The sequence below is a fragment of the Larimichthys crocea genome, unplaced genomic scaffold (assembly GCF_000972845.2).
Source record: "Larimichthys crocea isolate SSNF unplaced genomic scaffold, L_crocea_2.0 scaffold342, whole genome shotgun sequence".
NCBI classification, from domain to species: Eukaryota; Metazoa; Chordata; class Actinopteri; family Sciaenidae; genus Larimichthys; species Larimichthys crocea.
The window spans coordinates 1-100,942 of NW_020854529.1; the positions used below are offsets into that span (position 1 = coordinate 1).

The 100,942-nt window shown below is 39.1% G+C and overlaps 1 protein-coding gene across 14 annotated transcripts; it reads right to left on the minus strand.

Moving 5' to 3' along the window:
* Positions 1-1,698: 1,698 nt before the first annotated feature.
* On the minus strand, positions 1,699-94,888 carry LOC104939034 (collagen alpha-1(XIII) chain). 14 transcript variants are annotated; one of them, XM_027276337.1, is made up of 21 exons: positions 94,175-94,888; positions 87,139-87,208; positions 46,990-46,997; positions 42,914-42,940; positions 38,482-38,517; positions 36,455-36,481; positions 18,035-18,085; positions 15,937-15,972; positions 15,051-15,077; positions 14,757-14,783; positions 13,287-13,313; positions 13,160-13,186; positions 12,460-12,486; positions 11,157-11,228; positions 6,933-7,022; positions 6,230-6,271; positions 6,101-6,118; positions 5,540-5,566; positions 5,118-5,162; positions 3,146-3,163; positions 1,701-2,029 (listed from the first exon to the last, which is right to left on the minus strand). In XM_027276337.1, the coding sequence occupies exons 1-21, from the start codon at positions 94,484-94,486 to the stop codon at positions 1,976-1,978; spliced, it is 1,068 nt and encodes a 355-aa protein (XP_027132138.1). In that variant the 5' UTR covers positions 94,487-94,888; the 3' UTR covers positions 1,701-1,975. The 14 variants fall into 14 exon arrangements, with proteins under 14 accessions (XP_027132143.1, XP_027132138.1, XP_027132137.1 ...); XM_027276336.1 differs by having other exon boundaries at positions 6,933-7,025; XM_027276339.1 differs by lacking the exon at positions 11,157-11,228 and adding an exon at positions 9,375-9,437 and having other exon boundaries at positions 1,702-2,029.
* Between the last annotated feature and the right edge of the window lie 6,054 nt (positions 94,889-100,942).

Sequence of the window (100,942 nt, forward strand, 5' to 3'; positions counted from 1 at the left end):
GTCGTGCGCCTTGCACGCACACTCCAAAATAAGTGTGGGTCTAAAACTATCGTGCGGCCTTCGCCGCCACTCACTAATAATAAATAATATAATAAGCGCGGTCGTAAACATATTTTGTTGGCCTTGCTTACGCACACTCAATAAGGAAGACAGTGTGGGAGCCCCTTTGGGCACCACACCAATAAGCGCGGTGGATCAACATCTGTGTGCCGCCTTGCACGCACACTCCAATAACTATAATAAGCGCGGTGGATAGTGTTGCCCTTGCAGGCACACTACTCATAAACAAGTGTGGGAGGCCTTTGGCACCAACCAATAAAGATAAAAAGTGTGGGAGGCCTTTTGGCACCCACCACATAAGATTTGGATAAACAATAGTGTGGGAGCCCTTTGGGCACCCACACCACATAAGCGCGGTGGATAACTATCTGTGTGCGCCTTGCCGAACACCAATAATAATAATAAGCGCGGTGGATTATACTAAGTGTGCGCTGCACGACACATCAATAATAATATAGTGCGGTGGATAACATATAGTGTGCGCCTTGCACGCACCCTCAATAAGAATGACGCGGTGGATACCATATAGTGTGCGCCTGCACGCACACTCAATAATAAGTGTGGTGTATAACATATGTGTTGCGCCTTGCCACGCACACTCAATAATGAATAATAATATAATAGCGCGGTGGCATAACATATAGTGGCGCTTGCACGCCCACACTCAATAAGAAGAAGCCCGAGAGGTTTTAAAGAGTGTGCTCCTTCAGGCACACTCAATAAAGATTTGGATAACAATAGTGTGGGAGCCCTTTGGGCACCCACACCAATGAAGATTTGGATAACAATAGTGTGGGAGGCCTTTGGGCACCCACACCAATAAAGATTTGGATAACAATAGTGTGGGAGCCCTTTGGGCACCCACACCAATAAGCGCGGTGGATAACATATAGTGTGCGCCCACTCAATAAAAGCCTTTCCAGGTTGTTTCCTGTGGCTATTACTGAAACTGTAGCTATTACTAAAACTACATTTTCCTCGAGGTTTTCTTCCTCTTTCTTCTGTCTGTCCATTCGTGAGACTTAATGGAGAAAACACACACGGCAGTCACTGCTACGTCAGAAACAAGAGAAATAAGTTCACATATTGGTTAAGAGATTAGGAGACATGAGACCTCTGACAGCCAAGGCTTGTTCAAGAACTAAGCCTGGTTCCAGGCCACTGCAAACATCTCGAAATTGTTTAGCAGGAACAAACAGCTCTGATGTTCATTGGCAGCATATTGATAGCAGTTTTGTCCTGTTTGAGAAACACTCAAACAATCAGATCTCCAATTAAGAATGGGGACATTACAGGAAGCTAGACATGAGTCTCATCAATGAAACATAGCAACAACAAAAATGCCATAAAAGCTTGAAAGAGAGTGATGCAGATGCACAGGTTTTTATAAGTCAACTGCAGACTAAATTATAAATCAACATATATTATCGTTGATGTAAAAAACAAACAAACAAAAAACCTGGTGGAAAAAATTTAACTGTTAAATTGTGTACTAAATAAGATCAGGTAACATTACTCACTTAGTTTAAAAATAATAAATATGAAATAAAATATAAAATGTAAATTCATATAAAGCACAATTTTATTTACAGTGTAGTATTTGTACTACAATGCTATGGCTGTTACTATTACTGTTACTACTGTTCATAGAACATGGTATGAAAATTATGAAAATATGTTTCATAGGATATGAGGATATGTTTGTATGTATTAGCTGAGTGTACTCTGAATGAAAGTGGGGGAAAATTGATAGAAAACATTTCTAAATTAAAAAGGCTAAAAACCAGCAAAACAGCATGACATCTCACCACTCAAATGTTTCTATGAGATAAATAGGATCTAAATCTAATAAGAGTAGAACCAAATAGGCCAGATGAATAGACCTCAACATGCCATACACACGCACATTTAAGTCTTACACTACCTTCTCTCCTCTCTCTCCTGGGAAACCCCTCTTCCCTTCATCCCCCTACACAGTGGATGGAAACATCAGGTCAGAGAAGCAGCGGGGCAGTTAAAGCAAACACGTCAAAGGACGACAAGGAATCAGGGGGAAAAGTGAGTACTGCTTCTTGATGTGGACAGGAAAAGATCTAAATGTTAAGGGACCTTCTATCATGTTAGTCCCTGGATGGATTTGACAAGTGATTGCCTTGAAAAACAATTAAAGAGTTGCCAGTTCAGTGGTGATTTCTGATCCAGACAAAGCAAATTAGGCAACTCAATGTTAACCCCCTTTAACTAACATTGAGACTTTATTCTGGATACAGATCCAGGCTTAATGATCATGTTTTCAGTAAAGGGCATGTAGTTATATATCAATTAATCTGTCAATTCACAAAATATGGGCTAAAAATGTAGGGCTAACATAACCCTACCCCGAATGCCCCTGGTCTAGTGTAAGCCCTTTCTTTGATGAATGAACTTGTCTATGTGAGCAAGACGATTTTGCTTGAACAAACTGGGTAGGAGGCACTGATATTTTATAATATTTCCTATCCTATAAGAATTGACATACTAGATAGAAACAAGCAACGCTATGTTATTACATCCACATGAGTCTGAAACAAAAGCTAGACCAAAAACAGAACTGGATACTGATCACACCAGGGTGAAAACCTGGAGGTCTTGGTCTAGGTGTGCAGCATATTTTCTATAACTAATAGTTTTGAGTTAAAAAAAAAAAAAAAAAAGATTACAAGTCACTAACTAGTTTTTCTGTAGCTTTTCTCAAAATAGAGACCCACTTTTCTTGCAGATCTTGCATTCAAGACTAATGATTACAATTTCTAAAATCTTGGCTTTGGCTCTGAAAAGAACATAGTAAAGAGCCTGCAACCTTTTCTGGTAGCTGTTCCTGATATTTTCTAACAAAAATGAAATAGGTAAGGGGTGTTGTTTAGCTCAGTTGGTAGAGCAGCCGCCCCATGAACAAAGGCTTAGTCCTTGCCGCAGCAGCCCAGGGTTCAAATCTGACCTGTGGCTCTTTCCCGCTTGTCATTCCCCATCTCTCTCTCCATACATTCCTGTCATACTTCAGCTGTCTTTATACAATAAAGCTTAAAAGGGCCAAAATATATCTTACCTTAATTCCTTGGTCTCCCTGAGAAGCAAAGCAGAGAGAAACATTGTAAATGTAACAATTGATAAAACTATAGCAGTCCACTAGATGGAGTACAAGATCCTCTAAAAGCATTACAATTAGCAGGGATGACTATGCCTAAAGCCTCAGCATGGATGTGCAGATCAGAAGTAGTTTGTATATCATCTAGTTATCTAACCCTATTGTGCCACCTCCAGGAAAAAATACCCGATAACAGTGCCTGCGAAGGCCTTTCCTCTGTCCTCATAGTGAACTTCAACACAGTAGCCCGGTATGCTCATAAAGCTCTTGGCAGAGAGCAGAAACAGGATTCTGGGCTGATTTCATAGGAAAACAAAACGAGATGGAAGAATAGTTGAAGCTGAAGTTTACAAGGCAATAATTTGTACAGAGGTTCACAACGACAAGGCTGTTCCAGTGGTCCCCGCCTCAGAAAAGCTGCAGTATAAACTGGACACTGTGTTTGACCTTTACAGTCACCGTGAAAAAGCAATTGCTTTCACAGGAAGTCATGTAGACATGTAAAGTTTGATGATACCCAGGTGACTGACATAATTTGCTTAGCTCTGAGGACTTTAGTGGAAGAGCAAGAGTAAACCTTTTTATCAAGTTTGCTATAAATGGCATAATTCTGTCAAAAATCTTTTTTTTTATATTTATAATGTCAAGTGACTGCAAAAATGTCACAAAATATGTCTCTAGGAAACGTGTCATTTACCTTAAACCCTCTTCAAATCATTTATTGTTGCTTTCTTCCTTCATTTATTCCAGTTTTACTTGTAAATCAAATTTGAACTTAGAAACATAGTCACACACAGGCACGCTCCAACCATGGTATTCCATCTATAGCCTGCCACAAATAGCTTCTTTTAATCCCCCAAACCCTTTTCACATTTTTGGCATCTTTCCTTTAGTCATCTCTAATGCCTCAAAATTCTAGTCCCTAATAATACCATAAAATGTCTTAGATTAATGAAGAAAACTTGCTGAGTACATGTACGTGTATGTCTGTCTGTCTGTCTGTCCTCTAGAGGAAGTCTGTTAAGCCATGGCAAAGTGGAGAAGGACAAGCACGTAGAGAGTGTAGCGGGCATAGCTGACTTTGCCTTCCACACAGCTTCAGAGCCAAGTTTAAATCCATGATCACTAGTGTGTGCCTGTATATGCTTTATTAGTCCCTGTTTATTCAGTACTAAGTACTATTATGCAATAACTGAACACTTTCCATTGAATAAATGTCAAAACCAGAAATGTGGCAGCAGATGCTCCCTGCATCATTTTGTGAGGTCAGGGTATTTTTTTATGATATCAGTTCAAAACAACTTCCAAAGCTGCATTTAATAACTTGTTCGTAAAAACTTGTTTTTACCATTTCATTTAAATGAAACAAATGTGATGCTTGCTAGGAGGGCCAGATAATGACTAAGCTAGGGCACAGCTATACAAGACTCCATGCAGGAATTGAGTCAAACCTTAAGCTCGATCTAATATGAGGGTTTATCAGTTGGAGATAGAGAAATGAAGTTGGTGTCCTTCTTAGAACGGAGTCCCTTTTTTGTTTTATGGATACTGTTTCCCTGCTGAGTTTGACTGTAAGTAAATTATACTTAAAATGTTATTATGAAGTTATTACAGTTATTTGAATATGTTCTGTTTCATCACTTTAATCTTTTGTCTTGTTTGGAGCCGTGGGGTATGTGTCAAGCACTCCTTCGTACTCCTTACCTTGGTATTAGAGTGTTAACTCTAACACTCTAATACAATTTTTTAAAGGTTTTTGCTCTTGAATTATTGCAGGGTAATCATTTTGCAAAAGAATCACTTCATAGTCAGTTTGGAGGAAGAGGGATCATAACACATAGCACATGGATGTTGTTAGAGTTTAAGAAATCTATCTAAATTAAATTTTAACTCTTTGTCTGTGAAGCGAAATGAAAAAGTAGACAGTGAATACCTTTGGGCCCTCAGGACCTGGTGAGCCAACATCCCCTCGATCACCCTGAGACAGAAAGACAAATATTAGCACCGATCCACAGAAAGTTGACTAACAGCATCTAGATTGTGAGTGGACTACTTTCTTTTTAAAATATCAGTTTACTGCATAGAGATAGAGGTGAACTTCTAACAATAATAAAGTATGCTTCTCAGCCAAAGAATGAATCCTTTCTGCATTGATCCCTACAGGTACTAAAAAGAATATGATGGATAAAAATTCACCATTACTGGGGAAAATAAATGATTTCTTTATGTTCACAATAAAAAACAAAAAAACAAACAAACACCAATTCCTCAATGGACAATGTAATATTACTATTACTGGACAATGTACAGTCATTTCAAGCCTCTTTCAAACATGACATACAGTAGAAAGCTCACCTTGTGTCCCGGCACACCTGGCTCACCCTGGAGAGAAGCATGTCGAAAACAAAGTACTTTGCCACCCATTGTAACAAATTGAATATGTCAGATGTACAGAAAACCAGGTGGCCGAGGCTAGATTTAGGGGCTACAAAGTCAAGAGACTCTTTTGGACTGAGCTTCAGTCCTGCTCAAATATTACTGCACATGATAATGCTTACCACAGCTTATGAGAGATATAGCTTATTTACAACATGTTTAGAGACTGATTCACTAACACTGACCACAATCTACATTCCTCCTTCTAAGTAATTCATGACAATTAAAGCATCATGTGAAGATCTACTCATCCACGGAATGTGTAATGTTGTGTAGGTGGGCTTAGTCTGAATGTCTGAGCAGCTGCACAGAAACCAAGTGGAAACATCTTGACCTGATCCCGGTTGCTTGTTTAATTTGGACCTGAGTGTGTTTGTGTGTTATAACACACCCTTGAGTCGTCACAGTGTGTGTCCACAGTGATGCTAATCAGGTTTTTCAGAACTGTAATTCTTTGAACAGTAAAAGAAATTTGCTTACCTTCAGTCCTGGTAAAAGCTGCAGAAAGAATGTAAAAAGTAAATCAGAAGAAGGTTAATGTCACCAGCCAATGTCATCAATGAGAAAACTCTGGAACAATAAAGATGAATTTTCTGAACCAAAGCTTACTCTTGGGTCTTTTCCTGGTTTGCCTGGTTCACCAGGCTTACCCTGTGTTGAAAGAGAAAAGACTTCTTTACATACAATCTAGTATACCTGTCACATGCCATTTTTATTTGCAACTATGTATTTTACATGCACATACTGTACATTGTGCAGCAATCACCAGTGATCAATTGTGCATAGGCCTAGTTAATGTAAAACAAGCCTAATGTCTCAGCCAAACTGTATTTTGTAGTAAAGTACAGGTATGACAAGATAGCAGTGGCTACATTTGAAGTACTGTAATGGAACCATGATTTTTTTTTATTTTACCTGAAATTTTTTCATTAAAGCCTTGTTAGGAAATATTTGGATTACAGTATGTCCACTGAAATGCTTAGTGGCTTTCAATTAATTTGAAACTGAGACAGGAAGGGTTGGGCTTGTATTACCAGCATACTGCAGTAACTAAAATTTAATAGGACAGCAGGAGACAGATCAGAAAACAAGCAGACTTTGGACTAAAACTGATCAAATGCACTTATTAAACAGAGGAGAACACACACATTGAATGGCCACTGATCCAAACAAATAGGCTGATCCTTTGTTGAATTGATAACAGATTAAGTTAACATCAGTTTATACTGATTGTGCAAAAACTGAAATGTTTTGTATGGTGATTAATGAATGTGTAAAAAATATGAATTCTGGGTGAACTCCTAGGACTCACTGGTGGACCACTGGCTCCATTCAGGCCTGGGGTCCCTGGGAGTCCGGGTGGCCCTGGAAGTCCCGGGGGTCCCTGCACTCCAGGTTCGCCCTGCTGAGAGACCTTGAGTTACATTTTGCCCTGCTGGAGCAGATCTTGCCACACAGGCCATGCCAACACAACAACCTCACACTACACCGCAAATAACTGCAGGAGGGGGCAGAGAGGAAGTTTAGCTGGGGAGCAAGGCAAGCAGTCATAATGCTAAAGCACAAAGATTTGTCCATGAACTTGATCTCTTATTAAGGGTAAAATATTTCAAATTCCAGGTTCACTTATTAGTTCTTCTGGAGCCGTCTCTGGTCATCTGCTAACTTTGAGCCCTTCTCTATACATGGGATCAAAGTGAGCAGAGTAACCCTTGGCCCGGGGTAAGGAACTGACTAACTGAACATGCAATATCAGCTGTCTGTGTACATGCAGACCCAATCACATGTGGTCAAAGTCACTGACCAGGAGTCAGTGAACAGCCAGCTAGATCAAACAGGGGTTTGATTACATGCTTATTAGTAAGTGTATGTTAACACTAGAATATTTTGCCACAGATGTGGTTATTATGCTGTTTCTTCTCAGTGACTACTTTTGTTTGGAGAACAAGGTACAGGGAAATGAGGGACACTGATGATTTTTTTTTGTTTCTGGATCACTATTTTTTTCAGGATTCCTATGCAGTACATTACTTATTTGCACACATGGTCTGACTTAGAAGTTCTTAACACAAAGTCTTGGCTTCAGTCACACACTGTTACTGTAGGAGAACACACATGTACAGTAGCTCAGAAACACAGAGTGCTGCCAAGCTTCTATTCTGTGATAATGGAGAACATCCATCCACATTAGACATTCAATTTTATGGTTTTCTATAGTGCAAAATGTGTCCAGATATGATTTATGGCTCTGGGCAGGTAAGGTTTTCCCAGGTGTTATACATACACACACTGTTATACTGATAATAACATGTGATATTCTACACAATTGGACAGCATTCAGAACTTTATAGAAAAGGAAATCTGCTATATTTTTCTTTATCACAACGGAAATCCCATTATTTAAGATAGTCAGCCTTAATTGGCTGATATTTGATTTATCATGGGAGCAATATGAAATCTGTACAGTATGTTAGTCCATGTGTTCAATTTCTGACAGCAGATATGCTTATCGCTAAACAAGGTATTGTGTCCAGGCACAGAGAAGACTGAACACCAGGGATAAAGAAGATGGAGCAGATGCCAATAAAGCTAACCTGTGCCAGCACATTGAGGCTGCCTCACACACATCCTTGAAACATGCAAACATCATTTGGTAACATGCTTTATTGTACCGAGTATATTTATGAATTTCATTACATTCAAAAGAAAATTATTCATTTAAAATTGTATCTAAACACTGCAGCAGTGATTTCGGTGTCTATTCTATACCCATATTGTTATCTAAGGCATAATTTGCATTTATTTTGCACAGCCCAATATCCCTTGAGAAAAATGTTCAAATGTTCAACTCGTGTGTCTAAGGCAATAACTGGATGGGCTGGATGACCAACTTTCATGTGAGGGAGTGGAGTTTGTATCCCATAATTCACCAGCAATAAATGTTAGTGTTTTTTGTTTGTTTGGCTTTTTTAACAGTAATTACCACCTCACCATTACTCTTATCTTAACCAACTGTTTTAGTTGGCTATCCTTAATTACTTTAATACAATAGTAGAATGACAAAAAACCAAACAAAAAAAAACAAACAAACTAGTATTTGATGTAAATCAAGATTTTGGAGAATTATCGATTGTTGTGTGTTTGTCATATTAGTCATATTGAACAAATATTACATCTGAAATATTCACTTCCAACTTAAATTAGTTTTGTATCTCTTACATATCTGCACATGGTAGAATAGCATATTTTAAGTTGGTTGATAATGTCACCAATTTCACCAATTCTTTGAGTTTGAAAGATGAGGCAGGTAGGGACCAACAAATAAATGCCATAATGGTGCATTGTGGGAAATGTAGGATCCAGCACTTTATATGAATTTGCAGAAGAAATTACTTTATGAATAGACTAGAACTGTAAAATAATAATAATAATAATTTCAAGTTTTAATTATCGTTAATTTTATCTCAGATTAAAGAAAGCTTTACATGAATGATTGATTCTGTGGATAGCTTGAAAGCTGAAAAAAAAAACAACAACAGCTTTTTCATTTGATTTACTGTCATGTATTTTTTGACAGAGAGGACCTTTAAATACATAAAGTGAACATCAACATTTAAAAGTAGCAGCAGCCCAAAGCTGGTTAACTGGAGCATGATGGCAGGAAAAAGTTCGAGAGATTTTGGCAACAGATGGCGGCGGCTAGCATGACAGATGCGAAGGGAAGGGGGCAGGTAGAGGGCAGAGAGAATTGTACCTTGAGGCGTTTTAGAATTAGAGGGCTTATTGAGGGCATGTTGCGCACGGTGATGGGCAACATCTGCCGGGGGCAGTCACAAAGCACAGGTGGCCAGCGGTGCAAAAAGGTCGCAGGGTAAAGGTCACCAGGAGGCCAGAGAAAGGAAACAAGGCAGAACCAGAAGAATGAGGGGAGAAAATAGGGATGGGATATGGAGGAAAAAGAGAAATATAACATGAGAGTGGAAAGCAAGGAAATGGGAAGGCAAAGAGAGAAAAAGGAAACAAGGCTGAAGAAAGGAAAGTCAAAAAGAGGCACCAGCACAGCAAACTATGGGCCTGGAGTGGTAAAGGGGGTAGTTGATGTACTGTGATGCTTCTTTATTTCAAACTTTAAACAATAAAGTGTAAAATTATTCAAATTTCTTAGACACTGTCAGAGTCGGTTAGTTCCTTATCAGTCAAACATCCCCTATTCAGGATTTATGTGCATCAATGTCCCCATTGAAAGCAAACCAGGCCCCTAGATTGCAGCTGAGCAGAGGTGGGTGCCAGTCTTGCCACAAAGAGAGTACAGCAGTACAGTTGCAGTGCACATCCAGACTTACTGTGGCCAACTGTCCAACACAGGGCTGTACAATACGCCGTTTCTGTTGAGATGACCAGCATGATCAGATACAAGTTTAGGAGAGGGCGGTACAGGTGAACCCGTTGATAATTACTGTACATTTCCCAACTGACACAAGCAGAACCAGCAGCAATCAACTTGCCTTCTTTCACTATAGGGTACATATTTCCACAAATTTTATTATGCAAAAGTTTAAGGTAGAGACAATCTTTACCCAGTACTAAAACTCAAAAGAAGTATTCACCACTATTTCTGACTTTAACAAATTTGTCATGCTAAATCAGTTTTGGAATGTACATTGTGTGATCAGTCACAGTATTTCTAAGTAGATCAGTTGAAAGCCAAAAATAATAATCCTATTTGTATGGAAATATATGCCGCATGTTATAAGTAAATATAAGTAGGGGTATACATGTAGTAAAAGTAGGCAAGTGTGCTGCTTTGTCTCTCACCATTTCCAGCTATCCACCACATCTGGAAACAGGTTTATATGTCGCTGCCAATATTAAAGTTAAATCAATTAATTTAAATGTAATTTTCCAACTGTGTTAAAGTTAAGTCTAATTCTCATTTTCAAATTTAGGTGACATGATTAAAGTAATGAACTTGTGTACTTTGTAGCATTCTGTCTGCTGTTCTCATGACCTCAAACAGAATCTATATTACATTGTATAAAAAGTTACATTGTTCTGTATTCTACTGTAAATGTTGCTAATAGCAATTGCACTTTTGTTGGTGTTTTATAGTTTTGTCCTATCAAAAGTTCTTTAGTGTGGCTCATTACAAAATATATTTCAAATTTAACTCTAATCAAATCTAATTAGAATTTACTTTTCATTTGTATCTTGTAAATGGCCATTGAAACTGGAAAACTAAATATTCTTCTTCTTCATTCACCATGTGCACACACAAAATTCAATTAATTGATTAAATTTTAATATTGGCATCCAGTACTTCGGTAGAGTGTATGATTCACTCTAATCCCAGTAACAATTAAATGTGAGACTATCTGCATTAGCAACCTTGTTACCACAGTGATCTTTTTTTTTCTTTCGGGTGGAGAGCAGAGGGTTAAGGAGTGCCATGGCTCTAGCACTGCCTCTCTTTGCGGCACGACTTAGTGACACCCCAGCTGAGGGTTATCTACCAGGGTGTTTGGAGGCACCCACAAACCTTCAACATCAGAGCCTGACTGGAGCGCAAGGCTGCCAGGGTTTTCAGTGGAAGATCCTGCACAAAGAGCCCCTGCACACCAGGGAAGTGGTCATTTCAGATAGTGCTGGGGTAATGGCGACAACAAGCCATTATCCAGCCACACAAATTTAAGTCATGGCTTGAGAAGTCTGACTTTCAAAAATGACTCAACATGACTTATTTTCTTTCAGAGAGTAAGAAGATCAGTTTGAGTCAGGATATGGTTAACCTATCTTAGCAATAAAGACTGGCTGCAGGGAAAAACAGATGCATGTGAACACAAATGTAAAATAGGAATAGTAATGGTAATTTTTAATTTGAATGTATTGGGGCTATCGCTTGACAAACCTGCACTATATCGAGAAATAAACTATGGTTTGTCGAGGGATAGTTACTAAACAAATCAACCATTAAAAATATTGTCATTTTTAATTTTTTATTGCTGTACAAGTTAAACAAAAAGAGTTGCAGTCTGCTTTATATTATATTATATAGGTTTATCTGTTCTCTTTGAAGAAAACCAGGATCTAATCATGCTGAGTTACGTGAACCACCTCATGATTTAAAATGAGATTGATATAAATCTTGTCACAATCAAAGCAAATAAACTACTTTCTGTACAACAGATCTGCTTCTGAAATACACAATACACAAGAAATATTACAGTGACACCATATGTCTCTGGGGCCTGGAGTGTGAGCTAGGAATGGGGCTCCCATCCCATTCGGGGAGCTCTGGAAGTATATGAAAAATTTAACCGGCATGCAACTTGAACTTGAACTAGAAAACCTACTTTGATCATCTTAGCAGGAGCAGTTTAATAACTGAAAGGTTGATTTACACTGGGAATGGACTTAGCTATATGAAAAATCCCCCTTTACACAGGAGACTGTTACTCTTGGCACCCCCTCACACATACTCTTATCAAAACTGACTGTATGATCGAGCAGGCCGTCAGTAATTGCCTTATTTTCTCTCAACCTTCAAAACCCTGGAGACGGTGGCCAAAAAACTGCAGAGCTCTGCATGTGTTATCGTTATGATACAGTACTGTACCGCAGTCGTTTCTCACATTACAAAACTATAGATACAAAGGGTGATAATATTGCACACTGTAGGATGGACAACAACAGGTTCAGTGCATGGCATAATTATATTTACAGTATATTGCAATATAAAAGGCAGATTCAAATAATACTTTTCCAAAACATTGATGATAAAGTGGCAACTTTCTGTAATACATTAATGAGAAAGAATTAGTTTCACAATAATGTTTTCTTACCCTGTGTGTGTAGTCTCCACATATGCCCTTGAGAGAAAGAAAAATGTTTTTACATTAATAAGTTATAATCACTTTCAGATGAAAGGGGAAGCCCATTGATTTTACACATGGAAATTATATTACTTGTCATGGGTAGTGCAGTTTAGCCTGTGGACACACCTTAATGTGTTCTGTGGTGGTCTATAACAGCTTTGTTTTGTGAGAAAACAACACAAAACATGATGTCATAGTGATGCCACTAGGGTAATTTCATCTTGTGCGAGGAGACTAGAAATTTACAAAGTCTTTACGAAGACTTTACAAAGCCTGAGTTACAAACTGTGGGCATTAAAGGACCAATGTGTAGGATTTAGTGGCTACTAGAAACTACTGTGGCCATGAAACACATGAAAGAGTGAATGTTTGGTTAGTTTATTTCTGGGCTACTGTAAAAAAAAAAAAAACATTTGCAATGCAAAATTTAGATAAAAATGCTTTTCCAAAAACATTCAACATGGCAGACTCATGGCAGGATACCTGCAGCACTTGTAGATACAAAGGTCTCATTCTAAAATAATAAAAATATAGCAAGTCTTATTTTTAGGTGATTTCACACTAATGAAAACATAGGTACACTGGAACTTTAAGTTTAAAACACTTAAACAAGCAGGTTAAAAAAAAGAAGTTGGATCTTGCATTATATGGAATACAGGATGCTCACTTTCTCCCCTTTGGGTCCAGGGTCGCCCTAGAAAACAAAACAACACAAGTGAATGAGATATATGACTGGTTTGAAATGAGCAGGTTCTTCTTCATCTGAGGATTGATATCAGCATTTAGAAACTTACTGGGAGTCCTTTAGGGCCACGCTGACCCTGAAACAACAACACAGTCAGTCTTGAATGTGATTGAGGCGTACGTTTGCAAAGTAACTAAGATTTAAAAAAAAACAAAAATGGAAAACAAAGTACTCCAACTAACATGAGTGAAATGAGTAAAACTGTCAAGGTAACAATCAAACTAACGAATTAGCGTTTGCGACAACTTGTCCCGCGTGTACCCCGCCTCTTGCCATAAGTCAGCTGGGATAGGCTCCACCCTACCATGACCCTGATGAGGTTAAGCGATTACAGAAAATGGATGGATGGATAGTTTCCAATTATTGGTGTTGGCAAAGGCAACTTCCCATCAGTCATCACTCAAGAAGGGGGTCTAGTAGGACACATCCAGTGCACCCCATAGGCTCAGCAGCTCAAAGTCTCTTTGTGAAGACAACAGCATTTACCACTCAAAGCCTTTTTCAGTAGTCCCTGACATTTCTTTGGAAGGGGACTAAGAAACAGGAGCTCATTACAATGCCATTAATCAACATTAAACATTATTGCTTAATTCAACAGTGAGGTTTTTCCCAACCCTAAAATTGAGAGCTGGCTTAACATTGATACTGTTACAAAATCTTACTGAATGTGTGGTATGGTTAAGAATACAGAAAGATCATTATTATAGCGAATAAACTTTGCCTAGTGTTAGGCAACTAAAATACTTTAATAGTAAAATAAAATACTCTAAAAACCCTAAAACTAAACTCAAAAAAACTTTAGAGAAAGATGTTAAATAAAATGAGAAATGTCTTTGTAACGAGCTTGAAGCCATCATGAACTTAGAAAATGCTACATTCATGCTTCATCCATCACCCTGACCTTTATTTTCTATGCTAAAGGACATAAAAAACACACTTCTTTCTGCCCAGAAACTAAACACTGAACATAAAGTTAAATAGCCTGTGGAAGCTGAAAGTCCACATAGTTGATTGAGCTCTGTAACAGTCAAAAGATAAGTTGTAGAGTAAGTTGTTTTCAGATCATTAAGCTCTGAACAAAACTGAAATGGATGATTTTAAAAATGCTGTCCTGCTCTACCTGCAATATGTTCATTGTAAGGCATGGCTAATAAAGAATTCAATGATTTAAGGATAATAAATTAACAATTAATAGTTAATATAGAAGAAAATGCATAAGGCATGTTCTAAAGCCTTGGACCAATTTTTAGTTAGTAACATCTAACCCTGACTGAAAGTCGGACAGCACCCATCCTTCTTGACCTTCCTCCTACTGCATTCAACCCATTGTAACCTCATTCACGACTATGTTTTCCTTATGACACCAAATGTTCAGTGCAATTATGATTATATGTTCTTTGGCTTGTTGGTATAAAACTTGTGTAGCATGCACAAAATCGATATCCAATGCTCTATGGCCTCAATTAAGTGTTTGATTGGTGGAAATTGAATTATAGTACAACTGATGAAAAATGCTTACCATGTCTCCCTTCACTCCATTTTGTCCCTGTGTGAACATTCAAACAGTAAGTGCAAGTTGGAAAATAAGTGAATTAATCAAAACATATCTCCACTTAAAAAAAACTCCTTAGAAATATCCATAGCATGTTAAACCCCACCCTATCCCCATAATAATAGTCATGACACTAAGAGATTTTATTGCAATAATGACATAATCACTTTTAGCTGAATTATGCTCATTGTCACAGAAAAGCACTGAAGTACTCAATTACTCTGTTATTTCACTTTTTGACAGGAACTTGGGGAAACTCACAGGCTTGCCATCCAACCCAATTGGACCCTAGGATGAAGGAAGAGAAGGAGATGTTTGAGCACATCTGGAAATTTCTCCACCAGGAAAAGATTATAATAATTGGCATCAGTGGCCGGGGCAGGCTTGTCACAGAACTTGGAAATATCTGTCTTTTAGAACTCCATGTTGGAAAAACTTCTTGACAATTTTTTCAGTGTAAAAAAAAGACTATTGAATATTTGTGCCCGTGCCTGAGTGACTGTGAAATGGTTTTCCAGGTCTGTGTATGACAGTCCTCGATTAACTATGTTACAATGTCTTTTCTTTTCATTGTATCCTTGTTTGTTTTTGTCCAAGTCGCTTCACTAGTGTGAAAATCTGGATAGTAACACATTTTTTTTATTAATTTATAATCAAAAGTTATAATAAAATATAATATATAAAAATATTGTTCAGATCTATATGATATACAGTATGTGCAGCAAAATAAAAGTGAAAATGATTTCTATTAATTTTCAAATAATTTAGTATGATGCGTCGCTTAACTTCAGTGGACAAAAAAATGTACTTAAATTGTATTTTGAATATTAAATAAAGAATAAATATTTAGTCATTGGCCATTCAGCATGTGACAGTGTTAATTAAGAACAGTTCATGAACTGAATGCAGATTTACATAGATAAATTAACCAGTCATTAGCATATTACCTAGAACTCAGCTCTTAGTGTATTTACAATCTCCTATCACTATATAGTCAAGAGTAATTTACCAACAAGTAGATCACTATTTGATAATTAGATGTCATGATATATTCCTTACTCATTCCTTGATATTAATAATCATTTTGTGTACTGTAAACTGTAAATTAAAATAAAAAAAATTCACACAAATCATGGTCATGACTTACTGGAAATCCTGGAAACCCTCTTGTTCCAGGTTGTCCCTAAAGAGAAACAGAAAAACAATCAAGGTGTTTGTTGTACCTTTTAAAGACATAAAATAAATCAACTGGAAGTAGATGAGTGAAAGTAAATATAGTTCCCTTCTTGGATCCCCTTGACACAAGCAGTGATAGTAAAGACTACATCAACTATGTGTAAGTGAACTCTCTCTGCACATGAGAAAATTAAATGCTGAAATTGGACACTACAAAGAAAATAAGAGTTTTAATTAATTCTAATTAAGATGTACGACTAGGGAGAGAAGGTAAATGAGCTCAATGTGTGTGTCAAAAATGATTAGGCAGCATACTCTTATGGTGACCTGCTTCTTGGACTGGTACAAGACAAATAATACCCCCAGGAAAAGGGATGAATGGAAAATAAAGGAGTAGGGGAAGGTGATTACAAGGAAGAGGTAAATGACTAATGAAACAGTAGTTACAGGGAATTCTGTCCCTAGGGAGAAAGAAGAAAAAGCGCAACATATGATTTTATAATTTGCCAAAAAAAAAAATCTTAATCTTAATCTCTTAAATCCTTAAACTCCAACTGTGGTTAAAAGTTCTCAAAGAAAAGAGAGTGGGAGTTGATTTTCTTTTTTTTGTCAGTTAAGGTTTTTCTTCTTCCACAAATTAGTTTTCACACTCAATTTTTAAGCCAACTTGAAAGGAGGGCCTAGAAATGCTCAGAAAGAAATAAAAAACCTCCATCTCTCACAAAGACCATGAGATGCAGTTGAAAGGTCTAGAAAAAGTTAGTAAGTGGGCAACACAAATAATTTCTAAAAGTGCTCAGAAAAATGGAAAAGAGGTCAGCTGATGAAGACCATGAGGTGTGGTTAAAAGCTCCAGAATGATTGCTTTAGCTAAATACAATTTCCAAGGTCAAGAATAACCTTTCACACTCACCAGCTTACAATTGGAAATGCAATTTTATCTAAATTTTGCATTGCAAACAAGCATTATCTATATAGTGTCATGAGATAACTTTTGTTATGATATGGTGCTATATAAATAAAGATGAATTATTTTCCTTAAAACAGTTTGTTGCATGTGCTTACAAAGTCATGTGTGCATGTACTATAATACATGTCTAAATATCTGAAATATGACTTCTTCCCAGCCCATAGTCAAGCTGTGAAGTTGAAAACAATTCTTGCAGTGGAAAATATCTCCATACTCATTCGCTTAACCTGATGAAATGATGTGGAAGTCGAGGCACCTGATTCACTTAAGCTGTTGTTTAATTGCCTTCTCCCCCTCTCTGAAACTCCATTGTTCCATCTAAAGTCAAAGTCTCTCATGTCAACATACCTGCTGTGGTAAACGGAAGCTTCTAAGTTTTTGTGACTGACTCGCTTTCTTAATTCATGAATTGGCTCTCACTGAATGGAGCTTCCTCCACAGCCTGTTATTCATCAAGCATGCCTATTACTATCCAGGAAGAGCTGGCACGAAGAGGTACAGATTATAATAACCATCAATTAACAAAACAGATGTGCACTTGAGTTGGCTGGTCTGATGCTGTCTTTACAAGTTGTATATTATGCATATTTTAGCCTCACAAGTTGTATATTATGCAACTAAAACAAAAAGTATTTGATAAAACACTAAACTGAGAATTTGGGGTATAAAAGATGGTGTCTGGAGAACTTACATCAATCCCAGTTGGACCAGGATGGAGTTTCTCACTTTACTTCCTGATAAAACAAGCATGATAAATGACCCAGTTTATGGCCAAATCACAGGTCGAATCCTCCTGGAACATGCTGTTGTTTCTGCACAATATGTAAATCTACATGGTTATTCTATCATTTGTGGTTCTTTCATCCAGTCTGATTAAGATTGGGTTTGGCTAGCCTGACATAAACCTGAGCCCAGTTACCTACAAACACCTTGCAAGAGTACATTTTTGTCTCAACAGAACTGAAAAGTCTGTTTGTGTCTAATGAACCTGATGCATTAAGCGGCCACTGATCTACTAAAACAGTAGCTAATATGATTATATGAGCACTGATTAAAGAGAAGAGTTTTATTGGGTGTATGGTGAGATGAAATCACTTACAGGAGGTCCTCTAGGTCCAATGATAGAAAGACCTGGCTCTCCTGGTGCTCCCTATAGACAGAAAGAAAGACAAGATGAAAACCATGAAAAACATAGGACAGAGAGAGGATTATGTTTACTTCCTCAGTCACCTCTACATATATTATTAGAGAAATTAAGCATATTGATTTTAAATCAAAGTCAAGTCAAATCAAGTTTATATTGTCACACAATGATTCACAGCACAACGTAAAGTGTAATTCTTAGATGCCTTAGGTGAAAATATCTGACAAATAGATAAGAACAAGGTAAATCTAACAATAAAATCTAAACATCTATTAAAAAGATGCAAAAAAATCATCAAACAGTGAAACAATATAACCATCATTATACTGTACAACATTCCGACTACGTTATTCGATTGTACAAGAGGCGTTCAGTGAGTGCCGATATAGAGCACAGCATGGGACCTTAACTACATCCAACTCCACTTCGGTTTTATAAATTCATTTGATTAATGGTTGTTAGCTATCTTAGATCACAACAAAAATAACATTTGATTTAAATTATGAATGGTCATCAGAAGAGGGAGGAAAAGAAGCCTGAAGCACAAACCTCCAGATGTGCTCATATGACATCAGCCGACCGAGACAAATTAGAGTCTAAGTCTGTGACTATGTCCGACCGAATAACACCCAATTACTGATATTCAGTACAAAATCATTCCCTCACTCATGTGACATTGCTTTAGTAAATTCAGAAAAAATATTGAGGATGATTGATGACTACACTGAATGTAAATAGCTATACTAGCAGCAAGTCCATCAACTGGCATCTATTCAACATTCAGTCTACTCGTTAGTTGGTGAACTGCCCTAGATATCAGACTGCTAGGAGTTTAAAATATGCCATAAACAGGATTATATCATACAAGAGATTAAAAGACTATCTTGAGCTCTCTAACATGTGTCTCTATAATCTGTCTTTCACGAGCCAAATTTAAGTTAGTACTGTCTAAAATACCACCCCTCTAAGAGTTTATTAAAGAGACATATTTGCATTATGAATGCCTAACTTTTTTCTGGCAGTCTACACACAAGCAGAACAACGATATAAAATAGTATAACATAGCTAACAGCCTTCTGTTTTGGACTCAATGACTTGAATTCATGTGTCAAAATTCAACTCTATGCAAAAGATTTGCATGGATTTACTTTGCTTGTGTGAGGAAATCTCTCAATGCAATCATTTAGAATTTTGCTTAAATTTTAGCTGTTCTGCGACCCTGCATCCTCACATTGGGACATTAGATTTTGGCTTCCCTGCACCAGAATTCTTTATTTTGCTCAACGTAGACCTGTTCTCATTCAGGAACATTTACTGAGTGATCAGAGAAGCACAATACACACAAAAAAATGAGAAGACAAGATGGCGGCCATATCAGCAACATACAAGTACATACAACATTGTATGTACAACATAGAAAGACAAGGTACTAATCCTCATCCGATTTTACAGTTGAAACTTGTTTCTATGCTTATAAGTGTCTATAGCTTGAAATGGCATACACATTTGACAAATTCTAACAATAGTAACAAGCTACAACACAGCTTAACTTGAAGTACACATGTGGACATTGGGACTTTGTTCATGCAAACTGCACCTGTGAAAAAGTAAGGAAACAGCTAGTGAAGATATGGGAAGAAACAATTAATTAGCTATTGCTTGTAGTTCAAATTAGTCTACATTGATTTTTATTATTATGTAATTCATTGTAGGGAGCATTACTCTGTCAAGAGCAGAGCAGTGTTAATTTCGTCAGACAAGCTGAGACTAAATATGTTCGTCAACGAGCCTTTTTCCCTTGACGAAGACGAGACGATGACAAGATGATACAATGTTCTAAAAACACTGACGAAAAATGTGCCAATGTGGATTTTTGTTGACGAACACTGCACCTGTGGCTTGAAAACAAACAGCATGCAGGAGAAACATGGTGTACGGACAGCGCAATCTAGAGCATGAAACGGACCTTAGAAGTCAGGCCCGACCCGGCCCGGGCCTGGTAGAATTCGACCCGAGCCCAGCTGGGCCTGTTTTGATTAACAGCTTTGTAGAGCCCGAACCCGTTTGCAGCCGGCGTTATTAAAATGTGCGCATATGGCATAACAGTCAAGAATGAGTCTAGCCTCCCCATTTGTGCTAAACACTAACAGTGATGGACTTAATTTTAACATTTTAGTAGATGCAACTGGCATAAAATCAATTTATTTATATTGAAATTTGACAATTGCATGTAAAAGATGACAGAACATGTCATAATAGGGTGTACCTGCTATTACCTGCCATTTCTTAAAAAATGAAATCAAGTGCATATTAAGTGTGTATTGAAACAACAGACAAGACACTTAGCAAAGTTGCATTGAAGATGAATTCATTCAATTCAATTCAATTCAATCAAGACATGTAATCAATATGTTAGCTGTGGAACACAAGTGAACTGGAATTAATAAACAAAAAAATATTCCTAAAATAAATAGTGTTACGGGTGCCGCTGGCTGCCGTTTACTATTTATTGTGTTCCCCAGGCAAAACCGACTGTGTAATCCCCTGTCGAGGATTGGTCCCCGGTGTTGGAGCTAAAACCGCCTTTCTGAGCGCTGTCCCCTCTCGGCTGGTTGATGTGGCTGTGGTTTGCCCAATCGGAGTCTACCATCAATCCCAGATCCAGTTTAAATAGACTGGGTGTTCTTAGTTTATGGAGGCTTTGTGTGTTTTGTGTTATTTAGAAGCTCGCCTCATATTTTGTGATTTGTGAAGGTTGGTGCAGTAACTTCTGGGATTGGGCATGGTTTGGTTTGATTTAGTGACTGATTACTCATGAAGAGATTTTTTGTTAGATTCATTAGATTTAGGGGTGCTGATTTCAATTTTTTTTTGGTTATTGATAAAAGTAGTTAGATAAGTGAGGTTTTTGTTTCTGGCTTTGTTCAAAGTGACTTAGTATAGAATAGGCTCTGTTAGAGTTCTCCTTTTGTTATTTATTTTTTCTTTTAAACAACACTCGTGCACCCTTTTTGTTCCATTTTTCCTCACCACCTTTTGTTAAAGTAAGAAAATAAACTGACAAACCTGGGACAAGTGTCATTTTTCGTATTATTTCTTATCCCTTTCTATGTTACGGCTCACCAAACGAGCCGGGTCGTAACAACAGAAAAAGACTAAAATGTTTTGACTAAAACTGGACTAAAATACCCTGTGTTTTTTAAAATTTTGAGACTTTTAGTCGACTAAAATATGACTATATAACAAAAATAATTTGTGAAAGACTAAAAGTGACTAATACTAAGAATGAACTTTGGAAGACTAAGACTAAATTGAAAAATGAGTGACAAAATTAAAACTGGAGCAGAGACATTGCTTAATGCAATTATAGGTGTCAGATGTGGAGGATTAGTCAGATGTAGATGACCCAGAAGATATTCCACCCTAGCAGAGCAGTGATGACGATAGTGAACCACCGAATGTGCAGACAGACAGATGTCAAGAAAAGTTTTGATGTTGAGGCAGGAGATATTGAGAGTCATGCTGTGGGATCCAAAGGACAAGGGACTAAACGTCAATGTAGTAATCCTGGAGTGGTACAACCAGGTCACGAGGAGCCAAGACCTGATTTTGATGCATGCTACCAAGTGACCATGAGAGAGCAATGAAGAGGCGTCTCAGCATCAGTTACTACGGGAGATGGGAAGGTGTGTGTTGTGAGGTGGTATGACAACAAACCGGTTTTGATGCTTTCCGTTGTTCGTGCTGAAGAGCCATTAGACACCTGCCAGCGATGGTGCAAGAAAGAAAAGCAATACTTGACCAGCATGGCACCTTCAACCTGAAAAGCTGAATGTGTTGGCGAGAAAAATGCTGCTCTGGGAAATCGTGTGCCCAATACAAGAGATTCAATGTGTTCTGCTGCTTGCAAATTGAATGCAACTGTAGAGAATTTCAGAGTTACAAGCAAATGGAAAAGGAATACCCATGGGAGAAAATCCATATCAGTGTTAGGAATGTGGAGAAAGTCCATGGTGCTGTACAAACAGTCTTTGGATTTGGTGCAAAATAATTGATTTGCCCTGTGACAGTGGCAATATTAATATTAAGGCCAGACTGGCCCAACTCAGGTTTCAAGGACTCCTTTATTAGCATCTCTCCTCCTGAAGGTAAACCCTATCAAAAGGACATGCATCAAAAACAAATGTGTTTCTAAATACTTCTGAACACCAAGGAAGGAAGCCAAGGATTTGTCTTCTCACGCTTGGTTTGATAGCAGATGTATCACGATTGGCCAAAAGGCATAGGTAATTATGGAAAAAGAGGGTTCAAGTCATCTAGGGATGTTTTCATTTACTTCTTGGTTTTCTACAGCATCCGTAGAGTCAACAAGTGAAAATCTACAGCTACACTGTGCAGAGATGTCCTTAGTTGTAAGAAGTCAAGGTAACAAGGCAAAGTTAGAATGACAATTAAAACCAGAGGCCCGTTGCACAAAAGTAGGATTAAGACATCCAGGATAAGTGACTGAGCTGAGCTCAATGAATCCAAAACAAGAGCATCCAGGCTTAATTGGTTGCACAAACACCAAGCCAGGATGAGCAGACACGGATTCATCAAGCCAGGTGAAACCTATCCTGGATAAGTGCGCACTCAGATAGACCCCGCCATCAATTCACTGATTCGCCATGGCAAGTAGAGCGGCTTACTTTTCCCCGCCGGAGGCAGAAATCGTCATGGAGGCATACGAGGACGTAAAAGACATTTTTTTTAAAAAAACACCGCCACAGTGATAAAGCAAAGAGAAAAAGCATGGCAAAGTATTGCTGACCACCTAGCCTGTTCTAGAGGGGTAGTAAAGTATTATGAGCTCTTTTAGATACGATGGTGCCTGACCATGAAGAGCTTTGTAAGTAAGGAGAAGAATTTTAAATTCTATTCTAGATTTAATAGGTATCCAATGCAAGGAAGCCAAAATGGGAGAGATGTGATCTCTGATCTTGGTTCCTGTCAGAACACGTGCAGCAGCATTCTGAATTAACTGCAAAGTCCTAAGAGACTTATTAGAGCAGCCTGATAACAAAGAGTTACAATAGTCCAGCCTTGAAGTAACAAATGTGTGGACTAGTTTTTCTGCATCCGCCTGAGAGACGATGCGTCTGATTTTAGCGATGTTACGTAAGTGGAAGAATGCAGTCCTCGAAATTCGTTTTATGTGGACGTTAAAGGACAAATCCTAATCAAAGACAACTCCAAAATTCTTTACAGTGGAGCTGGAGGCCAGGGTGATCCCATCTAAAGTAACTAAGTCTCTAGAAAGAGAGTTTCTGAGGTGTTTGGGTCCAATTACAAGAACTTCAGTTTTGTCTGAATTTAACATCAAAAAATTGTAGGTCATCCAACTTTTTATATCCTTAAGGCATGCTTGGAGTTTAGTTAACTGATTGGTTGCATCAGGCTTGATCGATAAATATAATTGGATGTCGTCAGCATAACAATGAAAATTGATAGAGTGACTCCTAATAATGTTCCCTAAAGGAAGCATATATAAACTCAATAGAAGTGGTCCAAGTACAGAACCTTGTGGGACTCCATGACAAACTTTGGTCTGCATGGAGGATTCATCATTGACGTGAACAAACTGAGATTGATCTAAAAAATACGACTTAAACCAGCTTAGGGCGGTTCCTTTGATGCCAATTTGATGTTCCAGTCTCTGTAAAAGAATTTGATGGTCAATGGTGTCAAATGCAGCACTAAGATCTAACAGGACAAGTACAGAGATGAGTCCTTTGTCTGATGCCATTAGGAGGTCATTTGTAACTTTGACTAATGCGGTCTCTGTGCTATGATGCACTCTAAATCCTGACTGAAAATCCTCAAATAGACTATTGTTATGGAGAAAGTCACACAGCTGATTAGCTACAGCTTTCTCAAGTATCTTAGACAGAAAGGGAAGGTTTGATATCGGTCTGTAGTTGGCTAAGACCTCTGGGTCTAGAGTGGGCTTTTTAAGAAGAGGTTTAATTACAGCTACCTTAAAGGACTGTGGTACATATCCTGATAATAAAGACAGATTAATCATATCCAATAACGAATTACTAACTAGAGGTAAAACATCCTTAAGCAGCCTGGTTGGGATGGAGTCTAAGAGACAGGTTGACGGCTTAGCTGCAGAAAGGATTAAAGTTATTTGATGAAGGTCGATGGGAGAAAAACAGTCTAAATACATATCAGGTTTTACAGCTGTTTCAAAACTTGCTGTATCAGAATGCAGATCAATGCCTGTTGAGGGCAAGAGGTGATGGATTTTGTCTCTAATAGTTATAATCTTATCATTAAAGAAGCTTATGAAGTCATTGCTACTTAGACCTAAAGGAATAGATGGTTCAGTAGAGCTGTGATTCTCTGTTAGCCTGGCTACAGTGCTGAAGAGAAACCTGGGGTTGTTCTTATTCTCCTCTATTAATGAAGAGTAGTAGGCTGCTCTGGCATTACGGAGAGCCTTCCTGTATGTTTTGAGATTATCTTGCCAGACTAGATGAGATTCTTCCAGTTTAGTGGCACGCCATTTGCGTTCAGATTTACGTGCCTCTTGCTTTAATTTACGAGTCTGCTGGCTATACCATGGTGCTAGCCTTCTTTGTTTAATTATCTTCTTTTTCAGAGGTGCAATAGAGTCTAGAGTTGTCCGTAATGAGCCTGTAATACTATCAACAAGATGGTCTATTTGTGAGTGGCTAAAGGAAGTAGACAAGTCCTCTTTTACAGTTAGACATGGCATTGAATTCAATGCTGAAGGAATCACTTCCTTAAATTTGGCTACAGCACTATCAGATAAACATCTGCTGTAGAAGCTTCTACACAAAGGCTTATAGTCCAGTAGTATGAACTCAAAGGTTATTAAAAAATGGTCAGACAGAAGAGGATTCTGTGGGAAGACTATTATATTATCAATTTCAATGCCATATGAAAGAACAAGATCAAGAGTGTGGTTCAGACAATGAGTCGGTTTATTTACACTTTGACAAAAGCCAATTGAGTCTAATAGAGAGATAAACGCAGTACTAAGACTATCATTGTGGTTGTCCACATGAATGTTAAAATCACCTACAATAATTACTTTATCTGTTTTAAGGCTCAAGCCTGATGCAAATTCTGCTAATTCAGATAAAAATTCAGAATAAGGACCTGGAGCTCCTGTCACACCGTGGTGATGTCAAGCTGGGTTTTTGTCATGTCTTGTCATTTCCTGTTTTATTTTGAAAGTTAACTCTCCTCTCGTTTCAGGTCACTTGCCCTTCCTCATGTGTCACCAGTCTGATTGTCTTCCCCGCCCTGATTGTTTCCACCTGTTCCCCATTTCCCTCATGTGTATATATAGTCTGTGTTTCCCCTTGTCCCGTGCCGAAGTGTCTTCGTTCCTCAGGACGTTTCATACAATATATTCAAAGGTTCATTCCATATATTCAAGGTTTCATTCCATATTCAGATTTCATTCATATATCAGATTTCATTCATGTATATTCAAGGTTTCAATCAATATATTCAGACCATTCAATTAATTCAAGGTTTAATTTCCTGAACGACATGCCATAATATATAATATATATATATATTACACACAATACACAACACACACACACACCACACACATACATATATAATAAAAATAGACAGCTAAATATATAAAGTAAACAGTAGACAGTAAACAATAAACTCTTCACAGTAAATAGTAACATACACCGAGGACTGTGTATGGCACAGCTGATATATGGGGTCATTGTGATTGCTTTAGCAACCGAAATGTAATCCCCCGCGATGACGTAGTCAGTGAGGGCCCGACTGAAAACGCCCCTAAGCAGTCTGTGAAAACCAGCTGCAATGCCTCATTTGTCCACGGGGAGGAGCAGTGATGTTCCGCTCTCACCGTAGACCGTCTAAACTAAGACACATCTGAACAGATACGCTGGGGTGAGCGGGTGACCCGATCAGCTGAGACAGAGCACAATAATGGATGTGGCTAGTGGTGCAAAGGATCATCATGATCCGTTCATATCGCCCCCCACAGCACCAAGTATTCCGCGGATCGGTTGATGGGAAAAACAACAAACTAACCCTTAAAAAAGTTACAAAAAACGGTTCGGACGTCTCGGGGCTGCCAGGCCTGTCTGTCAGACCTGCAGATACAAGCGAGGGTTTATTTTTTTAATTAACAGTTTATTTGGAGGGGAGGGCTTGGTTTTGTAGAGCGGCAGAGACGAGGCGTTTTTCTCTAAAAGTCGGTGTACTCCACGGCAGCGGTGCCCTCCATTTGCAAAAAGAATTGAAGAATAACAACAGCAATAATACCTCCTATTGAATATTTATCAAAGTTTGATCGTTGTGAGACGCCATTTAAAAAGGGAGTTTCTCGTGTTTTTTAAATGCCGCTTCCACCTGGACAGCTGCCTTTGTTTACTCCGGGAACAGCTGATCGTGCTAAAGAACACGCTGCACCATACATTAGGACATACTTTGGGTCTGATCATCGCTTCTTCCAGGACAATGATCCAAAACACACAGCTGCTGGAGCATACATGGCGTCCGAGGGGATCAACTGGGTGAAAACTCCACCAGAGTCACCGGACTTGAATCCCATTGAGCTGTCTGGCATTCCAGAAAGACTTTATTCGCAAGGAGGCAAAGCCAGGCCACAGAAGGCTCGTCAAGGCCATACAGATGTTTTGGCAAACAGAGTCACTGTGGCCTTTTGCAACAGACTTATCTCTAGACTTTCAAAAGTTGTGCGGTGTATTATTAAATGAGGGGGGACATAGTGGAAAATAAACAGTGGTGTCCAGTAGAATAGAAACATAACCATATACTGCAACTTTATTAAAACCAAACATACTTGATTTCATACTTGATTCACTCGTAATTCTTTCCATTTACTGTGTGTGTGTATATATATATATATATATATAATATATATATATATTAGTATTATTGTATTATTATTAGAAATGTTATTATACGTTTGTTTTGTTGATTTTGCATGCGTGCTTTTGCACTTAAATACATAAAATTGCAAAAAAAGATTCTTGTTTCAAGAATTTCCATTTAGCCATAATAATATCCACGAAGCGCCAGTAAAACACAGTAAAGACGTCACATCCATGATTGTCTGTCCGGCATTTCCGCTCTGATTTGTGTGACACGTGGGGGGAAAAAGGCCCATCAAGTGCAAACAAAAGGTTGATACCTACATAACAAAGGGCTTCCAAAGGGCTGTTAATCACCAGGTATCTCCCTTTTTAAATGGCGTCTCACAACGATCAAACTGGGATCAAATATTCAATAGGAGGTATTATTGCTGTTGTTTTTCTTCAATTCTTTTTGCAAATTTTTAAGGGTTAGTTTGTTATTTGCATGCAGATGAGCGAGAGAGAGTGCGCGACACAAGAGAAGAGACGCTTCAGTAATTATGTAAAGACTAGTGGTGGCCAATATAACTGTAGATTAATGCGCCAATGCCGGCCCGGCATTAGCGCGATCAGCTGTTCCCGGAGTAAACAAAGGCAGCTGTCCAGGTGGAAGCGGCATTTAAAAAACACGAGAAAAACTCAAAAACTTTAAAAACAACATTGCTAGAGAGATCAGGACTCCACAGAGTTACAGCGAAGAAAACAAAAATGAACAAAAGAGAAAAAAAGTCAAAAAGCTACCTCAAAGGCTGGACAGTTTTGAGAATAGATTAATGGTGATATTTTTTTATCGCCTGATAAGAGTCTCACTTTAACGCAGCACGTTAACACAGCACGCATAACGGCCCACCACTAGTAAAGACAGAACAGACTAGATGTTGTTGATTTGGTGAATGCTGACATGTTAGATATAAACACCTTAAATTTAATTTCAATTCATGAACACGCTCAAATCATACGGCTACTGATATTTATACAGTAGTCAAACCAGCTGCATTTCCCAATCTGTGATCTGTGACACTGGGAGACCAATAAGCCCATTACTGTAAGCGCAAACACAGGGTTTGAGCAACGAGAATGCAACGAGGTGTGTAAGCTACATCATCTCCAGGTAGAACAACTGTAAATAAGTTCTGTGGAGAGAAGCGCCATCTCCTGGTCATACCTGTAATCACATGAATGGGTGGAGTTACAGTAAAAAATAGACACGCCCAGGAGAAGGAGGGGAGTCTCTCCTTTCCCGGGACTTTGCAGGGAGCCGGCTGGAAGTCAGCTGGAAGACGGCTGCCATTCAGCTGGCGTTCAGCTTGAACGGGAACTTTTAAGTTGCTACTACGGCAATATGCATATTTTGGCTCTATATGCAATAAACTCAATGTAACCCCCCTAATTTAAGTCAAGTTGCATTGATGAACTTAATACAAACCCCTAATAAAACTGCAGCAGATAGAGTAACATCAAGTACAGATTTTGATTTTTTGTTCCTGTACGTGCTATGTTGGCAGATACTGCAGTTTTACCATCTCTGTTGCACACACTTTTGCAATTCATGAACCAAGTGGGAGATATAACAACCGAAAGTGAAATTTGTCTTGCATGTGATCTCCAACTTGAGGCCAATATCAATCTCTTCTCTCCCAGTCGGCAGCTCATATTTATGGTAACTCAACATGAACAAAGAGCTAGGATTTAACTGTTGCACAACGCACAACTAGCAATATTTAACTCAGTATATACTCTGTTCATTTTGAGAATCTCCTCATGTTCTCTGCAGTGGCCTCTAAAATGTCTCCCCACTTTCTATGGGGAGTCTTAAATTAGAACTTTCAGACGCTTATGTGACAAATCGTTACTATTGTGTTTCATGGTGTAAAGAGTTCAGGTAATACAACCAGGGTGGGAAACCATTCACATAAGTGACTCACAATCTGTTTGAAAATACAGTCATGATATAAATCACATACTACCTGTACACACAATGCACTGCTCTGGTTTCTAACCACCAACACCACCACCACACTAACTCGCATTTTAGGAAGGACTGAAATGACAGCCGATTTATGTTTTCTTTTTTTGCTAAGACTCTACTTTATTTGTTACAGTATATCGAGCTCCGGGTCCTCGAATTTTATCGGAATTGCAGAATGCATCAGACTTGATCCTTAAAACAGATAAAGTAATATTGTAGGTGATTAACATTCATGTAGACAACCACAATGAAGTCTTAGTACTGTGTTTATCCTTTGTTAGACTCAATTGGCTTTGTCAAAGTGTAAATAAACCAACTCATTGTCTGAACCACACTCTTGATCTTGTTCTTTCATATGGCATTGAAATTGATAATCAATAGTCTTTCCACAGAATCCTCTTCTGTCGACAATTTTTTAATAACCTTTGAGTTCATACTACTGGACTATAAGCCTTTGTGTAGAAACTTCTACAGCAGATGTTTATCTGATAGTGCTGTAGCCAAATTTAAGGAAGTGATTCCTTCAGCATTGAATTCAATGCCATGTCTAACTGTAAACAGAGGACTTGTCTGCTCCTTTAGCCCCTCACAAATAGACCATCTTGTTGATAGTATTACAGGCTCATTACGGACAACTCTAGACTCTATTGCACCTCTGAAAAAGAAGACAAAAACAAAGAAGGCTAGCACCATGGTATAGCCAGCAGACTCGTAAATTAAAGCAAGAGGCACGTAAATCTGAACGCAAATGGCGTGCCACTAAACTGGAAGAATCTCATCTAGTCTGGCAAGATAATCTCAAAACATACAGGAAGGCTCTCCGTAATGCCAGAGCAGCCTACTACTCTTTATTAAGAGAGGAGAATAAGAACAACCCCAGATTTCCTTCAGCACTGTAGCCAGGCTAACAGAGAACACAGCTCTACTGAACCACTATTCCTTTAGGTCTAAGTAGAATGACTTCATGAGCTTCTTTAATGATAAGATTATAACCTATAGAGACAAAATGAATCACCTCTTCCTTGCCTAACAGACATTGATCTGCATTCTGATACAGCAAGTTTGGAAACAGCTGTAAAACCTGTTATGTATTTAGACTGTTTTTCTCCCATCGACCTTCATCAAATAACTAATCGAACCAGGCTGCTCAAGGATGTTTTACCTCAAGTTAGTCATTCTTTATTGGATACGATTAATCTGTCTTTATTATCAGGATATGTACCACATCCTTTAAGGTAGCTGTAATTAAACCTCTCTTAAAAAGCCCACTCTAGACCCGAGAGGTCTTAGCCAACTACAGACCGATATCAAACCTCCTTTTCTGTCTAAGATACTGAGAAAGCTGTAGCTAATCAGCTGTTGACTTTCTCCATAACAATAGTCATATTTGAGGATTTTTCCTCCTAATGGCACCAGACAAAGGACTCATCTCTCTGTACTTGTCCCTGTTAGATCTAGTGCTGCATTTGACACCATTGACCATCAAATTCTTACAGAGACTGAACATCAAATTGGACAATCAAAGGAATCGTATTTCTTAGATCGACTCAGTTTGTTCACGTCAATGATGAATCCTCCATGCATACCAAAGTTTGTCATGTAGTCCCCACAGGTTCTGTACTCGGACCACTTCTATTTAGTTTATATATGCTTCCTTTAGGGAACATTATTAGGAATTACTCTATCAATTTTCATTGTTATGCGACGACACCCAATTATTTATCGATCAAGCCTGAGGCAACCAATCTTTTAACTAAACTCCAAGCATGCTTAAGGATATAAAAAGTTGGATGACCTACAATTTTTTTTATGTTAAATTCAGACAAAACTGAAGTTCTTGTAATTGGACCCAAACACCTCAGAAACTCTCTTTCTAGAGACTTAGTTATATTAGATGGGGATTTGATTGTTCTGTCTCACTGAAACCTGGCAGCAGGAGGATGAATATGTTAGCTTAAATGAATCCACTCCTCCGAGTCATTAATACCATGTTCCTCGAAGTACTGGTCGAGGTGGTGGAGTTGGGAGCCATATGGACTCAAGTCTATTAATAAATCCTAAACCTAAACTAAATTATAATCATGGGAAGCCTTGTTCTTAGCCTCACTCACCCAACCTGGAAAACTTCGCAGCCAATTTATTTGTACAGTATATCGAGCTCCTGTCAAACCGTGGTGATGTCAAGCTGGGTTTTTGTTATGTCTGTCATTTCCTGTTTTATTTTGAAAGTTAACTCTCCTCTCGTTTGAGGTCACTTGCCCTTCCTCATGTTTCACCAGTCTGATTGTCTTCCCCCGCCCTGATTGTTTCCACCTGTTCCCCATTTCCCTCATGTGTATATATAGTCTGTGTTGCGGAATTGGCAGGTTTGGAAGGAACTTTAATTGTTTCCAAGCTGCTGAACACAGTCTACGAAAATTACAACAAAAATGGCTACTTTGTCCAGCACTCTAACTATAACAAATAACTCGTGCTACACTCATGAAGATGACAACACTAAACTAGAAAGAAAAGCGCTTCACCAAAATGGGAAGGAATAAATTAAGAAGATTTTCAACCAAAAACACTCACTCAAAATGAGGAGGAACCAGAACTATCTATAGCTACGACCTATTCTCCTAAACTGGCTAGAAAACAAAAAACGATCCCGGAGAATGAAAAACTTAATCAAAAGAAAAGACAATCAAACAAAAACGATCCCGTAGGACGAAAACAGGTTACAAAATACTATCATACTACAACTTAAGGCTATGAAACTACAAAACAGGAAACGTGAACAAGTCTTGAAGACAAGGGAGGGCTTGGGTGCATCGACGGAACGAACGAAGACACTTCGGCACGGGACAAGGGGAAACACAGACTATATATACACATGAGGGAAATGGGGAACAGGTGGAAACAATCAGGGCGGGGAAGACAATCAGACTGGTGACACATGAGGAAGGGCAAGTGACCTGAAACGAGAGGAGAGTTAACTTTCAAAATAAAACAGGAAATGACAAGACATGACAAAAACCCAGCTTGACATCACCACGGTGTGACAGGAGCTCCAGGTCCTTATTCTGAATTTTTATCTGAATTAACTGACGTTCAGACTTCAAAATCCTCCCGATACCCCTGCCTAATACCCTGCCCGTACTTCTGACAAAGAAGTTAGCTCAATTTCTAACCGTGGCAGGCCTACAACAGGCCAGGCAGCTGCTTATTGGGCCAACCTGAGCATGCCCTCCACCTCTCAGGAGTGCCCCAATACAGTAAGGCATGATCTCATTATGCCTTTGTCTGTCTGTCGCAGTCGCTGTGTGTGAGTAACGTGCCCAAAGCTGACCCTGCTTGGTCTCTATGTGGATGATTCTTATTGTATCTAAACAATAAGAACTGACTAAGAACGGACTGACTCGTTGTCACTCACTTTTAGCTATAGCATCCACACGTTACACAAGATGCCGTGAAGTCTGACAAAGTTTCATTCCATATATTCAGACTTCATTCAATATATTCAAAGGTTTAATTTCCTGGCATGCCGTAGTGTGTGTGTGTGTGTGTTGTGTATATTATATGTGATGAAGTCTGAATATATGGAGAATGAAACCTTGATATATTGAATGAGTCTGAATATATGGATGAAACCTTGAATATATTGAATATTAAAAACTCCCACAATGTCAGACTTCGTTGGCATGCCTGCAGCCATCTTGTTGTGACACTCTGTAAAAGCGAGTTGCAGCGATATTAAGCAATGAGGACATAATAAATACACTGGCGAATGCGTGCCGAAATCCTCCCGAAAAAGTTCGCTCAATTTTTAACCGTGGCAGGCCTACAACAGGCATAAAGTTTCGCCATAATCTCATTATGCATTTGTCTGCATCTTGTCCGCTGTGTGAGTAACGTGCCCAAAGCTGACAATGTGTCATGGATCATAAAATACTTTCAATACTAGACTAAATATTCACCCTGCATTGGTCTATGAATGTGGGTGATTCCTATTGTATCTAAACAATATATGAAGAGCTTCTCTTTCTTTCAGTTCATGAAATCCCTGTAGCCGCAGCAGTTCCTCCAGTCCCGAAGGGAGCGAACTTCCTTCCACGAAGAAAAACCCCTGACCAATACCGTTTTTCTTCGTGCTTTGCGGTAACGTATTGTGTCACTTCCGGTATCGGTGTTGTTGCCACGGTGCTCTCTGCTCTGCTCACCTGAACAGATTTCCGTATATTTCTCACATCAGCGGCTATCTACTTATCTCTGCACTACTCTTTGACTTGTTCTGTCTGTGCACAAACAGGTCTCTTAACTCTAGTAACCACAATCTGATAGTTTCACCAGTTTCTGTTAGCCACACTAACTAGCCTAGCTATAGCAATGGCGTCTCTCTCCTCTCCTCCTCTCTCCTCTCTCCTCTCCTGCTCTCTCCTCTCCTGCTCTCTCCTGTCCCGTGTGCCACATGTTCAGTTACTCCTCCTTTAGTGATAACGGTACTTGTAATAAATGTAGTTTATTTGTTGCTTTGGAGGTGAGGGTCAATGAGTTAGAGGCACGGTACCGCACCACCGAAGAGTCAGTAGCTCAGATAGTTAGCCAGTCCCCTGTAGCCGGTGCGTACAGCCCCCAGGTAGTTCAGTTAGCCGTCCCCCGGTAGTTCCCGAGCAGCCGGGAGGCTGGGTGACTGTCCGAAGGAGGCATAGCCCCAAACTGAAGCCCACGGTACACCACCAACTGCTCCACGTTTCAAACAGATTTTCCCCGCTCAGCGACACACCCGCTGAGGGCATTGTGCAGCTCCATAGTCCGAAACGTGAAGTTAGCGACACCGGGGACCATAGTTAAATGCATCCCGGGGGCCAGGCGGGCGACATCGAATCTTCTTTGAAATGCTGGCTAAGGTAAGCGTAATACAGTAAGATTGTTATTCACGTCAGCGGTAATGACACCCGGTTACGCCAATCGGAGGTCACTAAAATGAATGTTTCATCAGTGTGTGAATACGCCAAAACGATGTCGGACTCTCCGTAGTTTTCTCTGTCCCCTCCCCAATGTGACCATGATTGACATGTTTAGCGCCATGTCGTCATTTCACCGCTGGCTGTCGAGGTGGTGTCCAGCAAACGATGTGGGCTTCATAGATAATTGGACACCTTTCTGGGGAAAACCTGGTCTGATTAGGAGAGACGGCATCCATCCCACTTTGGATGGCAGCAGCTCTCATATCTAGAAATATGGCCAAGTTTATTAGCTGACCAAAACCATGTCGACAACCCGAGTTGAGACCAGGAAGCAGAGCTGCAGTCTTACACGTTCTCTGCGCTCCATTAGAGCAGTGGGCCCACCCAGTCCTTTAGTTAGAGACTGTGTCTGTCCCCGTCCACCCAGTCCTTTAGTATAGAGACTGTGTCTGTCCCCCGTCCACCTACATTTTTAAAGATAAAAACAAATAGAAGAGGGTTCATCATAAAAACTTAATAAAAATTAAATCAACATCTCCAACAGTCCAAAATAAGAGAATTAAATGTGGACTCTTAAATATCAGGTCTTTGTCATCTAAATCTGTCTTAGGTCAATGAATTAATATCTGATTATGATATTGATTGTTTCGTCTCACTGAAACCTGGCAGCAGGAGGATGAATATGTTAGCTTAAATGAATCCACTCCTCCGAGTCATTATAATACTCATGTTCCTGAAGTATGGTCGAGGTGGTGGAGTTGGGGCCATATTTGACTCAAGTCTATTATAAATCCTAAACCTAAACTAAATTATAATTCATGTGAAAGCCTTGTTCTTAGCCTCACTCACCCAACCTGGAAAACTTCGCAGCCAATTTTATTTGTTACAGTATATCGAGCTCCTGTCACACCGTGGTGATGTCAAGCTGGGTTTTTGTTATGTCTTGTCATTTCCTGTTTTATTTTGAAAGTTAACTCTCCTCTCGTTTGAGGTCACTTGCCCTTCCTCATGTGTCACCAGTCTGATTGTCTTCCCCGCCCTGATTTTTCCACCTGTTCCCCATTTCCCTCATGTGTTATATAGTCTGTGTTGCGGAATTGGCAGTTTGGAAGGAACTTTAATTGTTTCCAAGCTGCTGAACACAGTCTACGAAAATTACAACAAAATGGCTACTTTGTCCCGCACTCTAACTATAAACTAAATAACTCTGCTACACTCCCTGAAGATGACAACACTAAATAGAGAAGAAAGCGCTTCACCAAAAATGGGAAGGAATAAATAGAAGATTTTCAACCAAAAACACTCACTCAAAATGAGGAGGAACCAGAACTATCTATAGCTACGACCTATTCTCCTAAACTGGCTAGAAAACAAAAAAACGATCCCGGAGATGAAAAACTTAATCAAAAGAAAAGACAATCAAACAGAAACGTCCCGTAGGACGAAAACAGGTTACAAAATACTATCTATACTACAACTTAAGGCTATGAAACTTACAAAACAGGAAACGTGAACAAGTCTTGAGACAAGGATGGCTTGGGTGCATCGACGGAACCCTATTAAATCTAGAATAGAATTTAAAATTCTTCTCCTTACTTACAAAGCTCTTCATGGTCAGGCACCATCGTATCTAAAAGAGCTCATAATACCTTACTACCCCTCTAGAACACTGCGCATTCAGGACGCTGGGTTCCTTGTGGTTCCTATAGTTTCCAAAAGTAGATTTCACTTTCACTCTTTCTTTCTTTCTTTCTTTCTTTCTTTTTCTTTCTTTCTCTTTCTTTCTCTCTCTCTCTTCTCTCTCTCTCCTCTTCTCTTCTCTCTCTCTCTCTCTCTCTCTCTCTCTCTCTCTCTCTCTCTCTCCCCATCTGTGGACATGTCTCATTAATGCATGTTACTAACCAAACTTCCCCGGAGTTTCTGTGCTCTGTCGTCCAGCAGGTTCTCGTGGATCGTGGCTGCTGCTGTGATCCTGCACGACGTCCACTACGCATATTATTACTGTCATTATTACTACCATATCTGCTACTGTGGTCATTTTATCATTCATTGTAATTCATTGTCATTTTATCAGTCATTGTAATTGTACAATATGTTTGTGTTGATTTGTCCTGTACATGTGACATCCATTGCACGTCTGTCCGTCCTGGGAGAGGGATCCCTCCTCTGTGGCTCTTCCTGAGGTTTCTTCCACATTTTTTCCGTGTTAAAGGGTTTTTGTGGGCAAGTTTTTCCTCACTCGAACCGAGGGTCTAAGGACAGAGGGTGTCACTCCCTGTACAGATTGTAAAGCCCTCTGAGGCAAATGTATTTTGTGACTTTGGGCTATACAAATAAAATTGATTTGATTTGATTTACTTGCGCTAATTTAAGCAGACTTGGTTGACCATAGATGACCAAAGTGACAAAGGACAAACCAAAAGCAGAAAATCATAGGATAAAGTTTGTCTTTGACTGGTGCTTCCAGTGCTACTTTTAAATTGCATACTGCTATGGCACATACTCCTAAACTTACCTTATCCCCTGCTTGTCCCTTTAAGCCCTGGGATCAGTCACAGCAGACACAGTCGCATGCAAAAAGTTGTGAAAAGGAGAGACACAAGAAAGAGAGGAACCAGTTTTAGAGACATGGAGAGGGTTCGGGTCATGCATCATCCTTAGGACTAGTGGGGAGGTGATGAAAAAGCTATGGAAAGCTTTATGTCTAAGTTGAGTGGAGCTAAGTGAAAGCTAAGGCCTCAGTGTGCTTTAAACAAACTGCTTGTTAGATCAGCTAACACTGAAACATTCTTTCTAACAGTGGAATCAGGGTTCCAACTAATATTAGGCAGTTTTTTTTATTATTCATAATTTTCATCACAAGTGCAACATTAGTTACTTTCAAAGAAAGAATGTGCAGAAAAGGGAAGGAAATAGGTAAGGGCGCATTAAAGTGTGAGGGAGAAAAATATAAAACAAAACAAAGGGTATAGCCTCTCTAACTGTACTGCCTAATCCTTTCAGTTTTCCTTTTTAAGGCAGTTGAGGTTAGGGTGCAGAGTTACCGACACACGTTTTAATAAGCACGCGCGGAGACAACGCTCATCCAAGTCATTTATTGAACATAAATCTCCGATTGACTTTCAAAACTTATAAAACAAAATTAAACGAGTAACTTAACAAGCAAGGTCCAAAAACATTTCGGCACGAGTGTGTGGTCGGAAAACTTTAACACTCCGCCCATAACAACTCCAAAACATTCATTGATAAAATTAAATAGCCACCTGTCTGTGGGAGGCGCATTACAGACGTCACCATCAGGTTGAAATAAAATAAACATTTCTCACCTTTATAAATTTTAAACTAGGATGGCTTAGATAATTTCCTTCATAATAATTTCTTTTATAAATAAAAAATACCACAATTAACTGAAACCAAGTTTATATATTTTCTAACCTATTCACTAACCTTCCCCATAGTGCCCCAACCACCTGACCCATATATATCCATCAATGGAGACCAAATTCAAAATTTGTTGCTGAAGTTCTACAACTAGACTTGATTTGGGACCTAGCAGACGATGCCGAACATATGTTGTCTCTTCAGTTTTTCTCCAGAAAACTGAGTTTGTTTGGTGATTGCTCCCTTAATTGGTTAGTAGTTGGTACAACTATGTTCATGTAAAGCATACTGAGACCTTAATGATTGCTGTGTGGTAAAGAGCTACATGGAACCTGAGAAGAAATACAGCAAGTGCAACATCAAGATGGACTTTTCTAACACACAACCAAATAAGGGTTAAATAATGTCACTTCACTTCCTCTGAAAGGGGTCTGAGTGAAACATATCTCTATTCGGAGGGTAGAGTTAGACTGACCTGTCAGTTCGCCAATACTTTTTATTTAATGAGACATAAACAGGTCAATGTAACTTATTACATATTTCAGAAATGTTTGTGGTTCATAAATATATCTGGTGTTAAATCTCAATAAAGCTCAAATTCTATGAAATATGTCCACATCCAAAAGAAATGTTCAAAACTACTCAAATGAATTGTGTGGTAACCCTTTGAATCACATAATGTTAACTCTACAGTAATTAAATACCAAAGTGAAAGTGATTTTGTAATAAGTGGTTATATTTCTAACTACAGCCTGGATGGACTGAGAGAAAAATCAAGCACAAACTGTCTTAAAAAACACAGCAACATGTAATGACTATATAATGTACACACGAATAGAGCCCCAGTATCACACGGTATGCATGTTCGTCATCGCTATGTTTAAGATGATTCTCCACCATCAAGACTTTACACATGTGGAGTAGATACAACACACTACCAATGTCTGGGGAGAGGGAGATATAAATCAACAGCCTTCACAAACCCACTCAGAGCTGAAGTCTAATCACCTAAAATAAGTTAAATCACCAGTGGGATGGACAATAGGTGTGCAGGGGCACTGTTTTCCTTAGAGCTGATATGTTGCTTTAGTCATTGGCCATGTCATAATGATTGTAATCACTATCATATATGTGCTTGATTTACAAACTGAAGTCACTCACCATTCTTCCAGGAATTCCCATACTTCCTTTGTCACCCTATTGACCAATGCAAATTCAGAAGGAATAGAGGTCATTAAGATGGTTAGATTGAAGACTGAAGTGAACTCTTAAAGGGATACTATGACATAGAGACTTAACATTTCTTTCCTGTGATACATAATAAGAACATCAGTTGCTAGACATCACTCTCATTGCTTTGTTAGCACTGTTAAATTGATCACTGGACCCAACGGATGCCGCTACTGATAAAGAGACACTAATACTAAGTATGCAGAGTTTGCAAAAGCTTCTAATGCAATGGTATCCATTTAAGGGATGGAATCATTAATGATGAGAGGGCTTAGTCACTTAACCCCATGCCATGCCTAATGTTAAGAATAGAAACAAGCATTGCACCATACTGTGATGGAAGGAAAAACAAACAAAAAACACTTCACGCAGCTATGCCTAACCCAAGATAATCCTGATAATTTGAGATGTTATAATAATCCAGCATCTTTATTCACACGTCATACCGTATCATACACTTCTCTGTGTTTCAATCCTCTTTCAAACCTTTCTTTCAACTTCAATCCTTTTTAATACATCTCCCCTTGCCTTTGATATTATAGACTGCAACATCTTATTACTAACAGTTCAAGTTCTACAGCAGCTTTCTGACAATGTGTAAAGATATCACAAGTCAGAATAAACACCTTTTACGAACAGGAGTTAAGCTATGTGAATCCTGGTTTAGTCCCCTTGTGGTTACCTTACTTTGCTGCTGTCAAATAATACTGATTTAGATTTCTGTGAGGATTTATCTTGCCAGTTGTTGTGTAAATAACATTTATTTTATGTCTATCTGTCCTGCTGCCTGTCTTCCTGAGGGTTCTCGCTTTAATTACCCATGAAGGGTAATTTTTACTTCTTTTTTTTCTCATCTGAAGTTTTAGTCATTAATTTAATCTGAGATTCCACATGGGGCATTTTTCACAACAGCTCTGTTTGAACTGACTGTCTGGTGGTTGCATCAGATGTTGGAACGACTCATGTTGATGTCTGAATTAAATGGGAACTGCAAATTTTCTTCCTGAATAACAAACCTGTTTGCCTAAGGGCTGGTGTTAGCTGCTAGGACATGTCACAGAATGTTATAACAACCATTAGTGTTAATGAAGATAAAGGTGATGCCTGATTTTCACATTTCAGTCAAAATAAGACCACCCCTCATCTCATCTTAGCAGTCTGAATCTGAAGCAGTTTTCATTCCTAGTACATGTGCTGATATATGTGATAATATGTGCCATATTTTGTAAATACTATCAGGCTACCCCCCTGATTTAAGTGATTTAAGCCCCCCCCCCAACCCACCCCGACCCAGCCACGCACCCAGCTAGCCAGCCAGCCAGCCAGCCACCCACCCACACACCTATGTCACAAGTAGTTGTGATACAGTTTTGCAGTTAAAGGCACATATCTAATTCATTTCATTCTTAAATTGCAAGTCAGTAGCCAAGGAGTTAGTATTTGGTTATAAAGACTTATACATTATGTAAAACACAATGATTTTCAATTCTAACAGATCATCTTTCCACAAAAGAAAACCACATCCTCTTTCCCTCATTTAGTCAGACTGCTGGTAATTTCATTTCCTGCTGTTTGATGGGTGTAATCAATCATAAATCCTAAAAGGAATCTCTTCCTCAAAGGAAGAAATGGGGGCTTTACTGGTCGTAGAGGGCCAACGGTAGGGATGGCCACCTGTTGTCATGATAGGAACCATGTTGGTTTGACATGCTGAGGATGCAAATTTAACAGAGAGAGAAGGGTAAAGGCAAATTCAGACAGGATCCTGCACTGTGGTGAAAACACAGGTTTTTCCACTCATTTGGGTGGGAGTATTCTATTTTGGCTGTGGTGGTGTGGGCCACCAGCATCCCGGCCAAAAAACGCAGCGACTTGAGTTGAGTTGGATCTAACTTTTAAGAAAAACACATCCTGACATCACGCTGTGGCCGCCAATCAGACACAAAGAAGTTTCAATTGTTTTATGTCTGATTGAGAAAGAGACACAGAGAAAGGGAGAGAGCGAGCAAGCTTTGCTCAAAAGACATGGACAGTGAATGAGAGGATGAGCTGCTTATTCAGCAAAATAAAATCTCCTGATTGTTTCACAACGATTACTGTGCAACCCAATTTGCCACAGTGCCCGAACCTGTCTGAATGCCACCTTAGACTAAAGAGGAAAGAGAGCTAGAGATGACAAAACAGAAGCAGATTTGTTTAGAGAGATTAAATAAGCATCACATTCGAGGTGGAGTAGAAATAAGGACAAACTAAACTAAAACAGCCAAGAGGCCATGGCAAAATCCAGCCAATAGCTTGTGGTGTTATGACTAGATAGGGGTTATGGGTAGATTAGGGTTTAAAAGCTATAAGCACTCAGTTCCAGTGCTGTACTGACATCTGCCATGTTGAATGTATCTGGATGGTTTAATGGATGGTAAAGCACCAATGGTTCAGGTGATGCCTGACTACCAAGTGTTCTTCTAATCTAAACCTAGTGTGAACTCTTGCTTCTGGAGACAATGTCTCCCCAGTCTAATATTATGTCATGTTATGAGCGTTTAATGTTAAGAAAAATTTGTGTGTTCTGTCTGTTTGCCTTCCTGCAACCCTGATGCTAGTTGTGTGCTCAATGGTCATGTCTTCACCTGACCCAGGCCTGCATACATGGATAATACTGCTGCATTTATTGTTCTTTTAGGCTTGTTCATCCATCTCTCTGCATACTTTGATGCAACTAATTTACATTTTTGTGTTCTGTGAATGGCATGTATGTGTGGTGTATATTCACCTTTCTCAATTCAACTGTAATATTTGTTTCATGTTTTTCACTGTCGATCCAGAACAGAAAAGCAACAAAAAAAATTTGCATTTATCTTAGAATTACTGATAAGCTATGATAAAATATATTCAGGTAGATTACACCTAACCCCTAACCCTTTTACATAAAAAAAAGTACTACAATAAATCAAATGCACTATTTTTTGTGCTAACTACAAAACAAATTACTGTGGCTGTCAAAATGGTATAAAGTATTACACAATTTGATAACCCACTATAGGCTATCTGTCATATACCAACCAGACTGAGTAAGGCTGTGCCAGAAAAACACCAGACTTTTAATCAAAATGAGCTACAGACAAATTATGACCAAATAAAATTATCTTTTTATTTGTAGGAAAAAAATCTTAGGTGTTTGTGTTCTCTTATAAAAAAGTGCAACTTACATGGTCATCTTAAACAACAAAATACATAAAAAATATCTCCTTTCTTTAGAAACAATCTCACAGTAAACTGGTGTTAACTGGTGTAATGTGCAGTTTTGCTCTCGAGTGGTGTAACGTTACTTTGCTTCTCACTGTGGTGGCGGCTAATATGCTGCTGCATGTTGCTCATGTTGCCGCTATATGTTAGCCTCTTACAATATTAGTCTCTTGCAATATTTACATGCTGTTTTGGTTTTGTCTGTCCATTTCTCATGGTTGTATTTGTGTAAATAGGGAATCCAAAATGCTCCACACAGGTGATTTAAAACTGCTCTTCTCTATTTCAAAGCTATTTTCTACTGTCGGCATGTCTTTCCTCGTTCTGTGCTCCGTACCTACGTAGTGACGTAAGTCACGTGACTTGACGTCTGACGCTGAACAAATGAATCACCAACCAGTGACTTTTTTTTTTAAGATAACGTAACCTATTTATAATAAAAAAGAAAAAGAAAAAGAAAAAGAACATATCCTACTAGAATTGTGACTAATTTTTTCTGTCAACTGGTGCGAATCGTCACGCATTGGTACCAATTTTTAATTGTGTCACGATGCATCGTTACATCCCTACCCGAGTGTATTTCATTTAACAAGGATGCATACTATTATTGATAAATTCAACTTTTACATCAAGCTGCATAGTTTTGTTGTGATATGAGAGAAGCATGTTAGAAACTAGCATGCTTACTGCTAGTTTCTAGCATGCTTACTAGCATGCTTACTGCTAGTTACTACTAGATAACTCAGTAAACTGATTCGGTACCTTAACACAGCAATATGTATGTAATGTTTGCCGCAGATAAAATTCTACTCATCATCTAGTCATGTCATCCTAGATCGGGTAAGACCATTAGCATTTGTTCTTTCAGAAGTTGTACACTCTCACTTTAATCAATGTAGCAAGTGTGTTTCCTCCAAAGCAAATTTACTATAGGATTACTATAGCTAAATATACTTCTATATAATTTCACTGTATCTATGATAATTAAAGCTCATTAGAAAATCCAAATAAAGATTACAGCAGCTCAGTAGAGGGCATGTGGAGAGGTCAGTACTGCAGTGATCACTATTTACACATACAAAGACTATATGGAGACACACAAAGTTAAAAAGACAGTTACCGGAAAGCCTGCTCGTCCAGGAGGACCCTGAAAAAGGGTGAGAGAAAATTGGTACAAAAAGGAAAGGAGTACATTTCATGTGGATAGTCCACATAGTTAAAAGATACCTACACTGAACCAGCCCAGAAGAAAATGTAAACTGTAGGTATTATAATGCATATGAATATGTTTTATTTTGGCCTTTTCAGCTTATTGACTCCACACAGAAAGAACACTGGCGATGCACTGACATGCTTCTTTAAATTCTGGTCAACATTCAGTGAATTATATTTTAACACAACAAGATGTTTCTGAACATAAGAACACCACAAAGACTCATGCAAAGATTGTTTTTTGAAGCATGCATGCTTTATATTAAGTCTTTACATTTCTGCGTAACAAACCCTATTTCACTCCTAACTGACCTACCACTAACCACCTTACTTGAATAACCTTGGTAATGCAGATATGAGAACATGTAGCATAGTGGCCTGAATCAAGAATGAAACATAAGGAGCTAGAACACAGTGGCTTTCAGTCATGTTCAGGTTCTGAGAACAAGAAAAAAAGTCAAGTGTCTTTTGCTTTTATTGGCCGAGTGGGACACAAAACAATGCTTCTTGTGTGAGCAGCTATTAGGTAAAGGATGGAATGCTAATTGGTTGGAAGTCAAAACAGGAACTCTTGACATTTTCCAAAAAGCATTGACGTATTGCTGAAGAGGATGATAACCGCCTGCTCTTGAATTGCTGGCATGTCATCAGTATTCTTCAATGAGGAGTCCAGTGGGAGCATTGCACTTCCCAGAGAGTGTGTGCATGACGTGTGCGTGTGCGTGGGTGACTGCAGGCTTATAGCAGTAGAGAGGAAGTCACTCATCTCACATCAGTAATCCTGGATGGAACGGACATCATACAATTGTCTGAGCTCTAGCTCATTAGCTTTGATGAATGAATATAAATGTCTATCAAACACTGTTTTGTTGTAAATTTAATGGTTTGGTGACAAAGTTATGTTAAGTTCAAATGTGGCTCTAAAAATTTTGTATTTTTATTTTTGCAGATTTTTGTCAATAAATCACTAATTATGCTACTTTCAGTGGAGTTTGTAGCTAGAAGGAGCAAAAGCAATACACACAAGCATGGTTTAACTAACTGTGAGGCCATAGAGTAAAAATTAACGTCATATCTAAGGTTCTACTTTGTCTTTTTCTTTGAGCAGTGTTAAGCATTTATGAATACAAAACTAAAAACTTTCTCCACAATTTTCACATTAAAGGTCTTGCGGTCTTTTCTTGATAAATGGTGTTTAAAGTGGAAAAACCAGGAAGTTGATGAGTGTTGTTAATGATAACTTAACATCAATCAGTAGTAAGCAATGAAAAAAAAGGGAATTAGAGTATAGTTTTAGAGCAACCTTTCAATTCTGTGGGTGGTAAATGTTTGATAGATATTCAGTGGAGCCTTCTTTTAATACTGTTCTGTGGTCTTTTCTAATTATGTTGTAGCTCTGTGCCTTTCAAATGTTTATTTGTCTTTGCTGTAAAGTTTATTGCATTACAGATTAATGTCACCTTTAGTGTTATGTGTCACTATGTTGTAGCTGGATCTAAGTTCTATACCACATACAAATGCTTTATATAGTACATGCTTAGTGTATGAGAAATCAATGTACTTGTAGTTCGGAAAGTACTGAAGAATGTTAAAAAACTGCAACTTTGGAATGTCATTTAAACTTCGCAGAGAGAAAGAAAGAAAATAATTGGGACAGACAGTGTGTGGACAAGCTACGCTTTGGTGCCTGCTTGTTAGCTACTCAGTCTTTAGGGGCTGTCTGCAGGGGTCAGAGGTCACCCACTGCCGGAAGGAACCCTTCACTTGAATTACACAGTAACCCTATAAAACATGTGGCTCCCATTTGGCAAAGTGCTGCTGAATGAATGGGAAGATGAGGAGGGGGTGGTGGGACAGGGATATATTTGGCCACTGCACGTTATATATATGGTCCCCTAGGTTCCTTCATCCACCAAATATGAAGGAAGTTGGGATACAGCATTGGAGAGAGGATTTATTTTACACATAACTTGTGTTGCCCTACAACTGAACTTCAACATACACAACAAAAATCAGAATAAAGGCCATCTCCCTTTGTGCAGCTACATTGAATACTTTAAACATCATGATAAATTGTGCTTTTGACAGGCAGCTTGTGAAGGACCCCTGTTGGCATCTTGCTCAGATTAATCAGAGTCAAGGGTGTTAGATGCACAGAACCAAACTCCTGTGATGTGACCTGTGAACAGTTATATCTAATTTTTTCAAAAGGATACCAGGAAGCCAGTTTTACTTCACAGTTGTGTTAGGTTACATAGTTTTAAGAAAATAAGCCCCAGAGAGAATATCTTAGCTGTGTGATGGACAAGCGACCAGTGACACTTTGTCTCAAGCATCTGTGTAGTGCCAGATGGGATGGGAACCATTCCCTAGTGAACCTTAGGAGTAATACATGTACAACCATGAATGGTTGGATACTGTTTTCATATATACATAGTACTTATTAGAGAAGTAGACCTTTGTAAAGAAGGCAAACCAAATTTTTTTTAAATTTTCAAATGGGGCAGCTGTGGCTCAGGAGGTAGAGTGGGTCGCTTTGAGTGTTTAGGAGACAAGAAAGGCGCTATATAAGTGCAGTCCATTTACCATTTACTCCAAGGACAGATAAGTTGGCTAGTTAACGTCAATAAGGCCTTATAAACATCTAATAGTAATCTCATACTGGCTAGTAGTTGCTAATTGCTTTATCTTTAAAACATAAACTAAGAGGAAGGGTCCTTTGGCCTGGAATTGATTAATTGCAATAGAAAGAACTACAGCACTACGCTCCGTCAGAGTATCATTTGGTCTACAAAAGAAATAACACCTGGATGGCAGACAGTCCTTTCTCGTGTGACTGTGCAATTAAGGTAAAACTCTATTGACCGTTCTTGTTTGATCCTCATTCGTACACTACAATGTACACTTTAAGGTGCACTCTAAATCCTTTACTCTGTCGGGCTTTTCTGCCAATTTCATAACAAATTTGTTGAATGGATGCATCTATTGCAGGAATGTGAAGTAACAGTAACATCAATAATTACACATTTTTGAATTTTTGCAAAAATAACTTTTAAAAAATCTACACCAGAAATATTCTATACATAAAACATCTGCTTTTTCTTTTTTCTTCTCCAGATCCTCAGCTTATTTTCTCGTAGTTCATGTCTTCATTTTACTGGAAGATTTTTGTATGCTTTGCTTTTAAAAGAAACTTTCAGCTCCTGTTAAGATAGACGTTTAGTGAAGAACAGTGGAAAATATGCCTCACTGTATGACATCATTCACCTTAAAACTTCCTATGTATGAACTATCACTCAAATTTTCCAGGGAGGGATATTTGGCATAAGTGATTATAAAACTGAAATGGATGTACAAAAGTCAAACTCATAGTGGACAGATGTTTGGAGCAGTGTTCCAATACCTTTGTGCCATTGACGCACAGGAGACAAGTAGCCTGTTGAACCAAAGGTTCGATTTTAAGTATTTGAATGCATTTAAAAAAAAAAAAAAAAGTGATTTATGTATTGTGTATACCAGTTGCATGTGGCTGAGGCCTATACCAGCACTAACTTGCAAAAGGTGGGATACACCTTGGACAGGTCACTTGTGCGTCACAAGACTGACAGAACGGCATTTACAGTCATATTCACAACTACAGGCAATTTGGAGTCACTTATTTAGGAGGAAACCCATGCAGACAAGGGGAGAACATGCACAATCCACACAGAAAAACCCAACTGGCCAGCAGAAGGTTACAGTGATAACCACTGCTAAATACCACTCATTAAATACTGAAATACATTATTTGTAAGAATTGTGTGGACTGTTTGAAGCAGAAAATGTATCCATATAAAAGCAATTCACTGATTATCACTGCATCCAGACACACTGTATATTGTCATGGGATATGTTAGCAGACTTTCATCTACCTAACACCAAAGCACAAAAATGATCAGTTACTTTACCACATAACAGGTCACACAAGGTGTCTGGTCTACTTACTGGAGGTCCTGTAAGACGAGAAAGAGAGAGAAAGAGAGAAAATATTTAGATTTATAGTTCATCAGAGCACATATTATGTACAGACAGTCTGAATGCCTGAAATGTCCTGAGTATGATTGGTTCATGGCGAAAATGGTAGTAAATAATGTGAATTGCCTGAGGTCTGTTGTTACTATAATGTTTTAAAATCCCCCAAGCAGCTTCTTTGTTATTTTATTATTACAAGACACTGGGCGTTATTCCTGTGAATAGGCTAGGCCTTAAACACAACATGTTCAATCACAGTAGTTTAAACCTTAGTATTACTTTTAGGGGTCTTGATCATCATGCATCTGAAATGCTCCATTTGTGGTCCACTGGAACTACCACAAAGAGCTCTGAAACTTCAAAACATTTCACTACCCTGGCTGGTAGTGTTGGAAATAGTCTGCCAATGAATCAATCATGCTGGGACTGATGGAAGGAAAGAGAAAAAAATAAGGAGATGCCAGATGATGCAACATCATCTGTAGACTGTGCTGTGGATGAACAGAGGAGTAGCATCGCGACTTGAAGAATTTCCACCACACCCAGTCCATATTAATAGAAGGCACTTGGCCTGCGGTACAAGACCTTTTCCATTCAGGCATACAATCCAACTCCCAGTAAGAACCAGGGTTACACAGATACATGACTTTGCCTGTGTCTGTAGCTCATATAAGCTTTCATGAGAAAATGTCTAAAATAAATCATTGTCAGTGAATAAGGATTAAATGATTAGACATTCTTTTGAATGAGAGTCCATGAGAATCAATTAGTACTAAGTTGTTATTTCTATTTCCTTGCATGTTTTTTGTTTTTATCTTGATTCGCTTCCATGAGGAGTTGTAGTGCTCCATTATGGTCTAAATCAGTGGTACCCAACTTTTTTCACTGAATACCTCCTTGTGCACCCTCATATAGTTATTGGGAAGCTAATGATAGAAACTCTTTGATATAACAACTTTAAATGTATAGTAAAGTTCAGTAGAATACAACTATGTGGTCGTGCTTTTTGAGGAAATTAAAAGTATTGAATTGATAATGAATTAAAACAGTTATTCTCAGCCTCAGCAAAACATCTCTGGATAGGCTACAAGATGTCCATTATCATCATCATCATCTCAATCTGTCCATGCTGCTTATACTATATATATCCTATAGCATATTCATATTTATATCTGCACTATATTTATATATCCTGTTCATATGTACATACTCTGCACTTCACTACTTTTGCACTTATGGTTAGATGGTAAACTTCAAGTCTATCGATCTTATTACAGATTCATGCCTAATAATAGTAATAAGAAATACACCATTTTTCCACTTGGCGAAAAGAAACATTGGTGTCTGATCAAAAATCAGCTTTTTGGTATAACAAACCTAATAAGAGATTTAAGAGTCCCACAGACAAGATTTCCACAATATTTCCAAAACTATCAGAATAGAAACAGTATTGGTATTACTTTCAGTACAACCCTTCTATTGTGAGAAACCGTGTCAAAATTTGATCATGTTGTTATTTCAAATTGTAACAGGCTAAAAAAACTAATCAAAAACATATGGGCAGGACAGATGGTCAGGTCCAGCCTGTGACTTGCACTCAGTCCCATTGTTATGCATTGGCACACAGACTTAAAAGACTTTTAACTTTTAAGTCTTAAAAAAAAAAAAAAAAACACACAGCAAGTGGTCCTACCAGCAGCCATTTATAGTGTAACTGGCAGCCTTATATAGCCTACTTCTGATACCATCCTTAAAATACACTATACTATCAAATCGGTCTGTATTTTCTAACTGTGCTGAACATTACTAAAGAAACTATTAAACTCCCAAGAACTGATTAAAGTGCTCTCCCACTACACCAATTAGCTCATGGCATGGTCCGTAAACTTTAAATAGTGCTCAGCTAGCCTAGGGACTCTTTTCACTTGAACACCCTGAAGAGAAGACAACAGGTATTTTATGCATTTCATTTATAATACTGCACAGTCATGTCAGATTTTACCAAATACATTTAGTTGCACAATACCACAAAGAGCAGCTTTGTTCAGGCAACCAAACTAGACAAACTAACTGAATATTTCTCTTCCAGGCCTGGTCTCCACTCATTCCCTGCTGAGGGCAACACAGAACCTGTACACACACATTGTTAACACAATAGTTACAAATTTACAATAAAACATTCACTCCTTTGGTTTGTGCCTCGTTCTTTAATATATTAACTCACTGTGAAATCAAATTCATATTGCTACCAAAAGTAAGTAATGAAGATGACCTTTATTACACCCGTAAAAAAAGACCTTTCACAAAAACCAATATGCTTCTTCTTGACCTTCTCACAACCACAGTTATAGAGCCTGGAGTCACCCGACAAACTCAGTTACTGCTGAATTCATACAGGGGTCAGTGAAGATGTTGTTACGTCAATCACATCAGGATGGGGGAAAATCCCTAGTGACAAATCCTTAAAAATGCTTTATCTTCCAAACATGTTTGTTTTATCTGCTCCTCAAACTTGTCTATATCTGTCACACCGCAGTGAAGTCAAGCTGGGTTTTTGTTCTGTCTCATCATTTCCTGTTTTATTTTGAAATTTACCTGCCCTCTCGTTTCAGATCACTTGCCCTTGTGTGTCACCTGTTGCCGTGATTCCTGATTGTCTCCACCTGTTCCCCATTACCCATCTGTGTGTGTCTATATAGGTTCTGTGTCTCCCTTTGTCCTGTGCCAAAGTGTTTCGTCAAAATGTTTTGCAGCCTTTTGATTTTCCTCCTTGAGAGTGATTTAGATTTTGATCATTTTCATAACCGATAGAGTTTTTCATCCTTTGGAGTGTTTTTTGTTTACTTGGCTTCTCCTGTCACTGCTATGCAGATGACACTCCGTTCTATCTGTCATTTCCTTCTTACAACCCTTCAGTCTCTGCATGGGTTTCTCTACATGAATGAAGGCACACCACCTCCAGCTGAACCTCTCAAAAACTGTCCAAACCTACTTTAAGCCATGACATCAAAATCAAAATTGGTTCCCCATGTCGCGCCCCCACCATGATAGCGAGAAACTTAGGAGTCATGATTGAGGACCAACTAACCCTAAATTTAATCATGCTGCCTCCGTTACCTGGTCAATACCCACGCTATGCACTTCTGGAACCATTTCAGATGATTCAGAACACAGCACTGCACCTGGTATTAAATCAACCTAAACTGTCATAGACTTAGACTTCATGTCCTCTGAGAGGCGATTTGTGGAATGTAGTCCCAAAAGAAACCAATCAGATGAATGAAAACACCTTAAGATCATCTGCAGCAACCATCATAAATGTTATCACAGACTGATCAGGCATGTAAAGTGCAGGTCAATATCTGTATACCAACAACTGTCATTAAAATAAATAGTAGGCTACAATATCGTATTTAATTAAGTTATTGTCATGTGTATAAATGAGTCTAAGAGAAGGGAGTGGTAGATAATGGAATGCATCCATACAGACATTGTCGTCTTTCTGAGTCTGCTCAGTCAGGTACATGTCAACCTGCTGTTCCCAAATGTTCTACCACAGGCCATCACAATTTTACCTAATTCTTACCTGTGAGTGAGTGTGGTGGGCAGGTGGCTGCCATCTTTAGACTATCTCTGTCCCAGCATAAGGATCCAGAAATGAGCTTTGGAATTTCAGTTCTGAAAATATCCAGATCCAAAAACACCATATCCTCCTCATCATCCCCTGCACTCTCTTAGATTCCTTGCATCTCCAGTTGCCCTTGTAAACACAGAGGCTTCTGTTTGGTGAGTGGCACATTGGAAATGTATTAGACAACACTAGAAGATGTTTAAGAGACACAAGAGCGTCCCTATGGCCTGCTTCACAGACTAATGTTGCATTCACATGAAATCAGATGATATATGACAAACCAGATTTTAGTGGATGAGAGCAGGACTGTAAAATAAAGCAAGGCCAGCGGAGAACACTGACAATGGTAACTATATTACCAACCAAAGTTAAAGTAAGTCTACCACAATGGAATTCACAACCAGATGTTACGTAGCTCTGTCACACAAAAAGAAAAGATGGACTCTTATCAGTTTGCTGCAACAACACCAGGAATTATATGATAGGAGCTTAAAATCATGCAGCATAAGAATTTAGGGTTGATTGATGAACTGAGTATTCAGGCTAATGCAGACAATATGTGGAACACTTAATTCTAAGTTAAATGTCACAAATCTATTAACTGTGATGGCTTTAATGAACTAAACAAACAGAGTATAAATTTGGTGTTACATGTTTATGAGATAAGATAGACTTTAATGATATCACACCACTTGTCACATTCATGATGATAAATTATTCACAAGTAAGAGAAATGTAGAATTAGTAATTAAGTTACACTGAGGAAAGTCATGAAGTCATGGGGTTGGAATGAAGGACCTGTGGTAGAGTTCCGTCTTACATGGGGGGAGTACCAGTCTGTTGCTGAAGGAGCTGCTTAAGCCCACCACAGTCTCATGCAGGGGATGAGAGAAGTTCATGATGGGTGTCAGCCTTGCTAACATTCTCCTCTCCTCTACTTCCTCTATGAAGTCTAGGGGGCAGTCCTAGACAGAGCTGGCCCTCTTGACCAGTTTGTTCAGTCTTTTCCTGTCTCTCTCTCTGTCCTTCCCCCACCCAACAGACGACTGCATAGAAGATTGCAGAGGGTGGAAGGTAAGCAGAGTCAAATCTGTTGAAGAACAAATTTAGCTTGTTTGCTCATTCTCTGTCTGCAAATACTAAACTCTTCCTCAGCTCATCTTTGTCCCCAGAACTCAAAAGGCCTCTTTTTCCATTCCGTAGGACATTTAGCTGTTTGAGAAACACTGTACCTTCCTGGTAGTCACAGTGTTCTCTGTACAGAAATTGATGTAGTCTGTGATACAGCTGGTCAAACAGTCAATGTCCACCCAGTGTGTTCTGTCGAGCACTTCCCAGTTAGTGGTTTAAAACAGTCTCTCACTGGCCTCCTCACACCATTTCTGCACATAGTTTTTGGTTGGAGGCTGTTCATTCACTACAGCCATGTACACCAGAGGCAGATGGATGAGGCCGTGATCTGAGCATCCAAATGGGGGGCGAGGTGAAAAAGTGTATGCATCCTTTGCATTCACTAAATCCAATGTTTTATTTTTTGAGGTGCTGCATTTCACATACTGGGTGAAATGAGGAGCAGGAACTGTTGGTGTGATGTCTGCATCTGTGACATTGCATTGTGAAGGGGCTTACAGGCCACTAAAGCATCAGCCAAGGGACAGTTTTGCAATGAAATGCGAAAGAATTTAGTCTTTCAAAGACTAAATTCTTTATAAGGTTTAGATTTAGATACTGCATATCTCACTGTTACTTGGTTTTTATTTTACTGGTTCTATTTAACTGTTATTTATACGTGTGTGTATATAGTGTGTTTATATGGTTGTATAGGTGTATATTGTTAAAGTTTTGTTTTATTGCTATTGTTTTCTTACTATCTCACTTACCGTTTGGGAGCTGCGGTAACAAAAACAATTTCCCTGCAGGGATTAATAAAGTATTTCTGATTCTGACTTCTGATTCTGAAAACTTCCTTGGCAGGTAATATGGCCGAATGCCAACAGCTCAATGTCTCTTGTGCAGAGGTGCTTCTTATTCACAAACATCGCTAATCCTCCGCCCTTCCTTTTACTACTCTCTTTTGGTCTCTGGTCCGCTCTCACAAGTTAAAAGCCATCCTAAGTTACCAGAGAGGCCAAAGTGAGTTCACTTAGCCACGTCTCTGTGAGGAACATGATGCTACACTCTCGATACTCCCTTTGTAGCCTGGTTAATGTCGTTAGTTCCCCATGATAACCAACAGTATGGATAGTTTGTACTGCCTTTCCAACTCCTGGTGCTTAGACCCAGCTCTGCATCCTGGTCCTCCTCAATGTGATAGGGATCACTGGTCCTTTAGCTGTTTGAGCGTAAACAAGAGAGCCTTGTTCCAATGGGTCACCTGGGGCCTCATGTACAAAGCTTGGGTACGCACAAAAAAGTGGCGTACGTCCTTTTCCACGCTCACGTTCACATTCAGATGTATCCAACGTGAAATGATCGTAGAAATGTGCGTGCCCAACGCCAATTTCATAGCTGTCGTACGCACGTTTCTACAGCTGTTGTTCCTTTGGCGACACTTAGAGGTGAAGCTGGGAAACTGTTAATGTGAAAACAAGTAGTCATCAGAGTGATGTGCACATAAGAGACACACTTATGAACAATTAACACCCACGTGTTTGCAGTTATATGGGTGGATATAAAAGCATGCGTAAGTTATATGGGTGGATATAAAAGCATGCGTAATGTGATGAAGGAAATGATAACAATGGCAGCGTTAGCGTTGTTAGAGGACCTTGCAAATGGTGCAATCCGACGTGAGCAAGTATTTAAGGAACACAAGGATTTACTTGCAAACCATGATAATTGGCTCATAAGCCGATTTCGGTTACCAAGGCCAGTGTTACTGGAGTTGTGCGCAGAGCTGCGGCTGGCCCAAGAGCGCAACAGGGGCCGGCGAGTAGCCCGGGGTTGTGCTGACTATGCTGGGGTTCCTGGCAACAGTGGCATTCCAGCGGGAGCTGGCTGATGGGTCAGGAGTGTGACAGTCAACCCTGAGCTGAGCCATGCCAGCTGTGTGGGACAGAATCATCCCAATGTCATCCTGGTACATCAGATTTCCGTACAATGCTGTTGAACAGGCCAACATTAAAGCGCAATTTGCATTAAGAGTCATGGGTATAAGTTAATTTTGCTTTAAAGGTGTTTTAAGTGACAGTCCCACCTTCAGTCCAAGACTTTTGTGAACCTCATACCAAATTTTAATCAGATGTCTCAATATAGGGTTATCTGTCCTGTTGTTTACAGTTCCAGAATTATGCTTAGAAATTAAGTCATTATGGACCTTCTCTTTCAGAGTGTGTAATCCAATTTGTGTCCAAGAAGGGGCGTCACTGCCCTCAAAAAAGGATGAAATGAACCTCATCTGGGCTGCCAAGTAGTAGTTTTTAAAACTTGGTAGTCGAAGTCCCCCCCGAGCCATAGTCCCATGTTAGCTTCCCCATGGATATCCGAGGTACTTTACAATTCCATAAAAAATGTCTGAAATATCTATTGAGAGCTTTGAAAAACGATTGTGGCAATGCAATGGGCAGGGATTGAAACAGGTATTGCAATCTCGGTTGTACATTCATTTTAATACAATTAACTCTTCCAATTAAGGTGAGAGGCAAGCCCATCCACCTACATCTTCAATCTTACTGAGCAGTGGGAGGTAATTTAATTTGTACAGGTTTTTGAGGTTGTTATCGACAAATATCCCAAGGTACTTTATACCATCCATAGGCAATCTAAATGGACTTGTGCGCTGGAGTTTGGAATGATCAAAATTTGTAAATGTAATAATTTCACTTTTTCCAAATTCACCTTATAACCTGAAATATTACTATAAGTATTTAATACAGTTTGTAATTTGGAAAGAGAGTTTCCAGGTCCTTTAAGTACAAAATAACATCGTCTGCCAGAAGATTAATTTTATGAACTGTCTGACCTACCTGAAGCCCTTTATATGAGGATCTTGTCTAATTGCTTCAGCTAAAGGGCCGACTGACAAGTCAAAAAGTGCTGGAGACAAAGGGCATCCCTGTCAACTTGATCTGCTTAAAGGGAATGTAGATGAAATCTGTCTGTTGGTGCTGACTTTTGCCTGAGGGTTATGGTATAGAGTTTGAACCCAACTAATAAATGATGAGCCGAACCCAAACTTGGCTAACACTTTAAATAAATACGGCCACTCTAGCCTATCAAAGGCTTTCTCGACATCTAAAGCCACAGCTATGCTAGGTTCCATTTCAGATTTCGTTAAATGGATAATATTAAAGAGCCTACATAGATTATTAGCTGAGGAACGCTAAAATAAAGCCACACTGGTCTGGGTTTATTAGCTGTGGCAGGTATTGGCCAAGTCTGTTAGCCAGGGCCTTGGAAATAATTTTATAATCTGTATTGATAATGAAATTGGCCGATATGAAGAGCATTTCAACGGATCTCTTTTTTTTGTAAATTACGGTAATTATGGCTGTAGAGAATGATTCAGGGAGTGTTCGAGTCTTAGAGGCCAAGTTGACGACATCCATGAGAAGTGGGAGGAGTAAATCCTTAAATTCCCTGTAAAATTCTGGAGGAAACCCATCTTCTCCTGGTGATTTGTTTGCTTGTAATGAGCCCAGAGCTTTTTCAATTTCTTTTTGCGTAAAGGGCAGATCAAGACTTTTTTGATCTTCCTGGCCAAGTTTGGGCAGTTCAATCATGGACAAAAATTCATCAATGTTACTTAGACTTTCTGGAGATTCTGATGTGTATATATTTGTGTAGAACTGTTTGAATGCATCATTAATTTCTGTTGGGTTATTTGATACAGAACCTGTTTCAGTTTTAATTGAATTAATCGTCCTAGAGCTTTCCTCCTTTCTCAGTTGCCAAGACAGAATTTTGTGCGCCTTCTATAGTATAGTATTGTATCTAAGCTTTTTATTTACCAATAACTGGTGTACTTCTCTAGACCTTGATTGTTGAAACTCCTTTTCCAATTTTAAAATGTCTGCTTCCAATTCTTCTATTTCTGCCATGTATTTCTTTTTGATACCTTTGGTATAAGAGATTAAAAAAGCTTTTAGTGTGTCCCATAATATTAAACTATTGGGAGAAGAAGCACAGCTTGTCTCACAGAACAGCCCAACCTGATCTCTTATAAATTTGCAGAAATCTGGCTTTTGAAGGAGAGTAGGGTTCAGACGCCACCTATACATACAGTATTAGTAGTTTTTTCAGGCATATAAATGGATAGGGTCAGAGGTGAGTGATCTGATAGTGTTCTAGACAAGTACTCAGATTCTACTGCTCTGTGAATCAACTGCGTCGACAACAGAAAAAAAAATCAATACAAGTAAAAGAGTTGTGGCGACCAGAATAAAAAGAATAATCTCGGGTTTGAGGTTGCATTTGTCTCCACACATCAGTTAAGTTTAGTTCTTTCATGAATTCCATGGTGATTTTGGCTGCTTTAGAGTTGGATGCTGATAGAGCTGACTTACGCCTTCAAGAATATGTCTTGAACAAATGTCTCATCATCATAATTGGGTGCATAAGAATTTAAGAGAGTCCAGTGTTCTGAGTAAATCTGACAATTCACTAAAACATATCTCCCCAATGTATCAACAACGGTTTCTGCAATTGTTACAGGGGTGTATTTATTTATTAAGATGGCCACTCCCCTGCTTTTAGAGTTAAAGGATGATGATATTACATGCCTTATCCAATCCCTTTTCAAAGTGGTATGCTCCAGGGGTGTCAGATGGGTTTCCTATATAAAGGCAATGTCTATCTTCAGTTTTTTCAAATGTGTTAGGACTCTCTTCCATTTAACAGGTCCATTTAACCCATTCACATTAAAACTCACAAATTTCACCACCCTGTTTATCAATAGCAAATACTTTTACAGAGATATTGCCCCTTCCACAAGATAAAGGTGCCCTTTACAACCAAGTAGTGTAAAGTAAAGCACTGACCGAAAGACAGGAAAAAAAAGAAGAACATCCCTCCTCTCCCACCCTGCCTTGTGCCTCCCCGAACCTGGCACATAGCATCCCGTATTCATCTCAAACGGAGCTACCGGGCAAATAACTAGAGTATGTTACCACTAACCCCCTCCCTGCGACATTATAGTAACATGAACTATATGATACCGCAATATAAAGCAATTAAAGCAATGAGAACATAAACAGTACCAGAACCTCAGGCTGTGTGGATATGGCAGCAGTTCACAGTGGACCATTGTAATATAGTGTAAATAAAACAATATGCAAAGAGGTCCCAGTGCAGCGAGCAGCTGAACAGCTGCATTGAACAAATAGTTGCCTCACTTCAGCGCAACCGTGAAGTGTATGGATCTACTCCCCTTCTCATACGTTTTTCCTTTTCCAGGGACTTCGCCACCTCCTTCAGGTCCGCGAAGATCCTGGCCGCTCCCCTGTCTCGGGGGTAAACAAAGCCTGGCTGGGTATCGCAGAGTGTGTTTTATTCCTTCATCGCGCAGAGCCTGTTGCACTTCTCTGAAGGCGCAGCGCTGAGCCATGACCTCGCTGGTGTAATCCGGGAAGATGAGGACCTTGCCTCCCTTGTACTCCATGGACTGTTGTCTGCCAAGGCGAAGAATCAAATTCTTCTCCTGAAAATTATGGATACGCGCCAGGATGGTAAGTGGTTTGGCGCCGGCGACCGGCTTCGGCTGGAGGGAGCCGGTCAACTTTGACTGGATGCGGAAAAAGTTTGTCGCCGAGCAGTTTAGGGATTAGTCTGGAGACGAATTCAGTGGGTTTACCTTCCTCCTCGCCCTCTTGTATCCCCACAATTTTAATGTTGTGCCTCCGAGAGCGGGCCTCCAGGTCAGAGTGTTGCGTCCCGTCAACTCAGTTCTTTAGCTTCAAGCGCTAGCATGCGGATGTCAAGGTCGCTTGCTCCTGGTTAACCACACGGGCTTGCAGTTCGGCCTGGGTGTCTGCGAGTGACTGAAACTTAGCCTCAAAGGCATGAAAACATTAATTAATGCAGCGCAGGACTGACTCTGACACCTCTTTGCACAGTTCCTTACACATATGATAAGTTTTATCTGGAGGCATGTCCGACCTGGTGGGAGAATCGCTAGCAGGGCTGCAGCTACCCATGGTACTAGCTCCCGGTCCGGTAGCATGGCTGTAGGTGGATTTGGCTTTGTTAGAGACGTTTGGCTTCGGCATTTTGGATTTTCAGTTTGATAGAGTTCTTAGGGAGATTCTTTGCTAAAACCATAGGGGAATTAATTAAACCAATAAATCAATATTAGGTTCAGATTCAGACAGACATTCTTGCTCCTCATCCCCATATTTTAACTACAGAACTATACAAGACAGCTCAACCATTCCCATGGTGCACTTATAGCTTTGTTGCCCTGTAAAACATGAAGTCATAGTTTTAATGTTGCCTGTGATTTCTTTGGCTCCATGCTCCGCACCTGATGTCATACTATGCGAAAATGTCAAATGTGAAGAAAAAGGGTACACTAATGTGAAAATATGCTTTTTATATTGCTGAAAAGTCACTTTTCACTTAAAGTCTGGGGTGCACATCCAGTCAAATTTCCTACATGGCATTATTTTGAAGAGGGAGCTTTATGGCCAAAAGGTCTGAGACAGGGCTGAATTTAGCATCTATAGCCTCTTTTGTATGTGACACCTTTAGAGCCCAGACTGTGGAGCCAATATGCCTTAGGGTTGAAAACAACATGCTGATTGCACTGATGAAATATCCATATGCAGACTGGAAAAGTACTGTTTATTACCATTGAACATTCTGCAGGATATCTAACACATCAAATCAATTAGAGGCAAAAAAATATCTGCTTTGTATTATACAAACATCATTAAACCATCCTCGGCTGTTTCATTTCATACCATTCTTGTTAATCCAGAAACTGAATGAGTGTACTTGTTTTGCTCTTAATGCCAAACCCTGTAGGGAGACAGGAATATTTTCTGGCAGGCCTTTGACCACAGAAACAATGGAAAGCCTGGATTAAATAATTACTCAGCACTCTCTTAGAGCAGATCACCACAATGATGGCATTGTATTGTTGCCAGAAAAGCCACTATTAACCTTACTCAATGATTATTGTGAAATTGCTCTCAGAAGAAAAAGGCATTTATAAAACCTCCACTCTGAACAGAAGACAAGCTTCCCAATGCAATCCATGGCAATAAATGGCAATGAAGTGGAGGTGCATAAATCATACCAATGTTTACACTTTCACTTTTCTTTCCTCGGCTTAAATCACACTTAAAGCTGCATTAATAGGTTCCTCTTGTCAGTCGGGGGTGATAGAGCAAGCTGAAAACACAACATTTGACATTATTAACCTATAAAGTTGGTGGCAAACACTTGTAGAATTACAAATCAGGCACAGAGTAACCTTCCAACTGTCACGTTTCTTGCCATCTGATGGATATAACTTCAAACGTTTGCTCCTGCAGGTAGTGTACTGTGGATTTATCATAGCTTTTTCACTGCTGGCTTATGCTGCTGGAAACCAGGCTGAGTAGAGTGAAGTTTTAAGGGGTTAAAAAGACATGACCCTCTGTTTCAATCCACTCTGTGGGCGAAAGGTAATGAAGCTTTCTGAGCAGTGCACTTGATATATAAGAGCAGACTGTGTGGACTAACCAGTCCAGTAATGAAGGCATACAATATGCATGTGTGACGTGGACTGATGCCACTGTGGGTTTCTCGGCAGGTAAGACTAACACGGCGATGACTTTAGTATGTTTATTTTTAGTTCATGATACACACAACAGCTCAGTCGGTGTCGTTCACAAGCTTCTGCTCACTCAGTGCTACCGACATCTGGGCGTGTGTGTCTCTGTGCATCTCTCTCCCAGGTCCAGCACGTTACTGTGTTTTAGAAGGAGAAAGTGATTAGCTCAACAGGAAACCAGTGTGCTAATCACTCTCACCTGGTGCTGCTCTCCTGAGCCCTCTCCACACCTCTCTCCTGCAGCTGATGCACCACGCCCCCTCCACAGTATGTACGTATGTCCTTGAAATCTTGTTTGACTAGATTTAGCGGACTTACTAATTGATCTAACCACTAGAAATGCACAGTCATGATCTCTTTGCAAAAATGCCAGCTTAAATGAGCCTGTAACTCCAGCTCCTCTATCATTGACATAATGGCAGGGTTGCATTCTGGCACGCTGAGGGTTTATTCAAGCTTTGCTTTTGTACAACAACAGTACACAAAGGACCTGTGGCAAGAGAAGAAATAAGCTTGACTTTCCAAAGTGGTTTAGGAGGTGAGCCGTTTACCGTTCTGTAGAAGAAAAACAGAGATGGGGTGCTGCCAGTTCAGGTGGACAAATAAGAATATAGAGAAAGACATTGAGGCATTCTGAAGAGAATGAGACAGGCTCTGCTTGGTAAGTGAGTGATTATGTGAGAAAACTTGGGGAACTTTACACAGTGGAAAAAAAGAAAGATGTAATGGATTTCACCAACAGAGCCATTGGAAAAAAGACTGCTTCTCAACGCTTTTGGCTAAGATGCACCCACCTCCCACACTGTAATTCAAGAGGGGCCCCTTTTGCTGTTAAATAACCTTCAAAAGTCAACCAGCCTCTGTCATGAAAACTAATAGGTCATTCAACTTCTACTTCCTTTCTTTGATGTCACCAGCTAAAGTAAGCAGCAGAGCTATGGGATATCAGAGTCAGACAGAGCGTGTGGAAACAAAGATGGCTGTTTAAAATCTATCTGCTTTCGAGTTAAAACAATGGAGATTGATTCAAACCTATTCTTTCTGTTTTTGAGCCATTCCCCAGAAGTTATGGGTGTGATGGATGGATGGGGTGAGGTGGGAGCTGAAGTGAAAATCTTGATGGAGGCAGAAGTTGCACCAAATTTATGCAAAAGATAAGAATTTGATTTAGATGCTGGACTGCAGCAAACTGTAAAAAGACAGTTAGGAAAATTACACAAGTTGTCCATTTGAATTTCCTAGAATTGGACATTTATATATATTCTCACTTTATTTCCTCTAAATCCACAAATTGTCAGTTTTACACTTCTGTTTGTGTCCATCTTAACAAACAAGATACATCATGTAACTTTTTAGCTTTACAGTTGATGGTTGGTCTTTCAGGCAGGCTGTTTCTCATGTTTCCGGTCTTTATGTTAAACTGAGCTACAGTAATAACTTCTTAATCCATAAATAATGCAAAAAACATATAGACCTAAGTGGCATTAATCTGTTCATCTTTCTCTGTCAAAGAAAGCAAATATTACCAGAAATTAAATAATTAAGTAAACAAACTTGATGCTGAAGAAACTAATTCGCAAATCCTTGTAGGTTTTCTATAGTATTGGTTTCACAATTCACTGCTGTTCCCAGATTTAGATTTATTTATTTCACTGTGTTCAGTATGATTGGACCTCACAGTCATCCTCTCCCTACTGACTCATATCACAACCATAAATATTTATAATGTGAAATGACAGAGGCCAAAAAAATATATATTCTTTACTTACCTCAAAACTTATAGTCTGATTTATTTATATTTCTAAATTTGAAATATAAATAAAGTAAGTAAGTATACTGACAGGAGTCTATACTACAGGGGTTGGCAATTAGCGGCCTGCGGGCCAAAACTGGCCCGCCATCAATTATATCTGGCCCACTAGATGACGTTGATTTAAAAAAAAAAAAAAAAAAGAAAATTAATATATCTTTTAAATCTTATGTTTTCTGTCAAAAATACAACAATTCCACAGATTTCACAACATTTATTGAAAAGTAGCTGATAAGTAACGTGACAAAACAGCAGCCAGAACATCCTTGCAGCCTCTTTACTTGACGCATAGGTTGGAACACTAATTGGCACGTGCGTGCGTGCGCTGTAAGCTGTGGAATATAAAAGTGTCCTGTGTCCCTCTTGCAACGGACAACGTGAACAAATATGTTTCATTAAATAAAAAAATTATTTAAAAAAAACAAACAAGGTCGGCTCAAATATCAAATAGCCTTATTAAAAAATGCGAATGCACATCAGCAGCATGGGGAAACAGATCTGCGCTGCTCCTGCTGAGCTACTGCGCTGTTCCTGAATTAAGAAAGATGCTGCTGTGTGCATATCCAGCCTCCAAGGATTTAATTTTCTGTGTTTGCGCCTCTGTCCCGAGAGCATATGCGTTTTTGAAGTGGCCATGCTTTGTCTCGTGGTGTCTTCTAATATTGTATTCTTTACAGACTGCAACAACCTCGTTGCAAATGCGACACATCGGCTTGGCATTAATAAATGCAGACTGGTCCTGTATTTGGAATCAACTTTTCATGGCTTTTGACAGCGTCATTTTGCATAGCTAGCAATCTTCAGCTAATGATTTCCACAGCATCCAAAACATAAAAACTGGCGATTGTATACGTTAGTTACGGCAGGTTGCTAGGGTATGTTGCCTGTTTCATGACAGACTCCAGGAGATGCAGCAGTGGGCGTAAAAACAGCACATAGAAGCAAATTGATGTTTTAAATTAAATTAAATGCATTTTTAAAGTTAAATAACATTTATTTTTAATAATAGAAAAAATAGAAAAACTTTTTTTTTTTCCCAGTAGGAAAGCATGTCCATGGCCCACGATGGAATTGTCAGAAAAAAAATTGGCCCGGGTCCAAATTTATTTGCTGACCCCTGCTATACTAAGCACATAACACATTTCTCAATCATCTATTGAACGCAGTTTCTAATAATAAGTTGAGCACATGGCCGTTCTTATGTGAGCAACATGCAGGCGCCACTCTCTTCCCCTCAGCCTCACATTTACAAGAGACTGTGGCTGTCACAGGAGGGAAACCCCACCTCTGACTGACCCTGCAGCACATTACTCATCCAGACAAATGGCATCTCAGCAAAGGTTAAAAAACAAACTCACAGAGGTTAACCCATGTGAAAGTTTAATGCATGGGTTATCACAACAGCGCATTGTGCAGATTGCACAGTTGCCCTTTCTGCATCTTTTGATACTAAAAACCATTTAGTGACAAGGCAAGAAAAATTCAAATATAAATGATCTACTCTACAGGACAAGTGAATTATAACAAAGTAGATTTGCACCCTAGGACATACTCCTGCAGTTACCAGGGTGTATGTGGCAACACACTAATCATCATGTTATTTGATGATTCTATCCACATATATCTATAACACCTCAACACGCTTCTGGTTCAATATGTTTAAATTAGTTTGTAAGCAAACAGATGGTGAAACAGCTAGCTACAAATGGTTAAAATATTTGGCTACAAGTTTGCAAACTTAACTGGTCTTCAAAAATAACCGACATACACTATTTTATCCACATTTTGCATTTTTAGACTATTATGTGTTTTAATATTGTCTGTATGTCTTGTGTCTGTTTGTCTTGTTTCTGGTTTGACCTGTTCTTAGTTTTTGCTGCTGTCTGTCTTGGCCAAGACTCCCTTGAAAAAGAGATTTTTAGTCTCAATGGGACCTTCCCTGGTTAAATAAAGGTTTAATAATATTTTTTTTATATTTTTTAACTCCATAATATCCACTTAAGCTATTCTAACAGAGCTGTGGAAGAGGCTTCTCAATGATCACAGTTGGAAAGAACAGTGCAGGCACTGCTGAGTCTTTTTCAAAATGGCATCTGCAATGTCTACTGAATTTCATGTGATCAAAGATAGTTCCGAAGTATGTCTGATCTGCATGATTTCCACATTCCATGTTCCATGAATGATTGTTGAAAGATTGCTATTGTGGTGTTACAAAAAGTATGTATTTAGTTTGGATACATCTAAATCTAAAAAGATTCAGATAGACAGATCTCAGAGTACAATGTAATTATAATTGATGGACCAAACCTCCCACTTCATCAAGACTCCATAATATTAAATATACAGTGATATGATATAGTTTACTCACCCTTTACATAATGGATTTTTACATATCTGCAACAAATTTAGAGAGTGAGTTGCAGGATTTTTTTTATGTCCGTTTATCATCACAGGGTCAATGACATATACATATTTTCTTAGAATTGTAATGACATGATATATTTAACATGGCAATTAGTAACTTTTATGACACCCAATGGTCTTATAATAACTAAAAGACTCAATGTGTACTCTCTTCTGTCAGTAAATGAGAGAAATACTTTAAGTCCAGCTTTGTCGCATTGCTAATACAATAGATGTCAGATATCCCTAAGGACTAGCAGGGCTGGAACCTCAAGCCCCATGTGACTTTCTAAGTCAGTCTTCTGCCAAGTTTAAGAATGAAGTGCTGTGAGGATTTAAAGAGGCGATTCATTCTTAAATCGAGTTACCAGACAGGAGAAATGGTAGCCGACACACTACGCTATGCAAGCTATTAAAACAGAAGCTCAGACAGAGGGAGAGAGATTGCTGAAAAAATGGAGGTTAAGTCAATGCTTTTACCATGTGTGCTGTAGGAGTTTGGCATTTGTCCAGCTTCACGCTCTACACTACTCTTGGTTTTAAAATCAAGACTATTGCTCTAAAAGCTCTCGTCTTTTAATAACAAAAGCAGAACCACCAACATAAACAAGTCTTATGTGTTATGGGTAGGGCTGCCACGATTAGTCGATTAGTCACGATTATGTCGACGGACAAAATCGACGACAACTAATTTAGTAGTCGACAAATCGTTTTTTTGTTGTTTTTTTTTACTTTGCTTTTCTCTCGACACTGCGGCTGCAGCTTCCACTGCCGCGTCTGCCTTTCTGTCACATACACACACACACACCCCTACACACATGCGCAGTAGTGGTAATCGGCGTCAGGCCTGACTGTACTGTAAATGATACCATAACACAGACCCTCCAGGAATTCACGATGTTGCAATTTGCAACTTCAACGCAACTTCAGTGAATCCCCGTGAATTCAGGGCGGTGCTGTAATTTTAACCAATCACCGCAATTTTTCCGCAACTTCCGCGCAGGTCAGCGGGTCAGCTTGGAAAGGCTCAAGGGCGAAGGTGCTTTACAGCGCCCGCCCGCCCGGACCTCGCCGTTTCCCAGGGCTGTGGACTCTCATTTGCAGGGCTCTAAATTAACACTCGCCAACCCGCCAAATGCGGGTGAAAATACATTTTGGCGTGTATTAAAAAAAACTCACTAGCCAGCTTGGCCGGTGATAAATGAGGCCCTTTACCATCTATTTCGCGGGACGTGTGATCGCGGTTTCTATGGGAACCCGCACAGCGTGGCGTATTTGGTCCGTCCTGCACGCGACTTCAAACCCCACCGGGAGTGTTTCAGAAGCGAGCGCTTAGCCCTCCAGACTTTGTTTACTTGCTCAGATTTGGACATTTTCCCGGTGTATGTTCTACTAAACATGTTTCTACATGTGTAAATATGCTACGTAGTTAATTAGTTTTGCTTTATTTTATTGTTATGTACAAAAAATGGGTCATATTAGACCCTGAATAGAATAGAATAGAATAGAATATCTTTATTGTATGAATAGTATGTAAGGGTTAATGAGTAATGAAATGTTGGGAGTTCCCAACTTCATTGTACGATTCATTTAAAGCTTTAGTTAATAAAATGATCAAATTAATTCAGTTGCTCTCATAATCTGTCTTTTTTGCACGGGAAAAAATGTGGCTAGTGGAAATTCTGATTGGCTGGTGATCAAAAAAGTTAATTTAGAGCCCTGTTAATGAGCTGTCATCTTAACCGTTTTTATTTTCAGTTAGCTCATACTTCAAGCTGAAAGCTAATGATCTGATCAGCTGCATGCTGGTGCGATAAGCTGTATGTTTTACAGTCAATTTACGTATGATGTGATTAGTCGACTATCAAAATAATCGTTTGTGGCAGCCCTGTGATTAGTCGACTATCAAAATAATCGTTTGTGGCAGCCCTAGTTTGGGGACTACAGGAGTCCGGCTCTAATCAGAGAGGGTATGATCATTAAGTCTATACTATATGTCATCACCATTATGTGGTTGTTGCTATTTAGCATGACAGAACTATATCACCAGCAGGCATATAGTAAATGGGAATCTGACCCACACAGGGGGACACTGTAATTCCTGTGGTAAACCCTCCAGTCGACTCTCAGTGGATTGTCTTGCTCTCCTTCCCAAAAAGATTATCAAAATAAATAGTAATGTCTGATGAAAGATGGCATGTGCACTAAAGACAAACAAAATGGAAAGCTCAATCACACCATGGAATCAGGTTTCATACAGAGAAGGCCCAAATGAGAAAAACAGGCCTCGCCACAAAAACAGCAGTTTACCTCCAGTTTGGCAGAGTTATGACTGACAAAGACATTCTCACATTCCCTCATCACACCACCAGTGACCCCTTCTGCATTTAGTTGTTTCCTAACCCTCTACTATCCAGAAAAGAACTAAACTGATAACAATGAAGAGGACGAAAAACAAAACAATTTTTATGTGGAGCACACGTGAGGCTTGTAAAGTTGGGCATTGACATGTTACACCCCATGCTGTGCAGTTTCAGGCACCACAAACATTTCACTTCCCTATAACACCACACAGTGTACACATGCTGATGATGTTAATACAGTATGGAGCACATATACCTTGTAGGAAGATTGCACAAGACCACTGATGGGAACAACCATTTAATTCTGCATTTGTTATCTGGAGAAGTTTCTTGTGTAGTGAACTGAGCATGACACTGACAATAGTTGGTTTGGTGTTGTGATCGCCATAAAATCTTCTAGCATATTCACATGTGAGTTCACATGCAGTATTCAAACACAAACATCAGGCAGATTGGTGCGTCACATGCACTGCAAAGAGCATAGTGACCTCCCAGGGTTTGAGACTACCAAGAACACACATCTAACCAAACAAACTTATCAAAATTATTATCTTACATCAATAAACAAAATACTGGTTTAAAGTTCCCTCAAACCAATTGCAGTGGCGGGAATGTGGACTTTCACAAAGAAATTATCCACGTCACCACCTCACTACTAGTGCTGCAGGGCATGCCCAACACTATCTGATTGTCAATGGGGAAGTTGCAGTAGATGACAAATTAGTACCTAGTGCTCTTTGTGAATTCATATTTTATATTGCAAGACTACAAATGCTGGGGCCTCAGCAAACATAAGTGAATGTGTTTGTGATGTAAAAACCTGAAAGTGGTCACTGATCATTCACTTGTAAATTTTAGACTTTAAACGATTCCAAATTACTAAAGACTGATGAAAAATATCTAAAAGTTAAAAAAAAAAAGTATGAAGTATACAAAATAGCTAGTTATATGTCAAGTTATCTGGACAAGGAAAGTTTGGACAGATGAGCACCGGGATTCCGCTCAGTGCTGATCATGTTAGTCCAGGTCTACCATCTGCTATTCAACTGTTATCTCAAGAACAAAACTGGAGGCCACTATTTGTCTCTGTGTGTCAGATCAGCAGAGTACAACCTCTGAGTAAAGACGCCTCTCGTTGCCCTGTGGGGCCTTTGGCACCGCTCTGCAGGCCAGGGAGCGGTGGTGTCCATTTTATTTTTTATCAGGATATGTACCACAGTCCTTTAAGGTAGCTGTAATTAACCACAGTCCTTTAAGGTAGCTGTAATTAAACCTCTTCTTAAAAAGGCCCACTCTAGACCCAGAGGCTTTAGCCAACTACAGACCGATATCAAACCTTCTCTTTCTGTTTAAGATACTTGAGAAAGCTGTAGCTAATCAGCTGTGTGACTTTCTCCATAACAATAGTCTATTTGAGGATTTTCAGTCAGGATTTAGAGTGCATCATAGCACAGAGATCACACTAGTCAAAGTTACAAATGACCTCCTAATGGCAGCAGACAAAGGACTTAGTGCCGCATTTGATACCATTGACCATCAAATTCTTTTACAGAGACTGGAACATCAAATTGGCATCAAAGGAACCACTCTAAGCTGGTTTAAGTCGTATTTCTTAGATTGATCTCAGTTTGTTAACGTCAATAATGAATGCTCCATGCATACCAAAGTTTGTCACAGAGTCCTACAAGGTTCTGTACTAGGACCACTTCTATTGAGTTTATATATGCTTCCTCTATGGAACATTATTAGGAATCACTCCATTCATTTTAATTGTTACACTGATCGATCAAGCTTGATGAAGACAATCAGTTAACTAAACTCCAAGCATGCCTTAAGGATATAAAAAGTTGGATGACCTACAATTTTCTGATGTTAAATTCAGACAAAACTGAAGTTCTTGTAATTGGACCCAAACACCTCAGAAACTCTAGAGACTTTCTAGAGACTTAGTTACTTTAGATGGGATCACCCTGGCTCCACTGTAAAGAATCTTGGAGTTGTTTTTGAGGATTTGTCCTTTAACGTCCACATAAAACAAATTTCAAGGACTGCATTCTTCCACTTACGTAACATCGCCAAAATCAGACGCATCTTGTCTCAAGCCCTCCAAGGCAAATATGTGACTTTATAAATAAATAAAATTTGATTTTAATCATGCAACTCTAAAAAGGATCATCTTCTGGGAGCATGAATGTGCACGGTTAGTTACACGCCAATCTCACGATTAGATTTAGATTTCTTGTGCACAAAACAATAAACCAATATTAACTAAACCAACAAATTTATCTATAGCCAGGGTGTGAGTAGTTTTTGAGTGCCAGAACTAAAACAACCTTGAAAACAGACTGTGTGGAATGTGTACTTAAGGATGTGAGGACATGTTGGACTGAACCTGGGACATCCTCATGAGTTTAATGTTTGATGACAACATCCTGGGCCACTTTAGTGCATGATCAACTAGGGACACATAGAAGTCCATGTCTATGATATCATCACTTAACTGCTAAGGTGTGTCTGTCCATCTAGGTTTGTTTGGAATTATTTTTCAGTGTGGAGTGTTCCTGTTTTACAGACTTCATGGCTCTAAAAGAATGAACTTGTTTGAACTGATGGATGCATTTGTGATAAACTCTTTATCAAATCATATTCTAGCAAATGTCTGTACATTCAGTGACCCAACAGTCCGCTGGAACCTAAAAGTATTTCCACACTAGGTCAGAAATGACATGGAAGATAATAAAAACAAACCTTCTGATTGTGTTTCTTGTTGCTCACTAAATACATTATTTTGTTGAATGAACTCTGAAAGGAAAATTTGTGTCCACTGAATGACACGAAAATAAGAATTGAAGTTTTTGAATTGCCTGAAAAGCCTGTGGAATGCTTTGCTTAATACTCCTGGCTATATTCAGATTATGCAGTTTGTACTTTCCACATGTCAAAGTCACAGTGACCTAAACACGTACACACACAATGAGATGAACCTGATGGTCATGTTTCTCAAGCTCGCCACAGTCCACATCTTATATAATGGAGGTGTTTAAGGAGACAAACTTCAGAAAAGGATCAATTCAGCAAAAAAAAAAAAAAAGACAGTTGAAAAAACAGAAGAGACAACTGTGTTAAGAAAGGTCATTTTAATTGTCACGAGTACAAATATAGTTAAATGCATTTCTGTAAGCTCCTAAAATCTGTTTAGTTAAAAGTAGCAACAATAATAATGCTAATTGTAACGGTGCAATCTTAGCCAGTGTCTTCATTTTGATGATTCTCAGACCAGACTGTGGACTGCAGTGTCTTCACTCCACTTTCAGCTCAACTCACATGGAACCTCAACCGAGGTGATACCAAAAAAAGTACCCGATATTGAGGAAAACTTTAAAAAATGGAAAACTAAATTAACATAAGTTACTGGTTGACACTTTGGTGTCATGCACACAGGTATGGTTGGTATATTTGTCCACTAGCAACAATTATTCAATCGTAATAATAAATCGATTCAAACTGGATAAACATTGTTAAAAGGCACAAAAGGCACAAGTATATGTACGTCTAAAACACTCCCTGTACCAATGCAAAATGGTGGGTAGTGAGGTGTTAAGAATGTAAAGTCACTGGTTCTCATCTCAGAACTACTGATTGGGAAAATCTGACCAGGGATGCTGTAAAAGCTAATTGTACTGGTGTGAATGTGAAGCAAGCTGCTGCTAGAAAACAACATGGTGCACTGTCAACTTTCCCATGGTAAACACACTGATACAACACTGATGTTAAAACACATTTGCCTGATGACTCACTGGGGGAAGGGCGCTCTTAAAGAGTAAAGAGCGAGAAAGTGGCCATCACCTCCACCTCATCACTACCTCCTCCTGCACTGTAAATAACTAATACGTTTATGTTAGGAACATCAAACAGCTGGTTAAAACCTAGATGAGCAAACCAACTGTCCCCCCTTTTCCTCCTGTACTAACACACACCACTCTAATTTAACAGCTGGGGAAGTCATCATGCACAGGCGTTATTGTGTCATCATTTGCTTTCACACAAACACACACAGAGAGCCCGAGGCTGCACCATCAACAGGTATGACCTCTGACTTGTATAGATAGGTGGTTTGCTAACTATGATTGCCAGCTAGGTTCTAAACTTTATAAACTGTATGAACTGCAAAAACATCATACTGAATACAGTGTAAAAACACTTTATTTTTATTATTTTTTACCTGCAGTCAAGATAATTTCAACCAAGGAACTAGGAATCCACACAGTCAGCTGTGTAAAAGCTTTAGTCAGTTGACAGCTTCTTAGTCTCACTGAGCAAATACTTGGAGGGGGGGTTACAGCAACTGGAATAGTGTATATTGTTGTATGGGAGAGGCTGGAGAAAAGCTTAACCTGACTGCAGCCTCAGTCTCCAGTGATATGTGTTTCTAGACCTTGCCGGCAGAAGAACTAGGGGTTGCTTTAGTTTGGGAAAACAGAGAGATAGATAGATGATGTGTGGAGGGCCAGACCAGAGGTGGCTTCAAGCCTTTGAATAGTGAATTGACAGAAACTATTCAAAGCCCAGATAAACTTTTTTTTTTTAATCTTAGCCCATTCATGAGCAAATATGTGCAGTTATTGAAGTGTCAGATGACAGTTAAACCCGGGTACTTTGATAGTTTCATGTTTCACCTCTCAGTAATTTGCTCCAGTCATCCTCAGACAACTGCTCCAGGATTACAGATTCTCGCTGACTAGAGTGTCTCTGGTAAAGCCATAGACCTTCTGTTGCATTCCTCGACTCACCTCAGAGACCTAACGTGCTAACGTCTTTACAAGACAACAAGCAGCAAAGAAGTAGCATCAACGTGGGAGCACATTCTTTAGCTACTGAGAGGACTCTAAGGCACTCTGGGCCCACAACCAAATTCACACAGCAGCAAAGATGTTAAAGTGGAGGTTGTTTGCTTAGAATGAATGGCATAAAATGAATGAATGGAATTGACCAAGAGAGTGACTGATGAAAAAGTTTCTCATTAAAAAACACAGATCATCCTAAAAAAAAGAAATGACCCTTACACCACTTTACTTTCACAAAGAGGAGTGGAGGAGGAGGAATTAATTATCACTGTTTGTTTTCACTGCATCATAACATCACAGTGTGACAGATGTCCAAAGTGCTTTTCCTTCCTCACTCCCCTCCACAATAAACCCACCAGGTTAAGCAGCTGAGATAAGAGTGATTAGGAAAAACACATCTTGTGGAAATATGACAGCCTTTCAATGCCAGTGTCTCATTGTCTCCAGGAAAACTACATTTGCAAATGATGAATGAAGTGTCGAACAAAGACGAAAAAATGAAGACTGGTTGCCAGTTAAGGTGAGAGCAGCGGTTGGGGGGCTGAGGGTGGTGTTATTACATCTGCTTTAGCTTAATGTTAATTCAAAGAGCACTAATTTAATCCATACAACAAAAGCAGTAATTTCACTCACTTGCACTACTAATTCATTTAAATTGATTCAACTTTGACTACAACATCAGTTGATGTTTTTAAGTGCCTACAATGAAGAAAACACAAGTAAAGGCCTGTCTCTAGTATAAGGCAGTTCCAAATACATTTTTGACACTGCTGGTACCTCCCTGAAACGCATGCCATGGAACACATGCCAAACTACTGCAGTAGGCAATAGGCACTTACAGTAAGGCTTGTAGAGACAGGGACAGTAAAGTGCATGTCTATCATCATGTCTTAAGTATACTTATTCCCAGACTAACACATGCAATTTTAGGGCCACAGTGAGTGGGTGGGTGGGGGTCAGAGGTGAAAATTAACCATTGCAGTGCAGAGTCTGTGGAGCCTGGAATGGATCCCCCTTACAGAACCAAGTGGATTCTGATTAAGCTCTTCATCCTCACCTACCACACCACTCCATCAATAAACAACACTAACATCACTAAAGAAAATACTGGGTCCTTTGAGAGCCCTATGTAAGGATGGAGGCCCAATCTTGTACGAATAGCTCAAAGAAAACAAATAGAAATAACTGAGTGAGTGTGCAAGAGAGTGGATAAGGCGAACAAACAAACAAACAAACAAACAAATCACAGGCAGGAGAGAATGACACTTCATTTTGACGTTTTAGGAGATATAACTCAGATGTTCAGTCTGATATTTAGAATATGGAATTTCGATAAGGCTTCCTAATGATGGCCTGTAGAAGAAGAAGAAGCAGAAAATAGACTTCTGTAAAAAAAAAAAAAAATGGACTAATTGCATTGCTTTAATGGAGCTGGAAAAGTTGGAACAATTTGTGCATGAAAATGTGACCACTGTACAGTTGCATGGGCAGTAAAAGGAACTATGAGTAGCTGATACTCAAACCAGTCAAATAAGGTCACTGTAAACCATGAAAGTTCCATTCTGAGAAACAATTAAGCATCATTATTTAAAAAGTCTATTTCTTCCAGTCAATCCGAAACTCCAATCACTATATAAAGAGACCCCACAAACCCTGTGGCTTCTCATATGAAAAGTCCATTGAGCATGAGGGGAAATGGAATAAGCTCAGCCTCAAGGCTGATCGGACAAATCAGAGCCGTATGTCCAACTCAAAAGGTAAACCATCCACGGGTGAAGCCTCTTACAGTGTGTGCATCTGGAAAAGTAATTTTGGGCATGGGGGCAGCATGAAAGTAGAGGCTTTATTTACAGTGACTGATCTGTACATCGATTTGGCATTTGAAATATCAGACAAAGGACATTCTTCATGATGTGCCCAAGCACCATTACCTAAACCTCTTGGCACTCTTTGTTAAAGCTGTGCCTGTGTTTGGAACTTCGTTCTTATTGATTCATGGTCTATTTTTTTAAGCTTTAAAATGCACATCAGGTCTTTATCAGGATATGGAACTGGCAATATGAAATAAAAGTCCCCTGGAAAAGTTGTCCTTTTGTAAAATGTAATTTCCTAATTGTAATGAATAATAAGCCTAACACCTGATTTATTTAATAGGTATTATTTATTTGTTCAGGATCTATTTATATATTTAGATTTATTTCTGTCTCACTTTTTTTGTAAATGCTTTTGCTATTTAAATACAAGGACACAGTGGTAGAACAGACAAATGCTTCATGTAAAAAACAAACAAACAATAACATATGGTTAAAAATAGAAACATGGTAGTCATGAGCTGCTTAACTGGTTTAGAGCCTGATAGTGGAGTGGTTGCTGTTCACATGTACGTGTGCATGGAAACTAAAAGAATACCCGCGGTCACCAGCTTGCTGATCCTAAAGCTTCATTCAGTAGAATACAGCTCTTTAGAAGCTGAACATTAAAGCCATGTTTGGCACAGCTCCTTTTCCTGTAGCCCAGGTTGTACGTTTCAGCTTTCCACATTCCGCAACTCTTTTTCAAAGCCAAATGTGTGAACTCCGTCTCCAGCAAACAACTTTAAATGCAGAATGGAATGACATCTCAGCCAAACCCAATAACAGAGAGAAATCTACAATCCTCTGCAAACTTAGGCCTGAAACAGCAAATGACTACAGAATGAATACAAACATCACAAAGTCAATGTGTTTTCAAAATACAAGCTTCAGGTTAGATTCGTGCTATGTCATGACAAGATCACGTGAAAAACCTTAAACTATGTAATAGCAAGACAACCAATAAATAGCATAAGACAACAAAACCTCAAACAAACTGATTTTAAATTAGCATTACAGTCCATTCTTGCAGTAGTTTGACAAAATCAGCATAGTCTTTCAAGTGCCTCTAATTACAACTGATGTTTGACAGTGATACATGACCTTTTGCAAATGAGCTACTGCAATTTTAACTACCGTTCCCTCTACCCTCCCTCAGCCGACTAAAGAGAAAGAAATCAAAACGATTCTCAACTCCATTCCTAAAAAACGCCTCTGTGCTGTTGTTGGCAGGCGGCCCAGGTCTGTTAAAATAAGAATATGCTCCCTGTGGGCTTGCTTAATTGCTCTGATACCCACAGGATGTCTGGAGCAAAGCAACACATGCCTCACAGACTGTATGCCAAACTGGGAGACAAACTGTGTCTGAGGGGGTCTTAGTCACAGAGTTGTGGATAACTCACTCTCTTGAAAAGTAAAACAATTTTGGCTCAGTGCTCCCTGTAAGAAGTAATTACTGGATAAATGTAAATGTATCTCAAAGTCTGTGTAAAGGCAATTACATGTTTTCTTTCAAAACACAATAAATATGTTGGAAAATAGTTGCTGAAAACATGTGAAAAGACTTTGAACGATATATAACTGAAATGTAGAGTTTTTCAACAGTTTTCAGTCCAGGATTTTTTGGGGCAGTCCTAAAATGAGACTGCATGACACATTGAGGTAAGCATTAACATAATACTTAGCATACCCCCGCCCCCTAGTGCAACGGTATAAAAGCCTTCAGTGCAACCCCCTTTAGATTAAGTGTGGTATTCACACTGGGACTAATTAACACGACAAAAAGCCTAAAATGTGTGAATGTGAGCAAAGTGTCATTGAAGTGTGAATTTTATAACCACATTTTGCTCTGAGTGGGCAAACTTGTCCAAAGCTGTTTCCACTCTCAGGTTGCAAATTTATTCTAATTTCCAACAATAGTGTGAAACATAATGTAACAAATATATAAAGATCAGATCAACCAATACAGATGTTAGTACTGAAATGTGTAAGTTGTTTTGTTGGAAATTTCAGGACTATCTGGAAAACAACTCAGCTGTCCATGAGAATAACATCTGACTTTGAAAATGAAGCTGAGGTGAATGAGCACTAGCAGAAGGCCAGATTAAATTACATCTAATTTTTATTTTTGAGATATCTAGTTTTGCAAATTAACTTGAGAGTCTTTGGTACCGATTATGTTTGAACCTGTACACAATCACTTCTGGGGTGCATCATGCAATAATTTTTATTTGTAAGGTTACTTTTGTTACTTTTAATTTGAAAGTAAGATTTGTTTTCAATCTTGTATTGATCTAGGTCCATATAATTATTCCTGAATCTGAATATGCCCAACTAATGCTGTGTCACTATGCATTTCTCAAATTCAGTCTTGAATGGAGTGCTGGAGGCCAAATCAGCAGTACATTTCTCTCTGAGTTGGTTTGAACACTTTCCAGACAAGATGCTAACAAGTTCAGGACATGAGTACTGTGCTGGTGGTGCATTGTGTTCAAACAGTGGGAGAGAGAGAAGACCAAGTGGCTGAAAGCTCACTACTGCATATTATAAGAAAAACAGATGGTTTGTTTTCCTCACTCCCCTACTGCTATCACACATGCTCAACAACCGTGAACCCGGAGGAGCTATATGTGAGAGTAATATATATTACTTATGTGTCTGAATTAGCTGGACCAGAAATACAGTTTAATGTATACATTTTACAGCCATCATTTTTAAAGCACCGTTTTTGTTCAAAAACAATTTGTGTTCACTTTACTGAGACCTCTACACACAATGAAACACCTGATTACCTGGTTAAAATTAAATGGTTAAATCTCTTGTACTTCATCCTCTTTTCAGTTTGCATATAACAAAACTGCAACACACCTAGTATTAGTGATGTGTCGGTCGTGAACGATTCGGTCAATATGAACTAATCTTTTTATATGACTTGGGAGTAATGAGTCGTCTCAGTGAGTGAGTCGTTCATTGTCATGCAGTACCTTCCCCCACCACATGGCAGAAGCTCAGTCCGAAGGACAGGAAACAGAAATGATTAGTTCACGATTCACTCAACTGTGTGTCCGTCCTCAGGTCCTTGTTCATTTGTCACGTGACAGCCAGGCCGCTCTGGCAGTGTGACGAGCAGTAAGCACAGTTCATACAAATCGTTCTTTCATTCATTTGTTATGTGACAGCTGTAGCTCAGCTACAGGGCTGTGGACTGAGAAACAAACAAGGGAATGAATGATTTGTTGGTGTCTTGTCATACACGATATACGTTATTCATTCATGAAATCATAATTAATTAGTAATCTTCGGTTCTTGTAAATGTGTATAGTGTTATTGGGTATATAATGTAAAGTGTGTTTGTAAATTAATACTTTAGAAAATTATATCAACATGTTGCTTTTGTGTTATACTCTGCCATAAAATAATAAAATATAATAGTTACAACAAATATAAGAATAGTAACAACAAATATAATAATAATAATAATAATAATAATAATAATAATAATAATAATAATACAATAAATGAATAACAATAAATGTACCATGTAAACATTTTAAGGAACTTCTTGTTACTTTTTTTGTAATTGTATTACTAATTGTCAAAATTAGTTTTACATTCACTTGTCCTTCACCAGCTGTCACTTGACAGGCAGTTCAGGCTGTGTAAGAAGCAGTTCGTTCTCGTTCATCCGGATCGTTCATTTGTCAAGTGACTGGCAGCTCAGGCTGTGTGACGAGCAGTGCATTCATTCTCGGATCGGTCTCTCGTTCATTTGTCACATGACAGCTACCTATTCACTTTCGTGCAGTTAAACAACAATGCCAGAGAGGATACAGAACACAAGTCACTTTATTGTGGTGTGTATTTTTTTTCCTAGGTTTTCATATGGTTTTAATTGCTTGGGCATTTTGTTTATTAGGCTTTGTCAGCTGAAGCAAACCATGTTGCCTTCAGTGTTAAGCGTTTGAGAACCGTGGTCTTTTTTACAACACCCACAAGAGGGCTAAAGCACCACCCACTGTAAAAATTAACGAAATGACTCAAAAAAGGATTTGTTAAATTTACTGTCCGAGAGTAAGAGATCCGAGTCAGTAAAAAGACTCGAACTTCCCAACACTACCTAGTATCTGGTAAGGAGACAGACAGACAGACTGATAAAAATCATTATTACCATCTGGGGCCAAAGCTTCAGAAGCCTACCCCTGGCGCTGCATATTGATGGAATTATAAAAATAAGACCCAGGATTTATTTAGAAACTCTTTGACTACTGAATCTTGTGTTTCTCTGTGCTTGACAATTTGACAGGGTATTCACATTGTTCTAATCAACTGACTGTCGCTTATTGCAACATCATGCAAAATCCTTACACATCCTTATTGGAGTGCATTATACTGGTTGATGTTTCCATTTTTGTGTTTCCCTTATGTATGCACATGCAAGGGCACAAACTGAGCTGAAAATTGTGACCTTGACAAACTTTATTTAACTCAAACTGTATTTATTTATATAGCACCTTTCATGCAGACATGCAGCCTGAAGTGCTTCACAGAGCAAAATAAAACCGAAATAGACACCAATGAATAGAGTCTGGCAAAATAGGGGTTAAAGGCACCTTAAATAAAAGCCAGGCTAAAAAGATATTGTTTAAGACAAAGAGTATTAATTTCAGAGTTGCACTAATGGTTTGCATTTGATTGTATAGGTGTGCCTAATAAACTAGTAATGTATCCGTGTTGGAGTTCTTACACAGTACAGTTAATGCCTTTTTATCTTTTCTGTTTTTCTCTTCTTTAACTCATTCCCCCTACTCTTATGTTGGTATATCTTGTCAGTATCCTGTCTTTCAAATCTCCCCACCTCTGGCTACCACATCCTCTAAGTATGGCCACACACTGGCAGCTGCACTGTGAACTTATCTTGAGCTAAGAAAGGGGATATGTCGTGCTCTCTTCCTGTCAGCACAGATGTCAAGGTGAACTTGGGGGACTTAAATAACCGGCTCCATGACCCTGGGACCCTCCTGCCCCCTCCCGTCAGCTGCACAGATTAGAGGAAGTCTCTTGTTTACAAGGGGGGTGTGGTGTCTGTTTTAGCTGCAACTGAATCTTACAGGATAAAAACAGCAAGGTGGATTACATGCATCAGTAGCACTGAGGGTTTGTGCGCCATTTTTGCTTTTATTTAGACAGTCAGTGCAGCGATAACAGGAATTGTGGGCATGATGATTCTCAAGCCCGGAAATTAACTGTGGTATATTTCAGTTATGTATGGTTAAAAAAATGAACGATTATAAGCAGACACTAAATGTAGTATGTATAGAAGGTCTTGTAGTATTGATGTAATTTAAAGTTTATGGAGTGGTGTCCAGAAAACGATGTGGGCTTCATAGACAATTGGACACCTTTCTGGGGAAAACCTGGTCTGATTAGGAGATACGGCATCCATCCCACTTTGGATGGAGCAGCTCTCATATCGAGAAACATGGCCAAGTTTATTAGTTGACCAAAACCATGTCAACAACCCAAGTTGAGACCAGGAAGCAGAGCTGCAGTCTTACACGCTTCTCTGCGCCTCCATTAGAGCAGTTGCCCACCCAGTCCTTTAGTATAGAGACTGTGTCTGTCCCCCGTACACCTACATTATTTAAAGATAAAACAAACAGAAGAGGAGTTCATCATAAAAACTTAATACAAATTAAATCAACATCTCCAACAGTCCAAAATAAGAGAATTAAATGTGGACTATTGAATATCAGGTCTTTGTCATCTAAAGCTGTCTTAGTCAATGAATTAATATCTGACTATGATATTGATTTGTTTTGCCTCACTGAAACCTGGCTGCAGGAGGATGAATATGTTAGCTTAAATGAATCCACTCCTCCGAGTCATTATAATACTCATGTTCCTCGAAGTACTGGTCGAGGTGGTGGAGTTGGAGCCATATTTGACTCAAGTCTATTAATAAATCCCAAACCTAAACTAAATTATAATTCATTTGAAAGTCTTGTCCTTAGCCTCACTCACCCAACCTGGAAAACTTTACAGCCAATTTTATTTGTTACAGTATATCGAGCTCCAGGTCCTTATTCTGAATTTTTATCTGAATTTGCAGAATTTGCATCAGGCTTGATCCTTAAAACAGATAAAGTAATTATTGTAGGTGATTTTAACATTCATGTGGACAACCACAATGATAGTCTTAGTACTGCGTTTATCTCTCTATTAGACTCAATTGGCTTTTGTCAAAGTGTAAATAAACCGACTCATTGTCTGAACCACACTCTTGATCTTGTTCTTTCATATGGCATTGAAATTGATAATATAATAGTCTTCCCACAGAATCCTCTTCTGTCTGACCATTTTTTAATAACCTTTGAGTTCATACTACCGGACTATAAGCCTTTGTGTAGAAGCTTCTACAGCAGATGTTTATCTGATAGTGCTGTAGCCAAATTTAAGGAAGTGATTCCTTCAGCATTGAATCAAATGCCATGTCTAACTGTAACAGAGGACTTGTCTACTTCCTTTAGCCACCCACAAATAGACCATCTTGTTGATAGTATTACAGGCTCATTACGGACAACTCTAGACTCTATTGCACCTCTGAAAAAGAAGATAATTAAACAAAGAAGGCTAGCACCATGGTATAGCCAGCAGACTCGTAAATTAAAGCAAGAGGCACGTAAATCTGAACGCAAATGGCGTGCCACTAAACTGGAAGAATCTCATCTAGTCTGGCAAGATAATCTCAAAACATACAGGAAGGCTCTCCGTAATGCCAGAGCAGCCTATTACTCTTCTTTAATTGAGGAGAATAAGAACAACCCCAGGTTTCTCTTCAGCACTGTAGCCAGGCTAACAGAGAATCACAGCTCTACTGAACCATCTATTCCTTTAGGTCTAAGTAGCAATGACTTCATGAGCTTCTTTAATGATAAGATTATAACTATTAGAGACAAAATCCATCACCTCTTGCCCTCAACAGACATTGATCTGCATTCTGATACAGCAAGTTTTGAAACAGCTGTAAAACCTGATATGTATTTAGACTGTTTTTCCCCCATCGACCTTCATCAAATAACTTTAATCATTTCTGCAGCTAAGCCGTCATCCTGTCTCTTAGACTCCATCCCAACCAGGTTGCTCAAGGATGTTTTACCTGTAGTTAGTAATTCGTTATTGGATATGATTAATCTGTCTTTATTATCAGGATATGTACCACAGTCCTTTAAGGTAGCTGTAATTAAACCTCTTCTTAAAAAGCCCACTCTAGACCCAGAGGTCTTAGCCAACTACAGACCGATATCAAACCTTCCCTTTCTGTCTAAGATACTTGAGAAAGCTGTAGCTAATCAGCTGTGTGACTTTCTCCATAACAATAGTCTATTTGAGGATTTTCAGTCAGGATTTAGAGTGCATCATAGCACAGAGACCGCATTAGTCAAAGTTACAAATGACCTCCTAATGGCATCAGACAAAGGACTCATCTCTGTACTTGTCCTGTTAGATCTTAGTGCTGCATTTGACACCATTGACCATCAAATTCTTTTACAGAGACTGGAACATCGAATTGGCATCAAAGGAACCGCCCTAAGCTGGTTTAAATCGTATTTTTTAGATCGATCTCAGTTTGTTCACGTCAATGATGAATCCTCCATGCAGACCAAAGTTTGTCATGGAGTCCCACAAGGTTCTGTACTTGGACCACTTCTATTCAGTTTATATATGCTTCCTTTAGGGAACATTATTAGGAATCACTCTATCAATTTTCATTGTTATGCTGACGACACCCAATTATATTTATCGATCAAGCCTGATGCAACCAATCAGTTAACTAAACTCCAAGCATGCCTTAAGGATATAAAAAGTTGGATGACCTACAATTTTTTGATGTTAAATTCAGACAAAACTGAAGTTCTTGTAATTGGACCCAAACACCTCAGAAACTCTCTTTCTAGAGACTTAGTTACTTTAGATGGGATCACCCTGGCCTCCAGCTCCACTGTAAAGAATCTTGGAGTTGTTTTTGATCAGGATTTGTCCTTTAACGTCCACATAAAACAAATTTCGAGGACTGCATTCTTCCACTTACGTAACATCGCTAAAATCAGACGCATTGTCTCTCAGGCGGATGCAGAAAAACTAGTCCACGCATTTGTTACTTCAAGGCTGGACTATTGTAACTCTTTGTTATCAGGCTGCTCCAATAAGTCTCTTAGGACTTTGCAGTTAATTCAGAATGCTGCTGCACGTGTTCTGACAGGAACCAAGATCAGAGATCACATCTCTCCCATTTTGGCTTCCTTGCATTGGCTACCTATTAAATCTAGAATAGAATTTAAAATTCTTCTCCTTACTTACAAAGCTCTTCGTGGTCAGGCACCATCATATCTAAAAGAGCTCATAATACCTTACTACCCCTCTAGAACACTGCGCTCTCAGGACGCTGGGTTCCTTGTGGTTCCTATAGTCTCCAAAAGTAGATTGGGAGCCAGAGCTTTCAGCTATCAGGCTCCTCTTCTGTGGAACAAACTACCATTCTGGGTTCAGGAGGCAGACACGGTCAACACTTTTAAGAGTAGACTTAAGACTTTCCTTTTTGATAAAGCTTATAGTTAGGGCTGGCTCAGGTCATCCCTTAGTTATGCTGCTATAGGATTAGACTGCCGGGGACTCTCCTTCCCCTCTCTCCCCCTCCCTCTCTCTCCCTCTCACCATCTGTGGACATACATGTCTCATTAATGCATGTTACTAACCAAACTTCTCGTGGATCATGGCTGCTGCTGTGATCCTGCACGACGTCCACTACACATATTATTACTGTCATTATTGCTACCATATCTGCTACTGTGGTCATTTTATCATTCATTGTGATTCATTGTCATTTTGTCAGTCATTGTAATTGTACAATATGTTTGTGTTGATTTGTCCTGTACATGTGACATCCATTGCACGTCTGTCCGTCCTGGGAGAGGGATCCCTCCTCTGTGGCTCTTTCTGAGGTTTCTTCCACCTTTTTTCCCTGTTAAAGGGTTTTTTGTGGGCAAGTTTTTCCTCACTCGAACTGAGGGTCTAAGGACAGAGGGTGTCACTCCCTGTACAGATTGTAAAGCCCTCCGAGGCAAATGTACTTTGTGACTTTGGGCTATACAAATAAAATTTGATTTGATTTGATTTATTGTGTGTAACAGGTCCAAATGTGGTGATGACCAGATTGTGTCAGTCATGTTAGGCTGCCAAGCTGTGTGGCTGGCAGGGAAAGGGTGGAGGTCAGGGAGGAGGGGTTAGATTACATGTCTCTGTTCTCCCGTCATGGCTTCCTCTGGGATCCCAGCCAGGTAAACTGTCAAAGTCCACTTCCCCCCTCAGAAATGTCAGGATTTAAAAGGGCCTTAAACCTACCCACAAACCCCTTAACCACCCCCATCTCTTCCTGTTTTTACCCAGGGCTAGATGGATGGATGGATGGATGGATGGATGGGTAGATAGATATGTGTCATATTTCTAATCCACCCTCACAGCTGTGTCATGTCCCATCCAAGCAATTGTGGGTGGAGGGTACATGTTATGACTCCCCCAAGATATAGTTGAGGTCATAAGCACAGCAATGTTCAGGGAAATACAAACAGAACTGATTTTCATTTGCGTGAGTTTGATAGAAATATTAATACCTTGTGGGGGTATTGAGGGAATTTTGGCTTTGGACCCATTTCCAGAGTTGACCATGATTTCTATCAGTTATGATAACATTGTACTCACTAAAGTAATTGCTGAGATCTGGAATCAGGAAGTTGATATACTGTGATGGAGGTTTACAGCCAGTTTGGGTCGTGATTTGTTTTCTTCCAAAAAGTATTTCTTGACAACCTTTTTTTATCGGCTCATCTAACATATGTTTTATAGCAATGCTGCGGTATTCCTAAATCTCACTAAATATTACTTATAGATGGATGAAACTATGAAAAAAAACAAAATAGATCAATCATTTATCCCAAACTGTGATCATCAGTTTCAAACACCCACATATCCAAACTTGGTTTCTCCTTTAGATCAATACATGGAGCCTTTTCCCATAGCATCAAGTCTTTGACATTGTGACGCTGTGGCACAAAAGCAACTAATGATGACCTAATGATTTGCTAACTTGTATTCACGTGGTTTGTTAAAACTGATCTGACCTTAATTGGGTTTCTTTTGCATCGAAACAATCGTTGGCAGGATTTGTTATTTGGCTTGCTCCAGGGTGTTCTAAATAAAAATGCAAACATTGTTTATGACAATGTTTAGATGAAGAGGACAAATTCTTGCTGATGTATGTTCACACCCATAAATCACTATGCAATGTATACACACTGTTTCCTTTGTTCTGAAATATAACAATGCCCTGATCTCATTGCAGAACATAGAAACACAAATGTTACTCATGCTCTGTTTATGTGATGATGAGGTACACTTCCTCTGATAGTTTCTACAAATAGATGTTGCTCCTCTCACTGGTCACTAACTGATAAAAGTACAGAAAATACTCGCACTACTAGTTTACTGCTCAATATAATGTGTTCATCACAGAGAGCAACACAGAAAAGTCAGATACAACAAAACTTTGCTACCAACATGTAACATGTTATAGTCTGTAACACCATGCATCATTTCTTATCTAGTCTCCTAACCTGCAAACCCTAACACCCCAAAAAATTAGGCCAATTACCCAATTCATCCTAACATAGTTATGACAAGAAGTCATTAAAACAATCAAACCTGACAAATCATACTTTGGCTGCTAATGAAAACAAAGGCTCTGCAGAATATTCTTGTCCTTGGGGAAAAAATCTTTATTTTTGGCAGCATGGCTGGTGGCAATGTGATACTGAGTGAGAGGTGACACATACAGTACAAAGTTTTACTCATCCAGTCATCCAGACCATGGTGTTCTATGCCATCGAGACAAGGGTTAGACTGGTGTACAGGATGTTTTTAGAAAACGTCATATAAAAGTCAAATTAGCAGACACGCATCTTACACAGAATAGTTCATTGACATGTAAATAAGGGTGCATACCTCCAATCTTTGGTTACCATGCTTTGACCCAGTCACTCCTGCAGTTCAGCTGGAGCATGTAGAGCAAGTATGGCAAGAGATGATGCCAAATAACCCCCAAAAATGAGAATTAGAGCTTGCAGGTGCGTTTCAGGTGTTAAGGCTTTATTTTTTGAGTTCACACATTTTGTAATAATTTTCAGTTACTGAGAACAAGCTTTATTTTTATCTTTGCAAAAGTTTCAACCATCTATATTATTATTCTGTTCACCTAACTTCATATGCTTGTATATTGCACCCCAACCATTCATGGGCTTAAACTGCATGATACAGACACTTCTAGTTTTATTATTTAAAGATACACACCGCCAAATCTCTGAAGGTAACCAGAATATGTTGAATATTTTTAAAGACAGCAGCAGTGATGATTGAACAGCAGTGTAAGAATAAACTAAGCACTTAAACACAACATCTTGTGTGACAGATGTGTGATGTACACAGTGAAATATGTTACATGTGAATGCCAGAGCACTCCAAATTGTCTGTCTGAACTAGCTTATAGGCTTTGCTCCATTATCATTGTCTCATAGCCCCATCCTGGTCTAACCCTAATAGGGCCATGTGGTGATTGCGCATACACAACATACCCAGACTGTTGATATGAGGCCCACTGAACCATAAGCAATGTGTCTGGTGATTCATCTTCAGCCACTTAAAGCTACACATATGTTAAACATATTTTTAGATCTAAATTTTGTTTCATGGTCATGATAAACATTTGAAAGACAACAGACTATGTGGCACCTCCAAGGTCTAAAGTGTCTCACATTCTGCTGCTCTACTTTTAGCAACTTGCAAAGTTCATTTTTCACAGGCTGCTCAGAAACATGTCAAGGTCAGATTAATACTGGGTGTCCTTCAAATGACAGACATCCATGACACTCAAACACGTGTGTTTGTGGTCCAGAGATAACAGCTATGTTCTGAGAACTAGAGAGAATACATAATAATACATTCATTGTGACTTTTAGTGCAACAGAAACCTTTAAATAATTATATCCTAAGTTGTGCAATGTTGTTCAATTTTGAAGGGGCTTTCAAAAAGACAGTTTCCTGAATTTTTTATCATCTTATATCAGAGCTATTTTGTTCTATTACCTATTACCTCAGAGTGGGGGTGCAGAGCGATGGTGAGAGGATGGAGAAGAGGGTTTAAGCCCTACATCCGTCATACAGTCATCACTGGAAAGGTGAGATTGTTGGCGAATAAAGTGGACGAACTGGAAGCTCTCACCAGGGCACAGAGGGAGTACAGAGAGTCCAGAATCATGTGTTTCACAGAAACGTGGCTGCATGAGCAGATACCAGACTCCAACGTCACCATTCCCGGCTTCCAGACGGTCAGAGCCGACAGAGACAACGCGACCAGCAAGAAGAAAGGAGGGGGCCTTGCAGTGCTTGTTAACACCAGGTGGTGTAACCCCGGGCATGTCTCTGTTAAAGAGCGCGTCTGTAGCCTTGACATCGAGTTTGTCGCCGTCGGACTTCGTCCATATTATTTGCCTAGGGAGTTTACCAGTGTTATCGCCATTACTGTTTACATTCCTCCATCTGGAAATGCAGAAGCAGTCTTCGATGCCATCCACACTGTGACTGCAGGATTACAAACGAAACACCCAGGGTAACACCATCGCCACTAAAGAGGTCCGCTGCTACCCTAACGACAAACCGTGGGTAACCAGCAACCTGAAGGCCCTTCTCAACGAGAAGAAGAGGGCCTTTAGATCAGGGAACCGAGCAAAACTCAAACAGGTGCAAAGGGAGCTCAACGCAGCATCAGGGAGAGTAAGGACAATTTCAGAAAAAAACTGGAGCACAAATTGGAGAACAACACCACCAGGGACATCTGGAGTGGGATGAGAGAGATCACCAGTTTCCAGAGGAGGGATGGGGAGCAGCTGAGGGGAATGTACGACGTGCGAACGAGCTGAACCTATTCTTTAATAGGTTCAACTCCAACCCCCCCTTTGAAAGCCTCACATGAGCTGAAGCTGTTGAATACTTACTTTCTAGTTTAATCTGACCATTAGATATTTCTCACTTAAAGTAATAGTCTAATACAAAAGTCTTTCTACCATATCATGTTTTCATGAAAGTTACAATGTTCAGGGTTTGGTAGAGTTGCTCAGAGCTATTTCTAATAGTTTGTCTAGTCTCAGGGTATTCATTTCTTTCTGATACCAGTGCTAAAATCATACTTTTTAAAATTTATATAGCACCATATCATAACAAAAATTATCTCATGACACTTTTCATACAGAGCAGGTCTAGACCGTACTCTTTATAATATTATTTACAGAGACCAACAATTCCAAGCACTTGGCAACAGTGGCGAGGAAAAACTTCCTTTTGAGCAGGCAGAAACCTCGGGCAGACCCATAAAGTGTTTTGAAGTATACTTAATAGTATACTTAATAAATTAATGAGTAAATTAAAATTCATTTGAATCACTTTGCATAAAAAGGTCCTTCCTAATATCACACAGGCAGTGAAATACAACAAGCTATCGTTGGTCGGAGAGCCAAGTCTAAATTCTTCCTACTTGATCAACTATTATTCATACAAGCATAAAGTCACTAATGTTGCATTTATATCATATAGAAGTTATAGTAAATATTATTCACATCAACATCCAAGTTAAAAGTATCAATGGGAAACTCTTTTTCACAAAATTCCAATATACCACATATGTACTAATATTTATGTTCAGTTGTTCAGTGAACACGCACAAACAACTCTACCATCCATACCATATACCGTGGACACAAACACACATAGATAACTTAATGGCTATCACATGGGGGCTGCAGCACAGAAACAGGTGCTTTAGACACAGAAGGACTGACTCAGCAATTCAGCTATTTTAACTCTTGCAAATTTCTAACCCACAAGAGCTGATAAACACACATCAAACTCTCAGTAATGAAGTTGCAGTGTTAGTGTGAAAAAGAAGGGCAACATGTTGATAACCTGTTGTAAAAGCAGTCCTCATCTGCCCTGATGTAAAAACATTAACCTACCACAGGGAAACACATGCCACATGTCAAAATACATTGTGTCCACTGATGATTGTTATCAATTACAGATGTTTCTCAACCTTTGGCAACTGAGCTCTATTGATCCATACCAGAAGGTAGACCAACATAAAAACCTTTCATGAGGAGGCAGAATACAATAATTATGACTGACATATTGTATATCCAGTATAAAACCAGAATTATAGTGGCAAAACAACCTGTAGTAGTGAACATACACTTGCATCTTGCCAAATGCAGCTCCTCACCCATGTCCAGTGTCCTGTGTGCTTTATGTATGAAGTGAGAATGTGAGAAACGTGCAGATGGGTGAATGGATGGAGGACGAGCAACATACCTGGGGGACACAGACAGCTGTGGGGAGCTTCTCTAACCTCTCGTGCCTTTGGTAGACGTGCTGCGAGCTTCTGTACAAAAGATGAAACAGAGGAGTAATGTTAGAGCCTTAGATATTTATAAATTAACTTTTGACTGATAGGCTTATTTGTGTGTTAAATGCTGCCACTAACTCATTAGTTTTCTTAAAACTTTTTAAAACCATTTTATGCCAGAAAAACAAGAAGCATTTTGCCCAGAAATATATTACCGTCCCATGAGCCCTAATCAGCCCATTTTTAATTTTTTAAGCTAACATAGATAAATGGTAAATGGACTGTACTTATATAGCACCTTTTTAGTCTTCCAACCACTCAAAGCTCTTTACAGTATGTATCTCATTCACCCATTCACACACATTCATACACTGATGGCATTGGCTGCCATGCAAGGTGCCAACTGCTCATCAGTTTGAGGATCTAACCATTCATACACATTCACACACCGATGGCACAGCCTTCAGGAGCAATTTGGAGTTCAGTATCTTGCCCAAGGACACTTCGACATGCAGACTGGAGGGGATGGAATTGGGGATCAAACCACTGATCATCATCTGATTAGTAGATGACCCACTCTACCTTCAAGCCACAGCCGCCCCAGATAAGTCTGGTTACAGTTCCATGATAACTAAGCAAATTTTGTATGCTGATGAAGACCAACTTGACTGACAAATAAAAGACTGCTTCTCTTAAACTTTACACCAAAAACTATTGTTTTATTATTGTATTGTTCAGAACAAGGCCTGCCAACACATTTTAGTCTTTCTTGAAATATCCAAGTGTGATAGATGACCTCATTACATCAACAAAAGCCTTGCGTGTGATTTGACCCTGAACAGAATACAAAACCATACGAGTACATTCTCCACAGCATAGCAGTCAGTCCCACTGGTGGTGGATACTAGCAGAGGAATGCCAGCGCAGCCTGTTTAGAGGCCTGCAACAGGTGCTGAAGGGGAAGTCATAAAGGCTCTGTCATTCTGAGCACTGCTGCAGTATTCTGCGTACTGCCTGTTGGCTCAGTTTGCCTCAGTTATCCTGGTTTATCCTAGAGGAAGACCATGAATCATACCAGGGATCATTAAATGGCCAGCATTTGCCTGGCTGTTTTTCCTTGTGAATGGACAATTTATTTTTTTAAATATTTTTTACTACAATTATTTGATGGGGCTTCAATTCAGTTTTGCTGGTGGTTTCAGATGCTGCTTGAGGATCTAACAAGCATTTTGCCTAAAGTATATTGAGGATTTAAAAGCATAAAGTCTGAAAGGAAACCAAATGTAGATACTAAAAATCTAGTGGCAGACCCCACTCACAACTCACAAGTCTTTAGTAAGACTAATCCAGAGAGCCATGCAGCCAGAGTTCTCTATAGTCCACCTCAAAAAGACACATTTTTCCAACTAGATTATGAAGATAATTCAGAGAAGATATTCACTTCAGGTATAGCAGGCCATGAAAGAAATAAAACAGAGCTATAATCACATCAAAGCTCACAAGTGTGTTTCATTAACGTTTAACACGGGTCATGTATTCGCATATACATTGTCTACAATCTAATGACTGGGTGTTTTGCTACTTTTTTACTCCCTGTATAGGCATACATAGTTTGTTAAAAACGTTGCAGTAGCTCACCCGGTTGATTGTCCATCCCATGTACCAAAGCTCACTGCAGCAGCCTGGCTTCAATTCCATCCTATGGTGCATTGCTTGCATGTCATGTCACACTTACTTTCCTGTCTATCTACAGTTGTACTATGAAATAAAAGACGAGAAAGCCAAACTCTTTTAAAAAAGAAATGAGGAGTGTCTTTTTTTCTACAGTTTACAAGCTGTTTACAATGTATGACTGTTTATCTGTGATGGACATTTGAGATACCATTATTACCAGTACTCGAGTTGAGGGGGGATGGGGGGGGATGGCATCCCCCCTGTGGGGAAAAATGGTCAAAATCATCCCTCTTCTAAAATGGTCATCCCTTCTTATGTCAGCGGTTTTCAAAGTGCGAGGCGCGCCTCCCTTGGGGGGCGCCAGAGGACTTCAGGGGAGGCGCGGCGGGGGAAAAAATAAAAATATATCTTACAAAGATATGTGTCTCATCACTGTGCGATGAAAACTCGGCGAGCTAGCCCCCAAAGAGTAGCAACAAAAATCCACAAAACGACACAGTATGTCCAGCGCGAAGAAACGCTGCTAATGTCTCCTGCTATGTCTCTGCTTTAGTTTGAATCAGTCACGAAGCTCCTGGTTGTTTCCATAAAGACAAAGAGGCTTTGACAGTGAAGTGTGACCTCTTGGTGCGATATACTACCTTTGGGTTTACTTCATTCTGGATCGTCATTGGTGGGTCAAAGGTGAATGTGGGCGGTACTAATAGATTCTCCTCACTCTGATTGGTCGACAGGTGACAGCCGTCAATCATCCACACTCTGTTTTAGCCTGAGCAGCACCGCTAGCTGCTACCTGCTGCTTCATATTCTTTAATACCGCTTGTTTCAAACATCGCGTCGCCTTAAAACTCGAAGTCTTCTTTCCTCCTCCTTAAATTGTGTTTTTTTAAGTGAAGATGTTTTTTAACAAAAATGTGTTTAAATGTATTTAAATATGTTAAAAACACACAAAGATGTTAAAAACATACACAAAGTTGTGTTTAAAAAAATATCTGAGCACATTCACAAATAAAGATATTTTAAATGTTTTTACAAATATGTTTAAAAGATGTGAATGACATGATGTCCATAGTTAAGTGGTTATTGTTTCTTTCCATTAAATAGTATTGTCTTGTGCAGACCATGCAACTGAGAATGCAAGCTATGAATCAGATGGGATTTAGGATTTGCCATGTCTAGCAAGTCACCCTAAAATTGACTAGAATGCAGGAAATTGCATCTAAGAAATACAAAATTTTCTGGGGGAGGACCCCCAGACCCCCCTGCTAGGAAAATTAGTTACATAAACGAAAAATTTCACCATCCCCCCTAGTTTCATTTTACAACTCGACTACTGATTATTACTGAAAAAAAGTGAACTGCTGTTTCCAGGATTGTGTCTGACTCATGTGGTTGAGTTTATTCTGAAAAAAGGGGGTATAAATTGTATCAATCTGGTCGAGCCCACCAAGGCTTAAATCAGGAAATAATATTACTTCTGTCTGTAGCTTTACTAACTCAGCCCCTTACTAGCTCATACCATGATATTCTACAGATTAGTTATCACACATATTTAGAGCAGCAGGGGTACTTGGTCTGGTAAAGGCCATGAAGAGCATATGAGTGAGTCCTTGATCTGGTTTTAACATTCTATTTTAAAAACAATGATACCCCCCTTTACTATCCTGTACCCTGATTAATATTCAAACCTGGCACTGCTGTTATATACACTGCCCGATAAGAAGCTCAAACTCATGGCCTGAACTGATCTTGAACTGATTTTTATATATTTCACTCGGCATTTTGAAGTTTTTCATTTTGATATGCTTTGTCTTCTAGTTTCATTGTTTGCAGTAAAATGATTGGCAAGCTAATAAGAATGCATAAGGATAGGGCAAAGACCGCAGCGTATTGGGAGCACAGTGAGGAAAACTGGGCAAGGTGAGACTATATTTTTCACATTTCTACACCTCTACAATGTGGCCTCCAGCTCCCATCATGCTTCTGCACTCACTATAAGCAACAAGTTTGTACCAGATCTGCAGAGAACACTTTGTGGTTAATTGTAAATGTTAAAGAGGCCATGTTTGGGGTGGGATAACAACAGAGCCAGGGTAGGTTAGGGAGGTCAAAATGTTTTCAAGGATGTTAAGGGATTAAGGGTATAGCAGTTATTTTGATTGAGACAACTTAATTTATAAACTTCACAAAGCTGGCGGCTGTGGCTCGGAGATAGAGTGGGTTGTCTACTAATCAGAAGATCGACGGTTCAATCCCTGGTTCAATCCCCTCCCGTCTGCATGTCAAAGTGTCCTTGGGCAAGATACTGAACCCCAAATTGCTCCCAAAGGTGGCGACATCAGTGTATGATGAGCAGTTGGCAGCCAGTGCCATCAGTGTGTGAATGGGTGAATGAGATATGTACTGTAAAAGCGCTTTGAGTGGTTGGAAGACTAGAAAGGCAATATATAAGTACAGTCCATTAATTCTTAACGTGGATACCTGCTGAGAATTTGCAGTTATGAGGAGCTGTGAAACTTCATACAGGCTATTTTATATTTTTCTCAGTATTAGGAACATACAATGTGCTGTTGTCCAAGAAATGATTCCAACATTTATCTCTAAATAATTGTAACATCCTATTCTATTATAATTAAACAAGCCACAATATGTTAATTAGCGTCAGACTATCTCCTTCAAGGGTTACTGCTTAGTTAGGCTAACCACATCCTGCTCTGCACTTAACACACAGACATGAGATTGATATCTATCTTGTCATTCTAGCTCTTGGATAGAAGGCTAATAAGAGCATTTCACAAAATGTTGACCTATTAAATTCAAAATAATAGATAAAGTTAAACAATACCACTGGTTTTACATTTTTGTTTTTTTTTATATCACAGTTATATAATGACATAAAATTACATATGAGAGAACGTGAGGATCCACCTCCCAATATTCTTTCTTTGGCTCTTAGCCCCAAGACGGCTCAGTAATCTCCTACTGAACACTGGTAGTTTTTTTTTTTTTACTCTAACTTGTTGGACCAATTTCAGTGGTGGATTAATCCACATTTTGTGCACTAGTTTTTGGCACAGCAGCACAGTGTGTATGAGCCAAAATAAACTACAGTGTGTGTGTGTGTGTGTGTGTGTGTGTGTGTGTGTGTGTTCATAGTAATGAAGGAACATGTCAGTCAACACAGCAGTGTAGCTCACTGATGTGTTTTAATAACCAGACAAATAGATGTGTTTCAAAGACAAACCCTCCACACAGCCTCATACCCAGAAACAGAAACTGTGGACAACATTTACTGGACACATAATTCAGGAAACTAATGGATTGCACTGAGATCCAAATTTGACTGGAATAACAACAAGGTCCAAAACGGGACATTTTACATAACAGCGGAAACTGGTCATCATTGAAAGAGACAGAATGGTGGACTCTGGACTGTGTTGGCGAAAGTACCACAGATGTCTTTCCAGCTCTACAAAAGCCAACATCTGTGCTTGTGTCCCATTAATAACGACTATTTATACACATAAAGCTAAACAAAGAGGCAGGCTGCATTGCCCCAGGCCAGTCTGGAAATGAAGACAGAGGGATCCTACTTACTGGGCCCCATGGAGGAGCTCCAGAGCCAGGAACTTCAAGAGGACTATGCATCAACAATCACCTTTAATTGTCCTGTGGCCTCCAAAACTTATGAAAAGCACAAAACAAAGGCTTATTCTAAGGTAACAAAAACATCCAACCATTTTCTGTAACTGCTTATCCTCATCAGGTCACAAGGGGCTGAAGCCTAACCCGGCTGACCTACGGAGAGAGGCGGGGTACCCTGAACAAGTCGCCTTTTAATCACAGGGCACCTAGAGAAACAAACAGCCATTCACACTCACATTCACACCTACAGCCAATTTAATGTCACCACTTAACCTTATACATCTATGTCAAACTCTACACAGACAGATGCAGGAACCTTCTTGTTGTGAGGCATAATAAAATCGTACTCTTATTTTCAGAATCAGAATCAGAATCACTTTAATTTGCCAGGTATGTGTACACACACAAGGAATGTGACTCCAGTTACACTTTGCTCTCATAGTACAAACATATATAGACATAGTAGGTACAGTTAAAAAACAAAACAGAGGACCTGACAGGTAAACATAAACATAAACATAAACAATAATGTTTTCAATTGATTATACACTAATGAAGACTAAAAACTACGAGGATTATATTCTGTAAATAGTCTCATAAATCTAACACCCTGGACCTTTAAGGTAATTGATTATTCAAAATATAATATATACATATATATATATATATATATATAAATAAATAATATTCAAAATATATCAAGTCTTTTTTGATTTGATAGACTGTTTGTCACGAATGTTCACATATATATTTCTGTTGGTTGGGGGTGAGGGGTGAGGGACACATGGCCTTATTATCTCAGTACTTCTTAAATCCTGAAATTGCCATAAACACACCCTTCTCATCTGAAGAATGTGTTTTTTCCCAAAATGTTGAACTGTTGCATTGTATTGTTTCCCAAACATGTCAGAAAAAGGTCTCTTTTTTTACATTTTGACTTATGCTAGTATGGTGAATTTCATCATCCCTGGCATCCTGGTAAGCGTATTATTCTTCCCATAGTGAAAGGGGTCATGATGGTGGAAGGGGGTGAGGGTGATAAAAGTTAGGCCAAAGCAAACGGAGGAAGAAAAAACAGGGCCCCTGTGGGACTTCAACTAGTGTGGAAGAGCTTGTAAGTGTAGCTGTGGAAGTAGTCAGTGAGGTCAAGAGGGTGACTACAGGAACAACATGTGAAAGGCCAGGGAAAGCTTGTCACAGACTATCCCAGTAAAGGAGCACACACTAAAGACATTCTGGTGCCATTTTATAATAAGGCATCTTTTATAAAGCTTTTACAAATATTTGGGCTCCAAACTTTTTGTTGTGTTTTAAGTATAACTTTCTAATCAGGCAGGCTAAGTGCTTACAAGTTGTTACTAATGGTTAATGACTAATTTATGATACTTTATATCTTCAGACAGACTCTATTCAAAAGAGCACGTATAGTTTCGCTGATATGAACTCGTTTAAAACTAAATCTTTTACAGAAATTTAAAGGGGTTAGTACAACACTTAACTCACAAGTAGTAATAATTAATACAATGAATTTAATTTCTAATCGATCCACTAAGCAAAATACTGAACTGAGTGTATCACTTTTCTTTCTTTCCTCTCCACCACCTGCACAGTCTCACATGAAATTGCAGCAAATAAATTGCTAGATTGCTCTTTCTAGATTTAGTTTGTCTGTAAAGCGCTCACCTCCTCCAGGATCTGGTCCAGTATGCCCAGGATAACGGGCTCCACCTGCTCCACAGACAACATCCACGCGGAGAGCTGCGCGTCCCGCTGCTGCTGCTCCATACTTACTATCCTGGACTGTAACTCCGATGTCCGCACAAAAACCACAATGCAACCTCCAATGCACAGAATAGATAGAGCAATACAAATCGTTACGCCGGACACATTTCTCCAATTTATCCACAGCGGCTTGAAAGGTTGCTGGTGTTGTCCGCAAGTCCTCCTCTCCTCAGCCGATTTACTAGCGACTCCCCACTTATGATCCACTTCCATTTTTAGACACCTATCTTTGGTTTTGTCCACACGGAAATCCCTATATTCGTCAGGTGAAGAGCAGCAGAAGAGGAATCCTGCACTCAAATCTTACGAAAGACTGCCTCAGTCTGTGGAGAGAAGAAGTTTTGCAGATTGTTTTCCCCTTCAAATCTTTTCTAAACTACCTCAGAGATTAACAACTAAATTAAAGTTAGAATAAGAGACATTGTGTAGTTTGTCATCAGTCAGTTATTCCTCGGCGTTCCGCTCCGTTTGTCCCATTCGCTGCTTCTCCTCTGAACGATCCCACTGTGTGCCGCAGGTCAGCCGTTAGTGCGTGTCTCTGAAACCCGAGCCAGTCTCTCCTCAATCCTCTGCTCAGCTCTGGATGCTTCGGGCCCTTTGCTCACAGTGCATGCTCCTCCTCTAAAAGGTTTAAGGTTAAATGCCGGGGCGGGTTTCATTGCGGTGTTGCTGCCCCCTTTGATCCGCGCACTTGGCGACGGATATTTTTAGGGTGTGCAAAGCGAGGACGCTCTGTCACACAGCTGGTATAGTGACGGCCTGCTGGCAGTACATCTCAGGTCCTGACAAACCAACACAGCTCTGGCCGCTGTGCAGACATAATACATACACACACACACATATTACAAATATGTGTGTATATATATATATATATATATATATATATATACTCTATATATATATATATATATATGACCTGTCATTCATACCATGATGAAACTACATCATCATTCATTCCTAAGAAGGAAGTGTCATTATAAATTTAAGTGACTCCAATATTAACAGCCAGTTACACTTTCTGATTAGAGTTGGACATTTTGGGAAATAACTTTTCCAGATGTTTTTCCATTTGGTCCATGGTTTATGTGGTGTTGAACATGATGTGACTTTATAACGCTAATATATAAAATATATAACACCTATTATCAAAGAGTGGAAAAACATGTTGAGCCGAGATGAGCCAAGCTGAGCCGCACCATGCAGAAGAAAAGGCTGATTGTTCTTCTGTACTTTTACCTCAGTAAAATTAGGGACAATATGAAGTAAACTGACCACAATGTTGAACACAAGATGGTCACTTTAGGTCTTCCTCTTATGTAACACAAAGCATACTGAAGAGAGATGAATTCACAACATTGCCTGCGATACAATAATGCATTTGTTCTTCACAGCATGTTGAGAATTTATAATATCCCTAAGTTTTAGTTTTATTACCTGCTTATCTGACTACACAACACAAACATCACAACACATTACATATGATGTAATGTAGCCTTTCTTCTAAATACATTAAACCTCGCCCATCAAGAGAGGAGAGATGAAGATCTGCTGGGTCAAGGTCCACACCTTGAAATTGGAAGAAGAGGAGTGACTTCATTCTCAGTTCCAGAGATAGTAAAGTGTGGAAAATGAAGTGATGTAATGTTGTTCTGTATGCTGCTAGCAATCAACATTAGCATGTTATCGCTGATGCGCTGACGCGCTAGCAATTAACATTAGCATGTTAACATTAGCATGATGCGCTAACGCATGATGCGCTAACGCGCTAGCAATTAACATTAGCATGTTAGAATTAGCATGTTAACATTAGCATGTATTTAATTCTTAGTGGCTAATGTTAATTAGCATGTTATCATTATCATGTTAACAATTAGCATGTATTTATTTCCTAATGGCTAATGTTAATTAGCAATAATTTTAGCATTGGTCATTAATGTTAGCAAATAGCATGTCTTTACTCTGCTGTCTCTGTCTGTCATTTTAGACAAATTAAGTGCCAATAACTACTAAAATGGCCGCCGCTCGGCTTCTGCCTGCTGGCTTCTGTCTGCTGGCCCCTCCCCCCTCTTCTCCTTCAAGCAGGCTTGAGGTTGCCAAGCAATCAGGACCAACTGCCTAATCAGCAGAGCAGTTACTGCACCTGTGAGAATGTCAGTTGGGAATGCTGACAGAGACAGAGAGAAAATGCTGAGACCACCCCTCAAATGGAAGGATCTCTGGTCAAAACTGTATTTCCAAGCAGGCAAAAGCCAGCAGGCAGAAGCCGAGTGGCGGCCATTTTAGCAGTTATTGGCACTTAATTTGAACTTCTCCGTCTAAAATAACAGACAGAGACAGCAGAGTAAAGGCATGCTATTTGCTAACATTAGCGACCAATGCTAAAGTTAATGCTAATTAACATTAGCCACTAGAAATTAAATACATGCTAATTGCTAACATGCTAATGTTAACATGCTAATGCTAATTATAATTCGCTAGGAATTGCTAGCGCATCAGCACTAACATGTTAATGTTAACATGCTAATGCTAACATGTTAATGGTAACATGCTAATGTTTATTGCTAGCGCGTCAACGCATCAGCGCTAATATGTTAATGTTAAAATGCTAATGTTAACATGCTAATGCTAACATGCCGATTGCTAGCGCGTCAGCATTAACATGCTAATGGTAACAAGCTAATGCTAACATGCTTATGTTAACATGCTAATCCTAACATGGCAATGGTAACATGCAATGTTAATTGCTAGCGCGTCAACGCAGCAGTGCTAACATGCTAATGGTGACTGTTAGCGCATCAGCGCATCAGCTGTACCAGGCTAATGCTAAGATGTTAATGTTAACATGCTAATGTTAATTAACATTAGCCACTAAGAATTAAATACATGCTAATGTTAACATGTTAATGCTAAAATGCTAACACTCACATGCTAATGGTAATTGCTAGCGCGGCAACGCATCAGCGGTAACATGCTAATGCTAACATGCTAATGTTAACATGTAAATTTCTAGCGCATCAGCACTAACATGCAAATGTTAATTGCTAGCGTGTAAGCACTTGCTGCTCCTGTGTCTAAATAAACATGTTAAAAATGACTATTTGAGGTGTGCTTTTTGAATACAGACCCCCGGCAACAGCCCACTCGTCACTCTCAAAATTTCTGCAGGAATTTTTTAGTACTATTACTATTACTTTCTACAATTCTACCTTTTCATCTAAATTTCTACAGTGTCACACAATATTGTATCACTTCATACTATTCTACTCTTTTCAACTAATTTTAACATTTAAAGATATATATTTTTGGCCTTTTCAAGCTTTATAGTAGTAGTTGGGACAGCTGAAGAAGGACAGGAATGTCAGGAGAGAGAGAGAATGAGAGAGACCGGGCAAAGACATGCAACAGAGGGCGGCAGGTCGGATTCAAACACTGGCCCCGCTGGGGCTTCGTACATGCGCTGGCAGCGGCAGAGGGCAGTTTTCTAGTTGGTGTGGGCTCCCACACTATTGTTATCCAAATCTTTATTATTGGTGTGGGCACTTGTCAACTATTGTTCTTCTGCATGTTTCTTTGTCTTATTATTATTAACGATTATTATTAGTAGTCAACTACGTAGGCACTATTACTTTTCTGAGAGATTTGCGTTAGCGCTAGCTCTAAAGACATGCTAACTGCTAACATTAGCAGCCAATGCTAAAATTACTGCAAATGGTAATTGCTAATGTCAAGGCTAGCAATTAGAATTAGCCATTAATAACCAAATACATGCTACTTGCTAATATGGTAATGCTAACATGCTAATGCTAATTAGCATTTGCACTAAGAATTAAATACATGAACCTTGCTAACATGTTAATGTTAACCTGTTAATGATAATTAGCATTAGCCACTAAGAATTAAATACATGCTAATGCCAAGATGCAAATGTTAATTGTTAGCCATCTGCGCTAGCAATTAACATGAGCCACTAAGAATTAAATACCTGTTAATGTTAACATGGTAATGCTAACATGCTAATGTTAATTGCTAGCACGTCAATGCTAGTCACTCATTTTTAGTCATTAAGAATACATGCTAATGTAAAAATGTAATGTTAACATGCTAATGTTAATTGCTAGCACGTTGTCTGTCTAAAATGACAATGACAGCAGAGCAGCTAGCGTGTTAACAATTAGCATTAGCCACTAAGGATGAAATACATGCCAATGTTAACATGATAATGCTAACCTGGTAATGGTAACCTGCTAATGCATATTAATTAGTATAAGCCACTAAGAATTAAATACATGCTCATTGCTAACATGCTAATGCTAATAGTTAGCCGCCTGCGCTAGCAATTAACATTAGCCACAAAGAATTAAATATATTATCATTGCTAACATGTTAATGTTAATGTGCTAATGGTAGTTAACATTAGCCACTAGGAATTAAATACATGCTACTTGCTAACAATGGTAATGCTAACATGTGTGTCAGTGCTAGCTATTACCATTAGCCATTAAGAATGAAATACATGTTAATGTTAAAATGCCAATGTTAACATGCTAATGTTATTTGCTAACACGTGATTGCTAGCCACTAATTTTTAGCCATTAATACATGGTACTTGCTAACATGCTAAACTAATTGCTAGCGAGTCTGCGCTAGCAATTAGCATTATCTACTAAGAATTAAATACATGTTAATGTTAACATGCTAATGTTAACATGTTAATGCTAACGTGCTAGTGTTAATTGGTAGCACGTCATTGCTAGCCACTCATTTTTAATCATTAAGAATACATGCTAATGTTAACATGCTAATGTTAACGTGCTAATGTTAATTGCTAGCGCATTGTCTGTCTAAAATTACAAAGACAGCAGAGCAGCTAGCGCGTTAACAATTAACATTAGCCACTCAGTGTTAAATACATGCCAATGCTAACATTAATATTAACCTGCTAATGGTAACTGCTAGCGCATCAGCTCTAGCAATTAGTACCAGCCACTAAGAATTAAATATATGCTCATTGCTAACATGGTAATGTTAACATGCTAATGGTAACATGTTGCTAACATGCTAACATGGTAATGTTAACATGATAATGCGAACATATTAATGCTAACATGCTAATGTTAACTGCTAGCATGTCAGTGCTAGCCAGTCATTTTTAGTCACTAAGAATACATGCTAATGTTAAAATACTAATGTTAACATGCTAATAGCTAGCACGTTGTCTGTCTAAAATTCTAGACAAAGACAACAGAGCAGCTAGCGTGTTAGCTGGCCCCGGCAACATTCCACTCATCACTCTCAAAATTTCTGCGGGAATTTTCTAGTTAGTGAAAAAAATTCCCATAGGGAATGAATGGGGAGGCCCGAAAAAAAAATACATTTCAACAGACATTTTCAACAATGAACTGCTCTGGCATACTTTAACCGAGAGACTTCATTTAAACTTTAAAACGTAGGTATGCTTGCCTTCTCTTCAGTTACTACACTCATCGACAGCTTTTACCATTTTTAAACAATCAAGGCTCAAATTTGAGCAGGTTTTTAGTAAAATTTCTGGGTTTATAATGGGTGTGTATGTGGCGGAATGTTTGTGCTACAGTGGATGACATCATCAGCTAGAGTGAGGAGCAGGGAGAAAAATCAGTGAAAAAATAAAACGTATTCGACTACCGTGGCCTCAAATGCACCACTACAGACACGATTTATACATAGAAACGTAGGAAAATTTGTCGTCTTACTCACATCCGCCTGCTAAAACTGTCAGATATATAGTTTTGGCGGGAAACGTACAGATGCGGCAGCAACCCCCCATCCACAGCCCATAGACTGCGGGAAATTTTCTGGAGGAAAGCAGAAGTAACCTTTCTCTGAATTGCTCTTAAGGACACATTTCTTCACTTATCGACACAAACAAATATGTAGACGTTCAGGAAGGGCACAGGACTGATTTCGGTTCAATGATTGGAAATACGGTTTGGTCAGAAATCCTTCCTGTTCGAGAGGAGTTCTCAGCATTTTCTCTCAGTCTCTAAGTGACATTCTAACAGGTGCAGTAACTTCTCCCCTGATTACAGTTGGTCCTGGTTGCTTAGCAACCTCAGCCTGCTGAAGGAGGAGAGGGGGGAAGGGCCAGCAGAAGCTGAGCGGCGGCCATTTTAGTAGTTCTTGGCACTTAATTTGAACCTGTCTGTATAAAATGGCAGACAGAGACAACAGAGCGTTAGCACAAGCTGTAAAGACATGCTATTTGCAAACATTAGCGACCAATGCTAAAATTAGTGCTAATTAGTGCTAATTAACATTAGCCACTAGGAATTAAAGACATGTTAATTATTAACATGCTAATGCTAACATGCTAATGTTAACTGCTAGCGCATCAGCGTTAACATTCTAATGTTAACATGCTAATGCTGTCATGCTAATGATAACATGCTAATGCTAAATGCTAGCATGTAAGCGCTAGCTGCTCCTGTGTCTAAATAAACATGTTAAAAATGACTATTTGAGGTGTGCGTTTTGGATACAGACCCCCAGCAACAGCCCACTCGCCACTCTCAAAATTTCTTTTCTAGTACTGAATTTGCTGAGCAGTGTCAGTAATAATGCATGGGGACGACGGGGCCAGAGTCAGGCACACTCAAAATTTCTTTAGAAATTTTTCTAGTTATTATTATT

Bases quoted from the DNA above. Each gene is read 5' to 3' on its own strand.
- LOC104939034 (XM_027276336.1), bottom strand. From the start codon at position 94,486: ATGGAAGTGGATCATAAGTGGGGAGTCGCTAGTAAATCGGCTGAGGAG. The intron at 15,078-15,936 runs GTAAGTCATGAC...CCTTCATCCTAG, and splicing joins GAGGGTTTCCAGGATTTCCA to GGTCCAATTGGGTTGGATGG. The intron at 7,026-11,156 runs GTTTGTGGGTGC...AAGGTCTCTCAG, and splicing joins GTCAGGCTCTGATGTTGAAG to CAGGGCGAACCTGGAGTGCA.